This window comes from Lingula anatina, chromosome 1, assembly GCF_051362555.1.
Source record: "Lingula anatina isolate TDL-2025a chromosome 1, LinAna3.0, whole genome shotgun sequence".
Lineage (NCBI taxonomy): Eukaryota > Metazoa > Brachiopoda > Lingulata > Lingulida > Lingulidae > Lingula > Lingula anatina.
The window spans coordinates 29,900,856-30,045,034 of record NC_141767.1 but is presented as its reverse complement, the minus strand read 5'-3'; the positions used below and the strand labels follow the sequence as shown (position 1 = coordinate 30,045,034).

Below are 144,179 nucleotides of genomic sequence, written 5' to 3'. Positions count from 1 at the left end.
ACCCCAAGGTATGGACAAAGAAAAAGAGGAAGGCCGGTCAAATGATGGAGGGATGAATTAGATGACTACTGGAAGTCTTGGAAGAAGAAACCTTGGCCAAACTGGAAATCTGAGGCTCAGGATAGGAAACAATGGAAAAAGCATGCTGAGGCCTTTGTCCAACAGTGGAACATTATAGGCTCTAAATGATGATGATGATGATGATGATCTGTTCATAAATTGTTTGCCAGTTCAGTTTCTTCTTCATAGTCTACAAGTGAAGCCATCTAGTTGTTTTTCATGGTCAATGCCATGGTGACAAACTGGCACTCGATACTCAATGTTGGTCGATTTTATCTGTGGATTTTGTAATAATCATATTACTGCAGACCATAATTTTTTATTCTAATTTTTAATTATTTTTTTCTGAGTTGATTGCTGTACATTTGAGTTAGGAGAACGGGAGAATGGTGCAATTTGTGAGATAAGTGTTATTTTAAAATGAATACCATAATCATTCATATTTTTATATTATAAATGTAACAAATGCTTTCTCCACTTTGAAATTATACAAGCTTTAACTTATCAATGCTGTTCCTCCACAAAGCACCAACATGTGCAATATAATGAAATGACAACATTAAATGACAACTTTAAGTTATCATTGAAGATGCTGTTCCTCCACAAAGCACCAACATGTGCAATATAATGAAATGACAACATTAAATGTCACATGGAAAATCACCAATGACATTTGGTGATAGAAGTATTAATAACATCAACTAATCTGTAATGTATTGAACAACAAAATTAACTTTGTATAGACATATTTGTATATATACATTAAAACATTGTGTACGGATTTTCCTTTTTTTCCTGGTGTATTAATAGTATTTTTGTTATCTTTATTATTTTTATTCAGGCAATGGAGCACCTGTTGGAATATGGATTGGACAAAACACCAAAGATCTCCCACAAGACTTTTTAGTGCTTAGGCTATATTTATTTTGATTTTAAGAAATGTTGGTATGAATATGGAATTTAATTTTGTTAAAATAATAATAATGAGAATTAAGATATTTTGATTTACAAGTAAGAGTTGGATGTTACATTAAAAAAAAACAAAAATGTAATTCTAAGAAAGATGTAATGTGCATTCTTATTTATTTTCAAGACATGCATTAATATTTATATTTATGGATTTAGTTGGCAAATTCATACAATTGCTTAAAAGTTTACTATGCCCAGAGAAAGCCTTTAAGGATCTCACAGTTTTTGACACTTAAAATTCCTGGACTCTTGACGCTTCCAAAATAGATGGGGTCATGTTTTCCCACCTGTCTGTCTGGAAATGTCACTGTGTTATACCTTTGGTTTGATGATTAATATAATGCTAATAACTAATAGTATCTTTTTCTTGATTTTCAGTTGTTGCAGACAAAAGGCACTTCAAAATAATACCTATTGGGCATAAGAGCAGGTTAACTTTGTCATAATGCAACACTTGTGACAGTTTTTTTAATTGTACAAGTGCAAAAGGGAATTTTAACTGGCCCAGTGATTATAACTGCATTGCATGTCTTTATTTAATGCAGAAATGATAATGGATCCAGTATAATTCTGTAAGAGGCTACTACTATCAAATCCTGGAAATTGTGTTACTATTATATACTGCCATACACTTATATCAAATATTATATATGAAGAATATTGGTTCAAACTTTTGCATTAACTGTGGGGGTTCCATTACATCTTTTTATATGTTTGTATTATTACCCTTTGTATAAAGTGCAAATGGGATGTTGCTGGTATATCTTTGAAAATGGTGTCTGGGTGATGGACTTGTTAAAAAGTCATGTGCACTAGCATCTGAATTAAGGGTATAATACTGTACTGTATTTATGTCTTCATTTTTATATAATTGTGGGAAAAATTATTTTAAGATCTGAACAAAACTGTGCAAGTGAAGTGAAAGAGCCACTTAAGTTAAGCCATAGCCCTCTTAGTTAATTTTATGAGAAAAATTAATAAACTGGAATACAGTTAAATTTTTAATAAAAAAAATAATAATTTTGGGTGGTTTGCAACATTTTTTCCAGTTCCAAATCGTAGGTCTCTTTATTACCTGCAGTACACACACCTAAGAGCCTGTTTGACCTTAAAATAAAGGGCAAAAGTCAAATCCAAGGGTATATTTGGAATCTCCACATGACTTTTGGTCAGACTTCTATAGTAAAATTTCCCATAATTCCTTCGGTTTAAGAGATATTTAGCATTGAATTTTCAAAAATTATGACAAGAGGCGCATTCAAATGAGTGTCACAAAAAACATGAGTATTGCCAGCATACATGCCGGTGGTACTAATAATTTAGAGTGTTTCCCCCATCTCTTAAGAGATTATCAGAGGTTAATCATCTGTGAAGATTGAAGGTCACATATGGTTTAGTGGCAAGCACAGATTCCAGAATAATTGCAAGAACCACCATTATGGTGGTAAAATAGAATTTGTTATATTTGTCTGAGTTGTTTACATTGTATTCAATGTAAAATATAAATCTAAAACTAAAACTACTTTTTCTGTGGGTGACATAGTAATGCTAAAAGTATTATAAGACTTATGTGAATAAATGTATTTTTGTTTTTTTGTTTTTTTTTTTGGGGGGGGGAATACATTTATTTAGTTTTTGGTATTATTTGGTAACCAATGACATTGCATTGGAAAATAGAGTTTATTATATTTGTCTGAGTTGTTTACAATCGACCTAACTCCCTGGGGATTCACTCTAAATAGCTGTCAGCCGAGTGGGCACGAAAGTTAATTACCCCCTTACAGCTTGTAGTAGGCGGGACGGACATTTAAGCCAGATTATCTGACAGTAAATTAGTGAGACTCCCCATTTTCTATTCGCGGTATCTTGTGATCACTCCGAGCGCAGCTGAGAATTAATTACAGCTTTGGAAGTAACTGGCTCGCGCTGCCAGTAATTACGCTGCGGGGTATTCAGGGCACAGACCATGATCACAAGATACCACGAATAGAAAACAGATTTTTAGAAAATAGATTTTACATGTGAACGATCCCTAAGACTTATGTGAATAAATATATTTTTGGTTTTTTTGGGACTACACTTTTTTAGTTTTTGCTATTATTTGGTAACCACCAACATTGCTTAATAGTGGGCATGCATGTGCAAAACTCCCAACCCAATGTTTCACAGGTTTAAGCTCGGTGGATTATATATGTGCGGCTCAGTAAAACAGCACCCAGTGAACAAATTATTCACTTCTATAAACTAAGTTACAGGATTCCTAACAGGAAAAAACACCAAAACAAAATTGAATTAACAAAAAGGAGTGTGTAAACAAAAGAAAAATATTCATCTACAACAAATGTCTTTCATATCGAATCCCTGATTTTGATTAAGCATTTATTTTATACGTCCTAAGAGATTGCTAGGTACCTAGTACAAAAATGAGACAGAACTACATGTACATTTTAAAAGTAGTAAATAAAGCATCTGAGCATACCACTATATTTTTGCTTTGAACATTTTTCTTGGTAAGAATGGGTCAATTAAATTGTTAAAATCTACTTCGTTGGTGGGCAATAAATTAGCAGAATAACAGTTATATCTTTTTTGCTTCCTGAGCTAGCATCAAATATACAAATCGGTACCAAGAAACAATTAACAGGTTTACCATTATAAACTATTTATGGGACAAATCAACCCACACTGTTCCCACTTTTCTCGACATAATGTTATTTTTTAAAAACATCAAAGGGGGGTCAGGACCCAACACACACCTGGCCCTAAATCCACCACTGCATGTTATTCATTTGAAATCGATTAATAAAGTGTAATTAATCCATTTAATTTCATGTATCTTCAGATTATGTAAGTTCATAGATGTAACTGACAATTTCAACTACAAAAGAGTAAATTAACGGGGGAGAGGGGGAGGGGGTACTCATACTAATTCCCCTCACAACATCGTTAATTCCCAACTTGTAGCCTATACACTTGGTTAATGTAACATGTAGGCCTATATTATGATTGTGCGGATTGTTTTGCCCATTTATAAATAATACAATATACATTTTATAATATATATAATGATGTGGATTGTTTTGCCCATTAATATTATATGTGGAAACTAATATATTAAATTAATTACGTGCATAGACACGTATGTAGGCATTGTGCCAGCTCAGTATGATGAGCCCTCCCCCATTTCTCAGTTGCCAAAGTCAATACCCCAAAACATGTTATCTTTATCAAACATTCATTTTAAAATAATCATGTGAAAATGCTTATAAATAAATAATAATGTTTATTTATAAATCTTCTCCTTCTAACTCTGTTTTAACTCATTTCAGTTATTCGGTTCTCATATTACATGTGGGATTCTTTAAAACAACACACACACACACAAGATAACACCTAAACAAATTAAATTCATTGCTATTAACTGTAAGTTTACCCCTACTTGTTGAGCCTAAAAGGGTCATACGTCTACATCATCATATTGTGAGTGGGAATACACCGTGTGGTATGAAAAATAACTACAGTAGTTATCACACAAACCGCTCTATTGGCAAAATTCCCTAGCCCATCTTATAATACGCTTACCTCGGTGAACGTTACTCCTGTCACTGTACATGTCAAAATTTATTCTGATCACTGTGTATGTCTGTATTTTGACTGTGTTTGTTTTTATATATTTTGATTACTGTGCATGTTTGTGTTGTCACTGTTTGTGTTTGTATTTATTATGAGCACTATGTATGTCAGTTTTGTCACTCTATTTGTTTGTAATATTTACTATAACTCTTGCATGATTGTGTTGTCACTGTATTCCTGTGTGTTTATCTTATGTATCTCTGTGTCTGTTTATATTCTGTTTGCTGTGTCTATTCTGTATTGTTACTGAATGTGTTTTTACATATTGTGATGACTGTGTATGGCTATGTTTTCTCTCTAAATTTTTTCTTGTGTTCATTGTCATTAGGATGCACTTTACTACTGTCACCTTATGTGATAATATTTATTTCGAGCTGTGTATGTTTGTGTTATTACTGTTTTTGTCTGCATATAATTCTGATCACTGTTTAAGTCTGTTTGTCTTTCTATTTGTTTATAAATATTATTATTACTGTGCATGTTTGTTTTGTTGGTATTTGCATTTGTATTTTTTGTCATCATTGCATGTGCTTGTGTTGTTACTGTTGGTGTTTGTATTTATTATGAGCACTGTGTATGTTAGTTTTGTCACTCTGTTTGTTTATAATCATTACTATTACTCTGCATGATAATGTTGTTCACTATATGTCTATGTGTCTGTTTATATTCTGTTTGCTGTGTCGATTTTGTATTGTTACTGAATGTGTTTGTATATATTGTGATGACTGTGAACGGCTATGTTTTTTACTCTTTTTACTTGTGTTCATTATCATTACGGTGCACGTTACTGTTGTCACTGTACATTTCAAAATTTATTCTGATCACTGTGTATGTCACAGTTTTTTCTATATTGCAGACTGATAAATGAAAATAAGGATTAAAATCATGTTTTAATAACTTCTGATAATCTATTCCATGTCATTGTGACATCAGTTCATTAATTGAATTCGCTCTTGAAGCAATTAAAAATACATTGCCTATTTTAAGTCATACGACAACCATTAAAAACGATATTTTGGATCTCCATATTTCCCAAATTATCGTCTTTAAAAGAGTTTCATGCCCCACAAAGGTCCCTAATATCAGTGTGTAGTCACAGCAACAGTCGCTGTTATGCCTGACCTCATCTCCCTGCTACCAGAGCTTTCAAGCAGCAAGGCATACTTTAGGATAGGTTTTTGAAATTCAATCTGGAATAAAATTCCAGGCAACGGTTTAAACTTGTCCAATTTGGTTCCGTTTTGTTTTAGGACATGCAGACCATTGATTCGGCGACTTATGACCTACCCCCATATTGTCTATGTGGTTCAAATATGGCGATTTTGATGACCAAGGTAGCTGTTCATTCCCTTGGTTCTGTAAGTTATCTGCTATTGAAAGTGCTCTGTGTGAACCGGCAATCTGATCGTGCAACCTAAATCTGTTCCTAAGGTGCCCCTATCAAATGATAATCAAGTGGTTCCCAGATTATTCCTTTATGTGATCTGGTTTTCATTGATGACTTCCATTGGTGTTTTGGCACCAATGTGGTATCCACTCCAAATATTGACACTGCCAATGACCCAAGTCACTTCAGAAGTGGCACACGCCTTGTCGTAGGCCTCTGTAAACTCTGTTTTGACCACTTTAGCGGTACAGGTGAAATCTGACCTCAATAAAGAAAACCACGCGGTTTCAATGTTCTACCCAGAAAATGTCATGGTCCCCAAATCATTAGAGAAACAGACTACGCTGTTTTGCTGTTTACAGTGACTTCCCCAGAGGTGGCCTGGTATTCTAACCTGCTAAAACCAGTTTGGTGTTCGCTAAGAGCCTTGAAAAATGCGTTTTGGTGACAATTTGCCCCTCATTCAAAACGGACTGGGTGGTTTGGGTTTAATTGCAGCAGCATATCCTGAAGGACATTGAGTCCTATACCCTGGTGGTAAGATAACGATACATTGGGCGAGGTCTCTGTGTGAGTATATAAGTCTGGGCATTACTCTATGAAACTGTGCAGACCGTTCCATTTGGCGCAATAATCCGTCTAGCAATTGTCTGTCTTTTTCGTGCCATTCTGGCAAAGCTTAACAATTTTGTAAAACACTGCTAATTTCACTTTACACATTGCAAAACCAACCGCTTGCATGCAAAATTTTAAATTCTTCTATACAGTAGTTGCTGACATATGGATACTTTTTTGACAGAACCATGCTTCGCCAAAGCCAAGCTTTGACCAGCCCAAAGGAGCACTACCCAATTAAATCACTGCATATTACATAATGCAGCAGTGCAACAGACTTGATAATCAGTTAATTGGTAGCGACACACCTGACTTCACACTTCTCCAGTCAGATATCTTATATGAGATCTGAGTTTTTTGATAAAGAATGCATTTTACCTACGTAAAACTGAAATATTCCATATTAAATGTCAAGTCTGTATATGTAGGGTATATGTGTATGGCCTTTAAGTTAGGATTTTCAATGTTCAGTTATATATATATATATATATATATATATATATATATATATATATATATATATATATATATATATATAAAATCGAGGATACGAATAAATTAGTCTTTTCTCTCCATTTTAATAAAAAATACCCTATGGCCGTTTCGGCCCTGAGGCCTCGCCCTTAGGTAGATCAACCGCATAATAAATGGTAGAGCACTTTTTCATAGTGTATTGTCTTTATTCTCCAAGATATATATATATATATATATATATATATATATATATATATATATATATATATATATATATATGAGAAAGTCACGGTCACCTCAACCTATCTATAACAAAATAATAACAAAAGGGTTTTAAAGTAAAAGTGACAGTTGTTTTGTCTTTAGTGAACTAGTGAATTTTATTAACTTGTTATTCAGAAATACATTCCAATAAACTAAATTCCTTGCAAGGTCAGCTAACACTAGGATGAATAAGTTGCTGTAAATGTGATGGAGTGATATAAAGTTGACAGTTCTTGGTAACCTATTATAGATAGACAGGTTGAGGTGACTGTGACTTTGTTGTGATAGATACAATACCAGTCGCTGAGCTGTACGTGAAATATTACGAGTGTATTGGCGAGCCGCAGGCGAGCCAATACACGAGTAATTTTCACGTACAGCTTGGCGATGAGTGTTGTATCTGGCTTAAACCACGGCCTCTGATTTGCTAATACACTAGTAGTGCAACAGACCATGGAATGCACTCGTACATCACGTGCTTGTATGTCGAATACAGCACGGTCAAGCCTTTTGTTCTACTCGCTAGCTGTGGATTAAGTATATATATATATAGTTATAGTTATCTGTTAATATATATACACAATAAACAGGTCATATATATATATATATATATATATATATATATATATATATATATATATATATATATATATTAATCTAAACCTAGGAAATTTTAACATACATTTATACCCTACATATATTTAGCCATCAAACATGTACTACTGCTACACACATCCAGGCTAAAAGGGTGTACCATGCTTAGGTGCAAAACATGCTTAGGAGCTAAATGCGTTGAAAAATCAGACAAAGCAGGCACTTGGATGTTTTTACAGTGTACGTTATAATTGTGTACCTGTGTTTTGTACCAAAAATAAAAACATTTCAGGTCATTTTAATGTCTTTTTATGCAAGAATGTTGTCCAACAACTGGGTTTGATACATTGTTATCTGACGTTGATCTAATTTTCAAATCCAATGTTAATCCAACATCTTGTCAACGTTGAAGCTCAACATTGTTTCAACGTTGAAACAACAAAATTTCCTGCTGGGTGGGGTTGATATAACATTGTTATCTGCGGTTGACACAATTTTCAAATCCAATGTTTATCCAATGTCTTCTCGACGTTATGGTTCAACGTTGTTTCAATGTTAAAACAACATAATTTGGGACAGTAAACAGAATATAAACAGACACATAGACATACAGTGACAACACCATCATGCAGAGTAATAATAATGATTAAAAACAAATAGAGTGACAAAATTGACCTACATAGTGCTCACAATAAATACAAACACGAGCAGTAACACCACCAACAAACACAGTAATCAAAATAAATACAAACAAACACAATCACTAAACAGACATACGCAGTGATTAGAAAAAAAATTCACATGTACAGTGACTACAGTAACATTTACCGTAATAAGAATGAACACAAGGAAAAAGAGTGAAATGAAGTCATACACAGTCATCACAATATATACAAACACATTCAGTAACAATACACAATAAACACATAGACACAGCAAATACCATATAAACAGACACATAGACATACAGTGACAACACCATCATGCAGAGTAATAGTTATGATCACAAACAAACAGATTAACAAAACTGATATACACAGTGCTCACAATAATTACAAACATCAACAGTAACTACACCAACAAACAGTAATCAAAATAAATACAAAGAAACACAGTCACAATACAGACATACACAGTGATCAGAATAAATGTTGACATGTACAGAGACAACAGTAACGTTCACCCTAATGACAATGAACACAAGAAAAAAGGAAGAAAACATACCCATACACAGTCATCACAATATGTACAAACACATTCAGTAACAATACAGAATAGACGCAGCAAACAGAATATGACATACACAAACTGACATACACAGTGCTCACAGTAAATACAAACACTCACAGTTAAAACACAAACATACATAGTGAACACAAAAAATAGAAACGCAAACACTGACAAAACAAACATGCACAGTAATAATAATGATTATAAACAAATAGAAGGACAAACAATTAAACATTGATCAGAATTATATGCAGACAAAAACAGTAGCAACACAAACATACATAGTGCTCAAAATAAATATTATCATATAAGGTGACAATAGTAAAGTGCACCCTAATGACAATGAACACAAGAAAAGAGAGAGAAAACATAGCCATACACAGTCATCACAATATGTAAAAACACATTCAGTAACAATACAGAATAGACATAGCAAACAGAATATGACAGTGACAGTGACAACGCCAACATGCACAGTTCAAATAATGACTAGAAATAAATAACCTGACAAAACTGACATCCACATCGCTGACAACAAATACAAACACAAACAGTGCCAACACTAAAATGCACAGTAATCAAAATGACCACAAACAAATAGAGTAACAAAACTGACGTACCCAGCGCTCACAATAAATACAAACAAGTAGATTAACAAAGATCTGCCTTATGGTGTTGTCACTGTATGTACATGTGTCTGTTTATATTCTGTTTGTTTGTCAGTGTTTGGGTTGGGTTTTTTTTTGTGATCACAGTGTATGTTTGTGTTGTTACTGTTGGTGTTTGTATTTATTGTGAGCACTATGTATGTCTGTTTTGTTACTCTATTTGTTTGTGATCTATTTGTTTGTCATTGAATTTGTTTGTATATATATACTGTGATCACTGTGTATAACTGTGTAATTACCTGATTAATTTGTGTTCATTCTTTTTACTGTGCATGGTTGTGTTGTAACAGTACATGTCAAAATTTATTCTGATCACTGTGTATGTCTGTATGGTGTCTGTGTTTGTTTGTAGTCATTTTGATTATTGTGCACGTTACTATTATCACTGTGCATGTTAATATTTATTTTGATTACTGTTTATGTCAGTTTGTCACTCTATTTGTTTTAAATCATTACTATTACTCTGCATGATAATGTTGTTCACTATATGTCTATGTGTCTGTTTATATTCTGTTTGCTGTGTCGATTTTGTATTGTTACTGAATGTGTTTGTACATATTGTGATGACTGTGAACGGCTATGTTTTTTACTCTTTTTACTTGTTTTCATTATCATTACGGTGAACATTACTGTTGTCACTGTACATGTGAATTTCTTTCTACTGTGTATGTCTGTATTGTGACCGTGTTTGTTTGTATATATTTTGATTACTGTTTGTTGGTGTTGTTACTGTTCGTGTTTGTATTTATTGTGAGCACTATGTACGTCAGTTTTGTCACTCTATTTGTTTTTATTCATTATTATTACTCTGCATGATGGTGTTGTCACTGTATGTCTATTTGTCTGTTTATATTCTGTTTGCTGTGTTTATTCTGTATTGTAACCTCCGGCAAGCAATTTTACGTAAAATCAACGTTGATCCAGCCACGTCAAAACACCGTCATAATGTGACGTTGACTCAACGTTGTATTTTGTTCATTGACACAACCTTGCAGACATGGATTGTAATTTAAAATATTAATTGTTGAAAACGTGACACTCTGTTTATCAATTCTGTAACTAACTTTATCAAAATAATAAAAAAGGTGTTTTAAAGTAAAAGTCACAGTTGTTTTGTGTCTTTAGTGAACTAGTGAATTTTCTTAACTTGTTATTCAGAAATACATTCAAATAAACTGAATTTTACCATGGCCTATAGGAGCCTACGCGTGCGTCTTTTAGACGCCCCTTAACAAACGAAAACAACATGCACCGCGTCTATTTTATACGTTATTAAGCCCTATAGCAGCGAAACTGACACCACCTTCGTCTTTTACTACAGAGCTTTGAGGCCCGAAAATGATATGGCTGAGTCTGTTTCGCCACATACTGAACTGCATAGATGCGAGATAAACACAACCCATGTCGCGTTCGTTTCTTTGAGCTTGAAATGGCTATGTTATAAAACGTCATTCACTAATACCCCCGTCACACTTATTTGGAATCAGCAGGAATGAAGAAGAATGAGCCTGATCAAAGAATTTTTAAAATTCGCACCACATTCGTGGAAAAATTTCAAATTATTGTAAGAGTACCGTTGGAATACTCAGAATGCGCTTGAATTCGCCTGGAACTTTCGACTGTATTACAGGTAGCTCTCAAAAGCAGTTCGAATGTAGTTGGAAAACTAGGAATATTTATAATGCTGTAAGAAGGCAGTAAGAATATTTAGAATATACTTTGAACGGCACACTAGGGTAGTTCGATTGCTGGCAACATAAATATTTCAGCTCATCCGAGGCACATTCGAAACATTCTGGCGGGATATAAAATCCCCGTCACACTAGAGGCGGAATGATTAAGAATGGCGTCTGAAAAACAATTCTTTGTGCACTCCAGGATATTCGAAGAGCATTCTAAAAACATTCTAAAAACTCTGAGTGCATTCCAAATATTTTTACCCATTCTTATGGCCGGCTCGAATGTTTTTGTCATGTCAAAAACTTTCGAAGTGCACTCCAAGAGGAAATTTATCGCAATATCCCTACAGTATTCCAACTACATTCGAGCTGCATTTGAGAGGTAATATACCTGGAATGTGCAAGAACCATTCCAGGCGGGTTCGATGTACATTCTTAGTATTCCAGAGGCATTCTTATAAAGCCGTAATATTTTACGATAATTTGAAATTCCCTCCCGAATATGGTACGAATTTTTTAATTTAGTAATTCCGGCTTGATTCCTACTGGTTTCGAATAAGTTTGACGGGGCCTTTAAGTCACTTGTCAGTTCGAATATTCCTCTAATGTGATCAGAATGTTTCGAATGCTGTCGGAATGCCGTGAGAATGTTTATAATGCAGTCATAGTGCAGTTAGAATACTGTTCAAATGCCATTTGATGAATTTCAACTTAGACTGCACTTCGAAAGTTTTTGACATGACAAAAACATTCGGGATGCCACAAGAATGGGTAAAAATATTTAGAATGCACTCGGAATTTTTAGAATGCTCTTCGAATGTCCAGGAGCGCAAAAAGAATTGTCTTTCCGACGGCATTCTCGCTCATTCCGCCTCTAGTGTGAAGGGGGTATAATGCCCATAGATGCGAAATTGACCAGACCCAGACGCATACAACATTTCACAAGGAAAAATATGATCCCGTACGGTGGATAACGCGGTACAAAGGGCTAGGGGGTGGACTCAACTACAATTCATATCAAGTATTAAATAACATACAGATTTTGCTCCGCATGTTACATTAAAACACACCGCCAAGCCATCACATGCATTAGTATCTAAGAACAACCACCGACACCTGTGCCAACTGAACTCTGGGTCGAGTTGCTTAGGATGTTTAAAAACAGTAAAGTGAAGGCAAAATAATTCACCGTTTCATTAAAAACATTACCAAACTAGTATGATTACTTGCAAATGTTTCTGTATAAAATTTGATAAATTTTGTTACAATAGATCTTGGTAAAGTGAAGCTGCAAAAGTACTGGGGCTGCAGTATTTGGTCTTAGGGTCAATCTCAACATGATTGTGACGATGTCCCAAATTACATCATATTGTGCAAGTGGAGACAGTGATGAAAGATAGTAGTCTGGTTGGAACAAGGGGTGCACGTAAAACCTCCTGACAAGCAATGTGAAGATAAATTTTCTTAATCCATGATGTTTTAATTTTTCTAGATTTTCCCAGAACAAATCATTGTGGTTTACTTTAACATTATATCACACACTTGGCCTTAAATAAGAACATTTAAAATGTGGAAAGGGGAAGGAAATCGTTCATTACATGAAGATGCAACAATGATCTATCCACCATTGTGTAGCGAAAGGGTTTCTCTACAGATATATGTAATGTATTAAAGCAAATAGTAATAATGGGCTCCATTTGTCTATGCGTTCGGAACAATTTACCACAGTGATTTTCTTCCTAATGTGGGCGCAGTGAGAAAGTTCGTTTTGCCCCGTTACTTCCAGCGCACGGCACCCACAGCTGTCTGTATTATGCGCTTTGGGTGGATTGGAGATTATTATAGGCCGACGTGTAGAACTGAACTTGTGCGTGTTTTATAGAGATAGAGAATTCTTCTCATGAATATCAAATTTAAACTTGTCTTTTAAAATATGAAACAAGGTAAATTTGTAAAACGTGCCGGTCTTCATGAGTCACCAGTGGTAGACTGCTTGAGGGGGCAGCCAGGACGGCCTGTGAACAAAAAACTTGGTAATTTGTTCAAATATATATTGATAATATTTTGGTTGAAAAGAATTTGCAACAGTACCGAGGGTGTCATTTTGGGAAGGTTTACGAGAAATCTATGAAATACTCCTCTGTGAATCAATTTTGGGCATCGTTCGATATAGGACAATGGTCATCAAACAAGATAAAAAAGAAATCAAAAAAGGAGTGTAAAAATAACTTCCTTTCCTTTTAAATAATGAACAATGTTTATAAAATCAAATTCTTTTCAACCAAAATATTATCAATATATATTTGAACTAAAAATCAGAAGATCTGGGCCGAAATAGCTTGAAAGTAGTGCTGGACTGGGATGCGCTTAATGTGCCCCGATTCTCCTCCGATGTAGTGTGTTAGTTGTGACAGGTATCTTGATTGCGCTGTCAAAGCGGGTCTTCTTTTTGCACCAAGATACTTGTTCATACGGATCGGAATTATATTTTCAAACATTTTGCATACAATGGAATATATCTAGGAATATTAACGACGTAAGAAAATGTCATCTTCTCCCTTTCAATCGTCACTGGCACTTCGCCTTACATATGCAAAGATTCAGTGAAGATTTTTCGGGATGGGAAAGAGTGGAATACATGTAGTTTTGCAAATTAACACAATCGAAAAGGAGCGCATTTTAGTTTATTGGGTAAGTATAAAGACTATTTGCTTCCCTTCTGATAAATGCTGTAAGACTTATGGTTTTTGATAACAGATAAATCTTATCTACATTCACGTCTTTCATTTTTATCCTACAAAATCAGATTTCAGGGGCGCATCCAGGATTATTTGAAAGGGGGGGGGGGGAGGAAGGGTAGCGGATGCGAAGCCGACCAACCCCCCCCCTTGATGTGGGGTTAGGAGCCTGCTGAAGGGGCCCGAAATTTTTGGTAATTTAGAGGGCGAGCGGTGTAGAACATTTAAAATGATACAATTTAGAACAATATAATTCAGCTAGTCAAAATTCTAATTTCAAGATGGGACTGTTGGTGTGATTTTTTCTCCAAAACTGGCAAAAATACGCCCATAGTATATAGTTATATGTTCTTCGATTTTTTTCAGAAATCGAAGGGGGTCAGGACCCCCCTGACCCCCCCCCCCTCCCCCCCCCCCCCCCAATCAAATCTGCTACTGGATCTAATCAACACAGAATGGTGGTTCAGTCATCCATATTTTTCCTGAAGTCAATTTTGGTCTTCGGGGAGACATTCATTTGGCTTAATCACATGGACACCAGGCGGAATCGAGTATACATTGATAGTCAGGACCCCCCTGACCCCCCCCCCCAATCAAATCTGCTACTGGATCTAATCAACACAGAATGGTGGTTCAGTCTTCCATATTTTTCCTGAAGTCAATTTTGGTCTTCGGGGAGACATTCATTTGGCTTAATCACATGGACACCAGGCGGAATCGAGTATACATTGATAGTGCATGAAAATTGACCAAAACATTATTTGGTGCACTCTTAATTTTTTTTTTTTTTTTTTTTTTTTTTTTTTTTTTTTTTTTTTTTTGCATCTGAATTTCTGAACATTTCTCACATTTGCCACCTTGTTTCCTGTGTGGTGTCTATATATTTATCAGCTTTGCTGTCTAGTTAGTAGCTATTTACTAAAATGTCTGTATTGTTCATGAGTTCTGTTATTTGGTTATATTTGAGTATGGTGGTGCGTTCCTTGTTATTGTCCATTTCAGTTCATTATAATAATAATAATTATTATTTTTTTTATTGTTATTATTATTATTGTTATTATTATTATTTAAATTATTATATTATCATTATTATTTGTCCTTAAGAGTCCAAATATAGTTGCTTAATGAGGTTAGATGGCATTTAGCTAGGCAGTTGAAAGAGGTCTGTTGGTAATTATATCTATACTTGAATTCATGCTGAAAAATGCCATCGTATTCTTTTGTTTCATTTTCTATTCTCATTGTTGCCTTACAAATTACATTTTTTCTAGACATTTGTCATTCATTGAGCATTCACTTTTTATTCTACAGTTGCAAGTTTTTACTTCTGACACATTGTCAACAGTCCTACTGTTATTAATTATACTGTTGTTCTTAGCTTTAATGATTTGGGAAATATTGTCCAAACAGCTATAATGTTATTTTTGTTAAAAATCTTATGCAACAAGGAACCTGCTGAGAAATGAGATTTAATAAGCTGTAAAAAGACTTTACTAACATTGTTCTGTGCATTTGCTACTTAATGGTGGATTGAAACATAATTTGCGCCTCAAAACTTTCGCAAATAAAATTTAATAATCTATTTCCAAAAAAATTCTATATCATAACCATTTTATTAAAAATCAGGCTTAATTAAAATTTACCCAAACATTTATTTGATCATATCATATTCTGTTTATATGAAACTTCTCATTACTGTTATATGCACAAATGGATTAATAACATAAAAAAGTAACATTATATAATATTCATTCCCTCCAGTAAATATAAGGCCACACTTTTTTAATTTTATGGATGACATCCTGCGCGCGCACCGATTTTCGTCCGTTCTCCAAAAAAAAAAAAAAAAAAATCCCCCCCCCAAACCGCTCCCACCGCTCCCCCCCCCCCTCCCCCCCCCCCCCCCCCCCGAGGAAGTTGGTTGTCGCAAACATCGTTATTGAATTTGCAGGAAAATGCAATCGGCAATTCTCGGCTAATTCCGCAAGCTCTTAAGAGATTTTAACAAAAAACCAAACTTTTTAGAAAAAAAACAGGGACTAACTTTGAATGTAAAAATGGATTCATAACCATTGGTAAGTATGGGAAAATTGTTGTTTACTCCAGGAAAATTCATTTTTTGGCCGAAACGAAGGGTTATTATTGCTTTAACTTCAAAATACACGACAATTAAAGTCATAAAGAGAACGGGGGCCGTCTTTTTGGATTAGTTTGCCATTGATATTGGACATGGAGATATCACCCTTTTACAATTATACGAAAGGCTGGCCGCGGCCAGCGATCATCGCCCGGAAAATTTCAGTGACATTCTGTCCAGAGCAGCACATACCAGTTTCTTTTTGGAGCGAAAAAAGGGTCGACAAGAGCGTCCTGGTATTTGGTGGACTGAAAGTCGGACAGGCCACCCGATAGTTGGCTGCTAGCGTTTGAGTCGAAGTAGACAAAATGGCATCGACCGAAATTACCTTAGTAGTAGGAAGCATAGGCCTATCTTTGCTTCTTTTTTTTAACAATTCTGTGAAGTGTTTACAATGCTTTAATTTTCTGAGAGTACAAATTAAGACACGCTGTTTATTTGATATTTGTTTTATTGGATGCTATACCAACAGAATGCATGAAATAACCTTAAATAGATTTGGTAATATGCAGCATATATATTCATGACTTTTTACCTTTCTACGAAATAGGCCCTATTCACAAAGCTTTAATATTTTGAGAGCATGGATAAAGACATGTTGTTAGTTTGATACATGTTTCTGTGGTAAATTAGTGTTTCCAGCTGTGTACTGAAAACATAACTTTTCTTAAGCAGTTTTTTTTTTTTTTGGACTGTTTTTTTTTTTCGCCCGCTCGCACCGACTTTGGGGTCCCCAGAGGATGTCATCCATAAAAATAAAAAAGTGTGGCCTAACTAGAATTCAACATAACATATCTTCGTTGTATTAATTGGCTATGTACTTTCTATTTAATACTCCTTCTTCCCTTTAATACAATGATTAATCAGATGTGATTACATCCATCTTGTAATCATTACCTTGTTTTAAGAGAAAATTTTATGAATCCACTAAAATGTTTCAGCATACATATATATTGTTTCTAAGTTGCCATTCAGTCCATATTTCAGCAGAAATAATCATCTAATGTTTATGTTTTATGAAGCAACATAACATATTTCACTTAATAAAAACATGTTAATCATTTGTTTACCTATATATCCCTATCATATAATAAAACTATCAGTTAAATTACTCATTTAATTTAAGCATCTTCAGTTTATAATGTTAAATTGAACCCTTTAATATACATTATCTGATACTGACCAAGTATATTTACTCTTAGACTAATAATACTCACTTCCCATATTATTAACATTTTATGATTCCTATTACAAACAAACTAAAAAAGAAAATTATATATACATACAAGTGAAAATACATGCAAAGATATGTGGGTAAATAAAGAAAAATGTTTGTTATAACATTGATAAGCTCATTAAGTTCTATTTAAACCGAATAATAAATTTATAATTCATTACAGTTATAAACATTATTTAATAGTGTAACAAAACAATTATATAGAAAGTTAAAAAAAATACTAAATCTATATAATTCCTTAACATGACATTTAAACAAAACAATAGGGCATAGACAAATAACTAATTAAATTTTATTAAATGTATATATATTTATTACAAACAAAAGTTAGGCACAACAAAACAAGTGCAGACAGAGTAAGTGTTTGAGTAAACCATCCTCCTTTTGTTTATTTACATTAAAACAATCTAATATTGGCACAATGCTAATTTCTCTCCTCCCTTTAAAAAAATTATTAATTCAAAGACCAGAAATTGATCATGCAGAAAATGATTCTGGCATCAAAATTTTCTTGGAGTATTTTCATTATTTTAAATGATCCACTTTATCCACTTGAGTTTCAATTGTACTTTTACATCTTTAAAATATCAAGAAAACAAAATTGTCAAAATTATTAATGTTTAACTATTTTATACCATGAAATTTGGCAGTCTTTTCAGTGTTATTTTCAGTTTTCTCAAATTTATTTTCCTTAAAATCTTTTTCATTGGACCCAGTCAACTAATGAGCTTATCACAGATTTTTATTGATTTTCAGCATCATTTGTACAAATTTCACAAACATTGGACTAGATTTGTCAAAATTCTTAACATTTAACTATTTGAAGTCATGGACTTTGGCAGTCTTTTCAATGAAACATTCAGTTTTCTAAATTATATTGTCAGAAAAAAAACTTTCATGAGAAACAGTCAACTGACGAGGTTATCACAGATTTTTATTGTTGTTATACATCATCTGTCCAGATATTGCAGATATTTGCAGATATTGGACTAGATTTGTCAAAATTATTAATGTTTAACTATATTAAGGCACTGAATTTGGCTGACTTCTCAATGTTATTTTCAGTTTTCTCAAATTTATATGCTCTAAAAAAAGCTTTTTCATTGGACTTTGTCAACTGATTTGCTTTTCACAGATTTTTATTGATGTTAAGCATGAATCTTACAAATTTCACAAATATTTGACTAGATTTGTCAAAATTATTAACATTTAACTATATTAAGGCACTGCATTTGGCAGACTTCTCAATATAATTTTAAGTTTTCTCAAATTTATATGCTCTGAAAAAATATTTTTCATGAGACACAGTCAACAGATTTTTATTGTTGTTATGCATCATGTCTCCAAATTTCACAGATATTGGACTTGATTTGTCAAAATTATTAACGTTTAACTATTTGAAGTCATGGAAAGTTCCGAAAATATCCTTTTTATTTTAGAGACAGTCAACTGTTAAGCTTAAGTTTATCAAAGTTATTAATGTTGAACTATTTTAATCTGTAAAATTTGTCAATTTTAAAAATTTAATTTTCACTTATTTCAAATATATTGTTCTTTTTCCAGGTGACCTTTTCCATACAGCGTGGTGGGTTTTTTGATGAACTGATTCTTCCTGTCTGGTCATGGCTATTTCCTGTGAAAAAAAAAACAGGCAGTGATAGACAACAGCAAGAGCAATGGTTTGTCTCATCCATGTGTACAATAGATGGCATGTGGCAAGCTTTAGGACATTGTCAAATGGTGTGCTAAACCCGCTTCCAGAAACCGATTGTAAGGAGGAATCTGCATATGGTATTGGTAGTAAGGAGAAGTCTTGAATGGGTATATATTTTTTTCAGAGGACAATTACACTTCAATTACACACAGTCAACTGATAAGCTTTAACTATTTGAAGTCATGGAATTTGGCAGTCTTTTTAGTGTTACTTTCAGTTCCGAAAATATCCATTTCATTAGAGACAGTCAACTGTTAAGCTTAACTTTATCAAAGTTATTAATGTTTAATTATTTTAATCTGTAAAATTTGTCAATTGTAAAAATTTAATTTTCACTTTTTTCAAATATATTGTTCTTTTTCCAGGTGACCTTTTCCATACAGCGTGGTGGGTTTTTTGATGAAGTGATTCTTCTTGTCTGGTCATGGCTAATTCCTGTAGAAAATGTCAAATGGTGTGCTAAACCCGCTTCCAGAAACCGATTTTAAGGAGGAATCTGCATCTGGTATTGGTAGTAAGGAGAAGTCTTGAATGGGTATATATATATATATTTATTTTTTTGAGGACAATACACTTCAATTACACACAGTCAACTGATAAGCTTATCACAGGTTTTTATTATTGTTCAGCATCATTTTCAAATTCCACAAATATTCGACAAAATTTGTCAAAATTATTCATGTTTAACTATTTTATACCATGGAAATTGGCAGTCTGTTAGTTTGTTATTTTCAGTTTTTTCAAATTTATTGTCCTAAAAAAATCTTTTTCATCGGACCCAGTCAACTGATGAGCTTATCACAGATTTTTATTGTTGTTTAGCATCATTTGTACAAATTTCACAAATATTGGACTAGATTTGTCAAAATTATTAATATTTAACTATTTGAAGTCATGGACTTTGGCAGTCTTTCCAATGTAACATTCAGTTTTCTAAATTATATCGTCCGAAAAAATCTTTTTCATGAGAAACAGTCAACTGATGAGGTTATCACAGATTTTTATTGTTGTTATACATCATCTGTCCAAATTTCGCAGATATTCGACTAGATTTGTCAAAATTATTAACGTTTAACTATATTAAGGCACTAAATTTGGCTGACTTCTCAATGTTATTTTCAGTTTTCTCAAATTTATATGCTCTGAAAAAATACTTTTCATGAGACACAGTCAACTTATGAGCTAATCACAGATTTTTATTGATTTTAAGCATCATTTGTCGAAATTCCACAAATATTAGACTAGATTTGTAAAAATTATTAACGTTTAACGATTTTAAGGCATAGCATTGTCAGTGTTTTCAATGTAATTTTCAGTTTTCTCAAATTTATATGTTCTGAAAAAATCTTTTTCATTGAACATTGTCAACTGATTTGCTTTTCACAGATTTTTATTGATGTTAAGCATTTCTTGTACAAATTTCAAAATATTGGACTTGATTTGTCAAAATTATTAACGTTTAACTATATTAAGGCACCGCATTTGGCAGACTTCTCAATATAATTTTCAGTTTTCTCAAATTTATATGCTCTGAAAAAATATTTTTCATGAGACACAGTCAACTGATGAGCTTGTCACAGATTTTTATTGTTGTTATGCATCATGTCCCCAAATTTCACAGACATTAGACTTGATTTGTCAAAATTATTAACGTTTAACTATTTGAAGTCATGGTATTTGGCAGTCTTTTCAGTGTTACTTTCAGTTCCGAAAATATCCATTTCATTAGAGACAGTCAACTGTTAAGCTTAACTTTATCAAAGTTATTAATGTTGAACTATTTTAATCTGTAAAATTTGTCAATTTTTAAAATTTAATTTTCACTTTTTTCAAATATATTGTTCTTTTTCCAGGTGACCTTTTCCATACAGCGTGGTGGGTTTTTTGATGAACTGATTCTTCTTGTCTGATCATGGCTAATTCCTGTAGAAAATGTCAAATGGTGTGCTAAACCCGCTTCCAGAAACCGATTTTAAGGAAGAATCTGCATCTGGTATTGGTAGTAAGGAGAAGTCTTGAATGGGAATATATATATATATATTTTTAGGACAATTACACTTCAATTACACACAGTCAACTGATAAGCTTATCACAGATTTTTATTGATTTTAAGCATCATTTTCAAATTCCACAAATATTCGACAAAATTTGTCAAAATTATTCATGTTTAACTATTTTATACCATGGAAATTGGTAGTCTGTTAGTTTGTTATTTTCAGTTTTTTCAAATTTATTGTCCTAAAAAAATCTTTTTCATCGGACCCAGTCAACTGATGAGCTTATCACAGATTTTTATTGTTGTTTAGCATCATTTGTACAAATTTCACAAATATTGGACTAGATTTGTCAAAATTATTAATATTTAACTATTTGAAGTCATGGACTTTGGCAGTCTTTCCAATGTAACATTCAGTTTTCTAAATTATATCGTCCGAAAAAATATTTTTCATGAGAAACAGTCAACTGATGAGGTTATCACAGATTTTTATTGTTGTTATACATCATCTGTCCCAATTTCGCAGATATTGGACTAGATTTGTCAAAATTATTAACGTTTAACTATATTAAGGCACTAAATTTGGCTGACTTCTCAATGTTATTTTCAGTTTTCTCAAATTTATATGCTCTGAAAAAATCCTTTTCATGAGACACAGTCAACTTATGAGCTTATCACAGATTTTTATTGATTGTAAGCATCATTTGTCAAAATTCCACAAATATTAGACTAGATTTGTAAAAATTATTAACGTTTAACGATTTTAAGGCATAGCATTGTCAGTGTTTTCAATGTCATTTTCAGTTTTTTCAAATTTATTGCACTAAAAAAATCTTTTTCATCGGACCCAGTCAACTGATGAGCTTATCACAGATTTTTATTGTTGTTTAGCATCATTTGTACAAATTTCACAAATATTGGACTAGATTTGTCAAAATTATTAATATTTAACTATTTGAAGTCGTGGACTTTGGCAGTCTTTTCAAAGTAATTTTCAGTTTTCTCAAATTTATATGTTCTGAAAAAATCTTTTTCATTGGACATTGTCAACTGATTTGCTTATCACAGATTTTTATTGTTGTTATGCATCATCTCTCCAGATTTCACAGATATTGGACTTGATTTGTCAAAATTATTAACGTTTAACTATTTGAAGTCGTGGAATTTGGCCGTCTTTTCAGTGTTACTTTCAGTTCCGAAAATATCCTTTTTATTAGAGACAGTCAACTGTTAAGCTTAACTTTATCAAAGTTATTAATGTTGAACTATTTTAATCTGTAAAATTTGTCAATTGTAAAAATTTAATTTTCACTTTTTTCAAATATATTGTTCTTTTTCCAGGTGACCTTTTCCATACAGTGTGGTGGGTTTTTTGATGAACTGATTCTTCCTGTCTGGTCATGGATAATTCCTGAAGAAAAAACACGCAGTGAAAGACAACAGCAAGAGCAATGGTTTGTCTCACCCATGTGTACAATAGATGGCATGTGGCAATCTTTAGGACATTGTCAAATGGTGTGCTAAACCCGCTTCCAGAAACTGATTGTAAGGAGGAATCTGCATCTGGTATTGGTAGTAAGGAGAAGTCTTGAATGGGTATATATTTTTTTCAGAGGACAATTACACTTCAATTACACACAGTCAACTGATAAGCTTATCACTGATTTTTATTATTGTTCAGCATCATTTGCCCAAATTCCACAAATATTGGACAAAATTTGTCAAAATTATTAATGTTTAACTTTTTTATACCATGGAAATTGGTGGTCTGTTTAGTGTTATTTTTAGTTTTTTCAAATTTATTTTCCTAAAAAAATCTTTTTTATCGGACCTAGTCAACTGATGAGCTTATCACAGATTTTTATTGCTGTTAAGCATCATTTGTACAAATTTCACAAATATTGGGCTAGATTTGTCAAAATTATAAATATTTAACTATTTGAAGTCATTGACTTTGGCAGTCTTTTCAATGTAACATTCAGTTTTCTAAATTATATCATCCGAAAAAATCTTTTTCATGAGAAACAGTCAACTGATGAGGTTATCACAGATTTTTATTGTTGTTGTACATCATCTGTCCCAATTTTGCAGATATTGGACTAGATTTGTCAAAATTATTAATGTTTAACTATATTAAGGCACTGAATTTGGCTGACTTCTCAATGTTATTTTCAGTTTTCTTAAATTTATGTGCTCTGAAAAAATCCTTTTCATAAGACACAGTCAACTTATGAGCTAATCACAGATTTTTATTGATTGTAAGCATCATTTGTCAAAATTCCACAATGTCATGTCACAGATTTTTATTGTTGTTATGCATCATGTCCCCAAATTTCACATTAATTAGTCTTGATTTGTCAAAATTATTAACGTTTAACTATTTGAAGTCATGGAATTTGGCAGTCTTTTCAGTGTTACTTTCAGTTCCGAAAATATCCATTTCATTAGAGACAGTCAACTGTTAAGCTTAACTTTATCAAAGTTATTAATGTTGAACTATTTTAATCTGTAAAATTTGTCAATTTTTAAAATTTAATTTTCACTTTTTTCAAATATATTGTTCTTTTTCCAGGTGACCTTTTCCATACAGCGTGGTGGGTTTTTTGATGAACTGATTCTTCTTGTCTGATCATGGCTAATTCCTGTAGAAAATGTCAAATGGTGTGCTAAACCCGCTTCCAGAAACCGATTTTAAGGAGGAATCTGCATCTGGTATTGGTAGTAAGGAGAAGTCTTGAATGGGTATATATATATATTTTTTTTTTTAGGACAATTACACTTCAATTACACACAGTCAACTGATAAGCTTATCACAGATTTTTATTGATTTTAAGCATCATTTTCAAATTCCACAAATATTCGACAAAATTTGTCAAAATTATTCATGTTTAACTATTTTATACCATGGAAATTGGTAGTCTGTTAGTTTGTTATTTTCAGTTTTTTCAAATTTATTGTCCTAAAAAAATCTTTTTCATCGGACCCAGTCAACTGATGAGCTTATCACAGATTTTTATTGTTGTTTAGCATCATTTGTACAAATTTCACAAATATTAGACTAGATTTGTCAAAATTATTAATATTTAACTATTTGAAGTCATGGACTTTGGCAGTCTTTCCAATGTAACATTCAGTTTTCTAAATTATATCGTCCGAAAAAATATTTTTCATGAGAAACAGTCAACTGATGAGGTTATCACAGATTTTTATTGTTGTTATACATCATCTGTCCCAATTTCGCAGATATTGGACTAGATTTGTCAAAATTATTAACGTTTAACTATATTAAGGCACTAAATTTGGCTGACTTCTCAATGTTATTTTCAGTTTTCTCAAATTTATATGCTCTGAAAAAATCCTTTTCATGAGACACAGTCAACTTATGAGCTTATCACAGATTTTTATTGATTGTAAGCATCATTTGTCAAAATTCCACAAATATTAGACTAGATTTGTAAAAATTATTAACGTTTAACGATTTTAAGGCATAGCATTGTCAGTGTTTTCAATGTCATTTTCAGTTTTTTCAAATTTATTGCACTAAAAAAATCTTTTTCATCGGACCCAGTCAACTGATGAGCTTATCACAGATTTTTATTGTTGTTTAGCATCATTTGTACAAATTTCACAAATATTGGACTAGATTTGTCAAAATTATTAATATTTAACTATTTGAAGTCGTGGACTTTGGCAGTCTTTTCAAAGTAATTTTCAGTTTTCTCAAATTTATATGTTCTGAAAAAATCTTTTTCATTGGACATTGTCAACTGATTTGCTTATCACAGATTTTTATTGTTGTTATGCATCATCTCTCCAGATTTCACAGATATTGGACTTGATTTGTCAAAATTATTAACGTTTAACTATTTGAAGTCGTGGAATTTGGCCGTCTTTTCAGTGTTACTTTCAGTTCCGAAAATATCCTTTTTATTAGAGACAGTCAACTGTTAAGCTTAACTTTATCAAAGTTATTAATGTTGAACTATTTTAATCTGTAAAATTTGTCAATTGTAAAAATTTAATTTTCACTTTTTTCAAATATATTGTTCTTTTTCCAGGTGACCTTTTCCATACAGCGTGGTGGGTTTTTTGATGAACTGATTCTTCCTGTCTGGTCATGGATAATTCCTGAAGAAAAAACACGCAGTGAAAGCCAACAGCAAGAGCAATGGTTTGTCTCACCCATGTGTACAATAGATGGCATGTGGCAAGCTTTAGGACATTGTCAAATGGTGTGCTAAACCCGCTTCCAGAAACTGATTGTAAGGAGGAATCTGCATCTGGTATTGGTAGTAAGGAGAAGTCTTGAATGGGTATATAATTTTTTCAGAGGACAATTACACTTCAATTACACACAGTCAACTGATAAGCTTATCACTGATTTTTATTATTGTTCAGCATCATTTGCCCAAATTCCACAAATATTGGACAAAATTTGTCAAAATTATTAATGTTTAACTATTTTATACCATGGAAATTGGCAGTCTGTTTAATGTTATTTTCAGTTTTTTCAAATTTATTTTCCTAAAAAAATCTTTTTCATTGGACCTAGTCAACTGATGAGCTTATCACAGATTTTTATTCTTGTTAAGCATCATTTGCACAAATTTCACAAATATTGGGCTAGATTTGTCAAAATTATAAATATTTAACTATTTGAAGTCATTGACTTTGGCAGTCTTTTTAATGTAACATTCAGTTTTCTAAATTATATCATCCGAAAAAATCTTTTTCATGAGAAACAGTCAACTGATGAGGTTATCACAGATTTTTATTGTTGTTATACATCATCTGTCCCAATTTCGCAGATATTGGACTAGATTTGTCAAAATTATTAACGTTTAACTATATTAAGGCACTAAATTTGGCTGACTTCTCAATGTTATTTTCAGTTTTCTCAAATTTATATGCTCTGAAAAAATACTTTTCATGAGACACAGTCAACTTATGAGCTAATCAGAGATTTTTATTGATTTTAAGCATCATTTGTCGAAATTCCACAAATATTAGACTAGATTTGTAAAAATTATTAACGTTTAACGATTTTAAGGCATAGCATTGTCAGTGTTTTCAATGTCATTTTCAGTTTTCTCAAATTTATATGTTCTGAAAAAATCTTTTTCATTGAACATTGTCAACTGATTTGCTTTTCACAGATTTTTATTGATGTTAAGCATTTCTTGTACAAATTTCAAAATATTGGACTTGATTTGTCAAAATTATTAACGTTTAACTATATTAAGGCACCGCATTTGGCAGACTTCTCAATATAATTTTCAGTTTTCTCAAATTTATATGCTCTGAAAAAATATTTTTCATGAGACACAGTCAACTGATGAGCTTGTCACAGATTTTTATTGTTGTTATGCATCATGTCCCCAAATTTCACAGACATTAGACTTGATTTGTCAAAATTATTAACGTTTAACTATTTGAAGTCATGGTATTTGGCAGTCTTTTCAGTGTTACTTTCAGTTCCGAAAATATCCATTTCATTAGAGACATAATTGTTAAACTTAACTTTATCAAAGTTATTAATGTTTAATTATTTTAATCTGTAAAATTTGTCAATTTTTAAAATTTAATTTTCACTTTTTTCAAATATATTGTTCTTTTTCCAGGTGACCTTTTCCATACAGCGTGGTGGGTTTTTTGATGAACTGTTTCTTCTTGTCTGATCATGGCTAATTCCTGTAGAAAATGTCAAATGGTGTGCTAAACCCGCTTCCAGAAACAGATTTTAAGGAAGAATCTGCATCTGGTATTGGTAGTAAGGAGAAGTCTTGAATGGGAATATATATATATATATTTTTAGGACAATTACACTTCAATTACACACAGTCAACTGATAAGCTTATCACAGATTTTTATTATTGTTCAGCATCATTTGCCCAAATTCCACAAATATTTGACAAAATTTGTCAAAATTATTCATGTTTAACTATTTTATACCATGGAAATTGGCAGTCTGTTAGTTTGTTATTTTCAATTTTTTCAAATTTATTGTCCTAAAAAAATCTTTTTCATCGGACCCAGTCAACTGATGAGCTTATCACAGATTTTTATTGTTGCTGAGCATCATTTGTACAAATTTCACAAATATTAGACTAGATTTGTCAAAATTATTAATATTTAACTATTTGAAGTCATGGACTTTGGCAGTCTTTCCAAAGTAACATTCAGTTTTCTAAATTATATCGTCCGAAAAAATATTTTTCATGAGAAACAGTCAACTGATGAGGTTATCACAGATTTTTATTGTTGTTAAGCATTTCTTGTACAAATTTCAAAATATTGGACTTGATTTGTCAAAATTATTAACGTTTAACTATTTGAAGTCGTGGAATTTGGCCGTCTTTTCAGTGTTACTTTCAGTTCCGAAAATATCCTTTTTATTAGAGACAGTCAACTGTTAAGCTTAACTTTATCAAAGTTATTAATGTTGAACTATTTTAATCTGTAAAATTTGTCAATTGTAAAAATTTAATTTTCACTTTTTTCAAATATATTGTTCTTTTTCCAGGTGACCTTTTCCATACAGCGTGGTGGGTTTTTTGATGAACTGATTCTTCCTGTCTGGTCATGGATAATTCCTGAAGAAAAAACACGCAGTGAAAGCCAACAGCAAGAGCAATGGTTTGTCTCACCCATGTGTACAATAGATGGCATGTGGCAAGCTTTAGGACATTGTCAAATGGTGTGCTAAACCCGCTTCCAGAAACTGATTGTAAGGAGGAATCTGCATCTGGTATTGGTAGTAAGGAGAAGTCTTGAATGGGTATATAATTTTTTCAGAGGACAATTACACTTCAATTACACACAGTCAACTGATAAGCTTATCACTGATTTTTATTATTGTTCAGCATCATTTGCCCAAATTCCACAAATATTGGACAAAATTTGTCAAAATTATTAATGTTTAACTTTTTTATACCATGGAAATTGGTGGTCTGTTTAGTGTTATTTTTAGTTTTTTCAAATTTATTTTCCTAAAAAAATCTTTTTTATCGGACCTAGTCAACTGATGAGCTTATCACAGATTTTTATTGCTGTTAAGCATCATTTGTACAAATTTCACAAATATTGGGCTAGATTTGTCAAAATTATAAATATTTAACTATTTGAAGTCATTGACTTTGGCAGTCTTTTCAATGTAACATTCAGTTTTCTAAATTATATCATCCGAAAAAATCTTTTTCATGAGAAACAGTCAACTGATGAGGTTATCACAGATTTTTATTGTTGTTGTACATCATCTGTCCCAATTTTGCAGATATTGGACTAGATTTGTCAAAATTATTAATGTTTAACTATATTAAGGCACTGAATTTGGCTGACTTCTCAATGTTATTTTCAGTTTTCTTAAATTTATGTGCTCTGAAAAAATCCTTTTCATAAGACACAGTCAACTTATGAGCTAATCACAGATTTTTATTGATTGTAAGCATCATTTGTCAAAATTCCACAATGTCATGTCACAGATTTTTATTGTTGTTATGCATCATGTCCCCAAATTTCACATTAATTAGTCTTGATTTGTCAAAATTATTAACGTTTAACTATTTGAAGTCATGGAATTTGGCAGTCTTTTCAGTGTTACTTTCAGTTCCGAAAATATCCATTTCATTAGAGACAGTCAACTGTTAAGCTTAACTTTATCAAAGTTATTAATGTTGAACTATTTTAATCTGTAAAATTTGTCAATTTTTAAAATTTAATTTTCACTTTTTTCAAATATATTGTTCTTTTTCCAGGTGACCTTTTCCATACAGCGTGGTGGGTTTTTTGATGAACTGATTCTTCTTGTCTGATCATGGCTAATTCCTGTAGAAAATGTCAAATGGTGTGCTAAACCCGCTTCCAGAAACCGATTTTAAGGAGGAATCTGCATCTGGTATTGGTAGTAAGGAGAAGTCTTGAATGGGTATATATATATATATTTTTTTTTAGGACAATTACACTTCAATTACACACAGTCAACTGATAAGCTTATCACAGATTTTTATTGATTTTAAGCATCATTTTCAAATTCCACAAATATTCGACAAAATTTGTCAAAATTATTCATGTTTAACTATTTTATACCATGGAAATTGGTAGTCTGTTAGTTTGTTATTTTCAGTTTTTTCAAATTTATTGTCCTAAAAAAATCTTTTTCATCGGACCCAGTCAACTGATGAGCTTATCACAGATTTTTATTGTTGTTTAGCATCATTTGTACAAATTTCACAAATATTAGACTAGATTTGTCAAAATTATTAATATTTAACTATTTGAAGTCATGGACTTTGGCAGTCTTTCCAATGTAACATTCAGTTTTCTAAATTATATCGTCCGAAAAAATATTTTTCATGAGAAACAGTCAACTGATGAGGTTATCACAGATTTTTATTGTTGTTATACATCATCTGTCCCAATTTCGCAGATATTGGACTAGATTTGTCAAAATTATTAACGTTTAACTATATTAAGGCACTAAATTTGGCTGACTTCTCAATGTTATTTTCAGTTTTCTCAAATTTATATGCTCTGAAAAAATCCTTTTCATGAGACACAGTCAACTTATGAGCTTATCACAGATTTTTATTGATTGTAAGCATCATTTGTCAAAATTCCACAAATATTAGACTAGATTTGTAAAAATTATTAACGTTTAACGATTTTAAGGCATAGCATTGTCAGTGTTTTCAATGTCATTTTCAGTTTTTTCAAATTTATTGCACTAAAAAAATCTTTTTCATCGGACCCAGTCAACTGATGAGCTTATCACAGATTTTTATTGTTGTTTAGCATCATTTGTACAAATTTCACAAATATTGGACTAGATTTGTCAAAATTATTAATATTTAACTATTTGAAGTCGTGGACTTTGGCAGTCTTTTCAAAGTAATTTTCAGTTTTCTCAAATTTATATGTTCTGAAAAAATCTTTTTCATTGGACATTGTCAACTGATTTGCTTATCACAGATTTTTATTGTTGTTATGCATCATCTCTCCAGATTTCACAGATATAGGACTTGATTTGTCAAAATTATTAACGTTTAACTATTTGAAGTCGTGGAATTTGGCCGTCTTTTCAGTGTTACTTTCAGTTCCGAAAATATCCTTTTTATTAGAGACAGTCAACTGTTAAGCTTAACTTTATCAAAGTTATTAATGTTGAACTATTTTAATCTGTAAAATTTGTCAATTGTAAAAATTTAATTTTCACTTTTTTCAAATATATTGTTCTTTTTCCAGGTGACCTTTTCCATACAGCGTGGTGGGTTTTTTGATGAACTGATTCTTCCTGTCTGGTCATGGATAATTCCTGAAGAAAAAACACGCAGTGAAAGCCAACAGCAAGAGCAATGGTTTGTCTCACCCATGTGTACAATAGATGGCATGTGGCAAGCTTTAGGACATTGTCAAATGGTGTGCTAAACCCGCTTCCAGAAACTGATTGTAAGGAGGAATCTGCATCTGGTATTGGTAGTAAGGAGAAGTCTTGAATGGGTATATAATTTTTTCAGAGGACAATTACACTTCAATTACACACAGTCAACTGATAAGCTTATCACTGATTTTTATTATTGTTCAGCATCATTTGCCCAAATTCCACAAATATTGGACAAAATTTGTCAAAATTATTAATGTTTAACTATTTTATACCATGGAAATTGGCAGTCTGTTTAATGTTATTTTCAGTTTTTTCAAATTTATTTTCCTAAAAAAATCTTTTTCATTGGACCTAGTCAACTGATGAGCTTATCACAGATTTTTATTCTTGTTAAGCATCATTTGCACAAATTTCACAAATATTGGGCTAGATTTGTCAAAATTATAAATATTTAACTATTTGAAGTCATTGACTTTGGCAGTCTTTTTAATGTAACATTCAGTTTTCTAAATTATATCATCCGAAAAAATCTTTTTCATGAGAAACAGTCAACTGATGAGGTTATCACAGATTTTTATTGTTGTTATACATCATCTGTCCCAATTTCGCAGATATTGGACTAGATTTGTCAAAATTATTAACGTTTAACTATATTAAGGCACTAAATTTGGCTGACTTCTCAATGTTATTTTCAGTTTTCTCAAATTTATATGCTCTGAAAAAATACTTTTCATGAGACACAGTCAACTTATGAGCTAATCAGAGATTTTTATTGATTTTAAGCATCATTTGTCGAAATTCCACAAATATTAGACTAGATTTGTAAAAATTATTAACGTTTAACGATTTTAAGGCATAGCATTGTCAGTGTTTTCAATGTCATTTTCAGTTTTCTCAAATTTATATGTTCTGAAAAAATCTTTTTCATTGAACATTGTCAACTGATTTGCTTTTCACAGATTTTTATTGATGTTAAGCATTTCTTGTACAAATTTCAAAATATTGGACTTGATTTGTCAAAATTATTAACGTTTAACTATATTAAGGCACCGCATTTGGCAGACTTCTCAATATAATTTTCAGTTTTCTCAAATTTATATGCTCTGAAAAAATATTTTTCATGAGACACAGTCAACTGATGAGCTTGTCACAGATTTTTATTGTTGTTATGCATCATGTCCCCAAATTTCACAGACATTAGACTTGATTTGTCAAAATTATTAACGTTTAACTATTTGAAGTCATGGTATTTGGCAGTCTTTTCAGTGTTACTTTCAGTTCCGAAAATATCCATTTCATTAGAGACATAATTGTTAAACTTAACTTTATCAAAGTTATTAATGTTTAATTATTTTAATCTGTAAAATTTGTCAATTTTTAAAATTTAATTTTCACTTTTTTCAAATATATTGTTCTTTTTCCAGGTGACCTTTTCCATACAGCGTGGTGGGTTTTTTGATGAACTGTTTCTTCTTGTCTGATCATGGCTAATTCCTGTAGAAAATGTCAAATGGTGTGCTAAACCCGCTTCCAGAAACAGATTTTAAGGAAGAATCTGCATCTGGTATTGGTAGTAAGGAGAAGTCTTGAATGGGAATATATATATATATATTTTTAGGACAATTACACTTCAATTACACACAGTCAACTGATAAGCTTATCACAGATTTTTATTATTGTTCAGCATCATTTGCCCAAATTCCACAAATATTTGACAAAATTTGTCAAAATTATTCATGTTTAACTATTTTATACCATGGAAATTGGCAGTCTGTTAGTTTGTTATTTTCAATTTTTTCAAATTTATTGTCCTAAAAAAATCTTTTTCATCGGACCCAGTCAACTGATGAGCTTATCACAGATTTTTATTGTTGCTGAGCATCATTTGTACAAATTTCACAAATATTAGACTAGATTTGTCAAAATTATTAATATTTAACTATTTGAAGTCATGGACTTTGGCAGTCTTTCCAAAGTAACATTCAGTTTTCTAAATTATATCGTCCGAAAAAATATTTTTCATGAGAAACAGTCAACTGATGAGGTTATCACAGATTTTTATTGTTGTTAAGCATTTCTTGTACAAATTTCAAAATATTGGACTTGATTTGTCAAAATTATTAACGTTTAACTATTTGAAGTCGTGGAATTTGGCCGTCTTTTCAGTGTTACTTTCAGTTCCGAAAATATCCTTTTTATTAGAGACAGTCAACTGTTAAGCTTAACTTTATCAAAGTTATTAATGTTGAACTATTTTAATCTGTAAAATTTGTCAATTGTAAAAATTTAATTTTCACTTTTTTCAAATATATTGTTCTTTTTCCAGGTGACCTTTTCCATACAGCGTGGTGGGTTTTTTGATGAACTGATTCTTCCTGTCTGGTCATGGATAATTCCTGAAGAAAAAACACGCAGTGAAAGCCAACAGCAAGAGCAATGGTTTGTCTCACCCATGTGTACAATAGATGGCATGTGGCAAGCTTTAGGACATTGTCAAATGGTGTGCTAAACCCGCTTCCAGAAACTGATTGTAAGGAGGAATCTGCATCTGGTATTGGTAGTAAGGAGAAGTCTTGAATGGGTATATAATTTTTTCAGAGGACAATTACACTTCAATTACACACAGTCAACTGATAAGCTTATCACTGATTTTTATTATTGTTCAGCATCATTTGCCCAAATTCCACAAATATTGGACAAAATTTGTCAAAATTATTAATGTTTAACTATTTTATACCATGGAAATTGGCAGTCTGTTTAATGTTATTTTCAGTTTTTTCAAATTTATTTTCCTAAAAAAATCTTTTTCATTGGACCTAGTCAACTGATGAGCTTATCACAGATTTTTATTCTTGTTAAGCATCATTTGTACAAATCTCACAAATATTGGGCTAGATTTGTCAAAATTATAAATATTTAACTATTTGAAGTCATTGACTTTGGCAGTCTTTTTAATGTAACATTCAGTTTTCTAAATTATATCATCTGAAAAAATCTTTTTCATGAGAAACAGTCAACTGATGAGGTTATCACAGATTTTTATTGTTGTTATACATCATCTGTCCCAATTTCGCAGATATTGGACTAGATTTGTCAAAATTATTAATGTTTAACTATATTAAGGCACTGAATTTGGCTGACTTCTCAATGTTATTTTCAGTTTTCTTAAATTTATGTGCTCTGAAAAAATCCTTTTCATGAGACACAGTCAACTTATGAGCTAATCACAGATTTTTATTGATTTTAAGCATCATTTGTCGAAATTCCACAAATATTAGACTAGATTTGTAAAAATTATTAACGTTTAACGATTTTAAGGCATAGTATTGTCAGTGTTTTCAATGTAATTTTCAGTTTTCTCAAATTTATATGTTCTGAAAAAATCTTTTTCATTGGACATTGTCAACTGATTTGCTTATCACAGATTTTTATTGTTGTTAAGCATGATTCGTACAAATTTCACAAATATTGGACTTGATTTGTCAAAATTATTAACGTTTAACTATCTTAAGGCATAGCGTTGTTAGTGTTTTCAATGTCATTGTCAGTTTTCTGAAATTTATATGTTCTGAAAAAATCTTTTTCATTAGACATTGTCAACTGATTTGCTTTTCACAGATTTTTATTGATTTTAAGCATCATTTGTACAAATTTTACAAATATTGGACTAGATTTGTTAAAGTTGCATTTTAGAAATAAGAGTAAAATATCCCAAGAAGTGAAGCTATTTTTGACGTGTACCAACCATTTAAGGGAATAGTGTATCTGAAAGTTGCTTATTAGTTGCTTATTAGTAATAGGAGAACGAGAAGCAAGTGGAACGTCTTGATAATACTGTTTATTAGTACATTGTATGCAGATCATTGCAGAAAGGATCAAAAGACCAAAGGGATGACTACACAACCCCAACGACTACAGCAGTCACATTGTAGTCTATTGGGAACAAAGACAAAAAAGTTTGGAAGAGCTAGGTTCAAACGTTCCAGATAAAATATCAAAACCCGAAGCCCTCGCAGGATCAACTCAGACCACAATATCACTTGTGAAATGAATGAAAGGCAATCTGGTTGAAGAAAGTCATCTGTTCAAAGTTTAGACTGATGCACTCTCTTAATATGCCTATTGCTGTTATGCCTCTGAGAGCGCATTCAGAACAGCTGATTAGGAGTGCATTCACAAGAGATGATGACTAACAGATCTGCCTACTAAATATGGCCGACCCCACTTAAAAGCGATGTTGATAGTCCCCTGACGATCTCCTCGCCTCTACACGCGACTTAGCTGCAGGGGCATAGCAATTACACCTTGGAGCTAAGATTCAATCCGTTTTATGGCGCGTGTGGAGGCAGGGAGACCACTGGAGAATTAGCAGCATCGCTTTGTATGTTAGGTCGGCCATATTCAGTCGGCGGATCAGTTAGTTCTCGGATCATCTGTTATGAATGCGTTCAGAACAGTGGACTAACAGATTCGCGGATAAAATATCGTCGACTCACTTGAAAGCTTGTTGCTTAATCCCCGAGGGGAATTTATTCAGTATCTATTCGGGAATCAACCAGCAAGCTTTTAAGTCGGTTGCCATATTTCATCTGCAGATCTGTTAGTCCGCTAGTCTGAATGCGCCTCTAAGACAGGGACACTAACATCTTGGACCCTAATTAAAACAGCAGGAAGTGCAGGTCATAGGAGCTGGGTTTAACGAAAAAGTTATTTTGCATCAACTACATAAAGCGCGATATCAATATGGAGTTCAAGGTAAGACATGGAATTAAGCGAAGGAAGCTTAGGAAGACCTACAGACCAATGTAAAACAGTTCAATAAGCTTTTCTAAGTTTTGTAACCCAGATGAAATAATTTCTTTTAAAAAAGCTTGCAAGATATAACATAGCCAGCTTTGACTATGGGGCTTGTCGGAGTGGCAAATGGACTCTCAGGAGATGGCACCGTCTGCCACCATCTGATTAATGTCAAATAAGCAGTTTCTGATGGTTTAGGATCATGAGTAACAAGCAATCATAATGGACATAAATAGAAATGGTGGATATGTTTTTAATAAGACTAAATTTGCAAAAAACGAACTTATTTTGCAGCTTTATTTTTTTACTTTCTGCCATATGTTTGACGGCCATTTTGGCTTTTTTGCTATATGTAACGGGCTTAAGTGTATTCACTAGTACTGTTGTGCTCTCCTGATAGGATGCACGTTCAAAAAAGCTGTCAATAAAGTTTACCCGGTGACCTCTGGTCGTTTTTCTATTTTTCCTCATAAATTGGCGGCCATATTGAAAATGCTCAAGGTCTCGGAAATAGCAACCAAGCTAATTTTGCTTCTCTCGGCCTGAAGAATGCATTTCAGCAGTGCGTAAACGGCCATTTTGGCAGTGCGTAAACGGGTTAAGCAGCGTTTTACAAAACTGTTAAGCTGTGCCAGAATGGCGCGAAAAACACAGACATTGTCAGACAGATTATTGTGTCAAACGGAACGGTCTACACAGTTTTATAGAGTTATGCGCAGTTTGAGGCCCTACACAGAGACCAAGCCCAATGCATATCGACGTCTTACCACCAGGGTATAGGACTCACTGTCCTTCAGGATATGCTGCTGCAATTAAACCAAAACCACCCAGCCCGTTTTGAATGAGGGACAAATTGTCACCAAAACTTGTTTTTCAGGGTTCTTAGCGAACGCCAAACTGATTTCAGCAGGTTAGGATTCCAGGCGACCTCTGAGGAAGCCACTGTAAACAGCAAAGCAGCCTAGTCTGTTTCTCTAATGAATTGGGGACCATGACAGTTTCTGGGTAAAACACTGAAACCACGTGGCTTTCTTTATTGAGGTCAGATTTAACCTGTACCGCTAAACTGGTCAAAACAGAGTTTACAGACATCCTGAAGAGGCCTGCGACGAAGCGTGTGCCACTTCTTAAGTGACTAGGGTCATTGACAGTGTCAGTATTTGGAGTGGATACCACATTGGTGCCAAAACACCAATAGTAGTCATCGATGAAAACCTGAACCAGATCAAATAAAGGAATAATCTGGGAACTAAATGACTATTATTTGATAGGGGGCACCTTAGGAACAATTTCAGGTTGCAGGGTGAGGTTGCCGGTTCACACAGAGCACTTTTAATGGCAGATAACTTACAGAACCAAGGGAATGAGTAGCTACCTTGGTCATCAAAATCGCCATATTTGAACCACATAGACAAAATGTGGGTAGGTCATTACTCGCCGAATCAACGGCCTGCATGTCCTACATCAAAACTGAGCCAAATTGGACAAGTTTTAACTGTATTCTGGAATCTTATTCCAAATTAAACTCTAAAAAGCCTATCATAAGAAATGCCTTGCGGCTTGAAAGCTCTGGTAGCAGCAAGATGAGGTCAAGCGTAACAGCGACTGTTGCTGTGACTAGACACTGACATGGGGGGCCTTTGTGGGGCGTGTAACTCTTTTAAAGACAATAATTTGGAAAATATGGAGATCCAAAATATCGCTTTCAATGGTTGTCGTATGACTTAAGATAGACAATGTATATTTGTTTGCTTCACTGAGGAATTCAATTAATGAACTGATGTCACAATGACATCGAAGAGATTATCAAAAGTTATTAAAACACGATTTTAATCCTTATTTTCATTTATCAGTCAGCAAAATAGGAAAAAACTGATGAATTATGTTTTGGAAAAAAATATTCCATATTAAATGTCAAGTCTGTATAAAGCGTGTTATTATAAATAGGTAAAAGTTTAAAAATAATTAGCTTTAGTTGTTTCGGCTTCTTGATCCTAGACGTCTCGACGTTTTCATATAAATGAAATTCATGAAATTTGGTTAGTTTTGAAATAAGTGTAACTATTCAGTACAAAAAGTTTTGAGTATTTAAAAAAAATTATTATTATACTCCGGAGAAATTATAAGAAAAATGATCATATCAGCGCCCTCTATCATTTATCGCTGTCTTCACTAGCACAATATGATGAAATTCATGGACACCGTCACAATCATGTTGAGACAGACTCTGAGGTCAAATACTTTGGCATTTGCACTGTTGTAACTCAACTTCCTCTATTCTCCCGGACCATTACATACCTGTCAACATTGACAATTGCCAGAGAGGGAGATTCCCGCGCACGCCCTACGCCCCCCCCCCCCCCCCCACTACACACACACACACACACACACACACACGCGCGCGCGCGCGCTACTGGAAAGAAACGCCTTGGTTATAAATGTGTTGTTAGCAGTTTGCTAAAATACGTTGACTATACAAAATGATATAGAAAAATGTGTTGTCAGCAGTTTGCTAAAATACTTTGACTATACAAAATGATACAGAAAAAATTAAATCGGCAGTTAAGAAATTTATTAAATTCCAATTCAAGTCTTTCAATGTTTCAAGAATTATACCGGCTGTTTAACAACTTAGTCATACTAACAGCCTGTTTTAATAAATAATTAAAACAAGTCAATTTTTGCGCCCCGATATTTCAGTCTGCGTTGCGTGGCTTATTGCACACCTCAGGTAGAGATGACACTCAGTGGTTAGCCTAACTTTTTATGTTACTGAAACATTTTTGAAATATTGTTCAGATTTCTTTGTGAAGTCCCAAATATCTCACTTCGTAACAAATTCATTTTTAATTAAAAAATAAGATAAAATTATCTTTCTGTCCTTCAAACCGTACTATTTTAGTCCATTGCCAATGTCGGCATTTCGGCTGATTCATTAGCACTTCTGTTTTATGTTTTCTGATGTATATATTCTGAATTGTCACGCAAGTAGGTCCCAGTGCATAAATGAAAATGTGCTATATTCGTGCAAGTCGGCAAACATACTTGATGTGAAAATTAAACGCTGACAGTTTGTGTAGTTCAAAATTAGCAAACTTTGACTCCAAGTAAATTCTGTCGGCACTTTATGTTCCATTTTTAGCCCATTTTAATTTTAGTTCCTTTCGTATCGTTCACGCTTTGCCAGTTAATTTTCCAGTGCTGCGATTTTTGAAATGGCGCTCTTTCTCAATAGACGTCATGTATTTTAAGTTCATCTTTAGGAATTACTATAGCTGAAACATACGGTGGTTATATATATTAAAAAGATAATCTGTACAGTTTTTTTTAGAGACAAAAGTTGTAAAAGTTTATATAACCTGGTGTGTTAAAGTTAAAAGACACCAGTAAACACCCGAACGCTCTCAAAATTCAATTTCCCCGACTCACCCAAACCTTTTATACCATCATCATACCCCCCATCATTTTAGTGCCGTTTTATTTCAACATATTTCCTTTTAATCCAACTTTCTCTGCTTAAAGATTCGTCGACATCTAATTAAAACTAAAATAGCATGTTTTCATTTCCATTGATTTATTAGGTCATTTCTTTATAAACATTTCACCCCCCTCCCCGTCTCGCGTTATGTCTTCACTAACACATTCGGGTGATATTTGTGGAGTCCGTCACAATCATGGTTGAGACAGCATCAAAATCAACACACCACAGCCTCTGGCTACCCTCTACCAGGGCCATAGATTGATTTTTCACTAGATATTCAAAGATGCATCTCTGGTTAAATAGATGGCTAATCTCTGTACTGTAAAAGCAAATTTATGTCCACAGCACAATAACTGCGGCCTTGGTAGAGGGAAGCCTATGGCTCATTTCCCGTATTAACTGAGATTGCTAATTTGAAATGTCTTCACGGTGACAGAGAACATATTTTATGTTAGCAACAAAGATTAAGAAAACGAGCGAGAGAAGGAGGGGGAGATAAAAACAGGTTTATCCGAGACATAAATAAAATCGAAAAACAAATTAATTCACTTATGAGCAGGAACATCTTTACGGATGATTAAATTTCACACAAATATCTTAGAACATATGTCGGAGATTGTTAATGTGTGTGTGTGTGTGGGGGGTATCATCATTATTGTCAGAAACTAGTCAATTTCTGGGCAAAAATGCAAAAAATCACACCTGCCATAATAAAAAAAGATTAAAACGGCTATAAACGAAAGCATTAGGTGTAAAGATTTACGTTATACTAAAGCCTAGGTTACATTTTTCACAGACGCCGCACGATGAAATAGAAATTAATTTTCCGTATTTTTGTAGTGTCTATGGACTAGCATGCTTACGTTCGGTACGGGCGCCGTACCATTTCTCCCACATGACCGTGAAGTTAAGTAGCGGACGCCCCACGAGCAGCAAATAGGCAATACAAGGACACCATGCGGACATCGTATGTACGACAAATGTAACCCAAGATTGGATATTTGAAAAAAATTAACTATATTTGTCGGGGTATTATGCGTGCAATTTCTAAATGTTTTGGTCTTATGTTATATTATGTGATTTATTTATTTATTTATTTTTATGTTTATGTATGTGTGTGTGTGAAATCGGTCCTTTACACATTTTAAGTTAATTTCCAGGGGTAAATGTGTTTATTAATACGTGCTACAACAAAGTCTGAAAAATGATGCACGGCGCGTTTCATGGAGCTTTCTGATTTAGAGGTAATTTGTCTCCTTGTTGCTGTATGATATAACCATTAAATAAGCGTGCTGTAACGAGATCCGCACATTGATCCCTTGGTTTGTTTAACTGTATTTATGCCCCTATTTCACACAGACCACGAATCCCACGAATCGACAAATTTCAGGATTCGTGAGGATTCGTGAGATTTTGCAAATTTTCTGGCCTAATTCGACACGCTCTACGATTCAGTTACGATACAGGTGCGATAGTGTTACGAATATTTGTGTGATTCGGCTGGAATATTGTCAAGAATTCACTATGATTTTTTTGGAATCGTGGCCAAAATTTTGAACAGCTCAACATTTTTGCCACGAATTCCCGTTTGATCAAGAATTGCAAGAACTGACTACGATTATATTCGAATCTGTTAAGAACTTCACGAACTGATTACGATTCAACCACGAATCCTGAAATTTGTAAATTCCTGGCGATTCGTGGGATTCGTGGTCTGTGTGAAATAGGGGCATCAAAGTTTTTGCCACGAATTCTTGTTGGTCAAGAATTGCAAGAACTGATTACGAATATATACGAATCTGTTAATAACTTCACGAACTCATTACTGTTTACGATTCAACCACGAATCCTGAAATTTGTCAACTCCTGGCGATTCGTGGTCTGTGTGAAATAGGGGCATTAACTGTATTGTATTCACAGCCACGTGTTTGTGAGTATTACTGATATACAGCCCTAGCCAGTTATTATTATTATTGCCTACATGTATGCTACAACTACTGTTACTACTACTACTACTACTACTACTACTACTACTACTACTACACCATATAGTCCTACTACACTGTACTACAACTACTACATGTCCTGGTTCTACAACTTACACCGCTCCAGAGGTATGCTGAGGTGAGTTTTCAGAAATCTCTTAGACTCAACGTGCTGTCGGGGACAACTTGAGGATATCTGTTCCCTGTAAGGTAGGTCGACTGTTGTAACGAACTGACCTTTTTGTATATCTCCCTTCCTCTCTCCTATATCCATCCCCGTTATCCCCCCTCCCACTCCACCACATTCCCCTTCAAACACTCCAATCATTGAAATGCACTCACATGCCATCTGCCGTGCATCACAAGAGGGAGGTACCCCCCCCCCCCCCCCGCCCCCCACTTCTCGTCTTACGTCCAGTCTTCACTAACACAATGGGGTGATATTTGTGGAGTCCGTCACAATCATGGTTGAGACAGCATCAGAAGCGAAACACCGCAGTCTAATGGCACATTACCCTTATTAAAACAGATTGTTCAATTGTAAGTATACAGTATGTATACTTACAAATTGGTTGGTGTTCTTTTCTCGAAAAATAGAAAGGTGTGAAATTGTGAACTTTGTCCAAAACTGCATATTTTCAATACTATATAAAATTCGAAACACCGAACTTGGTCTCTGAATATTAGAGAACTGTTCTTTATGTTGTTTACACAGACTAGATCAATTAAGAGATGTGATCACATTTTATTAAAACGCAAGATTGAATAATGGTGTGTATCAGCGGAAATTTAAGTTTTGTTTCCATGTCTGTTTCAGATAACGTTTAGTTCTCGATCCCAGCGACAGACAATCGCAGCTCTGGGATCATGTCCATGGATTCTGCCTTCAACTTGTCCCAAACCACAGACTAATAGGACTCGGCAGCTCACCACGCTGTGTATCTACCAATGAAATCACTGTCGAAACACGCGGAACGCTTCATTTGCACATACGCTGCACAAAAATTTTTATTGAAACAGCTGCCATAAATGATAGAGTTGATAAGTCAACTTAAATTTCTTAATCTTTGTCTTCCCAAAGAAATTTCATGGACGTATTATTTGAAAAAAGCTTCAAATGTTCTTATTCATCCTCGTCTTTAGATAATCTTGGAGCTCAAAGATCTATCCATGTAATCAGGACCCCCTCCCCCTTCCCGGACATTCCCCCTGTAATGAATATAACAATGAGAATGAAAATGTCATATTGAGAAACATTATAAATGCCTGCTTTTAATAAAATTCTGTCTTCAGGCAGAGGTGGGTAAACAAGAAATGTTTTAATGGAACAGATGTATAATATAGATAATTCAAAACCAGAGTATTTTTTCTGAGAAGGTGGGGGGTGTCTTGGGGGAATTGTTCGGGGTGGGGGATGTCTTGAAGGGATTGTCCGAGAAACATGTAAACAGCCAAGACTGACCCATTGCCATCATTAAATAGTCAAGTCCTGATGTGTAGAGTGTGTATTGACCCCACATTGCCCCTCCCCGTGGCCTTCTCCAGGTCCCTGCCCCTCCCCGTGGCCTTCTCCGGGTCCCTGTCCCTCCCCATAGCCTTCTCCACGTCCCTGCCCCCCCCCCCCCCCCCCGGGCCATCTCCACGTCCCTGCCCCTCCCCACAGCCTTCTCCGCGTCCCTGTCCCTCCCCACGGCCTTCTCCACGTGAGGTAGGCTACATAGTTGTTCATCTTTAATGTGCCATTTCTACACTAGGCGAGTACAGTTGTGTGAACGAAGAATGGAGAAAGTTCGGCATTGCCTGCTGAATTTTCTTTGTAGGGGGTCTAAATGCAATCAGATAATGCCAAATCTTTAAAATATTCTTTGTTTCTTTTAATTTAAGAAAATGCAACGTTTGACTAGAGTCCCCCCTTGTGGCAGCTATGTGCAGCAATTTGTTCTCCAGCGCTCTCCTGACGCATAGGAAAATGTTGTAGTTGAGAACAAATATCCCTATGTTATTACACCGTTTATTTCATCTTTGGTACTCGCGACAAAAACCAAAATGCGCTTGGATATCCACGGGGGCGATGGCTGATCATGGCCTACATGTACATGTACACTAGCTGCCAGGTTATTTGTGACGCTTGTGGTGTTCTTCTTGTGGACTGACTACAGGGAAATCCAGAGGAAAAGAAAGGAAGAAAGGCTAACATGTCAGGTTATTTGCACCTTAATTGGATCCTCCAGTGGTGGTGATGAAAAGATAAATGAATAAGATAACGATTATTTTGAAACGGTGTCACTTATGTTCCACTTTCCGAAGACAAAATCCGAATCTCAACGATTTTAGGTATCAGTACCCATAATCGGGTTCGTAGCCAAGTTGGGTGGGTGGGGTGGGTGGGTCGAACTGTTCGAAACAACTCTGTTTGCTGTGAAAATGTCCACTCTGGATAAATTTGGTCCATTTGCACAACAGCCCGGAATTCGATACAATTTCCATAGGTACAAGCAGAGTTGCTTCAGTTTTTTTTTTTTTTTTTTTTGTCTCATCACAAATAAAATGTTTTTTGACCGACATGGTTTTTTAAAAAAAAGGCACTCTTTATAATTATATCTTCTGGGCCATAGGCTAGCTGAGGAAAATGCTTGGTGGAGCGGGAGTAGGTCTACAGTAACTAAGCGCAGATTGGCGGTTATTTGTACCGTCTGTGGTACACATATAAACGCCTACTGGTAGAAAAATAAGACACTTTTATGGACTGTATAAACGGAAAACACTTCAACTTTATTAAGTTCCTCTTTTCCCCATATTTCTCTGCCCTTCCCAGAACGCGTTTTTTACTGTGTACCCTTTTTTGCATTTTATATACAATACACTGTTGATCAGATATAAGGAAAACTACAACGAAATATTTATTTTTAATATTCTTTAAATATATTGTGAATTTGAACGACACACTCACTAACACTGGGAGATCAAGATAAATTATACTCTGCAAATTAAGAATGACAAACCATGAACTGATAATAAAACCGGTAGTTAGAACAATATTCACAGAAAAAATGAATTTTTTGCTATTATTTCAAGACAAATTCGGTTATTTACATGGTGTAATAAGTTATTTATTAAATGATCTTAAGTTACCATTTAGAATATACTTCTGGACTTAGTACAGTAAGGACTGGGTGACTGGTAAAATATTGTATAAACAATAGCTAAAATTTAAAGTAAGACCCGTACTCTAACTTAAAGCCAGTGCAGCTGTTTAAAAACATGTAGGGCCTAATGTAATTTGTTGGCAATGAAAAAATACACTTCAAAAATAAGTATTATTGAATTAATAGGCCTATTGTAGTGTCAGAAGCATTTATACTTGAAATGTTCTGAAGGTAAGAAAAGTATGCCATTAAAAATTTATATAAAAAACATTACCAGCCCAGAACCCACCGGTCTGCCGCTAGGTGGTTTAAAAAAACCCGGAAGTTATAGATTTTTGAAATGGGAATTTTTTTTTTTTGATTTATAGGATGTCAGAAAAGGTGGACTATCTCGGCTATTAAGGGTACATGTATAAGAGTTTCGTTATGTACGGAAATTTAACTTTATCTCCAGTGCTTGCATTCTTAGAGAACAGGTCGGAATTTTAAATTACAGCAAGTTGTGGCAAATTTATTCAGCTTCATGTCAATGTAAACAAGTAAGGAACTTCACCTTCATCCAGCATTGGCACAAATCAATTCACAGCAGAGTATGCAGAAAAAAGTGCTTGCAATATCCATGTGCCTCGTTTTGACTTAGTACATTCTAATCTAGCTTCGTTTTGGATTATTCTTCGCACATATATTGAGAAACAAAACTTGCACAGGAAGAATGGGAAAAACGAAAGTATAATTATCTCATTTTTTTCTCTGTAAATAAGCATTTATCTATTACACGAGGTGGATTGATGAGTTTCTTTTTATGAAAAGACAAATAAAAAACAAATGAGTACTTTTTATCAATTGACTCAATTTATAAATTTTTTACATAATTATGAGCAACTTTTATAACACAAGTCAACAAAGTATCAATATTGTGACAGCCAACAGGGATTAAAGCTTTGCAAATATACATGCAGATTTGTGGCAAAAAGTGTTATTTTTTATTTTCGCAACATTCATTTATTTTACACATCTAGTGATTTATTTTACACATCTAGATCAGTACATATAGGCTACAGTTAGCCAACAAACACACCACCCACTTTTACAAACGGGACCAATTTTAACAAATAATATTTTATAAATTTACCCAAGGTCAGCAGTTCTTTTCTCACCGACACCAATCCATATTTGCATTTGAATTAACTTTTGTTTTTTTAAGAATAATTTTTGTTTACAAGCCACGTCATGTATGCAAAAGCTTGCACATTAAACTTAATATACCCTACTTTTGGTGCATGGTTCAAACCTACCGGTAAAATAATATGACAAACTAGTTATACTGAGTTATCTAGTTATACTAGTTATCTCTTAAAAGAATGTCAGAGGTTGTGACGGTGCTCAATGCTACACGGCATTTGGAAATGATAGGTGCATTCTGCCAAGGAATGGCAAAATGATTAATCCTGGTCCCATTCATGTTCTTCAAGCCTAGAAAAATATCAAATTAAAAAGTTTTAAAAAGTAACATAAAAACACTTTTCTAACTGCAAATGTCTTTCCACACACACAACAACACGCACACTAAACTCGATATAAATAATAAATAACAATCTTGGTAATAAAGCTGGTAGAAAATACATACTGGGGTACATGTCTACAAACTACAGTGTTCACAACTACCACACTAATTATTGTACTGGTACATTTTGTTTCACAAAATACACAATATTTCTAACTTAAAACAAAGGAATAGTTTAAAAAATATAAGGTTTTTATTTCATGAAACAATTTTCTTTCACAAACTAATAAGTCATGTGTATGCAGGTGTGTGTGTGTGTGTGTGTGTGTGTGAGTTTGCGTGTGATGAGAGAGAAAGAGAGCATATATAGCAGTCAACTTGCAAGACAAAAATAAAGTTATGGCAAAAAAACAATGCATACATGTAATGTACGATGCCGTATTCTCAAAAGCATTAGGATCTGTTCTCCTAACTAAAGAACCAGTTTTGTTGACACATCCAGCAGATACTCTAGCACTCAAAAAAAAAAAAAAAAAAAAAAAAAAAAAAAAAAAAAAAAAAAAAAAAAAAAAGATTGATTACGTATACGCTAAATATACTGATAGTCAATGAAAACGCATCATTTATCTTTCGAATAGTATTTTAAGTTCCTTTGGAATATTTCGTGTGAAATATGACCCATTATTCAGTCACACAAGGTGAAATAAAGATCAGAAAAGATCATTAAAATGCAAGGTCACGTGATCAAATCTCTCCCCAGTCGCTCTTCCAGTGTCAGACGTGGCATCACATTACTTTTTTTGTCATGTGTCATACTGGATTTGGTGACTACCTTAAATAGGCTTAATTAATCACCATATATTGAACCTGATTAATTCACACCAAGGAAAAACACAATTTTGTAACAGCTGACCACAAAATCAATAAAGTGGAAATTTTAAACATCCGAGTGGTCAGCCCACTCTCTTTTGACCAAATAAGTGCATCTGTACTCGTTTATATGGTTGGAATCAATTCTAGGTAAAAGTACAAGAGTACAAAAGTACAAGAAAGTTTTCTGATGCGTTTTCATCGGCTGTCAGTATATAAACCTCGTTGGAAATATCGAAAACCACCAAGTTACAGGTTTGGTCAATGCTCAAAAATTTTTTATGTTCAAAAATGAATGTCAAACTATGGAAAAACCTGAACAGACAAAGGAAAAAGTCCATCTACATTTGGCACAATTCGAAAACACAGTTACAATGCCGCTTTGTATGCTGCCATTTTGGAAGACGAATGTAACTTCAGAAAATACTCAGTGAAATCGATACACGAACATTCCTTTGGGGTATAAAATGTAACTGAAGCATATGCTGTATCATCTTTTTGAATTTATTAGCATATAAATCAACTGGTCATTGTATAAACATATGTACATCTTACCTGTCTCAATGCCTTCTTCTCCCACCATTTTTTCTTAGAGCTATTCGCTCCCTTTTTGAAAACGAGGCCAAATCTAATATTTTCCTAAATAACTGTCATATGAGCCAGTGGCTCCTGGGCTATACTAAAACTGCATTTCATTTCAAACAAAAAAAAAATACTTGCTTCCTTCCATGTTTCCCTTCACTGTTTGGAGATTGTTCAAGAGAAATAAACTAAAAATCCACAGAAGTGTTTCTAAACACTCGAATTACAAAAATGCTCAACAGAAGACTGTACCCAAGTGGTATAAAAAATAATCAATTTGAATAGGATGCCATCTACATCTTCACTACAGTACCAATGTGTGTTAAATAATGCAAATTGCCATTTCATACTTTACCCAGGAAATGACAAAGAAAACAACCATCAATATTATCTTCCTGACAATGATAACTATTCTAAGTTTATTCATTACTGCAAGTTAAAAAAAAAAAAAAAACAGAAAAAGGCTTTGTAAAAGACTAAATTATGCAATGTAAACAATAAACAAACTTTATGATCAAGATATATATTGGTCTATATGAGCATCACATTATTAAGTGAACTGTTCATTGTTCATATATATACAAGTATATGTCATAGAGGCAAACTGCCCACATAAGATCACAAAAGATACGAAGAGCTGTACACTGTGGTCATCAGGATCACTCAGTTTCACACTTAAGTGCAGATTCATATTTAAGAGTACATGAGGAAAATTCTTATTTCAACCAAAACCAGGCTGCGTGAAAACTACCAAGAGCTAATAAGTTGATGTGTTTTTTACAAATACATAATCTGCATTTCATTGGAGGAATATAAACAGGAATATTAACAGTATAGTATTAACAGTATATCGCTTCTGGTACTGTCTGGTACCATTTATGATTCAGATGAAGAAATGCCTTTAATAATTTTGTTCTCAGTTGAAAATGCATACTACATATTAAATGTTAATTTTAAACCATTTGTAATTTTTTCACTGCACTCTCTATTGACGGATTGCCTGCAGTTAAGTAAGGTGGAAAGGATAACACGTGGCTTTGTTTGCTGGCTGTTGCTGTCAGGTAGCAGGCCTGTAGCCAGGGGGGTTCGGGGGTTCGAAAGAACTGCCCTTTTTGTCAGAAAAAGGTCCATTCTGGGGTACTCTGCCACAGGTGTACTGGTAAGACATCTAGACATGAATCACTGGATGACATAAATCACTAATTAATCCTGAATGACAGGTCTATACCAGTTCTCTTGCTGCCTTGTAACCACTCCCTGAAAAATGCACAACAGATAAAACTGATTTTAATAAAATGTAAAAAAACCAAAAGGTTCAGACTATTGAGAGTTCAAGTACACACTTTGAAAATGCCAGAATAAGAAAAATGAAAATATTTCAAAAATATTAAAAATTTAATGAAAAAAAGATAATCCTATAGAACTGGTTTTCTAATTTGAGCATCACAGGATAACCAAGACTGCAAGCAGCATGGCAGGTTAACCGAGACTGCCAAAACATGGCAAGACAAGTGTGACTGCCAGCATCATGGCAGGACAACTGAAACTTCCAGAACATAGCGGGACAACCGAGACTGCTAGCTGGATGGCTTCAATGGTAGCCATTGTAATCCTTTCAGAATGGGAGTTATATGATGTGCACTATTGCACTTTATTTGACAAACCAGTTTTGCAGCCGAGTTTTGAATAACTTGTCTGATAGTCACATGTACCAAAGAGGAGACTTGCAGTAATCTTATCTTGATGATTTTTTTAAATAGATTTACTAATTTTTCAGTGGTTCTGTTATAAAACACTTTTCTTACTTTTCCAAGTGCATAAGATGCTGATTTACACACTTCAGATACATGCTTCCCCACACAGTGCCATTTCCATTGAGGGTAACTACCAGATCTTTTACAGAACTAGATGGTTTTATAAGAACATCTATGCAAATGTTGGCATTTGCTGCATTTTGCTTTGAACCTTGATGTAAACTATCCTCTACCAGGGCACAGTGTTCATTCTAGGAATGTTTCAATATGGGACAAAGGGCCCCCATCATAAAAAGAAGTGGGTCATTACATTTTGAAGTGGGCCCTTTTTCAAATCTTTAAATAATAATATGTAACACGTGTTTTACTGCTGTGGTTTTAATATTCAGAGATGAAAAATACTTTATATCATAAAAATAATATTTTGGCTTGCAGGTTCACATTCAATAGGTTATCCCAACTTTCTAAAATAAGAGACTACACGCTCGAAATTTTGTTTACAAATATAAGATTACACTGAAATATGTTGATGATTCTTTCACCAATAATCAAATTCTTACTAAAACAAGATTTTAAAGCCATTTTTGGCTTCAATTTATGAAAAAATCCATGAAATTTAATTAATTATATAAGGTGAGATGGCACATAAAAAGCTACCAGATTGAATGATATCACAAACATAAAAATCACTAAGAGAATCTGTCCCTTTTTTGATACCTACAAAGTGTACAGCTCACTGCTTGTTATAAATTCTACATTTCTTTTCCTTTTTCCAAATATCTAAGGCACTCTTAAAGTCAAAGTCCCCAATTGCCTTTCCTTCTATCATAATGACCAAGCACTGCTGAAGTCTTGTTTCAGACAGTCTGTTTGTTCTGTGGTTTTTTGATGTAGTTTTGAGAACTTAATGTTCTCTCACAATCTGACGTGTGTATCGGAAGGATGAGGGAGATTGCAGCCAGCTTCAACAAATTGGGAAAGTCTTCACTATGGTGAGTTTTGATAATGCTCCACAGTTTGCAGGTGGCATCTCTCGCATACCCCATTCTGAAAACCAATTCTTTGAGTTTAGACCATTCACTCATACCTTGTTTTTCAATTATTATTGGCACTGATTTGGACCCATGATGTTCAATAATGTTACCATAATGGCTAGCAAGTTTCTGTATAGGGACTTCACCCCAATTTTCTCTTTCTGACTCAGACAAAAAGCTTAGTGGTCTCATGCTCAAATACCCAAATGCTGTTACCATATCCAAGTGATCCTGGGGAAATCTGGCATTTATGTTGTTAAATGAGATTGTCAATAAATTGACACTGAATTGCCTTGCATTGTTTTTCATAATTAGCACAACAAGTCAGAAGGTGGTCCCTGAAGAAATTACGTTGACCTGTTCCCACCTTCAGGAGAAATTCCTCGATGTAGCTGCCAGGTTTACCAGACAACCCTTCACTACTTGTGGCATGGTCCCTGTGCTTTTGCAGTTCTCTCAATGCATGCTTCACATTAACATCCACCAAGGCTGGGTCAAGATCTTTCTTTTGGAAGAGTAATCATAGCTCTGTGACAATGCTGAGGATGGACAAAAGCATATGGGTGACAAAAACAACTGAATTGTGAAAGTTTCTTTGCAAAACCTTTTGCCTTGGCATCACTTGCCCCCATTTCAGACATATAGGACACTAATGACCCATAAGTCCTGTAGATTGTTTCTATTGCTTTGTAGTAGGACAACCATCGAACCTCATGGACTTCATTGTACTTTAAAATAGGTTCATCCAGCAGCTCCTGAATAGCTGTGATTCTGTTTACCCTGACAGATGATGCTTTAAAGTAATAAAATATACTGGTAATAGTTGATTGATAGTCCTTCATATAGTCTATAGCATTTGCTGCCTGGCTAGTACATAAAGCCAATCTGTGGGCAATACAGTGTATGTGAACCATCGCAGGATTTTCAGCAAGCAATCTGCCTGCAACTCCATTTCCCATGCTGGTCATGCTCGCTGCACCATCAGAACCAAAACCATATATCTTACTAAGGGGGATCTCCTTTGATTTAATATTTGATAACTGCTGCAACTGTGGCACCCTTGCCATCTGTGACATTTATGTCGGCTACAAAGTGGGTAGAAGGAACAAAGTTATCATCTAAAAGTCTGACACATATAACCAACTTTTTTGTTACTGTTATATCAGTGCTCTCGTCTGCTAGTATTGTTAGAAATGGTGAAGACTTCATTTTCTGAAGCAAGTCTTCCTCAACTGTGGCAGCAATAGCAGCAACCATATCCCACCCTGCTGTATCAGAATTATACTTTGCATTGCCTCCTTGGTCTAAGTATGAAAGGTTGGGGCAATCCAGGTGCCGTAGCAACTCTATTAGGCTTCCAAACTTTCGAATTGCTATGCCCTCTTGAACTAGCCAGTACACGGACTTCATTGCTGACATGATTGCTCCATCTTTACCTAAAAATGTTTTATAAACATTACTTTAAATATGAATTTGGACATTATAACCTGCATAAAATGTTTAATAGTGTTGAAGGTACCAGCAAACATTACTCCAGCACACAATCCCTTACTTTATTTTTCCCTTAATCACCATGAACAGAGACCAAATCTCTCCACACACTAAAATTATGAACAAGGCAGCAAAGCTGTCAAATGTACGGACAAAAACAGAAAATAAAAATGCAGAAAATGGGTCATTTTGTCAATTTTGATGCAATAATAAATAATGCCTATAAAAGCACTGTCAATCAACACTGAATTTTAATCATGCACAACAGGTAACATGGTCAATAACAGGAGCAGATCCAGAGGTATTTTCTGACAGTATTCCAAATTAACTTTGTTGATCCCTCCTCCATTTTTGATGGTCTTCCAACAGAAAAAACAGATACCCATCAATGTGAACTTTAAAATCTGACTGTCATCTGAAAGACCCAGAAGACGGCCTCAATCCTCCCCTGCAATAAGATTACAGTTTCAGGACCATGAGAGTTCAAATTCACATAATGAAAATCCCAATATTTGAAAAATGATGACAGTGCATAAAATAATATTACATAATGTTTAAAGACATAAAAATCAATGCAACTGCTTATGTGGAAATACAGAAAATGTGAAGAGCTTCAGGTGGATGCATATGGGAGCTGAAAATGCCAGTGTTTGAAAAAAAAAATGAAAAGAAAACACAACAAAAATATTCCAATAAAGCTGCTATTTAAACTTTTAATCTTGCTGTATTAACATGATATGAATAACCCCAATGTGTATGAGGATAATAAGGCACTGTTATTCATCTATAGCATTAATGTTGGCGTTACACAAATTTTTTCTTTTGTAAACTTATTTGCAATATTAAACAATATTTACCTGCATAATTATCACTAATTCCTAATTATGTGGCACAGTTAAGAGAGCTTAACCTATGGGACTTTATTGGGAAATCTCAACGTGTGTTTTATGTAAACTTATTCAATGGGCACTTGGAAATTAATTAGGCAAGTGATTTTATAGCTCTGAATTTAGCTTGTGACTACCCCAAGGGACAATTACCACCACCCATAAACAGTAGCCCCATACAGCACTCTATAGAGCTGCATTGCTTCCAAAACAGAAAACAATCACAATGATTTTCCAACATAAACTGCACTTCAGTCTTATGAAACTTTTCAGTAAGTTTGAATATCATAAGTAACATGGTTTTTCCTTAATGGACATTCCAGCAGCAATGTCCAAAATAGGGTTTTCTTCAACTTTTATGCAATATAACATAATGACCATCAATTTTTAATAATAGAATAAAAGTATCATGGATATTCAGAAAATGTGACATGGAAAGGTCTTCAAGGCCATGGGAGTTCAGAGTCACACCCTCAAAATGCCAAAATGTAAACAAGAGATAACTGTACTGAAATGATTTTCTTTCCACTTTCAACACATTTCTTTACATAAATCAAAATAATCAATTTACTGTCATTTTTAAATGAACAACTAAGAAAATTGTTGACATAGGAAAAATATCAATAGAACATCTTTAAATGTCCAGTTTGCTCCATTCTGAGATTCTGAACATGGTGAATGATTGAATCTTACAAACTGTAAAGATATGAGTTTATTTCCATTTTTAGACACTTTACTACACAACACACAATAACAGGTTTACCATCATTTTTATATAATCAACTAACAATATTGTTTAGATGCAGAAAATGTCAAAAGAACACCTTTACATATTTAATTAGTTCACAAATGAGATTGTTAGCATGACTAAGAATTAAATCTGAGGAAAAAAACACTTATATACAAAAAAAGGCATTACTTTACTAAAACTAACCAATCGAGCTTATTTTCTAACTTCATCTGTATTTCAGTAAGACTGATCAGCCCTGTGAATTTCATGACAATTGGCCAATTGATTTTCCTTGAAATGTGTTATCGATATTGCATATATGCTGAAAAAAGTAAAAAAACAGCATAACTTCCATAAAATTGGTCCGATCACGCTGATTTTCAAACTTGACCTACGTATTATGAATAATCATCAGTTTTGTAAGTTTCAAGCCAAAAGGTAAAATGGTTTTTCACTTATCGTGTTATCGGTGCTGCATATATGCTGAAAAAAAAAATGAAAAAATAGCATAACTTTTATAAAAATAGCCCGATCAGGCTGATTTTCAAACCTGACCTGTGTATTATGAATATTCATCAGTTTCGTAAGTTTCAAGCCAAAAGGTAAAACGTTTTTTCACTTATCGTGTTATTGGTGTTATAAAAATGCTGAAAAAAGTAAAAAAAAACAGCATTACTTCCATGAAAATGGCCCGATCATGCTGATTTTCGAACTTGACCTGCATATAATGAATATTCGTCAGTTCTGTAAGTTTCAAGCCAAAAGGTAAAACGGTTTTCCACTTATCGTGTTATCAGTGTTGTATATATGCTGAAAAAAAGTGAAACAAGGCAGCAAAGCTGTCAAATGTACAGACAAAAAACAGGAAATAACTATGCACAAAATAGGCTACTGTCAATTCTGATGCAAAAGTACATTATATCAAACTGCAAATTCAACATCAAATTTTAATTATGCTCAACAGGTAATACCAACGTAAGTAAAATGTGTAAAAAGTTCACACATTGAAAATGTATAACTTCCAGAAAAATAAGCCAATTAGACTGCTTTTCCAACTCAGGCTACATTTTAGTCCTGTATTTCTATTTTGAAAGTTTGGCAATCATAAGTAACATGGTTTTCCCATAATGGTCATCATGGCAGCAGCACCCAAAATTGTGTTTTCTTCAATATTCTGATGCCAAATTACATAATGGTTAACAGCATAATGACCGTCAATTTTTAATAATAAAATATACGTATCATGGATTTTCAGAAAATGTGACTAGCATGGGTCTTCAAGCCCGTGGAACTTCCAAGTCACACCTTGAAAATGGCAAAATGTAAACAAGACAGCACTGTTCTGAAATGTTTTTTTTTCCCCATTTTAACAATTTTTTAACATAAAACAATAAGTGAAAAATTAAATTTTCACAAAAAAACTGTTTAACTGGCAGTAAGAATTACCAAACAGATTGCATTGCCTACTGAAGCTGTATTTTAGTCCCATGTTTCTTTCCTATAAGTTTGAGAACAGTAAGTGACATGGTTTTTCTTAAATGGTCATCATTGGAGCAGTGCCCAAAATAGGTTTTTTTTCAAATTTTGATGCAATATTACATAATGTTAAACAGCATAATGACCATCAATTTTTAATAATAAAATATTAGTATCATGGATATTCAGAAAATGTGACTAGCAAAGGTCTTCAGGCCCATGGAACTTCAAAGTCACAACTTGAAAATAGCAAAATGTAAACAAGACAGCACTGTTCTGAAATGTTTTTTTTTCCCATTTTTAACAATTTTTTAACATAAAACAAAATTAACAGGTTACTGCCATTTTTATACGATCAACTAAGAAAATTGACGAGATGGGAAAAATATCAATACAGCAGTGTTAAATGTCCAATTTCCTCCATTCTGAGATTCTGAACATAGTGAATGATTGAATCTGACAAACTACAATGATATGAGTTTATTTCCATTTTTGAAACTTTATTACACAATACACGATAACAAGTTTACCACCATTTTTATATAATCAACTAGAGGATCAGAGAGGCGATACCGCCTCCGAATATTGTACCACCAGCTGGGGTAAGCGCGATCGTATAGACCCCCACACACACAAAAAAGGGACACCACCACCAGTCTTGTGCTTGACAAGCTGTAAAAAATGCAATCAACAAGAATTCTCAAAATATGCAAAAAAAAATATATAACTAAAAATGGTACAATCAAAGTTCAGTTCATAGTAAGGTAGGTCAAAGGTCAATTTCAAGGTCACAGTAAATTTCCAGTATTTGACTTCCTATTCAAGTTCAATAGCAACTGTGGACCTATCTCTGCCAGTTTTGGAGATAAAAGGGAACCAAAATTTGTAAACTTCATTTCATGATAAAAAGTAGGTCAAACGTAAATTTCAAGGTCACACTTAGATTGCCAGTATATGACTTCCTATTCAAATTCAACAGTAACTATGGGCCTATCTTGTCAGTTTTAGAAATAAAAGGGAACCAAAATTTGCAAAGTTAAGTTCATGGTTAAAAGTATGTCAAAGGTCAATTTTAAGGTCACAGTAAATTGCCTCTAATGACTTCATATTCAAGTTCAATAGTAACTGTGGACCTATCTCTGCCAGTTTTGGAGATAAAAGGGAACGGAAATTTGCAAAGTTCAATTCCTGATGAAAAGTAGGTCAAAGGTCAATTTTAAGGTCACATTTAGATTGCCAGTATATGACTTCCTAGTATATCATAATTGAAACCAGAGCAGTTTGATGCCCTGCATAATTATCTACTGAGGGATGATGTATTTTGCGTGCTGCCCACAGGTTACGGCAAGTCCCTGATATTCAGCCTTATCTTTGATTGGTCCGGATTTGAACAAAGCGCGCTTTGACTCGTTCGCGTGCATTGGCTAGATTGTTCAATGAGTCATTGAGTGCGGGCTTTAAATTTGATTGGCGGGCGGCGGAGGCAATCGAATGTGGTCAGAGGTAACTTGACACGATGAAGATAGGCTAATGGTGAAGAGGTTAGTGTCAAGTTATCTCTGAAGCTCAGGGTGCATTTAGATTGCCAGTATATGATTTCCTATTCAACTTCAATAGTAACTATGGACCTATCTCTGCCAGTTTTGGAGATATAAGGGACTAAATGTTATAATTTTGGAGTTACAATAATGTGCCATAAATTTTGTACAGAAAAAATTAATTTAAATAAAGAAAAGGTCATTTTGGTCAAAATTCTTGAAATGGGAGGTGCTCTGAAGTTCCAGATGTTCAAATTTGATGAAATAATGTCATTTTTGACCACAGGTTGTCTGCCTCGCCAAGCCTTATGTTTTATTTTTCCGGAGTTCAAAATTTATTATCCATAACCGTACTGCACATTTTGCTTTCACCACCCATATGTACTTTTTGATACAGCGTAACTCGAAAACCGTATGGAATACAAAAAAACGGAGACCACTTCCAGTGTTGGGCTTTACATGCTCTACAAAATGCAAAAAAGAATGGGCCTCTAGCGTTAACGGTTCCCAAATTAGAGACAGTTTTCAGTTTCGGTATCTTATGGCCGCTACTCCCGTGAAAATGCACCGATTGACCCCAAATTCACGGAGATGAAAGATAACCTGAAGGGTAACACTTTCCAATAATATTATTGGTTAAGTCTGTGTGGTGTCTGAATAACAGGGCAAATAATATTTTTTTCGTAAAAAAATTGTTTTTTTTTGAAAATTTTGGCCCGTTTGACCTTGAAATAAAGGTCAAAGGTCAAATCCAAGGGCATATTTGAAATCTACACATATGACTTTTTGAAAGCCGTCTGTAGAAATTTTTCCCATAATTCCTTCCGTAGGGTAGATAATTAGCATTTAATTTTACCATGTTTAGACAAGGGTGCATTGCAATGAGTGCCACACCTAGACCCCAATACCGACAAAGCCTAAATTTTACGTGGAACGAGTTGAGATTATAGGTGACCTAAATCCAAGAGATGGGTACGCAGGCCCTAGTAGTCTAGGAGGAGAAGAGGTAAGGGTGACTTGGCGGTGGAGCCGCAGGAGCCGGCGTAATATACGGATCGGGACAAAAACCATGTGTACCGCCAGCGCCTACGCTGGTGGTACAACTAATAATATTGTAAAGATGCAGGAAATGTCAACCAAACACTTTTACGTATCTTATTAGTTCAATAATGAGACTGTTAACATGCCTAAGAGTTGAATCTGAGGAAATATGAAAAAACAGCATAACTTTAAAAATAATGCCCCGATTATGCTGATTTTCGAACTCAACCTGCGTTTTAGTAAGATTGACCATTCCTGTGAGTTTCATGACAACAAGCCTAATGGTTTTCCTTAAAATGTGTTTACAGGGTTGCATATATGCTGAAAAGTGAAAAAACAGCATAACTTCTACAATAATGGCCAGATCATGCTGATTTTCGAACTTGACCTGCATTTTATGAATATTCATCAGCTCTGTAAATATAAAGCCAAAAAAAAAAACAAGGCAGCAAAGCTGTCAAATGTACAGACAAAAACACAAAATAAAAATGCAGAAAATGGTTCATTTTGTCAATTTTGATGCCTACAATAGCACTGTCAATCAACGCTGAAATTTAATCATGCACAACAGGTGACATCGTCAATAACAGGAGCTGATCCAGAGATATTTTCTGACAGTATTCCAAATTATCTTTGTTGATCCATCCTACATTTTTGATGGTCTTCCAACAGAAAAAAGAGATGCCCATCAATGTGAACTTTAAAATCTGAAAGACCCAGAAGATGGCCTCAATCCACCCCTGCAATAAGATTACAGTTTCAGGACCAAATTCACATAATGAAAATCCCAATATCTAAATAATGATGACAGTGCATAAAATAATATTACATAATGTTTAAAGACATAAAAACCAATGCAACTGCTTATGTGGAAATACAGAAAATGTGAAGAGCTTCAGGTGGATGGGAGCTGAAAATGCCAGTGTTTGAAAAAAAAAATTAAAAAGAAAACACAAAAATATCCCATTAAAGCTACTATTCAAACTTTTAATCTTGCTGTAATAACATGATATGAATAACCCCAATGTGTTTGAGGATAATAAGACACTGTTATTCATCTATTTTTTTGTTTTGTTTTGTTAACTTATTTGCAATATTAAACAACATTTACCTGCATAATTATCATAGATTCCTAATTATGTGACACAGTTAAGAGAGCTTAACCTATGGGACTTTACTGGGAAGTCTCAGCGTGTGTTTTATGTAATCTTATTTAATGGGCACTTGGAAATCAATTAGGCAAATGATTTTATAGCTCTGAATTTAGCTTGTGACTATCCCAAGGGGCAATTACCACCATCCATACACAGTAGCCCCATATAGCACTCTATAGAGCTACATTGCTTCCAAAACGGAAAACAATCACACTGATTTTCCAACACAAACTGCACATCAGTCTTACGAAACTTTTCAGTAAGTTTGAGTATCATAAGTAACATGGTTTTTCCTTAATGGTCATTCCGGCAGCCATTTCCAAAATTAGGGTTTTCTTCAACTTTTATGCAATATAATATAATGACCATTAATTTTTAATAATAAAATAAAAGTATCATGGATTTACAGAAAATGTGACATGGAAATGTCTTCAAGGCCATGGAAGTTCAGAGTCACACTTTCAAAATGCTAAAATGTAAACAAAAGATAACTGTATTGAATTGATTTTCTTTCCATTTTCAACATCTTTTTTTCATATAACAAAATAATCAATTTACTGTCATTTTTAAATGAACAACTAAGAAAATTGCTGTCATAGGAAAAATATCAATAGAACAATTTTAAATTGCCATTTTGCTCCATTCTGAGATTCTGAACATGGTGAATGATTGAATCTGACAAACTGTAAAGATATGAGTTTATTATTATTTCCATTTTTGACACTTTGTTATATAATACACAATAACAGGTTAACCATCTTTTTTATATAATCAACTAACAATATTGTTAAGATGCAGAAAATGTCAAAAGAACACCTTTACATATTTAATTAGTTCACAGAGGAGATTCTTAACATGCCTAAGAATTAAATCAAAGGAAAAAAAAAACACTTATATACAAAAAAAGGCATAACTTCACCAAAACTGAACCATTTTCAAACTCCATCTGTATTTCAGTAAGACTGATCTCCCCTGTAAATTTCAAGACAATTGGCCAATTGATTTTTCTTGAAATGCGTTAGCGGTATTGCATACATGCTGAAAAAAGTGAAAAAAACAGCATAACTTCCATAAAATTGGTCCGATCACGCTGATTTTCAAACTTTGCCTATGTAATATGAATATTCATCAGTTCTGTAAGTTTCAAGCCAAAAGGTAAAACAGTTTTTCACTTATCGTGTATCAGTGTTGCATATATGCTAAAAAAATGAAAAAATAGCATAACTTCCATAAAAATGACCCGATAAAGCTGATTTTCAAACTTGACCTGCGTATTATAAATATTCATCAGTTCTGTAAGTTTCAAGCCAAAAGGTAAAATGGTTTTCCACTTATCGTGTTATCGGTGCTGCATATATGCTGAAAAAAGTGAAAAAACAGCATAAATTCCCTAAAAAATGACCCAATCATGCTGTTTTTCGAACTTGACCTGCGTATTATGAATATTCATCAGTTCTGTAAGTTTCAAGCCAAAAGGTAAAATGGTTTTCCACTTATCGTGTTATCGGTGCTGCATATATGCTGAAAAAAGTGAAAAAACAGCATAAATTCCCTAAAAATGGCCCAATCATGCTGATTTTCGAACTTGACCTGCGTATTAAGAATTTTCATCAGTTCTGTAAGTTTCAAGCCAAAAGGTAAAATGGTTTTCCACTTATCGTGTTATCGGTGCTGCATATATGCTGAAAAAGTGAAAAAACAGCATAAATTCCCTAAGAGTGACCCGATCATGCTGATTTTCGAACTTGACCTGCGTATTATGAATATTCATCAGTTCTGCAAGTTTCAAATCAAAAGGCAAAATGGTTTTCCACTTATCGTGTTATCGGTAAAAGTGCACGGCGACGGCGACGACGGCGACGGCGACGACGGCGACGGCGACGACAGACGCAGATGATGGCTATATGTACAGACACATCTGTGTCTGTACATAAAAAAAAACTGTCCTCCACTTATCGTGTTTACAAGGAAAGTGCACGGCGCCGGCATCGACATCGGCGACGACAGACGCAGGTGATGGCAACAGATGTGTCTGTACATAAAAACAGTTAGTAACTGTACCTCTTTTCACGTAGCTAACATGTTTCAGTGTTTTATCATTCAAATTCATAAGTTTTTCTTTTTTCTTTTTCATTTACCACTTAGGTATTTTCTTCCTCATCTACTGTGTGAAAACATTTTTAAAATATTCACATACCAACAAAAGAAAGTTTTAATGAAAATTTGATGCACGCCTATTTTTAAGAATCCTGTTGTCAGTTCACCTAAATCCCATCAAGAATTGTTTAAGATTGAAGCTGTGAGTAATGTGAGGTGAGGACAACTGATGTTAATGCATCTCCTCCCCCCCCCCCCCCCCCCAGCTGTTCTATGAATCTAACTTATATGAATATTTTTCAACATGAATGTTTACAGATCTAATGATACCAGTTTCATATTTACACATCCCTGTCATTTCTTAATAAACTGAGCTTGGTCCCCTCACCTGTAATTGATGTTCCTGTTTGTGTTCAGATCCCACCTCTGAATGGCATTCACCATTGCTCGGAGCACCTGGCTACGGGGAAGATCCGTCAAGGTCCACGCCTCCACTCCATCTGATGCCATGTGGGACAGTACACCTGCTGCATTGTAACTTACTTCAATACCATCACTGTCAGAATCCAGGAGAGCTCTGAAACAAGTCAAATATGGTGTTGACTAAGATCTTTTCTGAATCAATGGGCAATGGTGATTTTTGTAGTTCAGAAAATATGCCAGCAAGCAATTCTCAAAAAAAAAAAAAAAAAAAAAAAAAGAAAGAAAGAAAAAAAACATTTACACAAATATGCAAAATATATTGTACTCATATATCAAGAAACATTTGCTAGATAAGTCGTGTATGTATAAATCTATAGCATAAAACTGCTCCCCAAGTTCAAAATAAAAATGTGAAATCCTAGTGTGAGCCTTTGAAATGCCAAATGCACCGTTTTTTCCTTCAATATTTTAAGTTGAATCTGTTTCTTACTTACTTGAACACTGACACATATTCATACTGCATCAGTTTTGGGCGAAGAGAGTGAACTTCAGCAACATTACCCTGAAAGAACAATTAAAACATACTAACTTTACTCCACTTTATTTAAATAAGTTAATCATACAAATATATACTCTATATAATTTCCTAATCCACTGTTTACAATTATACAGCAATTGATACATTTATCACATATAACTAGAATATTAAAACTGCAATAACTATATATGTATTATCCTCCGCCATAAAGTTTAAATCCACTCCACTTACTATCAATCCCATCATGTTTCTCGGAAGACCAGATTTGTCTGGAAATGTCTGTAAAGATAAACAAGGCAGCAAAGCTGTCAAATGTACAGACAAAAAACAGGAAATAACTTTGCACAAAATAGGCTACTGTCAATTCTGATGCAAAAATACATTATGTTAAACTGCAAATTCAGCATCAAATTTTAAATATGCTGAAAAGTGAAAAAAAAAGCATAACTACTAAATAGTGGCCCCGATCATGCCAATTTTCGAACTTGACCTGCGTTTTGGTAAGATCAATTACTCCTGTGTGTTTTATGACAACAGGCCTATCGGTTTTCCTTGAAATGTGTTTACAGTGTTGTATATATACTGAAAAGTGAAAAAACAGCATAACTTCTACAATAATGGCCCAATCATGCTGATTTTTCAAACTTGACCTGCATTTTATGAATATTCACCAGCTCTGTAAATATACAGCCAAAAAGTAAAACTGCCTTCCACTTATCGTGTTTACAATGAAAGTGCACGGCATCGGCAACGACAGACGCAGGTGATGGCAATATGTACAGACACATCTGTGTCTGTACATAAAAAGTAAAACTGCCCTCCACTTATCATGTTTACAAGGAAAGTGCACAGCGACAGCATCGGCGACGACAGACGCAGGTGATGGCAATACATAAAAACAGCATAAATTCCCTAAAAATGACCCAATCATGCTGATTTTCGAACTTGACCTGCGTATTATGAATATTCATCAGTCTGTAAGATTCAAGCCAAAAGGTAAAATGGTTTTTCACTTATCATGTTATCGGTGCTGCATATATGCTGAAAAAAGTGAAAAAACAGCATAAATTCCCTAAAAGTGACCCGATCATGCTGATTTTCGAACTTGACCTGTGTATTATGAATATTCATCAGTTCTGTAAATTTGAATACAAAATGTAAAACGGTATTCCACTTATCGTGTTATCGCTGAGTGCACGGCGACGGCGACGACAGACGCAGGTGACAGCTATATGTACAGACACATCTGTGTCTGTACATAAAAATGAATGTGAAAATTTTATCTATATATATATATATACAAAAAATAATGTTCAGGGAAAAAACATGAGCATAATGCCCTGTGTCAATGCTACACAGCAAACGCATTGTTTACATAGTTGTTCAGCATTGCGATATCCCAGAATGCACTTTCTAGAGTTCTTCAACCTACACAAATATAACTACAACACGTGGGTCCGGGACCGTCACGATAATCAACAACATACACTAGTGTCACTTTGATGGCTCATGCTCCGTGTTACAAATAAATATTGACAAAAAATAATATCTTACCTTCTAAAGCTCTGCAAAAAGCCTGTTTAGCTTGAGCTGATTCCGACGTTTCTTGTATGGCAAGCTTGAGGTCAGCAGATGTCTCATGGCGCATAAGGGTACTGGTTCGAAAGTTATTAGTCCCTTGAAAAAATATATTGTCCTTCTTTTTTTCAACACATAAGCTGCAATACATCAAGTTTGCGTTATTGTCGTATACAAGCCACTTGTAAGTATCTCTCCACTTTTTTTGGAATGACCTTGCATTGCTAGTTGACGCGGTATCAGAAGTCGTGACAGCAGCACATACATCTACTTTAGCTCTCTTCTCCGCTGGAAATGTCTGCTGTGTATGATCATTGTCTCCGTCGCTACTATTCTGATCCGTTTTAGGGTGATCTTTGGGATTGACTTTCTTAAAAAAACTTAAAATAACACTTGCTTCTTCTCCGCCATCATGTACAATGTACGGGTTGATCAATTGATTTACATGGACAATTAATCTCAGCCTATCAGGGATTCAAGAAAGGAGGGGCGATCGCCACTGATTTGCATAAATTAAGATACTTGTTAAAAACTGCGACGAGCAAAGAATATCTTCATTACGTCTAACATAAGATCTTGATGTCAAGAGATGTCGAGTAAACAATCAAACTTCGGTCGTGAATTTGCCAAATTGGAGGGCGCATTTAGAACACAAAAATGCGTCGCTGTTAATTCTCTTGAATTTTGTTGGCGCAGCTCACACTACGTATTGCGTCAACCTAATTTTTTCTGCGCCAATGACGCAAGGGCGCATCCTAGAATGAACACTGAGAGCAACAGATTGATTTTCCACAGATATTCGCAGATACGTCTCTAGATAAGTAGACAATCATTTTGGTCTGATGTCACCCTGTACTGAAATCTCAAGGATGATTACATGGCTTGTAAATGTTTGCATAACTACTCAGGCACAGTCACTTAGCAAGTCCCTGCAAAGTCCCCTTGACAGTAAACAAGATAGTGAATTGCTCATTCGTGACAATAAAACAGCCCTTTAGCAGACAGACAAGACAAGGCAGGTTGCATGACAAGTGTTAATTATATTGGCGCAAAGCCCAGCTCTCATTGAGGTACTGCAGAGCAAGTACAAAGCCTTCTGCCCATGTGCAGAATTAATTGTTTCCTCCTGGCCAAACATAACAGGGTCGCCTCAGCAAATATGTCCACAATAATAACTGCGGCCCTGGGCGAGGGTAGATGTAAACCATATCAACTCGACCTTAGTATCATTTAAAGCCAACATGTTCACATTCATCCATTACTTGAAAACTCTGCAAGACAATCCTCGATAGGAGTGATTGTTGCAGACTGGTTGCTCTTGCATGTAACATAAACTTGTATGTCAGCTGCAAAAATGACAATGTTCAGACCATGTTAAAGTATGTCTACAGGTTACATGTATAATAATGAGAATAGGATTGGACCTAACATAGCATCATGGCAGGGCAGCCGAGACTAACGGCTTCATAGGAGAACCGCAAATACTGCCATCATCATTGCAGGACAGCCGAGACTGCCAGAACATAGCAGGACCATCAAGACTGCCAGAACATGGCAGGACCACCAAGACTGCCAGAACATGGCAGGACCACCTAGACTGCCAGAACATGGCAGGACCACCAAGACTGCCAGAACATGGCAGGACCACCTAGACTGCCAGAACATGGCAGGACCACCTAGACTGCCAGAACATGGCAGGACCACCAAGACTGCCAGAACATGGCAGGACCACCTAGACTGCCAGAACATGGCAGGACGACCGAGACTGCCAATGTCATGGCAGGACGACCGAGACTGCCAATGTCATGGCAGGACGACCGGGACTGCCAATGTTATGGCAGGACGACCGGAACTGCCAATGTCATGGCAGGACAACCAAGACTGCCAGTGTCATGGCAGGACAACCAAGACTGCCAGTGTCATGGCAGGACAACCGGGACTGCCAATGTCATGGCAGGACAACCGGGACTGCCAGTGTCATGGCAGGACAACCAAGACTGCCAGTGTCATGGCAGAACAACCGGGACTGCCAATGTCATGGCAGGACAACCAAGACTGCCAGTGTCATGGCAGGACAACCGAGACTGCCAGTGTCATGGCAGGACAACCGAGACTGCCAGTGTCATGGCAGGACAACCGGGACTGCCAGTGTCATGGCAGGACAACCGGGACTGCCAGTGTCATGGCAGGACAACCGGGACTGCCAATGTCATGGCAGGACAACCGGGACTGCCAATGTCATGGCAGGACAACCGAGACTGCCAGTGTCATGGCAGGACAACCGAGACTGCCAATGTCATAGCAGGACAACCGGGACTGCCAATGTCATGGCAGGACAACCGAGACTGCCAGTGTCATGGCAGGACCACGTAGACTGCCAGTTTCATGGCAGGTCAGCCGAACCTGCCATCGGAATGACAGGACAGCCGAATCTGCGAGAACGCTGGCAGGACAACCAATGTCTGCCAGCTTCATGGCAAGACAACTGAGACTGCCAGAACATGGCAGGACCACGTAGACTGCCAGTTTCATGGCAGGTCAGCCGAACCTGCCATCAGAATGACAGGACAGCCGAATCTGCCAGAACGCTGGCAGGACAACCAATGTCTGCCAGCTACATGGCAAGACAACTGAGACTGCCAGAACATGGCAGGACCACGTAGACTGCCAGTTTCATGGCAGGTCAGCCGAACCTGCCATCAGAATGACAGGACAGCCGAATCTGCGAGAACGCTGGCAGGACAACCAATGTCTGCCAGCTACATGGCAAGACAACTGAGACTGCCAGAACATGGCAGGACCACGTAGACTGCCAGTTTCATGGCAGGTCAGCCGAACCTGCCATCAGAATGACAGGACAGCCGAATCTGCGAGAACGCTGGCAGGACAACCAATGTCTGCCAGCTACATGGCAAGACAACTGAGACTGCCAGAACATGGCAGGACAACCGAGACTGCCAGAACATGGCAGGACCACGTAGACTGCCAGTTTCATGGCAGGTCAGCCGAACCTGCCATCAGAATGACAGGACAGCCGAATCTGCGAGAACGCTGGCAGGACAACCAATGTCTGCCAGCTACATGGCAAGACAACTGAGACTGCCAGAACATGGCAGGACAACCGAGACTGCCAGAACATGGCAGGACCACACAGACTGCCAGTTTCATGGCAGGTCAGCCGAACCTGCCATCAGAATGACAGGACAGCCGAATCTGCGAGAACGCTGGCAGGACAACCAATGTCTGCCAGCTACATGGCAAGACAACTGAGACTGCCAGAACATGGCAGGACAACCGAGACTGCCAGAACATGGCAGGACCACGTAGACTGCCAGTTTCATGGCAGGTCAGCCGAACCTGCCATCAGAATGACAGGACAGCCGAATCTGCGAGAACGCTGGCAGGACAACCAATGTCTGCCAGCTACATGGCAAGACAACTGAGACTGCCAGAACATGGCAGGACAACCGAGACTGCCAGAACATGGCAGGACCACGTAGACTGCCAGTTTCATGGCAGGTCAGCCGAACCTGCCATCAGAATGACAGGACAGCCGAATCTGCGAGAACGCTGGCAGGACAACCAATGTCTGCCAGCTACATGGCAAGACAACTGAGACTGCCAGAACATGGCAGGACAACCGAGACTGCCAGAACATGGCAGGACCACGTAGACTGCCAGTTTCATGGCAGGTCAGCCGAACCTGCCATCAGAATGACAGGACAGCCGAATCTGCGAGAACGCTGGCAGGACAACCAATGTCTGCCAGCTACATGGCAAGACAACTGAGACTGCCAGAACATGGCAGGACAACCGAGACTGCCAGAACATGGCAGGACCACGTAGACTGCCAGTTTCATGGCAGGTCAGCCGAACCTGCCATCAGAATGACAGGACAGCCGAATCTGCGAGAACGCTGGCAGGACAACCAATGTCTGCCAGCTACATGGCAAGACAACTGAGACTGCCAGAACATGGCAGGACAACCGAGACTGCCAGAACATGGCAGGACCACACAGACTGCCAGTTTCATGGCAGGTCAGCTGAACCTGCCATCAGAATGACAGGACAGCCGAATCTGCAAGAACGCTGGCAGGACAACCAATGTCTGCCAGCTACATGGCAAGACAACTGAGACTGCCAGAACATGGCAGGACAACCGAGACTGTCAGAACATGGCAGGACAACCGAGACTGCCAGAACATGGCAGGACCACACAGACTGCCAGTTTCATGGCAGGTCAGCTGAACCTGCCATCAGAATGACAGGACAGCCGAATCTGCGAGAACTCTGGCAGGACAACCAATGTCTGCCAGCTACATGGCAAGACAACTGAGACTGCCAGAACATGGCAGGACAACCGAGACTGCCAGAACATGGCAGGACCACGTAGACTGCCAGTTTCATGGCAGGTCAGCCGAGCCTGCCATCAGAATGACAGGACAACCGAATCTGCGAGAACGCTGGCAGGACAACCAATGTCTGCCAGCTACATGGCAAGACAACTGAGACTGCCAGAACATGGCAAGACAACTGAGACTGCCAGTTTCATGGCAGGTCAGCCGAACCTGCCATCAGAATGACAGGACAGCCGAATCTGCGAGAATGCTGGCAGGACAACCAATGTCTGCCAGCTACATGGCAAGACAACTGAGACTGCCAGAACATGGCAGGACAACCGAGACTGCCAGAACATGGCAGGACAACCGAGACTGCCAGTTTCATGGCAGGACAGCCGAACCTGCCATCAAAATGACAGGACAGCCGAATCTGCAAGAACGCTGGCAGGACAACCAATGTCTGCCGGCTACATGGCAAGACAACTGAGACTGCCAGTTTCATGGCAGGTCAGCCGAACCTGCCATCAGTAGGACAGGACAGCCGAATCTGCGAGAACGCTGGCAGGACAACCAATGTCTGCCAGCTACATGGCAAGACAACTGAGACTGCCAGAACATGGCAGGACAACCGAGACTGCCAGAACATGGCAGGACCACGTAGACTGCCAGTTTCATGGCAGGTCAGCCGAACCTGCCATCAAAATGACAGGACAGCCGAATCTGCGAGAACGCTGGCAGGACAACCGATGTCTGCCAGCTACATGGCAAGACAACCGAGACTGCCAGAACATGGCAGGACAACCGAGACTGCCAGAACATGGCAGGACCAAGTAGACTGCCAGTTTCATAGCAGGACAGCCGAACCTGCCATCAGAATGACAGGACAGCCGAATCTGCGAGAACGCTGGCAGGACGACCAATGTCTGCCAGCTACATGGCAAGACAACTGAGACTGCCAGAGCATGGCAGGACAACCGAGACTGCCAGAACATGGCAGGACCAAGTAGACTGCCAGTTTCATGGTAGGTCAGCCGAACCAGCCATCAGAATGACAGGACAGCCGAATCTGAGAGAACGCTGGCAGGACAACCAATGTCTGCCAGCTACATGGCAAGACAACTGAGACTGCCAGAACATGGCAGGACAACCGAGACTGCCAGAACATGGCAGGACCACGTAGACTGCCAGTTTCATGGCAGGTCAGCTGAACCTGCCATCAGAATGACAGGACAGCCGAATCTGCGAGAACGATGGCAGGACAACCAATGTCTGCCAGCTACATGGCAAGACAACTGAGACTGCCAGTTTCATGGCAGGACAGCCGAACCTGCCATCAGAATGACAGGACAGCCGAATCTGCGAGAACTCTGGCAGGACAACCAATGTATTCCAGCTACATGGCAGGACCACATACACTGCCAGTTTCATGGCAGGAGAGCCAAACCTGCCATCAGAATGAAAGGACAGTCGAATCTGCGAGAACTCTGGCAGGACAACCAAGTCTGCCAGCATCATGACTGGACAACCGAGACTGCCAACATGTCAGGACAACTGAGACTGCCAGAACATGGAAGGACAATGGAGACTGACATCAGAATAGCAGGACAACCCTATCTGCCAGCTACATGGCTGGACAACCAAGTCTGACAGCATCATGGCAGTCTGGATCTGAACCCTAGATCTTTCATGGAGCATATATCCTATTTCCTGGAAATTCAGTAGCCGGGAGTCCCTGAAAGTAAAAGAAGAAAATCAGATGAAAAAAAAAAAAACTATTTCATAAAGCAATGTGCAGATCATTACAACATCATATTTTGGCATTCTTTTACAGAACTAGATGGTTTTATAAGAACATCTCCTATGCAATGTTGGCATTTGCTGCATTTTTCCTATTTGCCTTGAACATTGATGTAAACCATATCAACTAAGTCATACTATCATTTAAAGCCAACATGTTCACTTTCATCCATTCTCGAAAACTCTGCAAGAACATACAGTATGTAGATCATTACAACATCTTATTTTGGCATTTATATATAAAATTTTATTCAACCTTGAAATAATATAAACATATTTAATGAAGCACCACATTTTCTTCAGTAGCAGACTTTACAATGCTTGTCAACAAACCAGGTGGCTGTTTATGCCTCCGTAAGAATCACTTTACAGATTATTACCAGAAAAAAACTTTTTAGAAAAAAAAAACATGGACTAGCTTTGAATTTTGGAATGGATTAATTAAACATTTGTTAGTATGGGTATGGGATTTTTGGAAAATCATTGTTTTCCCCAGGTATATACTTTCTTTGCCAAAACAACCAGTTGTTATCCCTTTAACAGTTATTTGTAGGGCATATTGATGATCTAGATCTTGCCTTGTTTCATTCCACTAGAGAGGTCAGGTCAACTTTGATAGTAAGATAAATATCAGCCTAAAGGATCTTATGTGATAGAAAAATTCATGAGCTTTCCAAAACATTTTATTTTTTGGAAATCAAGCAAGCCAATCAAAAGTTATTAAATTTAAAAGAATGCTAGTCGCCCATAAAATTTTGAAAAAGTCTGGTATCCAAGCATATATGTAACAGTGGAAGCCAAAAGTGTCACCTCATTGCCCAATAAATAAAACAAAATTGGCATAACTTTTGAATGGAGTAAAATATCCATTTGAAATTTTCTGGGAAGTTACAGTATGCCAAGAAAAATCTGACAAGATATTATTTTCTATAATTCATCCATTATTTCCATGGCAACCGTTGCGAAATATCAACAGCGATCAACACTTTTTTTTCAACCTTAAGGCAGGGTAGGAAATAAGGACCAGCAGCCCGGGACGGCTCAATTGTCACCCGGTCTCTTTCCAAAAGTTGCCAGTCCGTCGGTCTGGCCATTTTCTGGCCTCTAAAATAATTGTATATCAATATGCACGTTCATATTAAGCAGATTTGGCTGAAATAAAACTAAAACAATGAGGCTAGCCCTTCAAGAAATCGACACTCTCGAACGAAAACCGAAAGTACATGGTTATTCAATGTGTTCCCTGCATGCCTAACGCAAAGACCCGTGTTATGAAACATCTGATACAAAGTATCAAACGCAGCATTTATATGCTTGTTTCTGAGACAAGTGACGAACGATGTGTGGTCATTCAAATTCACACAATCTCGTCTAATTACACAGTTTAAGTTTTGCTTCTTCTATAATCTATAATTATATTTGTACGATGTCTTTCTCATAAAAAAATTAATCGACGCACGTGGATTATACAAGATTGCGCCTAAGTCGCAGTCAGGATTACCCCTGTCGCAGTCTACCCTCTGTAAGTATTTTGGTGCTAATAATGTATGTGATGCCCCAGCACGTAAGAAAAGAACACAGGAAGGTATCAGACAGTCAAATAAAGTGTATGATGACACCAAAGCAGGGCTCCACAAGTAAAAATTCAGTTCGGACTAGTGAATTTGCAGGGTGGGCTGTCCGACGAACAGGTTATGTTTTATTAGAACTTAAGAACAAAAATCTTGAAAAAGAAATTTTTGTTGCATACTCTCTTCCTGGATTGCATTGAAAAGAGTGGCCTACATTTGGTACAAAACATGTGGTCCCAAAACGAAGTCTAAGCAAACTTACCACCAAATTATGAAAGTGAACACCTTCCAGAACTTCACAAGACAAAATTTATCCACATAACAGGCTGAATACTGAATATTTATATGCTTAAAAATCTAAGTGCTCTAGTAACAAAGACCATTCCTTAAATAGAAACTACACAAGTACTGGGTACAACAGCCAGATTGGACTGGTTGTATCTAGTTTGTTGTCAAGGCATACTGCCTGTCAATCAAATGTGTTGCACGCTATCTCCTCACAACCATATGAAGTTGGAAATTCAAACTTTGGGACTGAAGATCTTGTTGAAATGTTGTTTATTTGCACAGCCTAAAATTTTGCTTTATTTGTTTTATTTTATGACTCTAGCACCACCTGTGTTATTTACAGTTCAAAATTTGGTGCTGGAATTTGATAAATAAGCAATGCTATCATATACCAGTGTGGTATTGATGTAAGGAAGAAAATTAGTAATAAAAATATGAGAATTTAAATAAAAAGGGGGAATTTTTTTAATGACTGATTTTATTTAATTCATACTGTATATTAAAAAAACCAAACACATGTTACCCCTAAAGAAAGCAAATTGAAGAAAGCAATATCAATTTAAAAACTTTAAAATTTGTGACATTTATATAAGTAAACTATTATACAATGAATATTCTTCCATTTTTAATGAAATTTATTCAAATATTAAAAATTTTGAATATTTTAATAAGATAATATAACACTGCGCCCCCCCCCCCCCCTGGGGGATCTCCAGCTCACAGTATTTTTTAAAGACTTGGTTAAACTTCATGTGAATTTGTTATCAAATTTCAGATTTACAATAAGTGGACCCTGCACCCCAAACCCTGGGAAAAGCCCTGATCGAAACCATGTTAAAGCAATAATAACTCTTCCTTTGAGATTCAAAATTCCGCAAGTAATACATTCTAGACAACACATGGAAATATATTATATTGCATTTCACCACTAAAACGGCTGTTACTGTAGTAAAACTAAAAACTGCTTGTCAATAGGGCTTTCGGTGCCTTTCTTCCTGGTCGTCAAGGCATCCGTTGCCAAGGATGTTGGTGCATCACGCGGATTCTCGCGTGCATTCGAGACCAAAATAACATGTGGCGGGATAAGATATAGCAGGCGCATGACACAATCCTCAAACGTAAGTTGCAAGTTTTTGTACAGTGTGTTGGATAATGAAAAGCCCAGAACTGCACACGTTGTAGATATAAGTGCATTCTGAGCAGAAAGACGATTATATCGTATAAATCTTATTTTATTGAAATAAAGTGTTGTTGTTGTCTGCTTTTCCTGCGGTTTTAAGTAGGTCATCAGAAAACCCCGCTCGATATCGCGTGACTTATGCAATGTCAGAGAGGGCTCCGTCAGTTAAAATCTCTTAAGAGATTTTAACAAAAAAACAAGCATTTAGGAAAAAAAACCCTGGACTAACTTTGAACGCAGGAATGGGATCGTTGACCATTGGTAAGTACGGGGAAAATTGACGTTTATGCCAGGAAAATTCAATTTTTGGCCAAAACGAATATGCAAGATTAAATATTCAGGAGTTCACAAGTATGAAGAAATGACTTTTTATCTGAAAATAAATCCACTGCATTTTCCAGTCTCATTTGACTGAATATCTTGGTAAAAAATACATTACATGTATGACTACACATATTAATGTTTACAAAGTTTACCAAGAGGTATTAATGGGAAAAAAAATGGTTTTGATGAACAGATTGGATTCAAAATCAGACACGTCAAATTTATGACCACCTGTCCAAAGGCAACAACCAGAAAGATTTCAGAAGTATGCCCATGGAGCATTTGTAACAAGCGGGTTATGCAACTAACCTCTGATTATGACAATCACAGTGAATCAGACTTTTCCGATTTGGGTTCAGAGCATAACGTTTCAGATGCTGACAGTGAAGAATATACTTGATTATATTCACTCTGAGACTAAGAGGCCCTGTTTCAATATTTTCTTGCCTGCAATAGGTTCAATCAGGTAATTTTCAAAAAAAATTCAGGACTGGCTACTTTTGGTCCGGGCTGGCTACTTTTCAAGTTGCCAGCCCTGCTGTCCAGCTTCAAATTTATACGAATTTCATACCCTGCAACTTGATGTCATTTTTTGTGCTTAATTTTTGGCTGAGATGTGGCAATTGTAGCAACGTACCCTAAATATCTGTCTTCTCCATCTTCTACTGACCTCTCTGATCATTTGTCACCTGAATTACATAATAATGTACAGAATACCCTGTGGGAGCAGACGGCTAGCTCGCATTGGCGGTTATTTAGAAAATTATTAGACTTAGCCTCGTTTTCAAAGAGGGGAGGGGGGGGGGGGCGCAGCTCCAAGAGAAAGTAGCCCAGAGACCGGTAAGATGTAGAGGTGTTTATACAATGGCCTTTCGAGTTTTATACTAATAAACTTAACGAGACGATATAGTATATAATTATGTAACATTTTATACACCAAAGGAATATCCGTGCATCGATTTCACTGAATGTTCTCTTAGTTACTGGCGAGTAGCAAAATTGGTACTAGAAGTTGTGAAAGATACAACATTGTAATCTAATTACCATAGTCTAGGCATGTTTTGAAATATATGAATCTTAAATTTGGCTTTAAACATGTTTACTTTTTGCCTGCGGGGTGTGGGGGTGTGTGCAAATGTATTGTATCAATTTTGAGAAAAAAAAACATAAACCCAAAATAAGTTTTATTGCAGCATTGGTTTGGCATTTCGAGTGGAATAGTGTCATAAAAAATGGCAATATATAAACACAGATGAATAATATGTGTTTTTGCATGTCTTGTCAGTAAGTGATAGGCAAATAATCTTTTAAGGGACTGTTGGTTTTTACCATTACGGAATTGTTTTTGCCAGCAAAACTTTGGTTTTTCAGTCTGGTTAGGTGAACCAATCTTAATGCTCTTGAGGATATGGCAGCTAGCATCTGTGTTTTGTTTTCATACCTTTATTTTCCATTTGTGTATTGCAAATTTAAACACGGGGAAAACTTTGAAGGTGCTGAAGGTCCAGAGGACCTGCACTTCATTTACTAGAAATTAATCTACAGGTCCTTATTCTGTGGAGGTCTTTCAGTCGCTTCTTACATATGATTAATTTCTCTTTCTCTTTCTCTCCTTTAGTCGATGTTTACATATGATTCATCTCTCTCTCACTTTCTCTCTCTCTCTCTCTCTCACACACACACACACACATACACACACACACACACACACACACCTGCAAATGCATCACTTTTAACTTAATTTGTGCCGGCCTTTAAAAGGAAATTACAGTTGTTTCACAAAAATAAAGAACATATAGTAAACACTCAATCTTTTTGATGGGCAAAAGTTATCAAACATTCAGATACATCATTTCATAAGTACAATATTTATTCTTTATAGCATTTGTGGTGCTTTTACTGCATAGAATATAACTATATAGAAGTATGTTTATAAATTTGATTGTACTTTTACTGCATAGAATATAACTATATAGAAGTATGTTTATAAATTTGATTGTACTTTTACTGCATAGAATATAACTATATAGAAGTATGTTTATAAATTTGATTGTACTTTTACTGCATAGAATATAACTATATAGAAGTATGTTTATAAATTTGATTGTACTTTTACTGCATAGAATATAACTATATAGAAGTATGTTTATAAATTTGATTGTACTTTTACTGCATAGAATATAACTATATAGAAGTATGTTTATAATTTTGATTGTACTTTTACTGCAGCTGCCCCCCCTGGGATTTTAGGTGCAAAAAAAAAAAATAATAATAATAATAATCGCAAAGGTAAAAAAAAAATTGCAAAGTTGGTATCAATTCTGTGAGAAAAAGCACTCATGGCCACTAGACAATCATTCAACAATCTGTTTACAAAGGAGTACTGTTTTAAACTAACTCACTTCATGCCAAAAAGCTCACCCTCCCTTAGGGAGCTATCCCCCAGGCCAATTGGCGTGTTGTATTGAAAAAATTACTGTACTTATGGCAAAATGAACCCACAATTTCTGACTTCTGATTGAGCAATAAATAACAGTTAAAATGCACCAGAATGCAGTATTATACATACTTTTTTTAAAAATTTTCCACACCATGGGAGGGGGACACCCCCTCCCCCCTCGGGGGCTTTGTCCCCTCGTGTCCGCTTACTGCCCCCCCCTGGCATTTTGCTCAGGCTACGGCCCTGGATAGTGGGTATACCACATTTTGTGGTGCCCCGACTTGCATGTGTTTTCTAACATTTTCAGGCCTTGATTCAAATTGGGTTTTTAATTGAATGATGGGTGTGCAACTTTGCCCAAAGTTCAATTCCAGATAAACTTTGTTTATCAATACTGTCATGAATTAAGTATAAATAGTGCAGTTTAAGGTAAAGATTGATTGTAAATGGTGCTGTTCAAGTTTACCTATTACAAATATTGCAATTTATTATTATTAATTTCAGTATGTATGTGTGTGAGTGTGCAATAAATATTATGTAGTTAGAATTTTTTTTAGAGATATTCTATTGAAAACTCTATTAATTTCTTCTAGGCTTGAATAGAAATAATTTTTTTCCTTTGGCATGTACACTTTAGAATAATTGTACAGTACATGTATAAGTGTATAACTTGCCTGGGCTATTACCTAAAAATCCTTGAAAAATACTTGAGTTAGAGCCTTAAAGGTCCTTGAAAGCCAATTGTTCTTATGTGTCTGTATGAATCCTTGCCAGTGAATTCTTTGATAAAGTTGTTGGAATGACTAAATAATATACATTGTAGTATTCAGTTGTACAGTACAGTTGTATGGGATTTTGAACCCTTTAAAACTGAATTCATGGTCAAGTGTACATGAAAGAACTACTAGTAATTTTGCTATAAATAACTGCACACAGACACTCCATTGTAAAAGTTAAAGATATTAGCTTTTGCCTAACTTAGAGAATATGGGGAGATTATCATATTATATTATAATACACAACTACTAATATAATGCATATGAACACAGTGATGTGGGAAGAGGTATAGTCAAGCACCTAAAAATGTTATGCATATAATGCATATGCATATCAATTCCAGCATTATATTTCAAGTTAAATTTTTAATATTTTAATTTGTAGATGAAGTACACTCCTCTGTGACTGTTAAGAAAAAGATGTTGAAGATACACCTAACTAATCATGCTTTGCCAAAGATCATGCAGGTGCAGGACAGGAAAGAGAAAGAAAAATGAAGATTACATTCGTATGACCACTGATTTTATTTAAATAGACAATGTCTGAGATTTTGCCTGAAGGAAGAGACTTTATGTGATTTTATAGACTTACTAGTAACTTATCTACTTAATGACAGTTCTTTTGAATTTTAAACATCTTACCTGATATTAATCAAGGGTTTCTGGATTTAAATTTAATTTAATGAAGATTTTTTTAAAATTGAAATAATTGTGATTCTTGGATTGGGTGAAAAAACTGCCTTGACTCCAGGAATAAGGTGGAAAGTTCTTTCACAGGACTGGTAATAATTTTCTTGACATGAATCATTTAACAATTGTTTAAATTTAATATTATAATATCTTTATAAAAAGTTTCCTTGAGATGTATTTTTGTATTATTTTTCCATTCACATCACATTATTTAGTTGGTTGAAGGTATTTGTTCAGTGTAATGTTATGAATTAATTAAACAGTTTAAAATATATCACTAATCTTTTTGTTTCAACCACAACACAGGCAGATCAAGTCCTTTGAAGAATTCATCCATTAATCAGCTTGCTAATTTTTCAGTTATACCTTGCAGTCTGCAGATTTCAGATGCTTAAGATATTTCATCAGGACACTGATCTGCCTGTGCATCAGACATGTTATTACAGTGCCCTACTACGTATGTGATTCTGGATAAAATTATTTTGCCTTTGGTTCAATGATGTAAATCACTGTGCTCCTGGTTTTAGGTTGGGTCATTAATCATTGTGCAAATTGCAGATACCTCGGTGACCCGTTGGCCTACCGTTGGCCCAATGTTAATGCAATGTTGGTTTGAGGTTGGGTAATAGTTGGATCGATGTTGGTTATTAGTAGAACCAACATTAATACACTGTTGGTTACAGGTTGGGTAATTGTTTGGCCCATGTTGAATATTAGTTGGCCCAATGTAGGGCCAACATAGTTTGGTTGGTAATATGTTGGCAATGCTTTAGTATTGAAATTGACTAACGTTGGGCCAACGTTGGCCAAATACGTTCAGCCAACCGTCGGCCAAAGTGAGCACTTAGATGGAAACCCAACGTTGGGCCAACATGTGCATGGGCAACCAAGGCAACGTTGGCCCAATGTTTGCATGCTATCTGGGAAGGATGTATAGGACCAGGATTAATCCTTTTGCCATGCCTTAACCTGCAATTATCATATGACAAAAGCACCCATCATTGCCAAATGCTGTGTGGCAATGACAACTATCACAACCTCTGCAATACTTCTAAGAGATGAAAAAATTTGTTCTTGAGCTGTGCTCTTGCTAATATTAATATTTATTAGTTATCAGTATATAGAAATGCAGTTTGTGTAATCATTTTAGGCTTTAACCACATGAAGTTAGTTAAAGTGTAAGAGGTATATGCAACTAAACAATGTATTGTTTTATTTTTAATGTGCAAGTTTTTATATATATGTTGTTTACAGACAAAATCTACTTATCAAAAATAAAACAAGTTTATTCAAATGCAAATATGGATTGTCAGGGTGCAAGTCACATCTTGGTCCTTGTAGCTGTTGACTCTCAGGGTGCAAGTCTTGGTCCTTGTAGCTGTTGTCTCTCAGGGTGCAAGTCTTGGTCCTTGTAGCTGTTGTCTCTCAGGGTGCAAGTTTTGGTCCTTGTAGCTGTTGACTCTCAGGGTGCAAGTCTTGGTCCTTGTAGCTGTTGTCTCTCAGGGTGCAAGTTTTGGTCCTTGTAGCTGTTGATTTTCAGGGTGCAAGTCTTGGTCCTTGTAGCTGTTGACTCTCAGGGTGCAAGTCTTGGTTCTTGTAGCTGTTGATTTTCAGGGTGAAAGTTTTGGTCCTTGTAATATATCTCGCCTCTCACATGCCTCCTCATGCATCTGGTCGAATGGAGCCCAGATTAAATTATGATTTTATACACATATTAAACATGCACATGCATACACACACACTAACATGCACACGTACATACGAACAGTGTTGCTCAAGCAACCTGGTCTTATAATACTAAATCTTGTCTTCATGAAAATAATTAATTTTTGTAATGAATAGACTTTGAATGAGTTTTCAGTTCTGTATTTTTGCCCAAATCCTATTTGTACACAGATAGTTTCTATTCCATATTTTTGTCTTCAGTCGACATAAAAGACAGAAAGAGTATGTCAGATGCTGAGAGCATTAAAGATCGAAAGAGGTAAGATGGTATACACCAATTTTACAGGCATTCATTAAACACACTCTAAAAATTTACCAACACAATAAGCGGACTCTCTTGCACAATTACTAAGTTAATTCACTGTTATCTGTTTTTATTGCATGTATATCTTTGAATATGTGATAGCCTTATTGTGGACAAGTATGGTTTCTTTTTTTTTTCTTCAGTTGATGTTCAAGACACAACAGCTGTGACAGCAGACATATGCATATGAAGGAGAGAGGTTAAGACAGCAGGGGCAATAGAATAGGGATCTATTTATTACACTGATGGAATGTGACTGTGAATGCACACACACACATACACACACACACACGTGCATACACATTCCTTATGTTGTGTCAACACAGTTTGTGCTTTTTGCAAGTTTAAAATGATACTTGGCTAATTTGTTAACTCTAAACAATGGTTAATATTTTGATGCAGTTTAATTCATACATGAAACTAGAAAAGCACTGAGAGTGCAGAGTGCAGAAGGCAGCAATTTTTTATTATTATTGATTATTGATTGATTATTGATCTGGATCACCACCAAAAACTAATCATCTCTTCCTTGGCCCACTTCTGACAGTTCCTGAAAATCTCATCAAAATCGGTCCATAACATTCTGAGTTATGTTGATGACAAACAAACAAACATACAGACAAACAGGGGTGAAAACATAACCTCCTTGGCGGAGGTAATAAGATGCACTTACTGCTTATTGAAGGTTATTTATTATTGCATATTAGTAAGTAATACTGTGTCATATATTTCAGCTCCCAAGGACTGCTGCCAATCAAGGTGGAGGAGGAGGATGTTAAATCTTTTCACATCTTGCTTCAGATGCAGGCCAAGAACATAAATGGTTATAATTATTATCATTCATTATTAAATCTAATTATTTCGGACATTTAGAAATGAAAAAATTACAGTATTTATAAAAAAAAAAAAAAACGGATTCATTATACAGTCACAAGAAAGTTCTTTTCTTGTTTCTTTGCTTTAATGACATCATAACAAAGTTAACTTAAAGAGTTTTACAGGAAAACTTAGTCAGACAGCTGGTAAAACTGTACATGAAAGGAGTAATTATATGATAGCAGCCAGGAGCTGGTGGTTGTAGAGTTACTGTCAACATATTTTTACAACTAACACATTTTAACTGAATTATATTTTAATATTTTCATCTTCAGGGTGGTCAGTGCACATCTATTATTAGCTCTGTGGCAGCCAGTTTGAACACTTCAGAATATCATTTTCTTAAAATACCTTTATTTTACTGGTACAATAAAATATTGATTATATGTTATTAAATGGGTTTTGTCTTTCTTTCTTTTCTAAATAAAAGAGAAAAATTTGCTAAAAGGTGATTTTAATATTTATATGTAGCCAGCAATGTTGAAGGGTGGGATGCTGAAGGGGGGTTGTTGTTATCTGAAAAAGTGAATTTTCTTTATTCCTTCAGTTTATCCAACTTGGGATACCATGATAAGTTTTGGACCCTTTCCAGCAAAAAGGGCAATTTTTTCAAACCCACATCCTCAAATATGGGCCTAAACAAATAATTTGGCCCGTACACCATAAATGGATTTTGATTATAGTTCAAAAACTTTGACTTTCATCCAAACTTTTTTTTTCATTTATAACTATATCCATATGTGACTTTCAAATGTTTTTATTTTTATGAACTGTCCCTTAAAGTAGAAAATTTCCTTCATGGGGTTTTAATTTAAAACCTCTACATCACTCAACTTAAAAAGAAATGACCACTTTATGTCATTCTCTGCTTTTACTGAAACAAAAACAAACCCAACTCTTGGTTACTGTCATGGCAGGAAGTTTTATTACAAAGTGTGCCAGATGTTAACAGCGCTGAATACAGAGCCCTGACAGAAATGTCTGTACATTATTATTATTATGTACTCCTTTAATGCACTCATGAAACATGCACATACACATACTAGCTAATACATACCTTAACTTGTAAAGATAATGCTGCAGTAAATTAGGGACCACAGTTGTAGATGTTCAAGTTTAAACACACTGAACAATTTGGAGAAGAATACATACATGCCAGGCTCATACAACGTAAACTGGCTAGTACAAGTGTAATCGTTAAACAAGGCAGCAAAGCTGTCAAATGTACAGACAAAAAACAGGAAATAACTATGCACAAAATAGGCTACTGTCAATTCTGATGCAAAAGTGCATTATGTAAAACTGCAAATTCAACATCAAATTTTAATTATGCTCAACAGGTAATACCAATGTAAGTAAAATGTGTAACAAGCATAAGGCTTCAGGCCCATGGGAGTTCAAGTTCACACTTTGAAAATGTATAACTTCCAGAAAAAGAAGCCGATTAGACTGCTTTTCCAACTCGGGCTGCATTTTAGTCCTGTATTTTTTTTTTTTTTTTTTTTTTTTTTTTTGAAAGTTTGGCAATCATAAGTAACATGATTTTCCCATAATGGTCATCATGGCAGCAGCACCCAAAATTGTGTTTTCTTCTATTCTGATGCAATATTACATAATGGTTAGCAGCATAATGACCATCAATTTTTAATAATAAAATATACGTATCATGGATTTTCAGAAAATGTGACTATCAAAGGTCATCAGGCCCATGGAACTTCAAAGTCACAACTTGAAAATGCCAAAATGTAAACAAGACAGCACTGTTCTGAAATGTTTTTTTCCCATTTTTAACAATTTGTAACATAAAACAAAATTAACAGTTTGCTGCCATTTTTATATGATCAACTAAGAAAATTGATGAGATGGGAAAAATATCAATAGAGCAGTGTTAAATGTCCAATTTCTTCCATTCTGAGATTCTGAACATAGTGAATGATTGAATCTGACAAACTGCAATGATATGAGTTTATTTCCATTTTTGAAACTTTATTACACAATACACCATAACAAGTTTACCATCATTTTTACAAAATCAACTAACAATGTTGTAAAGATGCAGGAAATGTCAAACAAACACTTTTACGTATCTTATTAATTAAATAATGAAACTGTTAACATGCCTAAGAATTGAATCTGAGGAAATGTGAAAAAACAGCTTAACTTCTAAAATAATGGCCCGATTATGCTGCTTTTTGAACTCAACCTGTGTTTTAGCAGGATTGACCACTCCTGTGAGTTTATTGACAATTGGCCTATCTGTTTTTCTTATATTGTGTTTACAGTGTTGCATATATGCTGAAAAGTGAAAAAAAAGCATAACTACTAAAATAGTGGCCCGATCATGCCGATTTTCGAATTTGACCTGCGTTTTAATAAGATCGATTACTCCTGTAAGTTTCATGACAACAGGCCTATCAGTTTTCCTTGAAATGTGTTTACAGTGTTGCATATATGCTGAAAAGTGAAAAAACAGCATAACTTCTACAATAATGGTCGGATCATGCTGATTTTCGAACTTGACCTGCGTTTTATGAATATTCATCAACTCTGTAAAAATATAGCCAAAAAGTAAAACTGCCTTCCACTTATCGTGTTTACAAGGAAAGTGCACGGTGCCGGCAACGACGGCGACGACAGACGCAGGTGATGGCAATATGTACAGACACGTCTGTGTCTGTACATAAAAATGTAACTAAATCGATGTCATGCTTGCTTTATACATAAAAGAAAATAACTTTATAAAAGAAGATTCAAAGAGGAAAAAAATATTCAGAAAAAAACGGATTAACTAATAAATGCACATATCAATTCCATTTTCAACTTTTATCATTTTGAACACAAATCTGTTACTCAAAAGGCAACACCTCACACTAACTGTTATTCGTAACAGGTAAACAATTCAGAGAAAACCATCAGAGAATAAAAAATGGGTGAAAAAAAAACTAAGGACACCCAGGAATCCCTCCTTCCACAAGGCAGAGATTTAAGATTGTACAACTTTTAACACAGCCCAATACACAAGTTGTGCAACAGTTAAGGAAAGAGAAATTATTTCCAAAGTCTGATGATAAACACTGAAAATTTAAAAAAATAGCGCTGTAATTGGGACATTATTGTTTCATATGGAATTTACTAACAGCAGAGTAATGGACTGTAGAGACAGGCATACCTGGAAGAAAAGATGTCCCACACAAGCCCATCATTATATACCTTACTAGTCATATTGTGTATTGTGTTGCAAGGAACCAGTCTGAAAAAGAAATGATAATACCGATATAATAAATGAAAATTAATTTTCAGATAATCTGAAAGCTGGATGTGTTTGGTAAGGGAACTGTCCTAGGAGGCAAGGTCACCCATCATGGTGTCAACCTTGCAATACACAATAATTTGGGTGTCCCTTCTCTGAGGGCAGAGGTGCTGCTGCCCACAGCTTTCACCATAGAGTGAAAATTTGTAAAGCCACAAATAGTATAATCTTTTTTTTTTATATCAAAATGAGAAAATGATGATATAAGATTAAAATAACTTGCTTTTAAACTCAAAAAGAAAATGAAAGTTCCACATGTTTAGGTATTTTTATACCTTTATCAATTCCTCACAGGGTACAGCTCTCCAGCCAGATATTCTCCTGCCCAAAAACTCCACCTCTGAGTGGAACTTTAGTTAAAGACATGGAAACATGGTAGATTTTATTCCATCTTAAAAGATAGATGGGTAATCAAGGGTTTCTTTACATTCCATGTTTTATTTTGAACAACCAAGGCCACTGTAAGAGTAATCTTGACAAATAACTTTTTAAAGGCTAAAGTGGTGGACAGAGGAATTGCCCTCAGGGGGAAGGGACACCCGGCATGGTGTCAATTTGCCAAGACACACCAACTTTTTAAAAGAAGATATTCACATGCTTTTGTTCAATCTACATGTATATCACCCTAACATGCATGTAGCAGGTATGATATTAATGCATGCAAGTGTTCAGTTCCTAACCAATCTGTATTAAATTCGACAACAGCTTTTATCTCTTAAAGCCCTCAAATGATAGAATTGATAATTAAAAGTTAACAATTAGGTTTGACTACAAGATAAAAGGTCAGAAAGAGCTGAAGAATAAAGTGACTGGAAGGGGTCAGGAACATCATGCACCTTTCTCTTTGACATGAAGACTTCATATGCTGTTTCTCCATTTCAGAAAAACCAGGCAAAGTTATATAACTTATAACCTATAGGTTTCACAGCACATTGCAAGAGGCTGAAAAGTTTCCACCAATGAGAGGTTAACAAGCAGTAAAAATAAATGAAAAATAAATAAATAAGAAAAAACTGGGAAGGCACATCAAAGATCATGGAGCCAGACATGATAGTACTGGAACTGCTGAGAAACACAAAAGTTAAAAGTTTTTATGAAAAAAACTTTCCAGTGCAACATGTATAAAGAAAAATAAATGACACAAATCACATTAAAAAAAAAATACTTGTCATTTATAAGACATTAAATCCAAACATGAAGAATCAAGTGTAAAAATAATTTTAATTAATTAAAATCAGTTTTGAAGACCACAAGCTAATTAATGGTGATGCTTGCTATATAGAGCTATAAGCCAAGTATAAATGAAATGGGCAAAGTAAATAGAATTTGAGTATCTTAAATAGAGAAGTATAATTTTTAAAGAGGCAAAATAGGTAGACAAGTTTAAAAATTCCTGATACTCACATGTAAATTTAATGAGCAATTTCCGTTAATTGTTATGTAAATTCAATAAAAATGCACGTTTGAGAGGATCCCCTCTCAAAAACAAGCTGAACATGGTATATATAGATATAAACAAAGGTCACCAACATCTCATACAACTCTGTTAACCTCTTAGATGTGACCTTTAACCTAAAAGACAGATATTTTGGACCATACAAAAAACCTAATACAGTAAAACTGCATATTCACTGCAAATCTAACCACTCAGAAAGTGTCATCAATGCTATATTGAACTCAATAAATGAGGCTATTATCCACAATTTCCAGCAATGAAAACATGTTCAAAACATCAAAGAGTGAGTTCTAAGATATGCTTAGTAACATGGATATTGAAGAACTAGCAAGTAATTCAGTTTCATGGGCTATAAAAGACACTGAAAATGCTAATGTGTGAAAGATGAAATATTCAAACAAAAATAAAACAGAATAATTACCGTAAATGTTAACCAATCAGGCCGCTTTTCGAAAGCAACCTGCCTCTTTACCAAACAAATCCACTCAGTAAACTTAATATAAAACAAAAATAAGGTTTGGCAGTTACGGGGTGAACATCACCATAAGTAGTGCAAAAAAACAGGAATAATTACCGTAAATGTAAATGGATTGTGCCAATTTTCAAAAGTAACCTGCTTCTTTGCCAAGCAAAGCCAGTTAATAAACTTAAAGTAAAACAAACTAGAGGATCAGAGAGGCGATACCGCCTCCGAATATTGTACCACCAGCTGGAGCAAGCGCATTCGTATAGACCCCCACATATACAAAATAAGGAACACAGCCACCAGTCTTGTGCTTGACAAGCTGTAAAAATGCAATCAACAAGAATTTTCAAAATATGCAAAAAACATATATATTACTAAAAATGGTACAATCAAAGTTAAGTTCATCGTAAGGTAGGTCAAAGGTCAATTCCAAGGTCACAGTAAATTGCCAGTATATGACTTCCTATTCAACTTCAATAGTAACTATGGGCCTATCTCTGCCAGGTTTGGAGTTAAAAGAGAAAGAAATTAGCAGAGTTCAGTTCATGATAATAAGTAGGTCAAAGGTCAATTTCAAGGTCACACTTAGATTGCCAGTATATGACTTCCTATTCACGTTCAATAGTAACTATGGACCTATCTCTGCCAGTTTTGGAGATAAAGGGGAAGCAAAATATGCAAAGTTCAGTTCATGGTGAAAAGTAGGTCAAAGGTCAATTTTAAGGTCACTTTCAGATTGCCAGTATATGACTTCCTATTCAACTTCAATAGAGACTATGGACCTATCTCTGCCAGTTTTGGAGATAAAAGGGAATCAAAATTTGCAAAGTTCAGTTCATGGTGAAAAGTAGGTCAAAGGTCAATTTTAAGGTCACAGTAAATTGCCAGTATATGACTTCCTATTCAACTTCAATAGTAACTATGGGCCTATCTCTGCCAGTTTTGGAGATAAAAGGGAAGCAAAATTTGCAAAGTTCAGTTCATGATAATAAGTAGGTCAAAAGTCAATTTCAAGGTCACACTTAGATTGCCAGTATATGACTTCCTATTCATGTTCAATAGTAACTATGGACCTATCTCTGCCAGTTTTGGAGATAAAGGGGAAGCAAAATATGCAAAGTTCAGTTCATGGTGAAAAGTAGGTCAAAGGTCAATTTTAAGGTCACTTTCAGATTGCCAGTATATGACTTCCTATTCAACTTCAATAGAGACTATGGACCTATCTCTGCCAGTTTTGGAGATAAAAGGGAATCAAAATTTGCAAAGTTCAGTTCATGGTGAAAAGTAGGTCAAAGGTCAATTTTAAGGTCACAGTAAATTGCCAGTATATGACTTCCTATTCAACTTCAATAGTAACTATGGGCCTATCTCTGCCAGTTTTGGAGATAAAAGGGAAGCAAAATTTGCAAAGTTCAGTTCATGATAATAAGTAGGCCAAAGGTCAATTTCAAGGTCACACTTAGATTGCCAGTATATGACTTCCTATTCACGTTCAATAGTAACTATGGACCTATCTCTGCCAGTTTTGGAGATAAAGGGGAAGCAAAATATGCAAAGTTCAGTTCATGGTGAAAAGTAGGTCAAAGGTCAATTTTAAGGTCACTTTCAGATTGCCAGTATATGACTTCCTATTCAACTTCAATAGAGACTATGGACCTATCTCTGCCAGTTTTGGAGATAAAAGGGAATCAAAATTTGCAAAGTTCAGTTCATGGTGAAAAGTAGGTCAAAGGACAATTTTAAGGTCACAGTAAATTGCCAGTATATGACTTCCTATTCAACTTCAATAGTAACTATGGGCCTATCTCTGCCAGTTTTGGAGATAAAAGGGAAGCAAAATTTGCAAAGTTCAGTTCATGATAATAAGTAGGTCAAAGGTCAATTTCAAGGTCACACTTAGATTGCCAGTATATGACTTCCTATTCACGTTCAATAGTAACTATGGACCTATCTCTGCCAGTTTTGGAGATAAAGGGGAAGCAAAATATGCAAAGTTCAGTTCATGGTGAAAAGTAGGTCAAAGGTCAATTTTAAGGTCACTTTCAGATTGCCAGTATATGACTTCCTATTCAACTTCAATAGAGACTATGGACCTATCTCTGCCAGTTTTGGAGATAAAAGGGAATCAAAATTTGCAAAGTTCAGTTCATGGTGAAAAGTAGGTCAAAGGTCAATTTTAAGGTCACAGTAAATTGCCAGTATATGACTTCCTATTCAACTTCAATAGTAACTATGGGCTTATCTCTGCCAGTTTTGGAGATAAAAGGGAAGCAAAATTTGCAAAGTTCAGTTCATGATAATAAGTAGGTCAAAGGTCAATTTCAAGGTCACACTTAGATTGCCAGTATATGACTTCCTATTCAACTTCAATAGAGACTATGGACCTATCTCTGCCAGTTTTGGAGATAAAAGGGAAGCAAAATTTGCAAAGTTCAGTTCATGGTGAAAAGTAGGTCAAAGGTCAATTTTAAGGTCACATGAAGATTGCCAGTATATGACTTCCTATTCAAGTTCAATAGAGACTATGGACCTATCTCTGCCAGTTTTGGAGATAAAAGGGAAGCAAAATTTGCAAAGTTCAGTTCATGGTGAAAAGTAGGTCAAAGGTCAATTTTAAGGTCACATGAAGATTGCCAGTATATGACTTCCTATTCAAGTTCAATAGAGACTATGGACCTATCTCTGCCAGTTTTGGAGATAAAAGGGAAGCAAAATTTGCAAAGTTCAGTTCATGGTGAAAAGTAGGTCAAAGGTCAATTTTAAGGTCACATGAAGATTGCCAGTATATGACTTCCTATTCAAGTTCAATAGAGACTATGGACCTATCTCTGCCAGTTTTGGAGATAAAAGGGAAGCAAAATTTGCAAAGTTCAGTTCATGGTGAAAAGTAGGTCAAAGGTCAATTTTAAGGTCACATTTAGATTGCCAGTATATGACTTCCTATTCAACTTCAATAGTAACTATGGACCTATCTCTGCCAGTTTTGGAGATAAAAGGGAAGCAAAATTTGCAAAGTTCAGTTCATGGTGAAAAGTAGGTCAAAGGTCAATTTTAAGGCCACATGTAGATTGCCAGTATATGACTTCCTATTCAACTTCAATAGTAACTATGGACCTATCTCTGCCAGTTTTGGAGATATAAGGGACTAAATTTTATAATTTTGGAGTTACCATAATGTGCCATAAATTTCCTACAGAAAAAATTAATTAAAATAAAGAAAAGGTCATTTTGGTCAAAATTCTTGAAATAGGAGGTGCTCTGAAGTTCCAGATGTTCAAATTTGATGAAATAATGTCATTTTTGACCACAAGTTGTCTGCTTTGCCAAGCCTTATGTTTTATTTTTCCGGAGTTCAAAATTTATTATCCATTACCGTACTGCACATTTTGCTTTCACCACCAATATGTACTTTTTGATACAGCGTAACTCGAAAACCGTATGGAATACAAAAAAACGGAGACCACTTCCAGTGTTGGGCTTTACATGCTCTACAAAATGCAAAAAAGAATGGGTGTCTAGCATTAACGGTTCCCGATTTAGAGACAGTTTTCAGTATCAGTTTCTATATCTTATGGCCGCTACTCCCGTGAAAATGCACCGATTGACCCCAAATTCACAGAGATGAAAGATGACCTGAAGGGTAACGCTTTCCATTAATATTATTAGTTAAGTCTGTGTGGTGTCTGAATAAGACCGCAAATAATTTTTTTTTCGGCAAAAATTTTGTTTTTTTGAAAATTTTGGCCCGTTTGACCTTGAAATAAAGGTCAAAGGTCAAATCCAAGGGCATATTTGAAATCTACACATATGACTTTTGGAAAGCTGTCTGTAGAAATTTTTCCCATAATTCCTTCCGTAGGGGAGATAATTAGCATTTAATTTTGCCATTTTTGGACAAGGGTGCATTGCAATGAGTGCCACACCTAGACCCCAATACCGACAAAGCCCAAATTTTACGTGGAACGAGTTGAGATTATAGGTGACCTAAATCCAAGAGATGGGTATGGAGGCCATTACCGTCTAGGAGGAGAAGCGGTAACGGTGACTTGGCGGCGGAGCCGCAGGAGCCGGCGGAACATACGGGTCGGGACTAAAACCATGTGTACCGCCAGCGCCTACGCTGGTGGTACAATAATACGGAAAAAGCTAATGTCTGTACGTTGGGAGGTAAGAAAATTTGATTCATGAAACTCATATTGTTATTTGACTGTCTTGAAAATTGCTGCATCCATCATCCTGTTTGTCTGTTACATGTGAAGTTCAGTAGTCCTGTGTCTCCTAGTACAGTGTAGTAGTCTGGAGTCATTGTGTTCCATTGTGGCAGTATAGTCCTGTGCCTGCTAAGACAGTGTAGTAGTCTTGAGTCATTGTGTTCCATTGTGGCAGTTTAGTCCTGTGCCTGCTAGTACAGTGTAGTAGTCTTGAGTCATTGTGTTCCATTGTGGCAGTACAGTCCTGTGCCTGCTAAGACAGTGTAGTAGTCTTGAGTCATTGTGTTCCATTGTGGCAGTATAGTCCTGTGCCTGCTAGGACAGTGTAGTAGTCTGGAGTCATTGTGTTCCATTGTGGCAGTATAGCCCTGTGCCTGCTAGTACAGTGTAGTAGTCTGGAGTCATTGTGTTCCATTGTGGCAGTATAGTCCTGTGCCTGCTAGTACAGTGTAGTAGTCTGGAGTCATTGTGTTCCATTGTGGCAGTATAGTCCTGTGCCTGCTAGGACAGTGTAGTAGTCTGGAGTCATTGTGTTCCATTGTGGCAGATGATGATGGACAGATGATGGCCAGGACTGGAAAAGACAAAAAATTCAGTGATCAGGCTTTTTCCTCAAGATCCAAAATATTAAAATAATGAAATTTCAGTAAATTTATTAAAAAATAAACTGTTGTTGTAAGTCAAGGCTGAAGCATATACTATACCAGTACTGATAATAAAGTGGTGCGTTTATAGCAGTTTCTGGGAATCATTGACGAAATAAAATTTGAAAAGGGTTCACCGCATGGAAAAGCATACACTGGGGAAACATAGGCCAACCATCGCAAAGTGTGGATCATTAATTAACGGACAAGGTAATGCTGAGGAAAGCCGCCCTGTGAGCGCTGAAGGGAAAACGATTCAGAGTCAATGAGCAATTTCCTAAGGAAATAAATGATTCAGAGTCAATGAGCAGTTTCCTAAGAAAATAAACGAACGAAGAAAGATGCTGATTCCGCACCTAAAGGAAGCTAAGAACCAGGATAAGAAAGCTGTCTTGAAGGTAGACAAACTTTACATTGACAATCCACCGTTTGACCCAAACACCGGAATTGTTTATATCCCACCTGAGGGATCAAGGTACAGCTCACCTGATGCATTTGCTGAAATAGAACTTGAATACATTAATTTATGTGTTAACTATAGCCACGTCTGTATTACCGGAGATTTTAATTCAAGGGTGGGCGATAAAAATGACTATTATGATGAAAGTGAACTGTCTGAATTTGAAATAGCTTTTGGTAAAAATTTTGATCATTTAACAGATGTCCATAAACTAGAGATAAATGGGACCAGTGTAAAACCTATGAGTAAAGACAGTACAGTTAACAACTTTGTTAATTATTTACTAAATTTTTGTAAGACTGGGTTCCCACAGATTTAGATCGATCCATTTGGGTTCACACTTAATTGGGTTCACACTTAATTGCTGTCCGCTGCCAGGAGCCAAGCGCGCACAAAAGTTATTTACCCTCTTACAGCTTTTAGTAGGCGGGACAGACATTTCAGCCGGTTAAGCTGACAGCAATCTAGTGAGACTCCCCAGGGGGATAGATCGATCTAAATATCTGTGGGAATGGTCTCTTAGACTCACAGCTTGTATATAATGAATGTAAGAGTGGGTAGTGATGATCAAGTTGGTAAATTATTTTATTTTTAATGCTGACTTCTTAAATTTTGTCACATATTTTGAGATTTTAAATTTTAACTGTCTTTATTCAGATATTCATTTACCGCTGGTTTGCCACCTCAGTATAATCCAACAGAACTCTAATAGGTGTACTCTAGAGGGTAATATAGATGTGGGTGAACACATAGAAAGAATTAAACAATGGCATACTGATAAAGCTGACGAATATAAGAGAAAAATTGACGTAGTTTGTATTATTGATATACAAAAAAATTGAAAATGGTTTCAAAAGATTGGATCTTGGCAGTGTGGAGAAAAAGGAAATTGATTCAATTTTTGAAAAGACTGCTGAAGTATTGTTGAGTTCAGCTAAGAAAACATTTGGATCTTATAGATATAACAACAATAAAACTAAATATACCCCGAAAAAGCATAAAGAGGAGTTCGGCAATGAGTGTCGTATCGCACGTAAGGAGTACTGTAAATGTCATTGTAAATATAACAAATATGGATCCACTTTATTTAAACAAGTGGTTCTTGATGCTCAGAAACATTATAAAACTGTAATGGATAAATCTTTTACTAATTATAGATGCCAATTAAAAAAAAAATTAAGAACATGAGAAGTAAAATTCCAAAAGAATATTGGAAATTGGTTACATGTTCTCAATGTGAAAACAAGAGAAATAATTGAATTGAATTGAATTGAATTGAATTGAATTGAATTGAAACGCGGGGTGGCCTTGCTAGTTCACGTAAGTGGACACTCCATGGGAAGTTTGTGTTATTCATAGTTCAGTTCATATATTACTATTTCGACAGATTACTCAAGAGGAAGAAGGCCTTCTTATAAATTGCAATAGAAGAAACAACATCAGTTCTCCAGTCAATTCTCTGAATGGGGAGTTTGAAGTAGATGACAGCTTGAAATCTTGTCAGTTCTTCAAAAGCACTTTTAATGTCTTTAATCTGTAGCGTCAACGTTCTGTAGCCCAGCACATTGCATCTAGCACGACAATTCATGCGTTAGCACTCCGATTGACGATTCTGATATGTACTGGCTGTACTAGCACACAGTGTGCTAACACAAGGTCAATAGGAGTGATAACGCATGAATTTTCGTGCTACATTGCATTGTGATGTGAACAGTGCACAACTGACACAGTCGATGCCATATGTGTTCTTCCCTTCAGATGTCTTATCCTGAACTTACCGATAATGTTTGCCAACAGAATATATAACAAAACCATCTAAGAAAAGTGCCCTGATGGAAGATTACACTCAGTGTACAGAACGTTTGATGAAAATTCCGACTTTTCTCAGCGTCACCACTTGCACGCGCCATATATAAACATTGTTGAGTGTAGATGGCGCTGTGCAAGAGGTGAGACTTTGGATTTGTAATGGACTGCGACCAAGATACTTGTGCAAGGCGGGAGGGGGGTTTGGCATCGCAACAGATATGACCAGGGTCCAGCCACTGAGATATAAAAAAATTATTGTGAAATCCGTAGAAATTATGAAAAAGATTATCATATCAGTGCCCTCTATCATTTATCGCTGTCTTCACTAGCACAATATGATGAAATTCATGGACACCGTCACAATCATGTTGAGACAGACTCTGAGGACAAATACTGTAGCATTAACCCTGTTGTAACTCAACTTCTTCGATTCTCCCGGACCATTACGTATACGTACCTGTCAACATTGACAATTGCCAGAGAGGAAGATTCCCTCGCAAGACCCACGCCCTCCACCCCGACACACGCACACATACACACACACACACACACACACAAAAAAAAAAACTATTTTTTTATGCTTTGGAAAGTAACGCGTCGGTTAGAATTGTGCTGTTAGCAGTTTGCTACAATAAAATACTCTGACTTTACAAAATGATATAGAAAAATCAAATAGGCAATAAAGAAATTTATTAAATTCCATTTAGAGTCATTCAATGTTTTAAGAATTCCATCGGCTGTTTAACAACTTGGTCATAGCCTACTAACAGCCTATTTTAATCAATAATTAAAACAAGTCATTTTTTGCGCTTCGATATTTCAGTCTCCGTTGTGTGGCTTGTTGCACACCTCAGGCAGAGTTGACACTCACGTCGTTAGCATAACTTTTTATGTCACTAGAACATTTTTGAAATATTGCTGAGATTTCTTTGTGAAGTACCAAATATCTCAATTCGTAAAAAATCATTTTTTAATTTAAAAAAATTGAATTATCATTCTGTCCTTCAAACCGCAATCTGTCCTACTCTTTTTTTAGCCCATTGCCTAGGAAAAGCACGAAATTGCATTCATTAGCACTTCTGTTTTATGTTTTCTGATGTATATTCTGGTTACTCGTAGACTTAAGTGCATAATTAAATGAAAATGTGCAATATTTCGTGCAAGTCGGCAAACATACTTGATGTGAAAAAAGTAAGCAAATTTTGACTCCACGTACATTTTTTCAGCACTCTATGTTCCATTTGTAACTTATTTAATTTTAGTTCCTTTCGTAGCGTTCACGCTTTGCCAGTTAATTTTCTAGTGCTGCGTTTTTAGTAATGGCGCTTTCTCTAAATAGACGTCATCTTTAAAGTTCATCTTTGTGAATTACTATAGTAGAAACATACGGTAGTTATATAAGTAAAAAATAATCTGTACAGTTTTTTAGAGACAAAAGTTGTAAAAGTTTGTATAACCTGGTGTGTTAAAGTTAAAGGACATCAGTAAACACCCGAACGCTCTCAAAACTCAATTTCCCCGACTCTCCCAAACCTTTTATACCATCATCATACCCTCCCCCCATCATTTTAGTGCCTTTTTATTTCAACATATTTCCTTTTAATCCAGCTTTCTCTGCTTAAAGATTCGTCGACATCTAATTTAAACTAAAATATCATGTTGTCATTTCCATTTGATTTATCAGGTCATTTCTTTATAAACCTTTCAGCCGTCTCACCGTCTCGCGTTAGTTGAGACAGCATCAAAATCAACACACCACAGCCTCTGGCTACCCTCTACCAGGGCCATAGATTTGTTTTTCACTAGATATTAAAAGATGCGCCTCTGGTTAAACAGATGGCTAATCTCTGTACTGTAAAAGCAAAAAATATCCACAGCATAATAAATGCGGAATATGGCTCATTTGAAATGTCTAATCACAGTGACAGAGAACATGTTTTGAGTTACATGTAGCAAGAAAGATTAAGAGGGGGAGAACAGTTAAAATAGGTATAATTGAGACATTAATAAAATCGAAAACCAAATTAATTCAATTACAAGCTACTACTACTACATTTTGATGGACAATATTAAATTACACACACGTATCTAGAACTAAAGTCGGAAATCACCACTGGAGAGATAAGCATCAGCAGCGTTCTTATCATTATCAGCCAAGGCTACATTTTTTACAGACGCCGTAACATGAAATCGAAATGAATTTTTCCGTATTTTTGTACTGTAAGTGTCTGTGGACTAGCATGCTTAGCTGAAACCTAGGATTGGATATGTGGAAAATTTTTTATATATTTGGTCTGGAATTATGCGTACAATTTTGAAATGTTTGCGGGCGCACCTGAGAGAAATTTCAGTCTCATATTTTTATTATTATCAAAAACTGTTTGCGCGCACGCGTTTGTGTGTGTGTGGGGGGGGGGGGGGGGGGGGGGAGGGGGGAGAAGGGGGAGATTGAAGCCAGATCTGCTCATTGCTCAATCGATTGGTTTCCTAGATTTAATTGTATTGTCATCACAGGAACGTGCAGTGAGTATTATTTATATACATATACAGCCTATGCCAGTAATTACATAGCCTTCTACTACTACTCCCACTACTACTAAATCATCTTGTATGCCTACTACTACATGCACTGGTACTACTACTTACACTGCCACAGGTATGCTGAGGCGAGTTTCCAGAAGTCTCTTAGATGCTGTCGGGGACAACCTGAAAATATTTGTTTCCCATGAGTTAGTACGACTGTTGTAACGAACTGATCTTTTTGTGTCTCCCTTCCTCTCTCCTACATCCATCCCCCCCCCCCCCCCCCACACACACACACACACACCACATTCCCCTTCAAACACTCCACTCATTGCAATACACCTCCCTCCCCGTCTCACGTTATGTCTTCACTAACACAATGGGGTGATATCTGTGGAATCCGTCACAATCATGGTTGAGACAGCATCAGAATCAGCGGGAGCGGAGTCTCGCTTGTATTTTTGAAAGGGCAGTAGTAACCCCTACCAGGGCCACACAGAGAATTGTTCATTAAAACGTCACAGATATTTTTCTGGCCAATTCTAAATAGTTTTGTCCAGTGTTGTCCAGCGAGAAACTTTGAAAACAAAAATAATAAAACGCCACCCGAAGAGCTTGCGAAAGGTAGTAAAAGCATCTGCAGAGTATTTACGTGTTATAAATCCTCACAAAGTGAAGAATTCCAGTTTTAACTTTAAAAATGTACCTCTCAGTGCGAACAAGGTTATGTCTGATGTCACGAATGTATTGATATTTTAAAGGTGTATCAGCTCTAAGCCTGTCAACAATTCATCAGAATTGAGTGCAGTGATATATGTCAAGTGCGTGCAGGTTGTTTTCACCTTCTGACTGGGGTAATGAAGTATGGGGTGATCCACGATGCTAAATGTTTACCTGAGGAGTCTTTAGTCTTGCAGTATTACCAGAGCGGATGAATGTTAGTGCTATAGATATCATTTTGTTGGTGCTAAATAAGTGTGTGGTGTGTTGGTCGCGGGGTTTGTGGTTAATATGAACGTTAGTGCTGAAAGATCTGCGGCTAGTGTCAGTAAACTCCTAATCCGTTTATAAGGCCTGGAAGTCCCGAACAAAATTTTATTGAAACTGCTGTCATAAATAATAGAGCTGATAAGTCAATTTAGATTTCTTAATCCTTGTCTCCCAAGAGCAATTTCGTGGACATATTATTTGAAAAAAACTTCAAATGTTCTTATTCATCTTGGTCATCAGATAATATTAGAGCTCAAACATCTATCCGGGTAGCATGACACCCCCGGAAAATCCCCCCCCCCCCCCCCCCCCCCATAATGAACATAATAATGAGAATGAAAATGTGATATTGAGAAAATTTATAAATGCCTGATTTTCATAAAACGCTATCTCCAGGCTATGGGTAAACAGATAATCATAGGATTGCCTTAGGGGGGTCGTCTTCGGGGGAGGGGGTTGTCTAGGAGGAATTGTCCGGGGAGGGGGGAGGGTCCTAGAATCATGTATTCCAGCCAAGAATGATCTATTGCCATCATTGAAGAGTCAAGTCCTGGTGTGTAGACTGTAGTATCGACCCCCACCCACATTTCTCTTCCCTTCTCAGAACGCGTTTTTTACTGTGTATCCTTTCATTTCTGTTTCTTTGGCGCTCATGTGTGTTTTGAATGCCAGTAGCACGAGGTCATCCTTCAAAGAGCTGGGCACAGACAACGTTCTGAATGTAATTAATTTGTAGCATTTTCGGTTGGAAAGAATAATATATTAGACTCCGGAATATAAAATAAAAAGCATTCTATTTACTTGCATTTTACTCACTTTTCCTAATTAGAATTCTTTACATCACCCATTTATACTGTACACCGTAGATCAGATATAAGGAAAATTACCACAAAATACTTTTATTTTAATACTCTTTAAATAGATTGTGAATTTGAACACACGCACACACAAACCCATTCAGCAAATTCTCTTTTCATTTCTCACCGACGATATTAGATTTCTGATTTTAAGGGGATAAACGTTTTAAGTAGTTTTTTTCTCTCTAAGTATCTAATATTAATTCCACTTTTAAAATAATAAATATTATAATATTCAGTTCTTTATTTAGTTTTGTCTCAAATGAAAAAAAATCCGATATTTAGATTTCCAATATTTTTATTGGTTGAATTAATTTTTTTCCTATTTCACTAGTTAAAAAAAAAAACAAGGTAAACATAAAACGCCCTAATCTGGACTTATAGGAAATGACCAAAACAAAATCCATTGAACGGCCCTACTGTTAGAGATCTCAGTAATTTATTGGTAGACATATTGTCCACAGCTGCCGTAAGCTTAAAATTTCTTCCCTGGAAAGTAGATGATGTAAAGAATAGTACATTTCTCAAGACAGAAGCCAGTCTGATGTTTTCCAAATGTGTCAGGAATCTAATCTGTGAAGCAGGCAACCACTGTACCCCTAAACCACAGAGACATGCACTTAAGCTATAGGCATGCCGAGATGGGCCTCGAACTCTCTATCCCCCCCCCCCCCCCTCTTTGACCCACTACCCAATAAAACCACCCTGGTAGTTGTACACTTTTCTACAAGTGTGTGCAAACATTTCCTTTATTTCAAATAAATTTCAAATACAAATTTCATGAAAAGTAACAATCTGCAAATTCATTAAATTACACTTCTCGTTCTCCTGTTACTTACAGATGCCTGTGATGAGTTTAATTACTGACTTAGAGACAGTAGTTTGACATGTTCAGTAACATTATCAGTGTATTCTATGTAAGGATTATTAAAGATGTACATTTCGGAATAGAATCAGATGCGTACATTCTCTAAAAACTCTATGTATTTTTCTTTAAATAGACTGAAGAAATAAACATTACAATGTACAATACAATACAAACCACTTCTCACATACACATTTTTCAAAAACATACGCATTCATACATATCCGTATACCTACCATGCCACTTTATTGCGTGGTATGTGTAACTTCTGTATAAAATAAATACATATAAAGACAAGCAAAGCATAATTTTTTAGTTCAGAAAACGATGTCCCTGGATTATGGATGCCCTCCATTTTGTGATTTTCTGTAAATGTATTATTTTACCTGAGAAATTAGTAGATTTTTTTTATCATCATTTCTGAAAATAATATCTGATGCGTAAATCTGAACATTGGCTTCCTTTTCTTCCCTAATCCAGTTTTTGAGTTTTTCACAACATCAAAGTTTACGATATGTATATATTATCTTTTATTTTTTAGAATTAAACGCATTGGACTTCACTTGATTTCGATTGATGTAAAGTTTAGTAGGTGTGCCAGATGTATAAAATATAATATTCTAAGCTGCTTAATCTGAACTCAAATTTAGTGAGAATTCCCTCTGAGATGGCTCGGTCCTGCTAGATTGATCTAGGTAAGGGAATGGGTCTAAGTTAATCTACTGGTTAAGACTTGTAATTTATGAACTGAATCAGATTTGTCCTTGCTGTCATACTGATAGGAAGGTGGGCTCCCAGGCTGCTTTTCTGTTCATGAATCTGGAAAAAATTCACAATATTCTTTCAGAAGATATCCATTGCTTTAATTGATCAATATGTCTTGAAATAAAGATATTATTACACTGTAAAAGAATATATTAAATACCCAACTGCAGGAATCATTTTAGTAAGCAAAACATGACGCTTTTTTATATTGTCCACTACACATATGATGGAACTACTGCTGATATAGGTTTTTAGTTGTTTTGGTAAATAAATAAATAAATTAATTAATAAATAAAACCACAGGGAGCAGTTTTACCTCAGCTGTCAGCTGTGGTACCATATGGTCTGGAGTATGTCTGTCACCCTGATCTCCATGACAACAGGTCCAGATGATCAACGATGGCATCCAAAGTCTCAGTAAACACCCATAATTTCTTGTCCTTGTTCACTACTTCCACAAGAAATGTGCCAAAATTCTGAAATGAAAAATCAAGTAAAAAACAAAGCTAACATTGATAGTAGATTTGCAGGGACTCATGTTGAGTGCAAACAGTTTAAGTAAATGACATGCCTCCTCTTGTTTCCAACATACTTCCATAATCGATCAGCAGCTGTTTTGTATTCTATTCAATGCCTGCAGAGGCGCTTCAGTCAATTAAGCTGATTGCACTTTGCGAGAGTCTAGGCACAGAGTTGGATCACTCTAAGTTGACCTATGGTGTCTGTGAGGCCCATAGAGATCAGAATATATACACACAAATACACACATCAAACAAATATCTTCTTCACTATATGAAGCAGATTCATCTATAGGCAAGAGAGGTGACACAAGAATTGTAAATTCTTTGAAAAAAATCAGATATTTTCACCTCAACAGGTATGGTCTGTCTATAATAGAAATGAATTTTTGTTTTTCATTGTTCCAAATCTTATTTTTTGGTTTCTGGCCAGTCATCAATACTACTTTGTCTGTAGTCTTTCAATATTTTAAACTATCAACTGAACACAACCATTCATTAACAATGGCAGTACAGTGTATGAGTAAACCATCATCATATTTACATAAAACCCAAATAGGTTATATAATACTGATTCATATAATATTAATTCATGTAATAGGAGAAAATCAACCTTTAGACATAGCAAATATTAAAACTGGGTTCCCATATACTTAGATCAATCTAACAGGATCGATCCATCTCCAAAGGGTTTCTCGCTCATTGCTTTCAGCTTAAGTGGCTTAATTAGATGTCTGACACACCTACTGAACCTGCTAAATGATAATAAATTATCCCCTAGCAGGTTCAGTAGGCATGACAGACATATCTAGTGAAATAATGTATATCATTTAGAAATTATGGTAATAACTCAGAAGTTAAGCCATTCTTTGGATCTTTTTCTATAACTGAAGACAATTTAAAGGCTGTGCAATGGAATTGCCATTTTAAAGCAGGAATTCTTCTAAACTAATTTCATAGTGATAAAACAACAGGCAGTGCATATTGTTTTTACAAACTCATAATTCACCTGCATAAACACCTTTCCAGTGTTGACATTATCTAGGTGTCTGAACTCTGTGCTAAAGAGGATCATCACACAGCCCTTCTTTATATCCACACAATGATACCTACAGATTTTATATCAATTCTTGAATTAATCATTGTTTTCATTTAAATTAGTAAAAATAAAATAAATTTGGGAAAATTATTCAACAATTTATTTATATATAATTTTTTAAAATCATTATCAACTGCCTCAATCAATAAATGGAATAACTATTTCACAATTTTTTGGAAAGATCTCATTTCTATAGACTAACATTTAAAAATGTTTAGCTAACAGTGAAGAGTTATCAGTCTTACAGAGACATTATGCAATATTGTATTTGCCAACTGCTTCCCATAATACAACAGCAATTGTTGATGTCACTATGTTCAATGTCTTCCCATAATACAACAGCAATTGATGATGTCACAATATTCAATGTCTTCCCATAATACAACAACAACTGTTGATGTCACAATGTTCAATGTCTTCCCATAATACAACAGCAATTGCTGATGTCACAATGTTCAATGTCTTTCTATAATACAACAGCAATTGTTGATGTCACAATGTTTAATGTATTCCCATAATACAACCACAATTGTTGATGTCACAATGTTCAATGTCTTCCCATAATACAACAGCAATTGTTGATGTCACAATGTTTAATGTCTTCCCATAATGTAACAACAATTGTTGATGTCACAATGTTCAATGTCTTCCCATAATACAACAATTGTTGATGTCACAATGTTCAATGTCTTCCCATAATACAACAGCAATTGTTGATGTCACAAGCACAGGTTTCAAACGACTGCGCATGTGCGAAAGCGCCACTTGAAATTAACAGCACAAAATGGCGGATTCATTGCCTCGTGGTAGGTAAGTAAAAGTCTAACATTTTCTTCGCTCTGCATACCGTAGGCAACGAAAGAGTGAAAATGTCTAGACTATTTAAAGTACGAGAACACGTATGTTAACTAGAGACAAAAACGGTAATTTTACAAGTGTGATTTTTTCCGTTGGCACGGTTGATATCAAAGAATTTTTTTTTTTTTGTTCACACTAAACTGTCAACTTGACGGGTTAATCAGCCAAGTTTATAGACCCCCAAACTACGGAAAGCTACTTTAGAACACCATACTAGTTTACCATAGTGTAGAAAAGGGACAATTAACTCGATTTTATTTTTCAGCAATATTCACAAATTCTCCGGGACTTTTATCTCTTACAACTACGTGGTAAAGAAGAACTAAGTATTTTTGTATTCCCCCAAGCCTGTAACTCTCATTTTCGATGCTTATCTAATAATTATGTGGTTGTCTTTGAGAAATGTCTTAAAATAATTTAGTGTGGAAATTTCCTTACTTGTTTCAAATGTTTTTTTTTTTAAATAAACTTCAAGTTTTTCGACCAATGAGAATACATTGGAAGTCAACAGTTAGTTTTGGAGGAAAAGTCCAATAAAGAGGAACCAGTGGAAACTTGCATCAGAAATAAACACTAAGTAAGTAATACAGTAAAATTTCACTGGCAGTAAGCTCAGCTGTCATAATTGGAAGGCAAAAATTACATTTAAATATGTTTTATCTGCTCACAACAGTGAGGCCATGCACTATTTATCCACATAGACCTGTAGAGATGATAAGATTAGCTTGAGACAGAATTGAGAGGAAGTGAAAGATAAAAATCTGAATAAAATAACAGAAGACATCAGATCCACCTTATACTTGGTAAATCGTGATGTTCTTATGTAATTTCCTCAGGCTTTTTTTTTTTTTCAATTTTCATTTATTAGTACCAGGTTGATAATTGAGGCACCAGTGATGATCCATCACAAAATTCTACCTTATCATACAGCACTGTGGATCCTGCAAGATTGTGCATGCCATCTGGAAGCATCATGTGTTTGTGAACTTGAGAAGTATGTAGTCAACCCTTTTGTTGCTCGATTGTTTACATAAAATTTTGCAAGTTCTATCAACAACTAAATGTCAAGAAGTTTTGATTTTATTGCCAAGCGATTTCTCGTTCTTTTAAAGAACCAATTGGGAGGTTTTCCTCCCTTAAGCACTGGGCGTAAGGCCTTTTTTTATGCTGAGCTGGACCAAAATTTATGCATTGGCACTACTATTGATGAAGATCAGATGAATCTTTTTGTAGCTTATGTATGGCTCTGCCAAGGGGAAAACTGATTTGCTTTACTAGTATTCTGGTGGAGGAGATCAGAGATAAGATAAAAATTTGGGACCCGTATCAACACTGGAGGCAAAAACTGGTCAATATTTTACCCTTTTTGAGGCCATTGTGTTATGCTTTAGCACAGTACATTTTAAAATCATTATTAGTAGAGCTAATGCATTATTTTCAGGCTGGAGGTAAAATTTTAGAATCTCAAGCAATTATATGGACATATGTTTAAAACAAAAGTCCACCCAGTAGCCGTGGTAATAGATTAAAATTGATAATTTGAGATCATTCCACTCATGCTCCAAATGTTTTGAGTTGAGATGAACCCCCTTCCCCATCCCCTAAACAGCAATTCTCCGAGCTTTATAGTGCTGACATGATTTAAAAATCATAACAAATATATCAAATTCAGAGTTTAGTAAGATAACTTTACTCACACGCAACAGAATGTTTTAATTATTTAAATAAAGTCCTTGTTGTTAACCCACTACTGTATAATACAATGTTGCTAGTTATCCTTTTAGACTAAGGTATTGAAGATATTGAAGAAGTTACTCTGTCCTAAATAACTTCGCTCATCTTAACTTTTTTTTTTTGTGAATTTATTTTTTTGAATCTAACATATTAACTATATAAATGACAACAATTGCAATATCACAGTGTTTGACAAATAACATGCATCCCAAGGGATGTACTAGCTAAGCTTTTCAAGCAGCAAATCCTAATTGTTTAAATAAAAAAATTTGGATGAAGATAATATCTCAAAATGATATTAAAATGTGTACATAGATAAGCAGCATGATAAAAGGTCCTGCTGCAGTGTAACCCTTTTTTGTGATACAGAGCCAGTAATTTAACTTCACTTTACAGTCAGTAAACAAAAGCAATAGCCATATGACAGTGTCTGCCCCTGGAAAAAATTATCAAGCTCAGAAAATGAAGAGTGATGCAATAGAAAGAAGAGTCATCATGTGTTCAGGTAATACATTGTGAACTGCAGAGTTCTGATCAAGGTAGTTTTTCACATGCTTCATTACCAGTTATTCTACTTCATTATTACCAGGTCTGACATCTTGATGTATAATGTGATGAGAAATGTCTGAGGTGCACCAAGTATTGCTTTACACTCTGACTCAGAATCCTATTTGTTTTCCACACATAGAAATGGCACCAAACCACTGCAAACTACACTGGACAGTTTTTTCTTAACAGTTGCATTAAAAATGTGTATCACCATGTGATACCCCAGAAAACATCCATTTCATACTAGTGCAATCTCACGTTTTTAAAATACTTGTTTCAAATTTTCAAGCTTATGACTGGACCATTTCTAACATTATCACATACAGCTATTACTTTAAGGAGTTTTAACATAAGCCAGTGACATGCCCAAAGCCTTAAGTCTTCAAGCAAACCAATAAGTAAGTGACTTGAAACAAATCATAAAATGTACACTAAGGTGTTGGTCATCTGTGGGCTGTTATGAACTGAAAGATCCAGTGCAGTCTTACAGTCACCAGGTAAATGAAGTGGATCGTACTTTATAAATACCCTATCTCGCACAAAGTGACTACTGTAGTGACTATCTCTGTAAGCTGAAGTGCCCACCAGTGTATATCTGAAAGTAAAGTATAGCTTGTTCAATGTGCTAACCTTTATACATTTGAAAACAAATATATATCACTTCAATTTTTCTAAAACTTTTGGTTTGTAACATAATCTATATTATTGGGATTGAGAGCAAGTTGAACAGTCTTGAGGTGTTAACTAATTAATAATACCCATATTGTGCTTTATGTTTACAAACAATAACAAGGTCATTAATTATCAGCTTGATATTTACCTATTTTCTGTGTTGCCTAGAGTTAAGTGTTTAGGCACATCTGTCAACTTTATGCCACGTTGCTCCCTGAAATTAAAAATATGCAAAAAAAAATGTAATACAAACAAACATTGTTAATGTTAATCTGTTTTAATGCAAAGCATGTGTCATAAACTTTCAGCTCGCTTATCTTTAGGACCCCAGCTACTAATCAGGATTTACGGCCTTAATTAGAAATTTCCAATGAAACCACACATTTTACCCTATTACATTAATATTTATAGTTGCAAAAGATTGTAGCAGTTGGTTTTGTCAAACATTACTTTTATTTTTTTTAAATTTAGAATCATAAGTACATTCCTGAAAAATACTAATCAAAGATCTCTATTTTTGAAACTTTAAGGAGAAAAATGCTGGTCCAAACAAAATTTAGCTGGTTTAGTCGGAAGCTAACATGGTAGACTGTTAATGTTATCTATTTCTTGAATATTTATTTATTTAATCTTTTTATTAATTTATACATATTATGCTAATTATTAATATATTTTGACATGATTGCACTTACAGTGCATATGGATACACCCACAACAACAACAAAGGAGGCTGTCTTTCGAGTTCAAAATGAATCCTTTCTGTCGTATTGCACTGTGGGCACTTAGAATCTGTGTATTTTGTAGATGTTGGTGTTAGAACTTCATTTACTGCAGTTTGCAGGTGTGTGATGCCACTTCCATGCCTGGAAAACACACATATATATATATATATATATATATATATATATATATAGTGATTCTGAGTGCAATATAATTATTTGGGTGTGCCTCAAATATTTCTCATTTCATCACACATCAAGATACTGAACCTAGTAAAATGTAGTAGAATAATTGAACTTAACTCGGTCAAAAAATGTAGTATTATTAAAGTTAATGTGTTAAACAATATTTTTAAAGAAACATTTATTTTAAAAAATATTGTAATAACTTACTGTTTTAGAATTTTGTGCACTGGAAGGGTTTTAATTGGGTTTCTTGCTCTGGTTTGGTTGCAGGTTGGACAATGGTGTATGGGTTTTGCAGACATGTTTCCCAGGGATGAATTCCAAATGGGGGAGAGGATAAGGTCCATTTCCTCACCCCAGCAGTTGAGGGTGTTGTTGTTCAGATTTGCGGCTAAAAATCTGTTGTTTGTAAGTTTCAGCCAATGAAGGCGTATGTCTGACCAGGACTTGGTGGCGTGTAGCATATGGTACATTTGCTGGAGGGATAATGCAGTGGGGTTTGATAACGAAAAAAGCAGGTTCCGAAATGAAGGTGATTTAATGGCAGATATGATTATGCAACTGAGGATGAAATCCATGGGGCATGTGTTGATGAGTTTAATGCCATGAGATGTTGTTCCCTGCCATGGGCATGCTAGCTTTTCAATGTCCTTAAGTTCTGTGAAGTGAAGATTGTTTAGTGGTAAGTTTGTGTGGTTTTTTAATTTGTCTGCTAGCTTGCCTGGGTTTGTGTGTATTTTGGGAGTGATAACAGTGTTTTGCTTGTATGATTGTTTGGTTTCTTGTTGTGTTTGTTTGATGTTGTTTTTTGCTGGAAATGGCAGGGTGCTGATGGAATTGATGTGTTTTTGTAGATCATGGTGAAAGTCTTGTGAATGGTAATAAGGGCTTTTAGATGGTGATGAGGAAAGATCGTCTGTAGAGCAATCACTTTCTCTTTTGATATCCGGACATTTTTTTTTGTAGTAATGACAGATTAAAAGTGTTTGAAAGGTCTGCTAGTCTTTTGTTTATGTTTTTTAGGCAAAAAGGGCATTGGTTGGGCATGCAGGCTATATGAAATGAGTGCCCACACATGAGTATTTTGAATTCTGCATTTTCATCAGCCAAACACTCTGTGCTTTCACATCTGAAAAGGTAAGAAATATTTCATTGCATGATATCATCATACATTTTGTTTTTAATTTATATTTTAGCTTATTAAATGTTAAAGGGATAACAACTGTTCATTTTGGCAAAAAAAAGGGGTAAAGGACATTTTTCTCATACTTTCAAATGGCAAATTTATCCATTTCCACATTCAATGTTATTTTCTAAAAAAAAAGTTGCTAATTGCTAATTGTCAATGTACCTCACATGTATATTTGGTATGCTAACGCCAAAATCGTAAAAAGAAAATCCAAGAGGCATGTTCCTCACATCCACATCAATTTGCAGCCCTGGTAGATGGTACTTTGGAAGTTCCTTTGGCTTCGTTTCACTCTGTAAATTGATGTAAAATTGAAACTATAGTTTTATGACATTGTTGTTTACCCTGTTCACACACAACATTTTGAATCGCAATTGGCACCTAATCTCAATTCTTATAATGTAAAACCTTTAGTATGAACACAATAGCATTACAATATTGTGATTCAAATAAATCCACCTTGTGAGTGGGATTCTATGTTCAAAATCGAAGGGAAGTTACCCAGTTGAATGAAAGTGCCCTGAGTGGTAGGAGAATTTAAGACTTTGTTGTACACTCAAAATATAGTGCAGTAACTGCATATTTTAGCTTTCTTTATCCCAAATATTCCAATAACATTTGGCATTGGTGTTGAGCTATTGAACACCCCAAATTAATTGTGCATTAGAAATATCACTAAATGCATGCTCAGATTAGACTTTCTATAAATAATCACTGGGACAAAGAAAGGCAAGATAATTTGGAGAGTCCGGAATGGCTTAATCTTCATAGAGTGGGAAAAATTTAGTGGACAGGTCCTCGAAGTTGGTAAAATTGAAATAGAATATTCTGATTCCAAAATAGTGTTTATGAAAAACTGATAATTTTTGCCGATTGCAAAATATACCAAACTACCACCACTCAAGGTACTTTTATTCAACCCTTTTGAACCTTATTTACCTGGTTGGCCTGGCCTATGTGATCAGCTATTGCAGAAAATGACTTGACTAGGAATACAGCAGTTTTGTGTGTGATCAAAGTAAGGTCTTTAGAGTGGGATGAAGATGATGGTTGGTTGGTGAAGTTACTTGAAAATGAATCGATGTTTGCTGCCGAAAGTTCTTTAGCCCTTTGTGAAATTTGCTGATGGGTGGAATGTGGCTGAATGTGACGTCGCAGAACACTGTGAAAGAGTTCCACAAGTTTTTCGGTGAAAATGCTAAGATGAGAATTTTTGATTTGCTCATAGACTGGTAAACCTTGATGATGAATGTCGTCGCTTATGCTTGCCAAAGTAGCTTTGTTGTAATGTTTGCGACGAAGTATGATGAAGATGATGGCAATGAGAGATGTGATGAGTCGGAAATTGATCAGGTCTCCAGTACGAAAGATTTTAGAATAATAAACAAATGCTGTTGGAATGAGAGTATCTAAAAGAAAGAGGATATAAAGAACTTCCAAATCTTTAGATAGATGAAATTTATGAAGAATAGATGAGCGAATATGATGCCAGCCAAGGTATGCAGCAACAATGACAAGACTGATACGAAAGGGTTTTGGTTTTTTAGCGAGAATCCCTCCAAAGACTTCACGATACAGATTGGCAAAGAAGGCGTGATTTGTTATGACAATATCCTCGATCAGGTTTAAGAAGACGTGAAATGGACCTTGAAGTGGAACAACGTGAAGGCGATGATCTGTGATGGGCAGTTGGGCTATGAGTTTTTTCATGAAGTAGAAAGTTGGGTAATCCCCAGGAAGAAAAACTGCATTGCTTTTGATATAGTCCACGAGCTCATCACTTAAAAACAACCTCCTGAATGCCTTTTCATAATCTGCTAAGGAATGAAGAGGCTGATGAACTTCATCAATCAGCAAGGTAGTGTTGAGCTTGTTTAGCTCCCTATGTTGCACCTCATTGTAAACTCTGAAAAATAAGAATTTTATAGATTATTTTGGAAATAAGCCTAAAATGCACAAAATGTAAAGTATTGTAATTTCAGTGCAAGATAAAAGGATTACACAGGGATGTGATTTTTCCAAAAAATTTCCTTTTTATGGGCAGAAACCACTAAATGGAGCAATCACTTACTGTTATAGATGAATGTAGTTCAGTGAGAGAAAATATGTGCTTTTTTTCCATTTTTTCCTGGCATTTCTTGTGTGTTACAAGGGTTCATTTTGGTGTCAACTAGTAGGCTACAGTGTAAACAAATGCCTGTTTTTTTTTTTTCCAAGGGCCAGGCACAGGTGTGGTGCAGTCGTGAGACCTCTGCCGAAGGGTATTACTAATTGGAGCAGTGCATTGATTGTCGGTAAGAAAGTTTGTCTGATAACACAAAACATATTTATGTACCATTGGGAGTTATGTCAGGTTGCTTATTGCAATATTTGGGTATAATTCATTGTAAAGGCATCATTTTGATACACCAATTATTTTAATGTCATTAAATGATAGTCATGTACATATACATACCTCAGTTCTTCCAGTGTTGCTGTTGAGATTGTTTGATTTGGCTGAAGTAACTCCTCTGGCAGTAACTGAAATAAATTACTAGCTCTTTTCTGTTGAAGTTTAGAGATGACTGTTTGGACAGCAGAGATGTCAATGCCCCCACGGCACAGCTTCTTGTCCACAAGAACGGAGGTATGGAGGTCTGGAGAAGCGGTAATGGCAGGAACAGGAACCTGTTGAACCAATAGAGTGGCCATGCTCACTGCTGATGATGCATGATGTTCTGTAGGAACCCTTATTGTGTGCACATTGTGAAAGTCATCAATGAACCCAAGTAGTAGCTTCTTGTTCTGAAGTAAATAATATCAATGCTTAAATACAGTAATGTTTTACTTTAAAACAGCAACACTGGTGCTGTTGAAGTTTATTTTAGTTATTAATTTGTAAAGAAATAATGATTATTGCCTGTCACATGCCCAATGTAGATAATTTATTATTACAATTTTTTAAGATAGAAAGTCTTTTTTATCAGGAGTGAAAGTGGGTATAAAAAGTTGTGTTATCTAAATTTCTGCTTATTTATCTAGTCTAGGGTGGTATACACACCTTAGCTACTTTATTGAGGCATTGAGTGACTGATTTAGAGTTGAGTACTGATAAATGTTCTCTATGTCTTGTAAGTGTACTATTGGACACACTGCAGCCCATGATAGAACCCATTGTTTGGCCAGACTTTGACAGTCCTCTGTGGTGCAGGAACAGTCCAGAATCTTTAACCATGTGGCTGTTTTTCTGATTTCTGTAAGTAGAGTATACAAGTCTATATAATAAGAATATGAAAAAAAAGCTTCTTGGATACATTTATGTCAACGATTGTTTGCAGAGTAATTAGTATAAAGAAGAAAAAAGCAATAATTAATTTTATAGGTAAAATCATTTGTTTTTTTTAGATGTCCTAAATTGTGCATTTTTTTTCCTTTTTTTATTCATAGACTTCATTTGTATTTTAACCTCATCTATTTATTAGAGCTGAAATTAATGTGTACTTCATTAATGCTAGATTATTTTTACTAGTGTTTTTCTTACTTAAAATAGCTTAGTGTATGTAGCAAGCTAGCTACTCTTTGCTTTTGAAGCTCCATTCTTTTTTGACTAGATCCACGGACAGGTGCTATGGCCTCGAGGATCATTTGCCACAGCCCAGGGGAATGCTTATCACAAAAGGCCTGAATTACATCTGGTTGGTATAACTTTACCCCACCATTCTCATAATGGGTGTATAAGGCCCTTTGAAAGGTCTCAAGAAGTTGAGCAAAATTTTCTGGAAAAAAAATGACATAAAGAATTATGCCAAGGGCTACACATTTTCAGTGATTTTGACTCACTATAGTTAAATGTAGAGTTTTAATGTTATCTTGAAGGAGGATAATTCAGTCCGTGTATGGACTGTGATACTGATTAATCATTATCATTTTACCTTTGTCTTTAAGTATTTGCAGTTCTTCATGGAGCTTTTCTATGGATTCTTGGAGCTCTTCCATGGAATCTTTCTGATTCTTTATTTTTTGGGAGATCAACTGAGTGTTGCTGTTTGGGCTTCCAGCAAATAAAATCTAGAAAAAAATTTTAATATTTATGCTAAAACGTATTGTTCTTTCCTACAGGATATGCCAAATGACCAAGACAAAGAGAAAGACTATTTACTTATTTAATTTTCCAAAAATGCAGAGCATCTAATGCTTTTAGCGCTTTGCCTCCATTGCTTTTGAGTAAATATTGTTAAAAGACCAGCCCTGTGCTCCAAAGATGTCTACAAGCAAGGCATGAAAGCTCACCACACCATCCTAACCACAAGAGTGTTGAACTATGGAAAACCGTTTGACCTTTTGTCTTTAAACATACCGGACTGATGAACATGGCTCGGTTAGATACATCTCAGATCCATATATTGGACTCCCTATACCCCAAATCCAAAAGAAACCCCTGGATACTACAAGCATCACGTGAGGATTAATGTGTTTTGTACAATAGGCCCTTAGTAGTAGTAATATTTATTTCAGAGAATATATAGATTGCAAAATAACTATTGTGTATAGAATTATGTTTATTTCTCTTTACTCACATAGTTATGTTCATTGTTTACTGGTCTGGGAGTAGTCATTTCTCTGTTTGCAGTGAATGTAATCTGAAATCAAAGTAACGACTTTTTAATACCAAGGGCAAAAAATCTAAAAGCCTGTTGGAAGTGAGTCTTTAATTTGTGAAAGAAAAAAGTCAAGAGGACTTGCTACTGGATTTTTATTTATCTTTACTCACATGGCCTTGTTCACTGTTTATTGCAGTATTACTCTCTGCAGATGATGCCTGAAATAAAATTGTGAATGTTAATGAAAAGCAGCTTACATAACTGTGTATGGCATTTATCAAATTATTTTGGTAAAGTATACATGTATGTGTTTAGGAAATAAAGGAATTAAATAGAATTGCTCACATTTCTGTGTTCTCTTAGTTTTAATGCATTTAGGCTCATTGAGCCATACTATTTTATGGTAAACACTTGAAAACTAAGTCAGTCTTGAACATTTTTTCAGAAGATGAGTCTCTGCTTACATAATTTTTATTTTCACTTAGAAAATTTTGTCAAATTTGAAAAAAGGCCTCTGGATAATTTTGAAAAGTTCTTGCCTAATATGGTCATTTTGATTCAGGCATTTTCAAAATGTAAAATTTTAAGTGATGAAATTTTCAAGTTTTACCAAGTTTTGTATTATTTGCTCTTTATTTATTATTTGTGAACTCACATAGTCATGTTCACTGTTCATTTGAGTAACTTCATCTGTGTCTGCATCGGATGAACTCTGAAATAAAAGAAATGATTTAAAGTATTATGGACAAACAACTTAGGTTTGTCTAAAAAAAGTGAGAAAAATAAGATGTCAGAACAAATACCATACCTCTGATTTTTTTCTTTTAATTGATGGAATATATGAAGGATGATGTTGGACAGTGGTGTCTATCTTCTTATAACAGGACCAGCAAATGCCGATGCCTTTTCTCTACTTGTTGTTATTACTTCCAATGTCATCTAACACTTCCCAAAGCCTCTCGGGACAGGGGCGAAATCTTGAGGAGTGGCTGTCAAAAAGTCCCGTGCCTTCGGTGCAACAGAACTTTATGTATTCATCTCGATAATGATAACGGCACAAAGGAGAGCCTATCGCTATCCCTGTCTGCCTTGCTGTTCGATTATCTCTTACAGTACACACACGTCCATAACAATCGGAGGACAGACGAGAACAACACTTCTCCATTTCTACGGTTGGTATGTCGCCTGCCACAGGACCAAAGCGCGGCAGTGTTTGCCGTCTGGTCGAGTCAATTAGCTTTGCACTGTCGTTTAAAAATATTTTTTGGATGTGTTTTCATTAGTGTATGCATAAAAAGATGAAAATGTCAGTCTTTGCTGAAAACGATATTTTATTTGTGGAAAAATAGAGTAGTACATGTTGGGGGAATCCCTGACCCCCAATTGACCTACTTTTGATTTATCGTATCTTGTATATTTAAACAAAAAAAAAGAAAGAGTAGACACTTTATTAACTAATAAATGGTTGCGACCCCCCAAAAAATAACATTTTGTGGCATTAAAATGATTCAATCGAAAAAACTTTATTTATTTTTTCTATTTTGTTCGGGGATTCCCTTTGAAGGTGAAGTATTTATAGGTATGTCATGTGAGGTCATACTATCTGAAGGGAATTCCCTACCCCCTCACCTCTTGATTAATAAAATTCACCATGGGCCAAATTGAAAATAATATTGCAAAATACATTCAAAATCGTAGGAAGGTTAATTGCAGATAATGCTACGAGGACATTCTTGTTCCTGGGCGAACTCGGCCAATATAATGTTTTTAACTTCGTCTCCTGGTTTTGGGGCGCCTGTTCTTATTTTTGAAAGCGAGGCAATGGAACCAAACAATACGATGCAATTTGTAATCTCGTAAAAAATGCTATTTTTCAATAAAGGCCATAGCATGGAGTAAATCGAAATGCGACTCTTTAATTATTATGATCTTTAATAATCATTAATATAAAATGTACGATCTAAGAAGTTCTTGTTCCTTGCGTTTTTATTAACTTAATTGATTTTTTAAAGTATTTGGAGATTAAAAACACAAAAGTTGTCTGGTTTCATATCGAGGCTGTACGTTTCGTTCGTGTGCTGATGTCACAGTGTTCAATGTCTTCCCATAATACAACAGCAATTGTTGATGTCACAATGTTCAATGTCTTCCCATAATACAACAACAATTGTTGATGTCACAATGTTCAATGTCTTCCCATAATACTACAGCAATTGTTGATGTCACAATGTTCGTTGCCTTCCCATAATACAAGAGCAATTGTTGATATCAAAATGTTCAATGTCTTCCCATAATACATATGTACAACAGCAATTGCTGATGTCACAATGTTGAATGTATTCCCATAATACAACAGCAATTGTTGATGTCACAATGTTGAATGTATTCCCATAATACAACAGCAATTGTTGATGTCACAATGTTCAATATATTCCCATAATACAACAACAATTGTTGATGTCACAATGTTCAATGTCTTCCCATAATACTACAGCAATTGTTGATGTCACAATGTTCGTTGCCTTCCCATAATACAAGAGCAATTGTTGATATCAAAATGTTCAATGTCTTCCCATAATACATATGTACAACAGCAATTGCTGATGTCACAATGTTGAATGTATTCCCATAATACAACAGCAATTGTTGATGTCACAATGTTCAATATATTCCCATAATACAACAGCAATTGTTGATGTCACAATGTTGAATGTATTGCCATAATACAACAGCAATTGTTGATGTCACAATGTTTAATGTCTTCCCATAATACAACAACAACTGTTGATGCCACAATGTTGAATGTCTTCTCATAATACAACAGCAATTGTTGATGTCACAATGTTCATTGCCTTCCCATATAATTTCCCATTGACGGCCATACTAAAAAATGCCTTCAAAACTGCATGAACAAAAGAAATGTGTGAAACATTTCACATCCCCATGGACAGCAGACGCACTGACATAACTCCCAATGGCACAAAAATATACTGTCATAAAGTAAACTTTCTTACCGGCATTACTTGAACATGTGCACCCCTCTGTTTGTAAACAAACCACTGCACCACTCACAGTCAGTAGCTCCCTCCACCAGAGGAATCACAACTGCACCACAACTGTGCTTGCTCCTGAAAAAAAAAAAAAGTAGTTTACACCCTAGCCTGCTAGTTGACACTAAAATTAACCCCAGCAACACACAACAAATGCCAGGAAAAAATGGAAAAGAAGCACTAATTTTTTCTCACTGAACTACATTCGTCTATAACAGTTGGTGATTGGTCAATTTTGTGGTTTCTGCCCTTTATAGACCCCCCCCCCCTTCTGACACCAAAAATTAAAACCTTCATTCACTGCCAACTGCTCCGCCCAATATGACTGAGAACAGTCTCTTGGTGACTGAGAACGGTCAAGTTGAAAATGTGGTTGCTGTATGGGCCATTAAGTCCACATGACACCTGGTGAAAAAGGCACAATTTCATGACTAACTAGAGGATCAGAGAGGCGATACCGCCTCCGGATATTGTACCACCAGCTGGAGTAAGCGCATTCGTATGGACCCCCCACCCAAAAAAAGGGACTCCACCACCAGTCTTGTGCTTGACAAGCTCTATAAAATGCAATCAACAAGAATTCTCAAAATATGCAAAAAAAAAAAATATATATATATAACTAAATATGGTACAATCAAAGTTCAGTTCATCGTAAAAAGTAGGTCAAGGGTCACAGTAAATTGCCTCTAATGACTTTCTATTCCAGGTCAATAGTAACTATGGACCTATCTCTGCCAGTTTTGGAGAAAAAAGGGAACAAAATTTGCAAAGTTCAATTCATGTTTAAAAGTAGGTCAAAGGTCAATTTCAAGGTCACAGTTAGATTGCCAGTATATGACTTTCTACTCAAGTTCAATAGTAACCATGGACCTATCTCTGCCAGTTTTGGAGATAAAAGGGAACAAAATTTGCAAAGTTCAATTCATGGTAAAAAGTAGGTCAAAGGTCAATTTCAAGGTCACATTTAAATTGCCAGTATGTGACTTCCTATTCAACTTTAATAGTAACTATGGACCTATCTCTGCCAGTTTTGGAGATATAAGGGACTAAATGTTATAATTTTCACAACCACAATGTACTTTTTGATACAGCATAACTTGAAAACTGTATGGAATACGAAAAAACCGAGACCACTTGCAGTGTTGGGCTTTACATGCTCTACGAAATGCAAAAAAGAACGGGTCTCTAGCATTAATGGTTCCCGAATTATAGACAGTTTTCAGTTTCGGTATCTTATGGCCGCTACTCCCGTGAAAATGCACTGATTGACCCCGAATTCACGGAGATGAAAGATGACCCAAAGGGGAACACTTTCCAATAATATTATTGGTTAAGTCTGTGTAGTGTCTGAATAACAGCAAAAATTTTTTTTTTCGTAAAAAAATTCGTTTTTTTGAAAATTTTGGCCCATTTGAAATTGAAACAAAGGTCAAAGGTCAAATCCAAGGGCATATTTGAAATCTCCACATATGCCTTTCGGTCAGCCATCTGTAGAAATTTTTCCCATAATTCCTTCCGTAGGGTAGATAATTGGCATTGAATTTTCTAAAATTTTGACAAGGGTGCAATTCAACGAGTGTCACGCCCAGGTCAATGCACCGACATAGACAAAAAAACTTGGGGGTTCAAGTTGAGGTTATATGTGACCTAAATCCAAGAGATGGGGACAGGGGTCCTTGCGGTCTAGGAGGAGAAGCGGTAACGGTGACTTGTATCCGGCGCCAGTACGTGGAGCCGGCGGAGCCAACGGAGCCAATGGAGCCGGCGGAGCCGCAGGAGCCGGCGGAGCCGGACGAGACGGGTCGGGACTTAAACCATGAGTACCGCCAGCGTACACGCTGGTGGTACTAATAAAAAGTTAAATGCAAATTTCTCTGCCTTAATTTGCTTCAATTGTTTTGAAATATGGACACATGATTCTGGGCATGTGTGAAAATATGAGATAAGCATCTTAACTGGTTGGGACTACCGTATAGCTAAAAAAAAACACGACTATTGGTACGCGTATGATCGATAACTGATTTAATTCTCGTAAGATTACCATCCGCCCCCTTCCTTATGAATAGGTATTACTTTATTAATACAATGCAACCGTCGTGTAGCCGCATGTTAGAAGACAATGTTTGATTACGCACAGCAGTAGGAGGCCGCTACCCCTTCCCAGCAAGGAGTCAACACAGCAGCGCGTAACCCGGGGTTAATTAGGGGTTATTAGCTGTCCACTTATGATCGGTATTGTTCGTCTTGATTGCAGCACACTTCCTACTCACTATTGGTTCGACCGCCTCTTCTTTAAATATTCTCTCAAACCTTTCCTCAGTCAGCCGAGAATGGAAACACGTTTATCTGCCGATAAACTACGTTGTTGATGTATTATTCGGCATCATTCTACAGTGGGTCATAAGGCTCTATCTATCATTTTTTTCGTCTCGCATTTTACCAGATTAAGCTGACGCTCGAAAACTAAATTTAATGAATAATTTTCTCACGTGCACCGTATCCAGCTAATTTTACGACAATAACTACCACGGCACCTCCGCCATTTGCAATTGTAGACGAACCACGTGTTTCCAACTGATAGGCCAATACAACTATACCAGACCCATTGTACGAGAAAAGACCGTTTATATTTAATGAATTAAAAAACATTTGAGGATTGCGATTTTCTATTGATATACTTACTATCGATGGTATCCCTGTATTAAATCATCCACTGCTACCCCCTCTTTTGTAGTGTAGCATGACTCGTATCACAAGATGGCCTTAGAAATGAAGTAAGACAGGCCTACACTCTGATAGTTTTTAGTCTATTATTAACCCTAATGTCGTTGCTTGTCATTCATTCTAGAACTCTCTGAGCCATCGCAAAATTATTTGCCAGGACATTTAAAGGCTACTTCTTAACGGATTTTTTTTTATTTGCACTGAGTCCAAAATGTTCGAGGACATCTCTGTCGTTATCGCCGTTTCTCGGACGCAGTCCCAGACAAAGGATCGGAAAGTTTCTAAATAAAAGAACTTATAAATGCTGCCACTAGCCATCCTTATTGTTCCTAAGTAAAGAGAGGCGATAATGATCTTTTCTTTCTTCTAGCTTAGTCTGTCGACTAAAATGAACACGGTTAGGCCTACAATGCAACCACCTATTATTAGGCTACGACCATTAATGAGGTTCTTTGCTACACTCCCTTTCTTCATGATCGCGAAACCAGTGGGGTGCTGTGTTTTAAATATATAAAAAAGGGTCTCGCGAGGTGAAGCTATAATAATGAAATAAAAAAAATCCAATGAATAGGCCTATCTAATAAACCATGAAGCACGTAGTCTAGGCCTCTTCTTTGACCGACATCACATTTTTACATTCTTTGTTTTAATAAGAGGACGAACGTGGTCTAATTTGTCTTTTGGTGGTGTGTGATTTTGCTCGAAGTAGCGGAGTCAAGTAAATCGGTGATTTACCGTTGGTAAGAGTAGCGATCATCGCTCCTGCGTCCTCATAGATTACTTTCTAATCACCCGTAATTAACGCAGTCAGGAATAAGCGCTCAAATAGGGGTTTTTGTATCAGGGAAAATTTTAGTATTAATCTTATGTTATTATGTATCTGTATTATGTAATCATGTAACTCATTTTCCCAAGGCAACCACCAATTATGACGACCATTAATGAAGTTCTCTGCTACACTCTCTCCTCATGATCACTTGCTCGATCGTGAAACCCTGGAGGTGTTGTATATATATTTGGGGTAGTTTACTATAGCATGCTACACTCTCCTCATGATCAGCTGCTCGATCGTGAAATCTGGAGTGAAACCCTTGGTTTATCTAACAATGGTTTAAATAAATAAAAAGGGTGTCACGGAGGTGAAGCTGCTTAACTCATAAGAATAACGAACGAAAAAATACGATGAACATTTAAGAAACCACGAAGCACGTATGTTTTGACCGTTATCGCCTTTTTTACATAAGATGTCTCAACAAGAAGGCAGATGTATTCCAATTTGTCTTTTGTTGGTGATTCTGCTTCAGGTGGCTGAGATTAGTTGATCAGTGATGCACCGTTGGTAAGAGTAGCAATCATCACTCCTGCGTTCTAACGGATTACTTTCCAACCCCCCATAATTAACGCAGCCAGGAATAGGCGCTGAAATAGGGGGTATTAAATCAGGAATTAATTTTTGTAATTATGTATCTGTAAAATAAGAATCGTAACATTATCACGTATTTTTCCTGATGGAAAATATCATAATTTATGCACACTGATCGAATTATAAAGAAAATCTCCAGATGTAAACAAAGGTCAGTCAAGTATCACTCATCCCAGGCTGCAGGGCAGATATAGAGAATTGAATGAAGCGCCAGTGATCTGGCAACCCTACAAATTTGTCATAATGATTCATGGGCAAACAATAGAAGCATGATATTAACACCTTTTACAGTGTGAATGACGACACCTTATGAGGCTTTTGTTTCTTCCCCTGGGTTGGTATTACAAAGTAAGTATGTTGACGTAAGTGTGTTGACTTTTGCATGTTCAAAGGAACAATGGAAATGTCATTTCAAAACAAAGAGCCACATTTCCCTACTTAGGTGGCCAAAATATTGTCAATGAAACGCAAAAAAGACAAAATCACCAGCTGTTACTGACTGAGTCTAACTCAAATGCAAAAAGGTACGCACAGCGACAAAGCGCTATTGTAAACAATGACCCGACGATGAGATCAATAAGATGTATAAAATGACTATTTGTACTATAAAACTGTACCCCTGCCCCTACTTGTATATTATTACACACACAAGGCCACCCTATACCAGAGTTACAGATTGATTTTTCATTACACAGTCTCTTGCACTGAAGAAAAATACTCATAATTAATTTGCGGCCCTAGTAGAGGGTCTTCTCTCGCTTTCTCTCAAATCAAAATAAACTAGCAAACATGAAAATTGGCAAAATGTATTAGAATGTAGTGTTGCGAACCCTTTAAACAAAGTGAATGGTAATATGCACGTTTAGACAAATTTTAATTTTAATTTCAATTAAATTTAATTTTAATTAAAATTGATATTACCAAAATTAGTAAATGTCGTTTGCGTCATGTATCAATATTTTTGCGCATAATAGTACCGACGTTATAAACATTCAGCAAAGATATTTGGAAGGCCGCTCTTTTGTTGTTTATATCAAAGGAAAACTATTTGATACCCATCGTATCAATCATTATACCATGATAAGAGATTAGCATACTAATTTATGTCCCCAGTAATAATAAATTTAACAATAACAACAAACCTTCCTACTGTGCTTTCCGTTGCAAAAACAATTAGCCACGACTGTTTTATATATTAATAGATATTTATAATAATGACAATTTCAAAATCTTCAAAAGTACCGACAGGGACACGATCTCCCGTCGGGTAGGTTGCAGGCGATTCAACAACGTTAACCGTTGTTCCACCAATTCTATTGTTCACGAATACAGATATCGACAGCTCTGTATTGCCGCGCATGCCGAAGCTTTGCGGAAATTGCCGAAGGCTAGGAAAATTCTTCAAAATATACTTTTATTACATTTAAACAAATCCAGACTATCTCCCACTGCCCTGAGGTATGGCTAAAGGCTTTCAGTTGTCATCAGACTTTGTAATTTGGGAGAAAAAAGTGAAACAGTAACTTCTGGTGATGAATAATAGGTAATAGTGCTGCAAGGTGTTGTTTTTTATCCCTGATGTACGAGTAGCTTTTTCTACAGTTTCTATAATTCTCTTAACGTATGAAAATATGCAGGTTTTCTGATATAATAAGACTTTGATAAAATCAAAACCAATAATACTTTTAAAGTCGAGAGTCGGGATAAATATCGGCAAGGTGGAGATATGTCCCGCCGGCGCTTCCGCAACAGCAAGACTGAAGGACGCAAGTTACAAAGCAAAACATGTTTAGTCAAGTTAAAGACTTAATTACTGGTTTAACTTCAGCGGCAGTGCCTACTGCTGTGAGCAACAGATTCAGATTCTTTATTGACAAACACCTTCACATAAAGGTATAATCAATTACAATACGATACTAGTGGCTAGAACATAGAACAGACAAATAAATAGATAAATAAATATATATATATACATATAGATTAGCAATTGTTGAAATCAGTGACTGTACACATGTATACGAATGTCGACAACATGCGCTGTCCATCGTAATCCCCCTATCATTAACACTGTCGGGGACGTGCGCATTAGCGCGTCTGATGTAGACAGCGTGTGCTATTAAAGTGACCGGGGACTTATTAGCTATAGTGTAGTTCAGGTGCACTTTGCTGAGGAATAAAGTGAGAGAAGTGGAAAATTATTAATAAAAAGATTTAAAAATATTTTTACTTTAAACTCAAGTGCAAGGCTAATTGTCACAAGTGTTGTGTTGTTTGTGTGCGTTGTGAGGACACAGGAAAATGTCTTTCTCTGCATAACAATACTCACCACTAAGCTGGGTATACCCCCCCCCCCCCCCCCCCCCCCCCCCCCCCCCCCCGCCTTGCACTAGGGCCATGCAGTTTCCTGTTTTTCTGCACACCTGGGAGAGATAATACTATAAAAACCCTGTCCCTGGCTCCTGTCTCAGTAGGCACTTGCTAACCATGCTGTACAGTAAAGGTACCTGGAAAACACAAAGAAAAGATGTATTTGTGAAGGGACACAAGCTAGCCTTTAGAAGACAGTAGTCAGACAACCCTCCAGAGCCCATTGTGAGAAGATATATCAGACCCAGCTTAGAGTTGTACCAGGCAGCCTCCTCTCCACCCCCTGTCGGGCCATCAACAACCCTCAGCAGCAATCCTGATGTCTGACAGCCCTCTAGAGCCCATTGTGAGAAGATACATCAGACCCAGCTAAGAGTTGTACCAGGCAGCCTCCTCTCCACCCCCTGTCGGGCCATCAACAACCCTCAGCAGCAATCCTGATACACTTGTGACACTAAGACATAGAAGGGCCCAGCCAGAGAGTTTAGTTTGTCCAGTGCCCCCCCCCCCCCCCCCCCAACACACACACACACACACACACACACACACACAGATGATGAATACAAGTTGGTTTCAGGAGAAAAAATTGTCAATCTGGTCAACAAAGTCTTGTCAGAGCACACACCCGAGAGCACTAGCTGGCTGAATGGTTTGGGACAAAGAGGCAGAGAACAAGTGGGGAGTAACTTGGTCAACGGGACTAAAATGTGACACATGTCAGTACAGGACAGGGAAGTAGAAACTATACAATGAAGTCCAAAGCAAGCAGCGTGGCTGGAGATAAGTAACAGTGAATGCAGGCTTGCAAGTTATGGCCTGTCACAGAACATGATCCCTAACACAGCAATGAGGCAGATCCTAATGGCAAGCAATGTGACCCCGCCCAGCCCATCAGCCATGCAGACACAAGCTAACAAAGTCAGTGCAGTGATAACAGAATTGAACAAGGCTGACATGCAGCAACACCATGAAAACTTATGTCACATTCAAGATCTCACAGGGTATATATATATATATATGGAGGACAGCCTATAGCAGTGGAAGGAGATGAGAGATACAATAATAGTCTGTTCAGCGGAGGGAACAAAACACCATACCAGCCAGCCACTCAGACTATGTACACTGTAGAAGACAATGTGACCAGCCAGCCACTCAGACTGTGTACACTGTAGCAGAGAATGTGACCAGCCAGCCACTCAGACTGTGTACACTGTGGCAGAGAATGTGACCAGCCAGCCACTCAGACTGTGTACACTGTAGCAGAGAATGTGACCAGCCAGAAGGATGTTATTGGTGTTTACTCTGGTAACAAGCTCTGCCGTACTGCTCAGAAGTAGAAGGGAAGATGTCTCTATGAGAAGAGGATAGCATCGGGGATGAAAAACATGCCATGCAACAGATTTTTGAGGATATTTCTGGAGAGGTCACAGTTGGCACCTTAACTACTAATGGGGATAGCCAAGCCCACTCTGCATGTGCCAATGTTGATGAAAGTCTTCGGGACACACGACACTTTACCAAAGCTTTGAAATAACAAATAGAAAAAGCACCATTTTCTGGTCAAGTGTTTCCAGCAAAAACAAAATACACTAGAGACAAAATGCAAAAACGTTTTGCTCAGTGCATAGCAATGGGCTGCTATTCTGAATTTGATGCTTGCTTTAAAGCAAATCATGGGGACACAGAGTTGATTAAAAGAGCACTGAGTTATGTCACTGACTCTATAATTAGTTGTTACAGTGGTTATAATAAAGTGACTTGAGTAGCTGGTGGTTTGAGAGACCATATGCTCTTTATTACTTCTGTACTAACTCAAGTGTATAATTGATGACGTGAACTCTACACATAAGATATAACACATGCATAAAGTCAAACTACTACATTACATGGGTGATTGTCAAAATTGTTTAAAGTACTGTTATGTATGTAAAGGTGGCTCAGAAACTATTTTCCCTGAGAAAGGCAAACTAGACTTTAGCAACACTGAAGACATGCAAATCTTGAGACAGTGCCTGAATTATAGACTGGGCCCAAGGGCAACTGAATCAACAAAACTTAATTTTAATTAAAATACCAACACACAAGAAGTGGAGTCTTTAACCCGGACATTTCAGAAAACTAATAATAAAGATGTCACCTTTTCTCGGAACTTTGCAGGAAGGATTCACAGTGCAGTCCACTTAAGGAATAATGGACTTAAACAATCCACTTTGAGTAAGATGACCTCTGCTGGTATCACGCCAACTTCTGCAGTCATTAAATATCTGGAGAAAGATGAAAAACAGATGAAAACTAGAGGATCAGAGAGGCGATACCGCCTCCGAATATTGTACCACCAGCTGGGGTAAGCGCGATCATATAGACCCCCACACACACAAAAAAGGGACACCACCACCAGTCTTGTGCTTGACAAGCTGTAAAAAATGCAATCAACAAGAATTCTCAAAATATGCAAAAAAAAAAAAAATATATATATATAACTAAAAATGGTACAATCAAAGTTCAGTTCATAGTAAGGTAGGTCAAAGGTCAATTTCAAGGTCACAGTAAATTTCCAGTATATGACTTCCTATTCAAGTTCAATAGCAACTATGGACGTATCTCTGCCAGTTTTGGAGATAAAAGGGAACCAAAATTTGTAAACTTCAATTCATGATTAAAAGTAGGTCAAAGGTCAATTTCAAGGTCACACTTAGATTGCCAGTATATGACTTCCTATTCAAATTCAATAGTAACTATGGGCGTATCTTGTCAGTTTTGGAGATAAAAGGGAATGGAAATTTGCAAAGTTCAATTCCTGATTAAAAGTAGGTCCAAGGTCAATTTCAAGGTCACATTAAGATTGCCAGTATATGACTTCCCATTCCAGTTCAATAGTAACTATGGTCCTATCTCTCCTAGTTTTGGAGATAAAAGGGAACAAAATTTGCAAAGTTCAGTTCATGGTTAAAAGTAGGTCAAAGGTCAATTTTAAGGTCACAATAAATTGCCTCGTATGACTTTCTATTCAAATTCAATAGTAACTACGGGCGTATCTCTGCCAGTTTTGAAAATAAAAGCATTAAAAAGTTGCAAAGTTCAGTTTATGGTGTAAAGTAGGTCAAAGGTCAATTTCAAGGTCACATTTAGATTGCCAGTATATGACTTCCCATTCAAGTTCAATAGTAACCATAGACTTATCTCTGCCAGTTTTGGAGATAAAAGGGAACCAAAATTTGCAAAGTTCAGTTAATGGTGAAAAGTACGTCAAAGGTCAATTTCAAGGTCACAGTTAAATTGCCAGTATAAGACTTCCTATTCAAGTTCAATAGTAACTATGGAGGTATCTCTGCCAGTTTTTGAGATACAAGGGACTTAAATGTTGCCAAGTTCAGTTCATGGTGAAAAGTAGGTCAAAGGTCAATTTCAAGGTCACACTTAGATTGCCTCTAATGATTTCTATTCAAGTTCAATAGTAACTATTGGCGTATCTCTGCCAGTTTTGAAAATAAAAGCATTAAAAAGTTGCAAAGTTCAGTTTATGGTGTAAAGTAGGTCAAAGGTCAATTTCAAGGTCACATTTAGATTGCCAGTATATGACTTCCTATTCAAGTTCAATAGTAATTATGGACCTATCTCTGCCAGTTTTGGAGATAAAAGGGAACAAAATTTGCAAAGTTCACTTCAGGGTTAAAAGTAGGTCAAAGGTCAATTTTAAAGTCACAGTAAATTGCCTAGTATGATTTTCTATTCAAATTCAATAGTAACTATGGGCGTATCTCTGCCAGTTTTGAAAATAAAAGCATTAAAAAGTTGCAAAGTTCAGTTCATGGTTAAAAGTAGTTCAAAGGTCAATTTCAAGGCCACATTTAGATTGCCAGTATATGATTTCCTATTCAACTTCAATAGTAACTATGGACCTATCTCTGCCAGTTTTGGAGATATAAGGGACTAAATGTTATATTTTTGGAGTTACAATAATGTGCCATAAATTTCGTACAGAAAAAATACAGAAAATGTTACAAAGTAAGAGTACAGGGCTCCTGGCAGATGGGAGTGATAAGTCACAACTTGAAAATGCCAGTATAGCACTTTATAAACCTGCATTGCCTCCAAAACAGAAAACAATCACACTGGTTTTCAAACACAAGCTGCGCACTTCTGTCTTATGAAACTTTTCACTTTCAGTATCGTAAGTAACATGGTTTTCCCTTAATCGCTATCCTGGCAGCAGTGTCCAAAATAGGGTTTTCTTCAACTTTCATGCAATAAAACATAATACTTAACAGCATAATGACCATCAAATTTTTTATAAGAAAATAAAAGTATCATGAATATTCAGAAAATGTGATTTGGGAAGGTCTTCAAGGCCATGGAAGTTCAGAGTCACACTTTCAAAATGCCAAAATGTAAACAAGAGATAACTGTACTGAAATGATTTTCTTTCCATTTTCAACACCTTTTTTAAAACAAAATGATCAATAAACTGTCATTTTTAAATGTTCAACTAGGAAAATTGTTGACATAGGAAAAATATCAATAGAACAATTTTCAATGTCCAATTTGCTCCATTTGCAGATGCTGAACATAGTGAATGATTAAATCTGACAAACTGCAATGATGAGTTCCTTTCCATTTATGATACTTTATTACATAATGCACAATATTATAACAGGTTTACCGTCATTTTTATATAATCAACAAACAATATTGTTAAGAAGCAGAAAATGTCAAAACAACACTTTTACATATCTTATTAGTTCCATAATGAGACTGTTAACATGCCTAAGGATTAAATCTGAAGAAATAACAATTATATACAAAAATACAGAAAATGCACAGCACTTCTGGTGGATGAGAGTATAAAATCACATCTTGAAGATGCTACTGTTTGAAAAATAATTTTAAAAAAATTTTAAATAAAACGTAAAAAATTCCAATAAAGCTGCTATTCAAACTTTTAATCTAGCTGTATTAACTTGATATTAATAACCCCACCAAGTTTGAGAAAAATAAAGCACTGTTATGCATCTATAGCATGTTGGCATAACACATTCTTTTTGTTGTAAATTATTTGCAATGTTAAACACCATTTATCTGCACAATTATCACCAAATCCTAATTTTGTGACACTGTTAAGAGAGCTAAACCTATGGGACTTTACAGGGAAATCTCAAGGAGTGTTTTATGTAATCTCACTTAATGGCCAATTGAAAATTAATGAGTAGGCAAGTGACTTTATAGACCTTAATTTAATTAGTGATCACCCAAGGGACAATTTTAAAGACTGCTATCCATACAGTACCGTCATATAGCACAAAGGTGTTGCATACATGCTGAAAAAAGTGAAAAAACAGCATTACTTCCCAAAAAACTAGAGGATCAGAGAGGCGATACCGCCTCCGAATATTGTACCACCAGCTGGAGCAAGCGCATTCATATAGACCCCCACATACACAAAGTAAGGGACACAGCCACCAGTCTTGTGCTTGACAAGCTGTAAAAATGCAATCAACAAGAATTTTCAAAATATGCAAAAAATATGTATAACTTAAAATGGTACAATCAAAGTTTATTCATCGTAAGGTAGGTCAAAGGTCAATTTCAAGGTCACATTTAGATTGCAAGTATATGACTTCCTATTCAAGTTCTATAGTAATTATGGACCTATCTCAGCCAGTTTTGGAGAAAAAAGGGAAGCAAAATATGCAAAGTTCAGTTCATGGTAAAAAGGTCAAAGGTCAATTTCAAGGTCACAGTAAATTGCCAGAATATGACTTCATATTTAACTTCAATGGTAACTATCAACATATCTCTGCCAGTTTTGGAGATAAAAGGGAAGCAAAATTTGCAAAGTTCAGTTCATGGTGAAAAGTAGGTCAAAGGTCAATTTCAAGGTCACAGTAAGATTGCCAGTATATGACTTCCTATTCAAGTTCAACAGTAACCATGGACATATCTCTGCCAGTTTTGAAGATAAAATGGAAGCAAAATATGCAAAGTTCAGTTCATGGTAAAAAGAAGGTCAAAGGTCAATTTCAAGGTCACAGTAAATTGCCAGAATATGACTTCATATTTAACTTCAATAGTAACTATGGACCTATCTCTGCCAGGTTTGGAGTTAAAAGAGAAAGAAATTAGCAGAGTTCAGTTCATGATAATAAGTAGGTCAAAGGTCAATTTCAAGGTCACACTTAGATTGCCAGGATATGACTTCCTATTCAAGTTCAATAGCAACTATGGACCTATCTCTGCCAGTTTTGGAGATAAAAAGGACCAAAATTTGCAAAGTTCAATTCATGGTGAAAAGTAGGTCAAAGGTCAATTTCAAGGTCACATATAGATTGCCAGTATATGACTTCCTATTCAACTTCAATAGTAACTATGGACCTATCTCTGCCAGGTTTGGAGTTAAAAGAGAAAGAAATTAGCAGAGTTCAGTTCATGGTAAAAAGTAGGTCAAAGGTCAATTTTAAGGTCACATTAAGATTGCCAGTATATGACTTCCTATTCAAGTTCAATAGAAACTATGGACCTATCTCTGCCAGTTTTGGAGATAAAAGGGAAGCAAAATTTGCAGAGTTCAATTCATGGTGAAAAGTAGGTCAAAGGTCAATTTTAAGGTCACATTTAGATTGCCAGTATATGACTTCCTATTCAAGTTCAATAGCAACTATGGACCTATCTCTGCCAGTTTTGGAGATAAAAGGGAAGCAAAATTTGCAAAGTTCAGTTCATGGTGAAAAGTAGGTCAAAGGTCAATTTTAAGGTCACATTTAGATTGCCAGTATATGACTTCCTATTCAAGTTCAATAGAAACTATGGACCTATTTCTGCCATTTTTGGAGATAAAGGGAAGCAAAATTTGCAGAGTTCATTTCATGGTGAAAAGTAGGTCAAAGGTCAATTTTAAGGTCAAATTATGATTGCCAGTATATGACTTCCTATTCAACTTCAATAGTTACTATGGCTAACGCTGGTGGTACAATGACCCGATCATGCTGATTTTCAAACTTGACCTGCGTATTATGAATATTCATTAGTTCTGCAAGTTTCAAACCAAAAGGTTAAATGGTTTTCCACTTATCATGTTATCAGTGTTGCATATATGCTGAAAAAAGTGAAAAACAGCATAACTTCCCTAAAAATGACCCAATCATACTGATTTTCAAACTTGACCTGCGTATTATGAATATTCATCAGTTCTGTAAGTTTGCAACCAAAATGTAAAATGGTTTTCCACTTATCGTGTTATTGGTGCTGCATATATGCTGAAAGAAGTGAAAAAACAGCATAACTACCCTAAAAATGACCCGACCATGCTGATTTTCGAACTTGACCTGCGTATTATGAATATTCATCAGTTTTGTAAGTTTCAAGGGAAAAGGTAAAATGGTTTTCCACTTATCGTGTTATCGGTGCTGCATATATGCTGAAACAAGACAGCACTGTTCTGCAATGGGTTTACTTCCATTTTTAAAACACTTTTTTAACATAAAACAAAATAAACAGTTTTCTACCATTTGTATATGATCAACTAAGAAAATTGATGAGATGGGAAAAATATCAATAGAACAGTGTTAAATGTCCAATTTCCTCCATTCTGAGATAATGAATATAGTAGATGATTGAATCTGACAAACTGCAATGATATTTGTTTATTTCCATTTTTGACACTTTATAACATAATACACAATAACAAGTTTACCATCATTTTTACATAATCAACTAACAATGTTATTAAGATGCAGGAAATGTCAAACAAACACTTTTATGTATCTTATTAGTTCAATAATGAGACTGTTAACATGCCTAACAACTGAATCTGAGGAAATAAGAAAAAACAGCATAACTTCTAAAAGAATGGCCCGATTATGCTGATTTTGGAACTCAACCTGCGTTTGAGTTAGTTTGACTACTCCTGTGAGTATAATGACAATTGGCCTATCTGTTTTTCTTATATTGTGTTATTAGCGTTGCATATATGTTGAAAGAAGTGAAAAAACAGCATAACTTCCCTAAAAATGGCCCGATCATGCTGATTTTCGAACTTTACCTGCGTATTATGAATATTCATCAGTTCTGTAAGTTTCAAGCCAAAAGGTAAAATGGTTTTCCATTTATGGTGTTATCGGTGCTGCATATATGCTGAAAAAAGAGAAAAAATAGCCTAAATTCACTAAAAATGATCCAATCACATCTGTGTCTGTACATAAAAATTAATTAAAATAAAGAAAAGGTCATTTTGGTCAAAATTCTTGAAATGGGAGGTGCTCTGAAGTTCCAGATGTTCAAATTTGATGAAATAATGTCATTTTTGACCACAGGTTGTCTGCCCTCGCCAAGCCTTATGTTTTATTTTTCTGGAGTTCAAAATTTATTATCCATTACTGTACTGCACATTTTGCTTTCACCACCAATATATACTTTTTGATACAGCGTAACTCGAAAACCGTATGGAATACAAAAAAACAGAGACCACTTCCAGTGTTGGGCTTTACATGCTCTACAAAATGCAAAAAAGAATGGGTCTCTAGCATTAACGGTTCCCGAATTAGAGACAGTTTTCAGTTTCGTTATCTTATGGCTGCTACTCCCGTGAAAATGCAACGATTGACCCCAAATTCACGGAGATGAAAGATGACCTGAAGGGTAACACTTTCCAATAATATTATTGGTTAAGTCTGTGTGGTGTCTGAATAACAGGGCAAATAATTTTTTTTTTTCATAAAAAAATTCGTTTTTATGAAAATTTTGGCCCGTTTGACCTTGAAATAAAGGTCAAAGGTCAAATCCAAGGGCATATTTGAAATCTACACATATGACTTTTGGAAAGCCGTCTGTAGAAATTTTTCCCATAATTCCTTCCGTAGGGTAGATAATTAGCATTTAATTTTACCATTTTTAGACAAGGGTGCATTGCTATGAGTGCCACACCTAGACCCCAATACCAACAAAGCCCAAATTTTACGTGGAACGAGTTGAGATTATAGGTGACCTAAATCCAAGAGATGGGTACGGAGGCCCTTACTGTCTAGGAGGAGAAGCGGTAACGGTAGCCGTCCGGCGGAGCCGGCGGAACAATCCGGACAGGACTAAAACCATGTGTACCGCCAGCGCTAACGCTGGTGGTACAATGAGAGTGAATCACAATAAGACACTTGCATTCAAGTTAAGAGCTAGAAGGAGAATCCTTAACTGCTACATAAAGTAAGACAGATCTAAAGCATTGAAAAGTTATGACTATAGACAACGCATATCTATGCCAAAACTTGTATTTTCTGATCACAGTTATTCAAAGAGAACATGTATTTAAAAGAAAATGTATGATTTCAAGATACTACTCTGTAATAACCTGGTTGTGAAATATACACAAGTTTGTTGGTCTTTCTTTTACCCAAAACTTAAAAATATAATTGAGAAATCTAGAAATTAAGTAAATGTAAAAAATATAAATAAATAAAAAATAAAAAATAAACTAAACTAAAATAAAATTATAATTATCATGTACACAATTTGGCCTCTATTCGTGTCTGATGCACCTTCCCAGATTATGACAATGTAATCTGTTTTTGTTGCTTCCGTGAAGCTCTGCTGTGAGATGATCGGAGTTACAGCACAAAGCGACTCCACACAGGTGAGATACTTCTGTCTCTCTCGGTATGTTGGGAATCCTTTCCTTTAGCATAAATGTCACCCTGTGCACTCCAACAGTAACGGAGTATCCGGCCCCAGGAAATGTAACCCTCATCATCCCATAACAGACCCCAATGGAACAACTGGTGCCCCCAGTCCACAAACAACAGTATCCCTCCTGTGTGGTATGCAAATTTCTGTGTAATTTTTCATTTAATTGACCAAAAAATTGATAATTAGCCAGACCACCCCTTATATATTTTCCCCCTTCAGGACAGAAACAACCTGGCATATAATTTCCCATTGATGGCCATACTAAGAAATACCTGCAAAATTGCATGAACAAAATAAATGGGTGAAACATTTCACATCCCCATGGACAGCAGACACACTGACATAACTCCCAATGGCACAAAAATATACTGTCATCAAGTAAACTTTTTTATCGGCATTACTTGAACATGTGCACCCCTCTGTTTGTAAACAAACCACTGCACCGCTCACAGTCAGTAGCTCCTGCCACCAGAGGTCTCACGACTGCACCACAACTATGCCTGGTTCTGAATTTAAAAAAAAGGCAGTAATTAACACCCTAGCCTGCTAGGAACACACAAGAAATGCCAGGAAAAATAGGTAAAAAGCACCAATTAACTTTCTCTCACTGAACTGTATATGTATATGTATACATTCGTCTATAACAGTCAGTGATTGCTCCATTTAGTGGTTTCTGCCCTTCAATGTCTAATTCCCATAATACAACAGCAATTGTTGATGTCACAATGTTCAATGTCTTCCCATAATACAACAACAGTTGTTGATGTCACAATGTTCAATGTCTTCCCATAATACAACAGCAATTGTTGATGTCACAATGTTCAATGTCTTCCCATAATACAACAGCAATTGTTGATGTCACAATGTTCAATGTCTTCCCATAATACAACAACAGTTGTTGATGTCACAATGTTCAATGTCTTCCCATAATACAACAACAGTTGTTGATGTCACAATGTTCAATGTCTTCCCATAATACAACAGCAATTGTTGATGTCACAATGTTCAGTGTCTTCCCATAATACAACAACAACAATTGTTAATGTCACAATCAGTCTGTCCGCAGATCTTGCATATCAATGCATAAGCGGTGATCATTATAAAAACACCTACGCGCTTGCACAAAATAGTCCGCGACGTGTGTTTCACGCCATGTTTTCAAAAATCCGTAGTTGTTATATAAATCCATGAAGCTCTGAGAATAACTCATTATTCTGCTTGAAACTTTCAAAAAATAAAACTTAGAACTTGATGTAAACGCACAATGTAAAATAAACATTTCAATTTTCGACGAAAGCCTTGTATCAGTTGTCTAAAAATAGCACACGCATTTTTCTCAAGCAGATCGTGTAATTTTGTACCCTAAAATGAAATGATTGTAGAAAAAATGGACAAACTTACTTTCATGATATTATAACAATTTATGCAACTATATATGCTGGAATTGAGCCAAGAAGAATAAAAAATTTGTACAACCGTCCTTTTTTGTGAAATCCCTATTTTAGTGCGAACTATGTAGGTCAGTCGAAACTGGGACTGTCACGTTGCACTAAGCAAGTGACTGGAGAGCGTTTTTCTCGGTAAATCTTGCATTTCGGTTGAAAAAAATTGAATGTTCAGCTTTTCAAGTGTATATTTATAGTATACAATGTGTCACTGTCATAGTGAGAGTTGTTATGGAAAATTATACGTGAAAAAATGACATCGGTGCTGGAGATCAACCAATGCTATGGTTTTAGATTTTAGAATGGAAAAATCTGCCTTTCAAGTTACATAGCTTTGGGTTTGCCGACTTAAAGGTGAGTCTTTTTTTTTTTTCATTCACTATGTTTCATATAAGCGCCGAAATGTATAGAAATGATTTTGGAGTAACCTCCCTTCGCATAGTTCAGATGCACTTGTTGACGTTTAGTACAAGTGAATGTTACATTTTGTTGCAAATTAAGTTACAGTTGTACTTTGTTTACATAAAGTGTGTACTTGCGTACCTTCATCCATTGTATTTCCTTATCTAGACCTTTTCCAAAATAGGGTGTGTGTGTCTATACACACTTATTAACTAGCGCATTGCGCAATCACAGGTGTACTAAAGGTCTTTCTTGGGCAGGTTCCAAAGTTGTTTTACATTAAAAGTTTAAATATTGTGATTTTTTAACAATTTTTCGCAATTTATCTGAAATTGTTGGTATTAAAATAAAAGTCTTCAAATTAAACAAGTTTTAAAAAAATAGTTTGTCAAGGCACAGCCACACTTTATGACCAATGCACACTTTATGACCTATGCATTGTGCTTTTTCAATTTTAGTGAAATGTTGACAGCATACCTATCCCTGCCTAAGCTATAGCATGAGAATTATGGACTAGATGGCATGAAATTATGAAAAGATACCAGTCAGACAAAGCAGAAGGTAATTAAGTGTTTATATATATATATAAAAGCCAATACTTCTGTATTTTTTATAACTGGCCTATTACTAGTAGTAGGATATTACTATATAGCATGGTAAGAAATTACTTTGATAAACAACTGGTGTGAGACTGACAATGAGGTGAGTTTTTTTTTTAATCTATGGATTTTTCATTAAATTTCAGTTTTTATCTGCTTTGTATAAATTTCTTGTTTCTACATGTATGATTTTATCATTTTATTATATTTATTTCTAACAGATTCCTGAATTTCATATCAGCTGACAATAAGGGAAGAGGTGTTCTGGTCAAGACCAGGGAAAATACGATTTTGTGTGAACAGTGATGGTGCTGTTGATGCAGGTGTGACTGAACAAGAGATGGTGTTTTGTAGAGCCTTGGATATTGTTTACCCTAGAAACCTTTCTCATAGCAGACAAGTTCTGGAACATTATTTTCTTCAAGTATTATACAGGTTGGGCTTTTACCCAAAAGACTTCCATTGAGAGTGGCCTGCCTTTAAAGAGCACATAGGTGGCATGTTTACAGTGAATAAAAGTAAAGCTATGTGTACTGATTTGTTTCAAGGGTAGGAGACCAGACAAAGATTAGAATACATACAATAATGCTAATTGAAATTCCCTTGTTCAGCCTGTCCACTTCTCAGGTGGAGAGAGGATACAGTGCTCTCAAAAGAATCGAATCTGACTGGAGGTCAAGTTTGGGGAATATTATGCTTAAGTTAACAAAATTTTGACAGCAGTTTTATATGGGCCAAGTTTTTATGATCATTTAGTCAAGGAATCTATCAACCACTGGGTGGCAGGGTGGCACTCTGGGAAAATGGCCCAATTTTGAACTTGAGAATTGATTTTGTTTTCTGATTGTCATATCCAGGTAAATGACCTGGCCATTGAAGATTCTAAGGAAATAAAAAAATTGAAACATACTCGTGTAGTAAAGTTTTTTTTTCATTTTTAATGCACTTTGATATGTATTTAATTACAAATTATATTCAAGAATTTTCAGCTGGGGATGATCTTAATTGTATGTCAGTTTTGGCTAAAGTAATATTCATAACTTGCTGGGGCAGGTGCTTCTCCTGCCCTCATATCAAGTTGGCCAACGAGTTTATTGGAGCCTTGTTAACTGCTTTAATTTAAAAGGCAAAAAGTTTCAAAAAAACTTTCAAAAAGTTCAGTGCATATTGATGAGGCTGAATGAACATTTCCCAGGGACAGTACTTTAAGGACATGAATTTTAAATGTTTACTTAGTTTTGTTTAGCACACAGATTTCAAAATTTTGCACTTTTAAAAAGATAAATATAAATTTTAAATAGATTAGGGATATTTTTTCAAATTACAATTGGAATTGTCTTATTTTAAATAGTTTAATATGTAAGAGACAAAAATAGTACTAGTACATAGAAATAAATCTTGAGCAGTAAAATAAGAGAACAAGGCAGAAGTGCAGATCTTAATATAATGAATAAACTGGTGTTGAACGATTTTTTTTTATCAAAACCCTTTCAGGCTTTAAAAAGTACAACCTGGCAATAGGCCAGTACTTCATTGTAAATATTTATCCAATTAAAAAAAATCTTGTTTTATTTATAACTAGATCTAGCAATATCTTTCCATATTGGTCAAAATTCACACTGGATTTCTTGTGCAGTGGATCATGACTGTACCATTTTTGATGTTTTAAGAATGAAGCATATAACTCTTGGAATATTTCTGATGTTAGATGTACAGCATTTGTTTGTATTTTAATTTTATTGTAACTTGTTTGCTCTGATATTAAGAATATTTAAGAAAACTTGTAGTCTTGCCAAGTCGGGTCAGTGCTTCAGGTTGGTCACGTGACGCTATAAATTATGATGAAAATGGGGTTCCATTTTTGTCGTCGTTTTGGAGATGCACCGATTTCCCCACACAAAATGGGTAAAAATTATAGGAAACATATCTTATGATATATCATTTGAAAGTTTATGATCTTATCTTTCTGCAGGATCTAATTGTTTGAAAATATTTTGCCTTTCATGCGATACATAATCACAGTAACCTACTGCACTTGAAAAAATCGATTATGCCGACTTTTACACCGACTTCACGCGAATATGAACACTTTGCCAACGAGTTGGGACCCAAACGCAACATGTGTTTCATATCAACACAAAGCACACTTGTTTACCTTTTAGAATATATATAAAACGCTGGTGATATCAAGATTGTAGCAATTTTGTTTAAATTGAAACACCCTAGTGTCACACGCTTCAAAAATGCGAGTGCTTGGCGTCGAGTTCACCTCGCGCTAAAAAAAATAGACAAAGCTGAATTTTCAATATATATAGACTTCCAGAAACCCAGTTTAACTAGCTTTCATGATTTAGTTATTAAAACTTTGTACAAATTAAACTTCTTATAGAAATCTTTAAATAGAAAATTTCGGACACCTGAAACAGGGCACCATTTGCAATCACCCGTGTGGATAAATCTTCCATTTTACCATTCTGAATGTATTTTTTATGACAACTAACCTTAAAATTCCGAATCCTTAGATATTCCCACTTCTTTTTATATATCAATCGTTAAATCACAGCAACTGCTGACAAAAATACACATGAAAATACGAAGAGCTCAAAAGTCGTCCATTTTCACTCGATTTTGCTGAAAGTAGTGCGAAAATGGCCGTCGCTTCAGACAGTGTGCACGCGCAGCTGGGAATCTGCGGACAGACTAAATGTTCAATGTCTTCCCATAATACTACAGCAATTGTTGATGTCACAATGTTCAATGTCTTCCCATAATACAACAGCAATTGTTGATGTCACAATGTTCAATGTCTTCCCATAAAACAACAGCAATTGTTAATTGATGTCACAATGTTCAATGTCTTTCCATAATACAACAGCAATTGTTGATGTCACACTGTTTAATGTCTTCCCATAATACAACAGCAATTGTTGATGTCACAATGTTCAATGTCTTCCCATAATACAACAGCAATTGTTGATGTCACAATGTTCAATGTCTTCCCATAATACAACAGCAATAGAGTGTTTTCCACGAAATCGTGAGCATGCGCAGTTCGCGCTATTTTGTGCGGGACTGTTTCTCAGGGGGCAAGAGTAGAAGGGGCCTTCATAGACAGCTGTCATGATGTAAAGTAGATCTCCCGCTCTTTGTATTTATCGGTAATGGGTGGTCACGACAACTGCAGTGTGTATAACTGCAGCCACCGGAGAGGTAGAAAAGACAATGTTTGTAGTTTTTTTTTTGTATTTCCAAAGGACAGACGTTCGACATTGCTATGGATTAGTGCCGCTGGCCGTGCGAACATTTCATTGAAAGATATAACTGACAACTTCAAAGTCTGTGGCTGTCACTTCCAATCCAGGAAGCCAAACAGGAAAGATAGTATGTCTATTGATGCAGTACCATCAGCTGATTTACCAAAGTCACGCAAAACGGCTAAACAGTATTTCAAGTGCGACATGGGTCGAAGCGGCGGAGAGTAGGACTAGGAAAATTATATTGAAGAAGCTAATCACAGCAAATTTATTTTCTTTCATCGTTTTATTTAGAAAAGTAAAACTGCGTACAAAATTTACTATAGCAAAGACATATTTGATTTGTTCACTGCTGAGCTGTTGCATGTCCAAGTTTGCAAATAAATTACTGTACTAGTAAATGCACTAGCAACGTGCCATCTTCCAATTAAAATAAATGTAAAAAAGATGCACATTAACACCTGAGTAAAATAAAACCAACCTACATGGGAAATGTTAATTTAAAGCACCATCATCTGAGACCAAGTTATAATTAAAAACATTACTATATGACAACGTAATTAAGTATCCATTGCACTGCTCAATACATAAAATATATATAAATTACACTTGAATCCTGCATCAACTGATCAATAAAATAAAATCTAGTCTAAAAAGATAAAAGTTCACTCCTGAGAACCATTTCCATTCTACTGTATTCCAGTCAAACCTATATAATAGCACCATCTAACACAACCATATTTTAAAACCTTACTTTATCACAGTGTTATTTAATATCTATATCCATGTTAAATACACAAAAGAAAAAATATTTTAAAAAAAACGGACTATTATCATGCAAGGATTATAATAACAGCATGAAAATAAAACACTAAAGATTTTCACAACCCAAGATCACAATGCAGAATAATATTGCACATATTCTCAGTTTGGTATTAAATGCATGTATAGAATAAAGCTTGAATTTTTGAATGAAAAAAAAAATGAAAAAAAAAAATGTTTAATAGTAGCGTACACCAACTCTGTCAAAATGAATGTCTTGTAAAAACTGGTCAGTTTAGGAACCACAGATGCCCAATGAACAGCATCAAACAGAACAGATTCAATGAAGAGATCCTTTGTGCACAAAACAAAATCATATACTCATGAATGTTGTTCACAGCCATTTGACCCTGGACTTGATTGAAGTAGCTATGTTTCTGATTTAAATAGGGCCTGTTGTTTTCGTCTAGCTTTAAACATGACAGTTTTCTGGTGACACAGAGTGGTCCACTAAAGCTGTTGTGTAGATTTTCTGCACATATCCATCTTGAAAATACCGATAAGCTTTCAGACTTTTGAATGCCCGCACAAATTTCTTATCGTATGTCCTATCCTTGCTGTCTATGAGATACGTTTTTAGTTCTTTCTTGGAAAAGTCATCAGGTACGTCTGTTAAATTTCTATTCCAAGTACTAGCATGAATGTGTTTTCGAAAATATTCAGGTGTTATCATGTTACAAATCCTTGAAAATTCAGATCAAAACGAGCACTCGTCGATATGGCGTCCGTCGTGTACACTCCGCACTTGCCCCTTGAAACTTCAAATCCCGCAAAATCTCGTGTTCTCACGGAAAATTTAGCGTAAGTCACGTGACCGTGGAAAACACTGTATTGTTGATGTCACAATGTTCAATGTCTTCCCATAATACAACAGCAATTGTTGATGTCACAATGTTCAATGTCTTCCCATAATACAACAACAATTGTTGATGTCACAATGCTTAATGTCTTCCCATAATACAACAGCAATTGTTGATGTCACCATGTTCAATGTCTTCCCATAATACATAAGCAATTGCTGTTGTTTAAATTCTCAATAAATTTCCAACAACAAGAAATACCAAATTGAACACAATATGAGGCAAAGTTCTATCTGGTATTATAAGGTGGTAAAGTGACCGAAATGATTTTCTTACCTGTCCTCCCTCATAACCTTGACACATTCTACAGTGGTTAAAAGCTCTGAGCTGGTTTGGGCAGCCATACTTTTTAAAGCACATCAGATAACAGTACTGTAGTATGGGGTGACTGGATGAAGCTGCAATCTTACTGGATAGCTCATCTTACAGTGTATCATATCAGTTCTCTAAGTCAATCTTCTCTTTTTTTAACAATATATCCAGTAACACATCCTTTTCCATACACTAAAATTCAAAGAAATAAAACAATTAAAACTTACTTGCATTTGTCATTTGAAAGAAAATAATTAAAACTACAGAGCAAAGCTGATAAATATACAGTTTCAAAACAAAAGGCCTAACAGTTTTCAGTGCTGCATATATGCTGAAAAAAAAAGCATAACTTTTGAAAAAATGGCCTCATCATGCTGACCTGCATTTTATGAATAGTCATCAGTTCTGTAAGTTTAAAGCCAAAAGGTAAATCTGTTTTTTACTTATCATGTTATCACTGAAAGTACACGGCAACGATAGCGACCATGGCGACAACAGCGATGACGGCAACGGCAGATGCAGGTGACGGCTGTATGTACAGACAAAACTGTGTCTGTACGTAAAAAGCAGAAAATGATGCATAAAAAGGTTATAGATGTTAGGAATATGTAGCTGGCATAATGCCCATGAAAATGCAAATTCACAAACTGAAATATGTCGGAATGAGAAAAATGAAAGTTTCAGACAAGAAAAATTCCAATCAAGCTGGTTTTCCAATTTGAGCTGTATATCAGTTGTAAGAATCATCCTTTAAGTTAGAAAGTAACAGCTTTCCTTGTTGTTGTTTACAATTTCCTTGCAATATCACATAATGATTAACAGCATAATCATCAACAATTTTTAATTATCTAATTGGACATTGTGAGAGTGTAACTACCATACAGCTTCATGCCTCTGAGAGTTCCAAGTCCCACATTGAAAATGCCAATATGTGAAAAATGAAAATTCAACAAAAAACTACATTAGTGGGTACTTCCAGAAAAAGAATCCAATGCAGCTGATTTTCTAATTCAAGCTGTAATTTACTAGTAGTCCTATTGTAAGTCAATTTTGGAACATTACTTAATATGGCATTTAAGAAATTCTAAGTTATTAGTTTGCAGCTAGTATTAATTATCCACAAGGCAGACATGCTGAAAACTTTTCAAAATGCCCGGACATTTGGACCGTCAGTAATGAAAAATTTGACGGACCGAATGGATTTTTGTCGGACTGAAAATCACTCTATTCCTTTGAGACAGATGCTACCAGTACAATTAGGGTAGCTTACTTTGTTTGTTAATGTGATAGGTTTGAAATGGAAGGGAAAAAACACTTTAGGTTTTATATAATTTTATTAGTGAAGTATGTCAAAAGATGACTGTAAATTCAAAATTGCGGTTCTTAAAACTCTTGTCAGTCCTTTGGACCGACCAAGTCCAATTTTCTACCGGTCCAGACAAATTTTCCCGGTCATGACCGATGGGACCGACAGTTTCAGCATGTCTGACGAGGGACAACTGAAGACTGACCAGACAAACCAATATATCTTGTTAAATAAACTTTATTTTGTAGAAAGTTAATAGTACGTGCACTGATACCATATGTTGGAAGACAAGTACAGAATGGTGATCTGCAGACAATACTGAGACATTCTGAACTGGTTTCCATGATTCATGCTCTGCAATAACTCACTATCTACCCATTAGAATACTACAAATTCTTCATATAGTGGTTCATCTTAATTCCTGTTTATCTAAAAACTGAAATACTACTGTCCTAGTCAAAAGTAATAAAAGGTACTTCATTGTTATACATTATACAAGGTATCCAAATGTAACTTATCTGTATTGAAAGAAAACAGCAGAAATATAGCGTAATATTTAATAATCAAAGGTTGTTGAAATGTACCAATTATAAAGTCTAATTTAGAAATCTAATCTGGAAGGTCATAAATGACACTATGAAGGTAAAACTTTTGGCATACATTTTCAGGATAATGGAGCTATTACAGGGCAAAAGAGTCCCAAATTTATACATTTGTATTTTATTCATTTAGTAAATTATTATTCTATTTTATCTTATCTTATAAATACTCTTTTTCAACTTCCAGGTTGATACCAGTAATGACAGCTGCAGCATACTAAGTGCTGGTGGCTTCCATGTCATGCCTGTCAACCTGCCATTTCATACCTAATGGGAAACAATGTTTATACATGCACTAGTGTATTAATCAGTGAAGCTAATCCTCAGTTACATGCATCTTATATGCACCTCACCATCTTACATTGGAGAGATAACAAAAATTGACTCGAATGATTTTACTGTGCTTGATAAGTTTTTAACAAAATGTGGCAAGTCCAATAATATGTTTAAGTGGCCAACAACAAAATCTGGATAAGTTTTGAAAAGATTATCTAGAAACTACCTGATCCACCCCGCTCTTCTGGGAAGAGCAAATGGTGTTTTACAATACCACCAGACATTCTGAACGGTTTAAATGATCGCATAATTCACACTACAGTTTTACCTAACCTCCGTTGCTAAGATAATAAAATAAACTCTTGCTCTGATAAAGTATGGAATGTGAATTCTACAGATACAGCAAACAACATATAGTCCCATGTTTCTTTACTGAAGTTTGAGAACAGTAAGTGAGATGGTTTTCCTTAAATGGTCATCATGGGAGCAGTGCCCAAAATAGGGGTTTCTTCAAATTTTGATGCAATATTACATAATGTTTAACAGTATAATGACCATTAATTTTTAATAATAAAATATTAGTATCATGGATATTCAGAAAATGTGACTAGCAAAGGTCTCCAGGCCAATGGAACTTCAAAGTCACACCTTGAAAATGCCAAAATGTAAACAAGACAGCACTGTTCTGAAATGTTTTTTTTTCCATTTTTAACAATTTTTTAACATAAAACAAAATTAACAGTTTACTGTCATTTTTATATGACCAACTAAGAAAATTGATGAGATGGGAAAAATATCAATAGAACAGAAAACGTGTCCGGAACCGCGCAAATTTAGATACAAACGTAATTTAGAATTAGGCTCGAAATACGGACACCGTTGGACACTTTTAGTTAGGGTAACGCTCTAGTATGACCTTCCAGATTCGCGGTCGAAATCGTTACATCTAAACGCTACAGAGGAAATCCACACTGACAAAAATGACCAGTTTCAATCGTTTAATGTGAACTCGTTGCCTGCTCAGGTACATTCTGACTCTCTATTCAATATTACAACCTTTAGTACGTACTCCAGCCAATGGCTTCATACACTTCCTTATCACTGGCTTCTTAATGCGACAGGTAAACAAGCCCTACTCAGCCTCTTCAAAATTGACACAACGTATTATAGAGAATACAATAAAAGTTATGACTTGAAATTATTGACATCGTCTATGAAATATTAAATGTCTCCGACATATTCCAGTGTTAAATGTCCAATTTCCTCCATTCTGAGATTCTGAACATAGTGAATGATTGAATCTGACAAACTGCAATGATATGAGTTTATTTCCATTTTTAAAACTTGACAGTAGATTGAAAATAATGGCTGCAACATAAAGGAATTTGTGATACATTCTGTCAGTTTTGATGAAATATTACACAATGCTTAACAGCAAAACCAACACCAAATTTTAATTATGCACTGTAGGTAACACACATATTAAGAATAGATTACCAACTTCAGGTCCATGACAGTGCAGACTCACACATTTAATGTGCAAAAATGAAAATTTCTCAAGAAATGCATAAATTCAAGATAAATAATCCAATCAAGTTCTCCGATTCTCTAATTCGAGCTGCACATCAATTCTAAGTATAATTTTTATAAGTTCAAAAATAAGACACACGTAACTGTTTTGCTTTTATTGCATTTATGGTGACAAGCTGTATTTTAGCCGTATGTTTCCTTTCTGTAGGTTTGAGAATAAGTAAGTATTTGGTTTACCTTAAATGGCCACTACTGAGGCAGTGCCCAAAAAACTTAAAAGGGTTTTCTTCAATTTTGATGCCACACTACATAAAGCTTAACAGCATAATCACCACCAATTTTAATGATGCGCTGCAGATGATAGGTATTTAGAAATGATACTAGCTAAGGTCTTCAGGCCCACTGAAGTTCATAGTCACACTTTGAAAATACCATGATGTAAAAAAATGGAATTTTCCACACATATACACACAAACACATACACTCTTTTAACTAGAGGATTAGAGAGGTGATACCACCTCCAGATATTGTACCACCAGCTGGAGAAAGCACATTAGTATGGAAAACCAAGAACTAGGCAGCAAAGCTTTGAAATGTACAGACAAAAAACAGAAAATAAAGATGCAGAAAATAGGTCATTTTGTCAATTTTGATGCAATAATAAACAAGAGTTCTAGATATTTTTTATTGAAAATAACAATTTAAAACAAAATCATGGGGTAGAGTAAAAGTTGAAATCCAAATTTGTGAACTGTGATTCATGGAGAAAAGAAGGTCAAAAGTCAATTTTAAGATCACAGTTAGATTGCCAGTATATGTCTTCTTATTCAAGTTCAATAGTAACTATGGGTGTATCTCTGTTATCTTTACTCTATATATTATATGCCGAGAAATAAAACAAAAAAAAACACATAAATCCAAGAAAAATGGTTCCATCAAGCTGATTTTAGAGTTGGCCTGTATGTTAATACTATTGAATCAGTCCTGTTAGTTTGAAATGTGTTATATGTACAGCATATATTATAATATAAGCAAAAAAAGCATTAAAATAATATTGATCACTCCTGAAAGTTTGAAGACAACATTATTGGATTTCCTTGAAGTGTATTGTCAGTGTTGCATACAGCATAAAAAATACTGAAAAAAAATATATCAGCATTACTTCCAGAAGAATATTTTGAATAAGTGGATTTTCAGGTTCAACCTGTATTCTAGTAACATTGGTAAGTTTGAAAACAAAAGGACTATCAGTTTTCCATGAAATGTGTTACCTGTATTGCATACATGTTGAAAAAAGTGAAAAATTTTTTGAAAAAACTGGTGGGCTCATGGCGGTTTTCGAATTCTGCCTGTATATCACGAATGTTCATCAGTTCTGCAAGCTTGAAGGAAGACAATAGATCTACCAGTTTTCCACTTAATAATATCATGTTGACAGTGAGTGCACAGCGACGACAGAAATATTGGGGACAACAACAACAGATACAGGTGATGGCTACATATACAGGCATGATGTGTCTGTACATAAAACAGTAAAAATAATAAATTCAAAGAAACAATCTGATTGAATAATATAATATAATAAGCAAGTGAGAAAAGCAATGTATTCCTAATAATATATAACACCATGCACTTGCTGATGTCTCAATGTTCAATCTCTTACCAAAATACAGCAGCGGTTGTTGATGTTAAAATGGTCAATGTATCTCCATAATGCAACTACAATTGTTGATGTCACAATGCTCAATGTATTCCCATAAAGAAACTGCTATTGTTTATGTCACAATGCTCAATGTATTCCCATAATGCAACTGCAATTGCTGATGTCACAATGCTCAATGTATTCCCACAATGCAACTGCAATTGTTGATGTCACAATGCTCAATGTATTCCCATAATGCAACTGCAATTGTTGATGTCACAATGCTCAATGTATTACCATAATGCAACTGTAACTGGTTGAAATGAACCGAGAATAAATTACTGTGGCCCTGCAGGGACGATGCATGGGGAGGCCTGTGAGAGGTGGAGAGACCATTACAGGATTAAGCGGTCTTCCTTTCATGTAGGTCTGCCATATTTAGGTCATGGCCTGGCTAGCACTCGGCTCTTCTCATTCTGAATGGTCCCTATGTATAATACAACCACAACAGTTGAAATCACAATTTCCAATGTCTTCCCATTATAAAACAGCAATTATTGCTATTTAAATGCTCATTTTTTAACACAACAAGAGAAACCAATGTGAGACAAAGTTCTATCTGGTGTTATACGGTGGTAAAGTGACCATAATGATTTTCTTCCCTTACAACTTTGGCCCATTGTATAGGCGCCGTTGTATAGAAGTTTTCTGCACTTTATAATTAGTTTGACATTTCAGCACCTTTTACAAAATTTATAACAATTTATTGAAAATAAGACATTATTTTTTAGATACAGAACATGCACTAATTTCTTTTTGCAGAGCAAACAATGGATTCAACACATCTGCATAGATCTATCATTTTGTCACAAACATCAACGCTGCTATGTAGAGTCAACTTCCTGAATTTTTTAATTTAAAAAGCAAATAACTTCTCCGTTTACAATTTTTTTGTTGATATAGCAATAAATATAAATTAAACAAGGTCAAATTTAAGTTGACCCTCTGTAGAAAGAAATCAAATAAGTTTTTCTTTTCAACAAAATACAACGTGTACATGTGTACGATACCTGAAGCAAAGAAAATGATATTCTTGCATCAAAATATTTAAACATAATCATGTCAAAATTTCCTAATTATAACATCTATTCCAAGACCTGGATGCTGTCATCAGGTGTAAACTGTTGCTATCTACCTGGACACTATCCACAGGCAATACAGCTACATGTGTTAGTGTACTGGTTAAAATTTTGATTTTTTTTTTTTCACCAAAATAAAAGAATGCATTTCAAAAGTAAACAGTTCTGCCGACTTAGAACTGAATATGTGGATTTCAAAAAGATGGAAAAGTGGTTCCGGCGAAAAAAGCTCTTCTGTTCCTCTCCGCACACTGATTTTTATATCCAGTGACACTGACCACTGCATTCAGTTCACTGCTGAGCACATATCTAATCAGTTTACCTGAGACTGAGTGTCCATGGTACTCTCTTCCTCGAGCTGAGGGAAGGTATATAATGTTAGTCCACAACACTCTCTCCGCTGAATACTGACGTGGTTGGAAATGTGTGTTGGGGGAGGGGGGGGGTTAACCCACCCCAGCTACTGTGTGCACGTATCCGGTATCGTTGTCGGGTCTTATGCTGCCACAGGGCGCTGGATTCTCTGCGTTTCCCGGGAGCGAAAGAGTTAACGCGGTCAGCGCCATTTTAGGGAGAGGCAGATGAAATACAAAGATCTCATAATATCTGTAAACTTGTACTCGCTAAAATTGAATGAATGGATCTTGTTTTTTTAAACTTTGCTTAAATTTGCAGTATATTCTGCTTTCAGTTCTTCTAGGCATTCCAAATATTTTTTTTGGTTATTTGACCTCTCTGTCTCTTCATCCTCTCCCTAAAATGTTCCACGTTAGAAAAAATCAATAATCGTATGGGAGAATAATCGCTATTTTACTACTTTTATGACTTGGGAGAGATTACGTCATACGCGTCTGGAATGTGTCTTTTTTATGATTATATAAGTAATAAATTACACATATTGATAGAATATTTATAAATGTGTCAGTGAAAAAGGAACATTGCTTTTTAAAAATTATGAAAAAAATATGTAAAGGAGCCAACATAAGATAAAAACGGCCTTTTTTCTCTTATATGCAAATTAGATTGTCTTTAGTAATAAAGCTGACAGGAAGTGATGCTCAAACCAGAGATTTCAAAGGTGGTGATCTTGATTAATCTATATTTTGTTA

The 144,179-nt window shown here is 35.5% G+C and overlaps 3 protein-coding genes and 6 long non-coding RNA genes across 14 annotated transcripts; 4 read left to right on the top strand and 5 right to left on the bottom strand.

The window, feature by feature from the left end:
* Nucleotides 1–47,191: 47,191 nt before the first annotated feature.
* On the bottom strand, nucleotides 47,192–65,875 carry LOC106158619 (protein zer-1 homolog). Of its 5 annotated transcripts, XR_015331732.1 has the most exons (6): nucleotides 62,857–65,556; nucleotides 61,534–61,581; nucleotides 61,259–61,326; nucleotides 60,730–60,918; nucleotides 49,615–51,363; nucleotides 47,192–48,396 (listed from the first exon to the last, which is right to left on the bottom strand). XR_015331732.1 is itself a non-coding variant. In XM_086999188.1 (5 exons), the coding sequence occupies exons 2-5, from the start codon at nucleotides 61,546–61,548 to the stop codon at nucleotides 48,339–48,341; spliced, it is 330 nt and encodes a 109-aa protein (XP_086855314.1). In that variant the 5' UTR covers nucleotides 61,549–61,581; nucleotides 62,857–65,567; the 3' UTR covers nucleotides 47,192–48,338. The 5 variants fall into 5 exon arrangements, 1 of the variants encoding a protein (XP_086855314.1); XM_086999188.1 differs by lacking the exon at nucleotides 49,615–51,363 and having other exon boundaries at nucleotides 62,857–65,567; XR_015331730.1 differs by lacking the exons at nucleotides 60,730–60,918; nucleotides 61,259–61,326; nucleotides 61,534–61,581 and having other exon boundaries at nucleotides 49,615–49,940; nucleotides 50,295–51,363; nucleotides 62,857–65,875.
* Nucleotides 65,876–73,238: 7,363 nt separating this feature from the next.
* Nucleotides 73,239–79,555, top strand: LOC147764242 (uncharacterized). Its single transcript, XR_015332185.1, has 4 exons — nucleotides 73,239–73,664; nucleotides 75,982–78,270; nucleotides 78,459–79,138; nucleotides 79,467–79,555. It is a non-coding gene; the product is annotated as an uncharacterized LOC147764242 (long non-coding RNA).
* Nucleotides 79,556–80,093: 538 nt separating this feature from the next.
* Nucleotides 80,094–91,711, bottom strand: LOC147764241 (uncharacterized). The gene is made up of 2 exons (XR_015331837.1): nucleotides 91,517–91,711; nucleotides 80,094–89,208 (listed from the first exon to the last, which is right to left on the bottom strand). It is a non-coding gene; the product is annotated as an uncharacterized LOC147764241 (long non-coding RNA).
* A 4,982-nt stretch (nucleotides 91,712–96,693) lies between these two features.
* On the bottom strand, nucleotides 96,694–104,460 carry LOC147764240 (uncharacterized). 2 transcript variants are annotated; one of them, XM_087017267.1, is made up of 6 exons: nucleotides 104,090–104,460; nucleotides 103,670–103,840; nucleotides 103,126–103,191; nucleotides 102,823–102,900; nucleotides 97,864–98,023; nucleotides 96,694–97,601 (listed from the first exon to the last, which is right to left on the bottom strand). In XM_087017267.1, the coding sequence occupies exons 1-5, from the start codon at nucleotides 104,458–104,460 to the stop codon at nucleotides 97,996–97,998; spliced, it is 714 nt and encodes a 237-aa protein (XP_086873393.1). In that variant the 3' UTR covers nucleotides 96,694–97,601; nucleotides 97,864–97,995. The 2 variants fall into 2 exon arrangements, with proteins under 2 accessions (XP_086873393.1, XP_086873386.1); XM_087017260.1 differs by lacking the exons at nucleotides 96,694–97,601; nucleotides 97,864–98,023 and having other exon boundaries at nucleotides 101,685–102,900.
* On the top strand, nucleotides 99,900–106,778 carry LOC106159398 (uncharacterized). The gene is made up of 7 exons (XR_001238020.2): nucleotides 99,900–99,974; nucleotides 100,498–100,599; nucleotides 100,891–101,016; nucleotides 102,153–102,261; nucleotides 104,153–104,564; nucleotides 104,906–105,019; nucleotides 106,619–106,778. It is a non-coding gene; the product is annotated as an uncharacterized LOC106159398 (long non-coding RNA).
* LOC106159397 (uncharacterized) lies at nucleotides 104,810–112,784 on the bottom strand. The gene is made up of 11 exons (XM_013535677.2): nucleotides 112,666–112,784; nucleotides 110,307–110,363; nucleotides 109,822–109,869; nucleotides 109,628–109,690; nucleotides 108,983–109,118; nucleotides 108,592–108,826; nucleotides 108,112–108,304; nucleotides 107,527–107,855; nucleotides 106,011–106,977; nucleotides 105,234–105,364; nucleotides 104,810–105,011 (listed from the first exon to the last, which is right to left on the bottom strand). Exons 1-11 carry the CDS (start codon nucleotides 112,669–112,671, stop codon nucleotides 104,810–104,812), a joined length of 2,367 nt encoding a protein of 788 aa, XP_013391131.2. The 5' UTR covers nucleotides 112,672–112,784.
* LOC147764239 (uncharacterized) lies at nucleotides 108,187–109,997 on the top strand. The gene is made up of 3 exons (XR_015335432.1): nucleotides 108,187–108,306; nucleotides 108,662–108,745; nucleotides 109,170–109,997. It is a non-coding gene; the product is annotated as an uncharacterized LOC147764239 (long non-coding RNA).
* Nucleotides 112,781–143,622, bottom strand: LOC147764238 (uncharacterized). The gene is made up of 7 exons (XR_015335431.1): nucleotides 143,393–143,622; nucleotides 141,953–142,418; nucleotides 136,543–136,770; nucleotides 129,286–129,390; nucleotides 121,353–121,479; nucleotides 119,269–119,352; nucleotides 112,781–113,106 (listed from the first exon to the last, which is right to left on the bottom strand). It is a non-coding gene; the product is annotated as an uncharacterized LOC147764238 (long non-coding RNA).
* LOC106179814 (uncharacterized) lies at nucleotides 130,317–132,181 on the top strand. Its single transcript, XR_001240073.2, has 3 exons — nucleotides 130,317–130,683; nucleotides 131,190–131,292; nucleotides 131,552–132,181. It is a non-coding gene; the product is annotated as an uncharacterized LOC106179814 (long non-coding RNA).
* Nucleotides 143,623–144,179: the final 557 nt, after the last annotated feature.

What these genes read in the sequence shown, in the direction of transcription:
- LOC106158619 (XM_086999188.1), bottom strand. An exon ending in GAATATGTGTCAGTGTTCAA is followed by an intron (nt 60,919 to 61,258) that starts GTAAGTAAGAAA and finishes GACTTGTTTCAG; the next exon opens with AGCTCTCCTGGATTCTGACA. An exon ending in AACAGGAACATCAATTACAG is followed by an intron (nt 48,397 to 60,729) that starts GTGAGGGGACCA and finishes TGCATTTTTCAG; the next exon opens with GGAGTGGTTACAAGGCAGCA.
- LOC147764240 (XM_087017260.1), bottom strand. Translation starts at nt 104,460, where the DNA reads ATGGATTTCATCCTCAGTTGCATAATCATATCTGCCATTAAATCACCT. An exon ending in TGGGTGTATCCATATGCACT is followed by an intron (nt 103,192 to 103,669) that starts GTAAGTGCAATC and finishes TTTTAATTTCAG; the next exon opens with GGAGCAACGTGGCATAAAGT. An exon ending in CTAGGCAACACAGAAAATAG is followed by an intron (nt 102,901 to 103,125) that starts GTAAATATCAAG and finishes CTTTACTTTCAG; the next exon opens with ATATACACTGGTGGGCACTT.
- LOC106159397 (XM_013535677.2), bottom strand. An exon ending in GCAAATACTTAAAGACAAAG is followed by an intron (nt 108,827 to 108,982) that starts GTAAAATGATAA and finishes TTTTTTTTCCAG; the next exon opens with AAAATTTTGCTCAACTTCTT. An exon ending in ATACCAAATATACATGTGAG is followed by an intron (nt 105,012 to 105,233) that starts GTACATTGACAA and finishes TTACCTTTTCAG; the next exon opens with ATGTGAAAGCACAGAGTGTT.